This window comes from Anastrepha ludens, chromosome 2 (genome assembly GCF_028408465.1).
Source record: "Anastrepha ludens isolate Willacy chromosome 2, idAnaLude1.1, whole genome shotgun sequence".
Classification (NCBI taxonomy): Eukaryota; Metazoa; Arthropoda; class Insecta; order Diptera; family Tephritidae; genus Anastrepha; species Anastrepha ludens.
The window spans coordinates 85,289,810-85,433,988 of record NC_071498.1 but is presented as its reverse complement, the minus strand read 5'-3'; the positions used below and the strand labels follow the sequence as shown (position 1 = coordinate 85,433,988).

At 36.1% G+C, this 144,179-nt stretch overlaps 12 protein-coding genes across 15 annotated transcripts; 6 read left to right on the top strand and 6 right to left on the bottom strand.

The window, feature by feature from the left end:
- Positions 1-44,096: 44,096 nt before the first annotated feature.
- On the top strand, positions 44,097-47,815 carry LOC128872009 (26S proteasome non-ATPase regulatory subunit 1). Its single transcript, XM_054114258.1, has 4 exons — positions 44,097-44,269; positions 44,509-45,478; positions 45,537-46,844; positions 46,907-47,815. Exons 2-4 carry the CDS (start codon positions 44,524-44,526, stop codon positions 47,716-47,718), a joined length of 3,075 nt encoding a protein of 1,024 aa, XP_053970233.1. The 5' UTR covers positions 44,097-44,269; positions 44,509-44,523; the 3' UTR covers positions 47,719-47,815.
- Positions 47,816-47,884: 69 nt separating this feature from the next.
- Positions 47,885-48,644, bottom strand: LOC128872010 (UDP-N-acetylglucosamine transferase subunit ALG13 homolog). The gene has a single exon (XM_054114259.1). The coding sequence runs from the start codon at positions 48,404-48,406 to the stop codon at positions 47,885-47,887; it is 522 nt and encodes a 173-aa protein (XP_053970234.1). The 5' UTR covers positions 48,407-48,644.
- A 688-nt stretch (positions 48,645-49,332) lies between these two features.
- LOC128872011 (uncharacterized) lies at positions 49,333-51,808 on the top strand. 2 transcript variants are annotated; one of them, XM_054114260.1, is made up of 6 exons: positions 49,333-50,175; positions 50,532-50,593; positions 50,741-50,985; positions 51,052-51,264; positions 51,326-51,479; positions 51,540-51,808. In XM_054114260.1, exons 4-6 carry the CDS (start codon positions 51,052-51,054, stop codon positions 51,635-51,637), a joined length of 465 nt encoding a protein of 154 aa, XP_053970235.1. In that variant the 5' UTR covers positions 49,333-50,175; positions 50,532-50,593; positions 50,741-50,985; the 3' UTR covers positions 51,638-51,808. The 2 variants fall into 2 exon arrangements, with proteins under 2 accessions (XP_053970235.1, XP_053970236.1); XM_054114261.1 differs by lacking the exon at positions 49,333-50,175 and having other exon boundaries at positions 50,524-50,985.
- Positions 51,809-54,367: 2,559 nt separating this feature from the next.
- Positions 54,368-57,214, top strand: LOC128872006 (GPALPP motifs-containing protein 1). 2 transcript variants are annotated; one of them, XM_054114253.1, is made up of 4 exons: positions 54,368-54,495; positions 55,900-56,613; positions 56,675-56,900; positions 56,996-57,213. In XM_054114253.1, the coding sequence occupies exons 2-4, from the start codon at positions 55,937-55,939 to the stop codon at positions 57,158-57,160; spliced, it is 1,068 nt and encodes a 355-aa protein (XP_053970228.1). In that variant the 5' UTR covers positions 54,368-54,495; positions 55,900-55,936; the 3' UTR covers positions 57,161-57,213. The 2 variants fall into 2 exon arrangements, with proteins under 2 accessions (XP_053970228.1, XP_053970229.1); XM_054114254.1 differs by lacking the exon at positions 54,368-54,495 and adding an exon at positions 55,653-55,743 and having other exon boundaries at positions 56,996-57,214.
- LOC128872007 (phosphatidate cytidylyltransferase, mitochondrial) lies at positions 54,494-55,533 on the top strand. The gene has a single exon (XM_054114255.1). It carries the CDS (start codon positions 54,518-54,520, stop codon positions 55,520-55,522), a length of 1,005 nt encoding a protein of 334 aa, XP_053970230.1. The 5' UTR covers positions 54,494-54,517; the 3' UTR covers positions 55,523-55,533.
- LOC128872008 (cyclin-C) lies at positions 57,170-58,410 on the bottom strand. 2 transcript variants are annotated; one of them, XM_054114256.1, is made up of 3 exons: positions 58,276-58,409; positions 57,574-58,213; positions 57,170-57,502 (listed from the first exon to the last, which is right to left on the bottom strand). In XM_054114256.1, the coding sequence occupies exons 2-3, from the start codon at positions 58,159-58,161 to the stop codon at positions 57,287-57,289; spliced, it is 804 nt and encodes a 267-aa protein (XP_053970231.1). In that variant the 5' UTR covers positions 58,162-58,213; positions 58,276-58,409; the 3' UTR covers positions 57,170-57,286. The 2 variants fall into 2 exon arrangements, with proteins under 2 accessions (XP_053970231.1, XP_053970232.1); XM_054114257.1 differs by having other exon boundaries at positions 57,574-58,410.
- A 3,721-nt stretch (positions 58,411-62,131) lies between these two features.
- On the top strand, positions 62,132-64,431 carry LOC128872005 (mitochondrial-processing peptidase subunit beta). The gene is made up of 6 exons (XM_054114252.1): positions 62,132-62,303; positions 62,597-62,803; positions 62,861-63,189; positions 63,255-63,631; positions 63,690-63,781; positions 63,838-64,431. Exons 1-6 carry the CDS (start codon positions 62,235-62,237, stop codon positions 64,180-64,182), a joined length of 1,419 nt encoding a protein of 472 aa, XP_053970227.1. The 5' UTR covers positions 62,132-62,234; the 3' UTR covers positions 64,183-64,431.
- On the bottom strand, positions 64,416-66,330 carry LOC128872004 (2-(3-amino-3-carboxypropyl)histidine synthase subunit 2). Its single transcript, XM_054114251.1, has 5 exons — positions 66,070-66,330; positions 65,858-66,007; positions 65,560-65,806; positions 65,334-65,492; positions 64,416-65,259 (listed from the first exon to the last, which is right to left on the bottom strand). The coding sequence occupies exons 1-5, from the start codon at positions 66,223-66,225 to the stop codon at positions 64,529-64,531; spliced, it is 1,443 nt and encodes a 480-aa protein (XP_053970226.1). The 5' UTR covers positions 66,226-66,330; the 3' UTR covers positions 64,416-64,528.
- A 303-nt stretch (positions 66,331-66,633) lies between these two features.
- Positions 66,634-67,655, top strand: LOC128872002 (dynein light chain Tctex-type). Its single transcript, XM_054114250.1, has one exon. The coding sequence runs from the start codon at positions 66,811-66,813 to the stop codon at positions 67,144-67,146; it is 336 nt and encodes a 111-aa protein (XP_053970225.1). The 5' UTR covers positions 66,634-66,810; the 3' UTR covers positions 67,147-67,655.
- A 1,377-nt stretch (positions 67,656-69,032) lies between these two features.
- Positions 69,033-70,742, bottom strand: LOC128872001 (uncharacterized). Its single transcript, XM_054114249.1, has 5 exons — positions 70,586-70,742; positions 70,319-70,524; positions 69,848-70,257; positions 69,564-69,785; positions 69,033-69,500 (listed from the first exon to the last, which is right to left on the bottom strand). The coding sequence occupies exons 1-5, from the start codon at positions 70,650-70,652 to the stop codon at positions 69,251-69,253; spliced, it is 1,155 nt and encodes a 384-aa protein (XP_053970224.1). The 5' UTR covers positions 70,653-70,742; the 3' UTR covers positions 69,033-69,250.
- Positions 70,743-75,711: 4,969 nt separating this feature from the next.
- LOC128858399 (uncharacterized) lies at positions 75,712-76,942 on the bottom strand. Its single transcript, XM_054094657.1, has 3 exons — positions 76,345-76,942; positions 76,107-76,258; positions 75,712-76,006 (listed from the first exon to the last, which is right to left on the bottom strand). The coding sequence occupies exons 1-3, from the start codon at positions 76,934-76,936 to the stop codon at positions 75,920-75,922; spliced, it is 831 nt and encodes a 276-aa protein (XP_053950632.1). The 5' UTR covers positions 76,937-76,942; the 3' UTR covers positions 75,712-75,919.
- A 4,790-nt stretch (positions 76,943-81,732) lies between these two features.
- LOC128872000 (serine/threonine-protein kinase D3) lies at positions 81,733-113,822 on the bottom strand. Its single transcript, XM_054114248.1, has 10 exons — positions 112,739-113,822; positions 99,208-99,743; positions 89,741-89,885; positions 89,522-89,659; positions 89,269-89,450; positions 87,558-88,647; positions 87,263-87,471; positions 86,136-86,481; positions 83,146-83,328; positions 81,733-83,053 (listed from the first exon to the last, which is right to left on the bottom strand). Exons 2-10 carry the CDS (start codon positions 99,331-99,333, stop codon positions 82,860-82,862), a joined length of 2,613 nt encoding a protein of 870 aa, XP_053970223.1. The 5' UTR covers positions 99,334-99,743; positions 112,739-113,822; the 3' UTR covers positions 81,733-82,859.
- Positions 113,823-144,179: the final 30,357 nt, after the last annotated feature.

The following is a 144,179-nucleotide window of genomic DNA, read 5'->3' as shown; positions in this document are numbered from 1 at the left end:
TAGTCACTGATAGAAATATTTTTCCGCTGCAATTCGCAATTGTAGCTGGATTTACATTTCAACGCCTCGGAAAACCAGTTTCGTTTTTCTATATGTAGACTTTAACGCGCTGCGATGCAATCGGACGCTCAGCAAAGCAGGCTGCCGCGACGCGCCAAATGCCAAAGTATAATTTACGCTGGCGCTTTAAAGTCGCTGACTTTGCCGGTGTCGCGTGAGAACTTTATGATATTAATACAATTACCGTACACGTATGTACATACATACATACGTATATACATACATATATGTTTATTATATCTAATAAGTACGTTAGGGCAGCTCGTCTTACAGAAAGCTGTAAAAGCAAAAAGTAAATCGTTAGAGCTATATCGTACATATACTTGTACATATATATATGCATGCATCCATAGCATATACAAGTATATGTGCACATCACACGCTTACTAAAAGGTAGTCATATTCGGAAAAACCAAGCTATCAATTTTCTATTGATATTTTGTTAACGTGTAAAAGTAAATCGATTAAAACGCAAGGCTTTGACCACACGAATTGACTGAAAGTCAAAAATTTACTAGGGAAATATAGTTTGAAATACAAAGGAAATAAAGTTTTTGCATCGGACTGTTCGTAGTGATAAATGTGAATTAACTACGAGAATTCTAGACGAAACAACCGAAGAGATATATTCATTTATGGGATGTTTTTTAGCAACATGAGAACTATCGATATCGATAACTATGGTCTGACAACTGGGAATGTCAAACTGTGTTGGCATTTCTGTTCAGTAAGGTTTCTGTTCAATCGTTTAACAATTCCAAATTGCGGAAATTTACTTTGAGAAAAAAGAATTGGTCTCAAAGTTCATGAAGCACTACGGCATGATCCGCCCTTTTTCTTTCGAAAGGAAGGAGCTGTCGTTACGGTGAATAGCGAGCGCTATTGAGTGATTACCAATATCGGTTGCAATATATACGCCATACGGCCAGATTTATTGGAAAAAGTAGACAAAAACGGGGCTGTTCGAGTGAACCATGTAACTCGTAGCCGCAGTGGACATACATATATATTCCTGATATCATATTCAAAAAACAAATGCCATGAAATTATCTACCAGATTATAATAAAAAATTATTCCAACAATATTTCTATTTTGTATTATCATTTGAAGTTTTCAATCCCTTAAAAACACCTCCGTGCATGCAACACCAATTGATAGAAAAGGGATTTTTTTAATAGCGATCGTCACTTAGCAGGCAATGACAAGTTTCCGAGTGTATTTCTGACTTGAAAAAGATCCTCTTAAAAAAATATCTGCCGTTCGGAGTCGGGTTAAAACTGTAGGCCTCTCCATTTGCGAAACAACGTCAAGACGCAAGCCAAAAATAGGAGGAGGAGTGTGACCACATCCCGAAAAATCGGATGCTGAATCTGCCTGTGACAGCGAATGCCATTTAGAGGAATCACTGAAGAAAACCGAAAGGAATAGGTATGGTAAGATGAGGTTTCTTCATGATAATACCAAATCTCCGGGAAAACTACTTCGAAAAGTAAAGCTGGGAAGTTTTGTTATATTTTTTTTTTTTTACTATTTATTTCGGTCTATACTACTATTCATTTCGGTCGCAGCATTCGGCTCTCTCGGGAAAGCCCTTTGATTATGACAACATTTGAGTTAATAATACAGATCGACAAAAATTAACTTACACTTTTTTGGTATTTTTACTTTATTCTAACTCTGTAAGGCGGAACACAGCTGTAGAAAAATTTTGACACTTGAAACCTTACTTGAACTACAACTTGAAAATCGATTTCTAAAACTAAAAATTATGATTTCCTGAAGCTTCCTGGTACACGGATCCTTGAAATCCTTTGAATGGCGGTGCAAAAATGCTAGATTACTGAAAGACTATACTCGTATATGATCTTTGAAGGTAAAACCATTTTCAAAGATCAACAAAATCTCTTACCAAAATAAGTTGGTGATTAAAGATAATATAACTCTCTTTCCGAACATCGATAAATCTGGAAATAGACATATAAAAACATTTGTTAAGTTTCCAATAGACCAAATTATTTACGTCCTATTGCAAGTGATAAATATCTGTCTCACAGGTAATATGTATTACGAAAAATCTCCAAATCATCTGAATAAATGGAAAACTCAAATTTTTGAAAGTGGAACCATTGTCAAAGAGGAACCAAGAACACTATCTTGTGGAACACCTCAGGATGCTGTAAAAGAGAAAAACTAGAAATTTTCTATTTCCACAATCTACTTGAAAGATAAGTTTTAGCCAAGCTAAAATCACAAAGTGGAATAAAAAGCTTTCGAGGTGTCTGTATAAAAGATGCCAAACTGACAATTTGATCGTTTTAAAAGAAATCTGTGGGTTATAGACAAATAATAATTTCTGTCGTATAATAAAGGTATGTAGTAAATTCTATAGTGTATATAATCAGTGTGGCAAACACCTTGTCGCTCCGTGTAAATAGATCACTTTCAGAGTTGAACATTCCGTCAGAGAAAGCATTCCGTCTGAAAGAAAGTCGAAATTATACTTTATATGGCGCATATTTTTATTAGTGCCACTTAAAGCTTGCTTTTAGCAAACTACTATATATTCAACACCCAATAGATCTCGCTATTACACAGCATAAAATAAAAGCTGCGGGTTATTTATGGAGTTATTTTAAGATTATAGCTAAAAAGTATTATAATTTTGTTTACTTAACGGGCAGATATAGACACAGTAAGCCAAAACGCTCAGTATGATGAGGAGAGCCGATTTAGTCTTGTCTGCCCGTCCGCGTGCCCATCCGTGCGCGCAATTACTTCGGCAAAAATTATTATATTGTACATAATTGAAACTTGGTACGAATGCACAAATTACTCTTTGCCCAAGGTACGTTGGTATTGAAAATGAGCGAAATCGGTTAATCTAATGGTAATTTTCAAAAAATAAAATAGTTGATATACTACTTATATACATACATATATGCTATAAGTGAAGCAAAATTATTCACATTAGCTAAATGTGATAAAAGAAATACTACGGAAGTTCAATTTGGAAAATAGGTGGTACACGCCCACTTTTAGGTAAATACTTGAATAAATCTCGATAATGACTTAATAAAACTATTATTATTTATTGCTGTCGCGTCAATTAGAGGCGCATGGTGCCGAAACAAAAGATTAGCAACGTTGTCGATTATGCGCTTTTGCCTTGATTTGGTACCACTTTAGGTTTTCGGCGACTCCTAAAATCTCGACAAAAAAGCTACCAATGCATATCCACTTACGATACCGTATTTCAATAGACATGAGGTTTGGCCCCTTCTTGCGAGGAAGTGCTCATTCGAAATCCAGTTGTTAGGCCACCATATGCGCAGAATTACTCTGAGACAACGGTTAAAAAATGAGTGTAAGCTTTGCGTACCATATCTGTTTTAAGCGCCCGAATGCCGCCCTGGCCTTTTTAATTCTTGCATTTATATCAGTCATCGTTCCACGATCTGGTGTAAATTGCTCCGACAAAAATATGACAGAAATCGGATATAAACCACGCGCACGTGGGTATATAAAGTTCAGTCAGGACCGAATTTAGTCATCCTTATTTGTGTATACGTCAATATAAAGATGACATCAACATTCCCCATGGAAAAAATGCGGTACGATTTCTTAAAAGTATAATGCGGTAATCAAAACTCTAGGGAGTAATGATATGGTATATGTCAAGTGAGGTTTTCAAAATAATTCAAGGCATACTGTCACGTAATCTCTATTAGTGTTAATTAAACCAAGCTGAAATTATTAGATTATCGACGCCCTCAAAAGTTGCAACGTACATACTTATACATATCTGACAAGTGCATTTCACTAGTTGAAAGCTGTAATTTCGAAATAGATACGCAAGTGGCATTAAGGGGCTAGGGGTAGTCAGAGGCCCGAAAAAATTACAATTTTCAATAATAAAAACATAGCATGAATACAACGTGTTTCGACTTGACTTTAACAAAATCGAAAAAAAGTTAATAATTGTGAAAGTTATCGCTGTTTGTGTGGAGCCCGTTTCTCCAGAAGTCCCTTGCAATGATCATCACAAGTCCTTGGAGATTCATCTAAAATCAATCAGTCAAGAGAAATTTGTTTTGTTAAATATTTTTCAGATTTTCGAGAAAAAAACCGACAATTAATTGTTTAAAAAAATTTAAATTTTTCAAATCTACCAAGCGGTTTTTAAGTTACAGTGAACCCTAGTTCAAAAAACATAGTTTTGAGTAAAACGCATTTATAGTTTTGCTATCAATTTATGTAGAGTTACACGAATTATTTAATTACTTACGCTGTGTCATCTATTCCTGGGCCACCTAAAAGTTCTTCAGCCATCATAGCAGTTTCCAAAATATCGATTTACTGTAGCCTTCGTAGCATTCTACCTTCTCGAGTGTTATCTTTAACGCGCTTATCTGTCACTTTCATACGTGCAGAAGTTGCAGCTGGTGCTAGCTAAATACTTGCTCTTGAACACTCCGAAGCGCCCGAGCGCCCTTTCTTAATTGTTGAATAACTCGAAAAGTATTTTCCGGATTCACTTCAAATGTTCACACAATATTAAGATATTATACTTTAAGAATATGCAAAAAAAAAAAATCCAATTTTTGGAAAATTCTGACTACCCCTAACTTCTTAAAAAACTCGATATTGGCTCTATCAAATTGAAAGCATGCTTTGAGAACCAAAAAGTTGAAAACGAGTATAACAAAGGGACTGAAGATGAAAAATTAATACGAGTTCGCAGTAAGTCATCATCGGAAAGTCACCATTTCGGTATATCTCCTAAATATAGATAGAGAGTGGATACAAGTGACCTTGGGAATTGTATTTCACTTAACTAAAATAAAGTATTTACGAAAGTATTCCATGATTCATATTTAAATTGAAAGACAGAAAAGAAATAGTGAGAAACTAAAAAGGTTGTATAAAGTTGTATGATGTTAGGTTAGGTTAGTCAGGTTGCTTGCTTAACACAAGACACTCTGTGGCCCTAAGGCCCATGCTGATTGATACCTGCATTTGTTTTCCTTCCCTTAACTAAGTTGCTTAAACCACTTTTTAAGAATGTAGATAACTAGTCCCTCCAGTGAGATATTTTGCAAATTTCCCAGGTCCCCAAAGAAATAATCGCCAAGATATTTGTCACGGCTTCCCTGAAGTGTAGGACATTCACAGAGGAGGTGTTGAGACGACTCAATTTCTTCTTCATCTCCACAGCTCCTGCAGAAGTCATTGTGAGGTACACCCATTCTACTGGCTAAGGTGCCAGTAGTGCAGTGACCCGTTATAACACCTGTGAGGACGCTGGTAGTTGATCTGTTAAATCCAAGCAGACATTTTGTATTCGAGACCACCTTCCATTGCTTTCACGGATTACGCTCAAGTCAATCGTAATGTATAGCTCGTTTAGAGGAATTGGCATAAGTACTACCATTCGCTGAAGGTCCAGCCTATCCTTGCGCATTCATCGCTCTTTCATTTCCCTCCACTCCAGGGTGGCCGGGAACCCAATAAAGTGTGGTGTTGTGTTGTTGGATGATAGACTTCGTAAATTTGATTATTCTGTAGAGCGTAATTAAATACCAGCTTCGTGAAGTGACAAGTAAGCGAAACTATTGTAGTCGAAAAAAGAGGAAATGTGAAAGGCAATTCCACAAATATCAATACTTACATTTCCTTACACATAACGAGACTTAAATTTAACTTACTCTGTAAGTATGTTTTCCAGACATAAACAACTGGAACTTCTAAAATATAATACCCTATATACACACATATGTATATCTATATTAGTTACAAGTAATCCTAGTTCGTCTGTATATACTTTTTAGGATATATTTCAAATTTTTGCACGGCTGCATGAATTTGCATTTCACTGCAATCTGAGATTTTCCGCCTCAGCAAGTAAACATGAGTATACATTTTATTTGCACACAAACTAGTGTGCCTATGTATGTGTGTAACAAATTTACTGCAAATATGTCTATATAATCGTGTATCTCGTTCACAAGCAAGTGCATGTACACAGGATTACTAAATGAAATAAATAAATGTATATGTTTGCGAGGGCCTCTGCCCATTTTTAAAGACATATACTACTGTGGGCAAAAAGTAAGGTGAATTTGGTTGTAAAATGAAAAATCTTTATTTATTCTTGTAAATCAATTTCATCTCCTTCAAAATAATCCCCTCTCGATGAAATACACTTATGCCAACGATTTTTCCAATCCCCGAAACATGCCAAATAGTCCATTTCCGCATTCCCCGGAGTGGTCTCTTGAGTTTTGGGAATACCCAGAAGTCACACGGAGCCAAATCAGGCGAATACGGTGGTTGCAGAACGATATGCGTGGAATTTTTGGCGAAATGGTCACGAAGAACGAGTGCAGTGTGAGACGGTGCATTATCGTGATGCAAAAACCAAGAGTTGTTGGCCCATAATTCTGGTCTTTTTAGACGAATTGCTTCACGAAAACGAAGCATAACGCTCAAATAATATTCCTTATTAACAGTTTGGCCAGGTGGAAGGAATTCATAGTGCACCACACCACGAAAATCGAAAAAAACTGTGAACATGACCTTTATTTTTGAACGACTTTGACGTGCGCTTTTCGGTCTGGCCTCGCCTTTAGCACGATATTCGCTTGATTGTTCGGTTGTTTCAGGGTCGTAAGCATAAATCCAAGCCTCATCTCCCGTAATGATGCATTTGAGCTTGTCCTGTTAGTCTGAAAGCATTGTTTCACACACATCAACGCGACGACTTTTTTCCAAGAAATTGAGAGTTTTCGGTACCAAACGAGATTTGACTTTTCGTAGGCCCAAATGGTCTTTCAAAATGGTTTTCACAGATCCTTCTGATATTCCGATCATATCAGTAAGGTCTTTAACAGTCAACCGACGATTTTTGAGCACTAACTCCTTCACTTTATTGACGTGTTGGTCATCTGTTGACGTCGATGGTCGTCCGGAGCGCTCCAAGTCATCAACACGTTCTCGACCCTCTTTGAAGTCTTTGTACCACTTATAAACATTTTTCTGCGACATGGTCGAATCACCAAATGCCTCAGCCAAAATTTCATTCCGCAAACAAAATTTGATGGCACTTCTCTGCTCAATCAAATCAGACATTGTAAAAATCGAAAAATGCACTCTTGGTCGTTTGGTAAACACAAGCGTAAATATATTACTGATAATGACATTCACATGAAAGTTGTCCCAGATGTTATCCACAGTGCTGCCAACTCATGAAAAAAATAACTAGAGCGAAATTTTAGTCTCGCGAAGTTTGACAAATAAATTCACCTTACTTTTTGCCCACAGTAGTATACGTAAGTCTAGCGTCTTTACTTACTTACCGGACACTAAACTTTTTTCGGAATTTAAAAATCATAAATCTCATAACACTTTCCATTAGACATTTATCTATTTAATATGGTAGATACGTTATAAATGCGTGCAAAAAAATATATATAGTAAATTTTATGTTGGTTTCCACAACTTTAAAAAAATCTAAGTATTTTCCCAAAAAACCGTGCAAAAGAAGAAGTAATGAAATCCATATTACATAATTATTTATAAAACAAAGATAACTTATATTTACTAAAACAAAAAAATTTAATTAGTATACAGTGAAGATTCAATCCATAAGTATATATAAAACATATAAAAATTTAAATTTAAATAATATAAGAAAAAAAATCAATTTTGCAACTATTCTTCACTATGTATTTGATAACAAGCGCACACGTTTTTACCGGGCTTGTTCAAAAATTCTATCATCAGTGGATACCATATGTCAGATACTATGTTAGAAATGTCCAGTCCTGTCTGTCGGCTTTTATTCATATTATTAAGGGTTTTGTTTTTTCGTTGCAACAAATTCTGTAACTAGCAATTATTTTTTGCTTTCTCGAGTTATTTATACAAGCGTGGCACAAAATTGATCACCCTATGGGAAAATTTATAATTTTTGCAATACGACGCCACTACGTCAAATGATTGAAAAACATAATTAGATGTTTAATTTTGCGCCACCTTGTACAATACATATTATCCAGCTAGTCGCGACTAAAGATTACATTGAAATTTTAATGCACAGTTGGACTTTGTTAGTTCTAAAATGCACTTATTGTTCTTTTTACTTAATAACACATCCTTTTAGGGGTTATGTTTTATTTAGGAAAACATTTTTTGTTTTGAAACTCGTGCAAAAACGAAAATTTCGTGTTAAAAAAATTTATTAGGGGAACATGTTATTTCAAATCGTGTAAAGAAAGACCCTGTAAAAAGAGAGTTGGGTGTACCATAATAATTAATTTTTATTCTTAAATATATTAAAAATACAGTCGAACCTCAATAAGTCGAACTTCGATATCTCGAATATTTGATATCTCGAATCAAATTGCTTGGCAATGGCGTTTAGAGTGAGAATTGTGTGTAATTTTTACTTGATAACTCGAACTTCTATTACTCGAATATCTTGATAACTCGAACAGAATATTTGGCGCCAGCTTTGATAAGTCGAATTTCCGGGGAAATCCCCTTATTACGTGTTGCTTATTTTATAGCAAACAGATGTCAGCAGTTGGGTCGCTGCACTATTTAAGTCCACAGGTATTTTATTAGTAGTTCTTACACGAAAATAAACTCTGTTGACATGTCATCAAAACGTTGTTTAAAAACTTTATCTATTGATGAAAAATTTAAACTAATAAAGGAAGTAGAAATGGGTGCGCGAAAAAAAGATGTAGCTGTAAAGTATGCTATTCCGGCAAATACAGTGTCAACTATTTTAAAAAATAATCAAACGGTTATTACTGCAATCGAAAGTGGTGGTGCAAGTGGGAGTTCAAAGAGACTAAAAAAGCCAACATACGTAAATGTGGACGAAGCAGTTTTAGAATGGTTTAAATCGGCAAGAACACGGAATTTGCCTATATCCCGAGGATTACTTAAAGAAAAAGCATTGGAATTTAGTCAAAAATTAGAACAACCGAATTTCAAGGCAAGCACGATAATTGGAAACGAAGGTATGTACATTCATAAAATAAATGTGCAAGCTGGCACCTAAAGTTATTTTTTTTTCTAAGATCTGGTATATGTCATAAAAAGGCGTGTGGTGAGAGTAATGATGTAAGCGAAGAAGACTGTATGAAATGGCAACGTGATGTTTTACCTCATTTATTAGAAGGTTATCAAGAACGGGACGTATTCAATGCAGACGAGACGGGCTTATTCTTTAAATGCCTTCCAGATAACACCTTAACTTTTAAAAACCAGAAATGCCATGGAGGAAAGCACAGTAAACAGAGAGTTACGTTGATGATTGCCGCAAACATGGATGGATCAGAAAAATTGAAATTACTCTTGATAGGTAAAAGTAATCAACCCCGCTGTTTTAGAGGTGTTAAATGGTTACCTCTCTACTATAAAGCAAATTCAAAGGTGTGGATGACGGGAGCCTTTTTTGAAGAATGGCTTCTTAACTTAGACAAACAATTTGGAAAAGCCGAAAGAAATATTCTACTTTTTATTGACAACTGCACAGCCCATCCTAAAGTCATCCAACAGAGATTAAAGTTTATCAAACTTGCATTTTTTCCCCCGAATATGACATCAAAATTACAACCACTCGATCAAGGTGTCATACAAAATTTAAAATGTCATTATCGTCCCAGAATTTAAAAAAATACTATAAAATGCTTTGAAGTAAACAAAAATCTTAACATTACATTAATGGACTGTGTTGATAAAATAACTAATGCATGGAATATCGATGCTAAGCCTGAAACCATCTCTAATTGTTTTAGAAAAGCCGGCTTCGGTCAATATTCTGAATGGGAGGAAGAAGATGACATTCCTTTGGTTTTCATAAGCGAACGCATAAAAGAAAGGAGTAAGGAAGAAATTCAACTGCAGAATGAATATGAAGCTTGGCAAAATATCAAAGGTACAGAAGGTGTCACCTTTAATGATTTTATGCATGTGGATGACGATATTGTTACTTCAGAGTTTCCCTCATATGAAGATATTGTGGAGCTATTGGGATCTAAATCCGAATTTGAGCATGATAGCGAAAATGATATAGAAGATGATATGCAAGATGATATGCTGCAACAATTTTCAAAGGATCTAGTTGCAAATTCGTTCAAGATTTTACGGTCATATTTAAAAACCAATGAACATACAACCGATGCTCTGTACAATGGTTTAAATAATATTGAAGCTTTTTTTAAGATCATAATAAAAAATCCTCTCGTCAATCCCAAATAACTGACTTTTTTACTTTAAACGAATGAAAGCTATACATCTATTCATACAATGTTTTTTATTATGTATAGTATATAATTTTAAAATATACTCATACAATATTATACAGCAACTATACATAATTTGAAGCATGTACTGTTTTATCAATAAAATTGTTTGCTAACCCTTGAGTTTTATGGATTGTTTTATTTTTCCATCAGGTTTTATTTTGTTTATGGATTTTTATGTATGTATGCACATATGTATATTATATTTGATAACTCGAAATCTTGATAGCTCGATTTTTTTGTGTGGCATATCCTAGTTCGAGTTATCGAAGTTCGACTGTATTAACTTAAAGGTGCCGTTTTGCGTTAGTAATCGGGCACATTTTTTAGTTATCGAAGACTCTGGTTTCAGTAGCCGTAGATTGGAAATATCAAAAAAACTTTAGAGTAAATCTAATTAGCTTTTTATAAAATAATTCAATAAAATTTCCATTAGCTGCAAGAACCTCCTCGATCCGGGTACGGAAGCGATTACATGCCCGAATCACATGCTCCTTATACACTTTTTAATATTTAAATATCGCTAAGAATTAACTTAAGCTGCACAACCTACATTAGTTTCACACAGCACGGGAAAAACGATCGACCTCGACACAGTGCAACAAAGTGAAGCCGCACAGAGAGAGATACAAGAAGACAAGCCTATAGCATGGAAGTAATATAGAAAGCAGTTCCAGGAAGGGTGTCTCCCCAGAAGGAGAGGAGGGATCGTTTTAGTGGCCACACCACACAACGCAGTAGACGACGGTCGCTGTAAGTGAGAAAACAAAAAAAACTTCAGCTGCACAACCTACATTAACCAAAAACTTTCAATTACTAAGCCTGAGCACTGCTATGTCAATGCTCGAATTAATTCTAATTTGCCTTAAATTAAATTTCGAATGAATTCTACGTTTTAGTACTAGCAGTTTTGAAGAATTTTGAAAATACAAACACGAAAGTGTCCGTCTACTGGTGCTCTAACCCTGCATGTTTAATTATGTACATTTTGTCAAACAAGAAATGCAACTGCAGCGAGGTTTCCCTAAGCCGGAATTGACATACTTACATATATATATGTATGTCAGATAAGTTAAAAATTATACCATGAATTTTATGCAAGCCTTTTATCAGCAGAAGATAGCTCCGATGCTCGTCAATACCTAAAGACCCGCATACCTTGAATCAATTTTTAAAGGTAGGGGCGAAATTATAAAAAGTTGTAATTAGGTCAATAGTGAAGTGTTCAGCTTAGCTCATGTAAATATATAAGAGTATATGTAAGTACATATAGTATATGCATTCAGAATATTTTGTTTGCTAGTCAAAAGTCTCTCTATATATATATAACTATAATTGGCGCGTATACCCTTTTCGGGTATTCGGCTGAGCTCCTCCTCCTATTTGAGGCGTGCGGCTTGATGTTATTCCACAAACGGAGGGACCTATAAGTTTCAAACCGAATGGCAGATCTTTTTTATAAGGAGCTTTTTCATGGCAGAAATACATAATACAGAGGTTTACCATTACCTACCAAGAGGCGACCGCTATTAGAAAAGTATTGTTCTTTATTTTGGTATTTCACCAACCTCTTCGGCTATGGCGGCCAGTCTCTATATTAAACTCGAAAAATAAAGTTCATCCTAGGTTTACTATCAAGTAAAGGTATCAAAATTCCTTTGTGACTTTTTATATGCCTAGAAATTTTGGTAACATATCAATTTAATACCATTATTATTTGTTATTGTAGCAACTTTACTAAACAAATCAAATATTGTTATCGACGTCTCCAAACGGTAGGCAATGGGAAATAGAGATCCTTAAAATATATGATTTTTTTTACATGAAGCACTTATACGTGAACGTCAGGAGTTTTGAGAGAAAATCACGCAACCTCTGTTATCGTGCGTAACTGAAATTTTCGTAGCCATCGGTCATGTAATTTTTCTTCAATAACGTAATTTTTACACACACAAAAAACTACAACATACAACGGTTGAATCTGTAGAATCATTTGTGGAAATTATAAATGCGTAAATGCAGATTTATTTGGAAAAAAATTAACGACATAATTTTAAATTTTAGGAGAAAAGCATGATGCAAAAAAGAAGGTAGTTTCATTGTTACATTTTGGGTGCCTTATTGCTACCTGACAATTTAGCAGATTATGACATTTCAAAAATATTTTTTTTTGTCACAAAAAGAATTTACGTAAATATGTATGTACATATTTTTCATGCGGTACAAGGGTTGCCCTTTCTATTTGGCGTCCAGTAAAAAAAACACAATAAAATAATAATGAAGATGTTTTTTTTTTAATTTTTTTCTTAAGTCAGTTCCCTTCTGCTTTCGCTTGAACCAATTTTCTAAGCACTTTTGCCACTCAGATGTGGATATCTCCAAAACGAGCTGTTTAAAGCCTTCAACAGCTTGTTCAACGTTGAGAAACGTTGACTACGCAACAAAAAGAAATCATTATATGCGAAATCAGGGCTGTATGGCAGACTTCCCATTAATTTGATCTTTTGAGTGCTCAAAAGCTGTCTTGTGTTAGCCGATACGTAAGAGCTCGCATTGTCTTCTCTGAAAACTTCGGCATTCACGAAATTCATCCTGCAAAAATCGACGACCACGTTGGAGCTCGTTGTGGCTAAGTGTGGTATTACGGCGAGAACCGTAATAAATCATCGTAGGAAAATTTTCACTAAAAAAAAAGAGCAAACAAAAAAAGTTTGCTTATGCTAAAAAATACCACACGTTTCGATGAAAATATCGAATTACAGCTTATCACATGTAGCATTACAAAAAAGACCCTATTAAAAGACAACCCTCGTTGTTGTTGTTGTAGCAGCATAAACAGTCCCCATACTTATATACGGGGAATGCTGCTGGAGTGACAGTCCTTGGCCGGATATAAATCCGGGTCATTTCGGTAACGTAGAACCGACTGTCGTGGAAACGTACCCTCGTATATAGGTTAGGTTACTTTGAACTGTTTGACTTGCAGTCACGCATAGACCGGTTCGGTCCATAGCGATACCAGATGGAGTTTATTAGTTATTCGTTTTTAAATAGTCAATCTGCATGGTGCCTGTTTCTAATGCGAGTTTAAGGAGGTATTTCCAACCCACTACTGAGTTATCTTAGAGTCCATCAAGTGACTCTGGATATTTTAAGCGTGTTTTCAATAACGCAGAACATCCGCAAAGGAGAGTTTCTCTTGAGATCTGCACCTTATATTTCCTGCATTCCTCGCGGTACGAGATTCCTATCTTATAAGCTTACGATGCTACTGGGCTATGTCCCCTCAGCACGCCTATTACAGTTCTACAATCTCTTCGTGTTAGTGATAGTATTAATCGAGTGCGACTGTGAACGTCATGTTTACACATGATTTTAGCATTCCTGCAAGTCGACAGGCTCTCCTATCTTGTCCTGAATTTTCTGATCATATTTTCCTCGAGTACGTTGTATAATATTCGTATTGACTATGATATTTTGTTCACAAACTTCGAGGATAGAAAGATCCCACTTTTCGCTATAAACGATATATGAAATATATAATAATAGAAATAAAGAAATATAGCTTACCCCCTCAAAACCTGTTCTCTTCATGCAGTCAACCTGTGATTTCTCTGGACTCTTATTGACCTTTTACCCGACACATTTTGTCAGAAAACATATTTGTACAATTTACAGTATATTTTCTTTATCTTTTTTAATCAAAAGTTGGACAAACACTAAACTTTCAAAATTGCACTTTCAATAGCTGTCATTAATTTCCAATGAAAACATCCATGCAGCTGATGCTAAGGAAACACCAGATTGTTTTTTGATGGGTATCATTATACAAGGCCTGCTGAATCTTTATTCAAAAAATTATTACCAGCGCTTTGGAATATTCGTTTGTTAAAAAAGGAAAACGTAGCGATACTAAAAAAATTTCGGAGAGAAGTCTTCAACATTCAAGGCCTCGTTATGCGTACTTACATATGTATATGCATACAAGCCCATAGTTCATTTTAATATACATATGTATGAGTTACTAACGCACATTTGTATATATATAGGTACATACACTATAAAGAAATACACCATAGTGACTGTGGTTTCACCCCCGAAATTTATTTAAAGTGTTTAAAAAAGCAAATGGTTTTCTAAAATAATCTCATGTTAACAAAGGTCTCAAGTCATTGTTATGTCAATAGCCGCAGTACTTTAAAATCTAATAGTTGATGTAATGGAATTTAGGCAGGAAACTTTAAGTTTTGCCGGCCGCTTTGTGCTGTGCCATATCTGTGGTTGGCTAGCAAATTTAAAGCACAGCTAACGCATCACTCGAAGAAAATCATTACTCAAAATCAAGCTGTTAAAACCCTATCAGTGAATAAATAATATAAAAAATTACATAAATAACTACAGTGCAGAGTGCAAATACCAGCGTCAGACATGTATAGGTACATACATAAATATGTAAAGGTAAATATAATAAAAGCAGAGAACAGTATTCGTTTATTATACTCGTATTATAAAATTGCCGGTTCGGCGATTAACATTAGCGGCTCACAGTGGTTTCAAATTCAAAAAGTTAGAAAACTTATTGAATCATGTCGGATCTTTATAGGTTAATATGGTATAATTATATTTTCATTTTCGATTACGCAATAAATTGAGATTTTCCAGATTCAAAGAAATGGATCCAATATTGTGGGAAAGTTTAAGAAATGATAGGATGTTGAAGAAAGTATGATGGATACCTGAGCGAAAATTGCGAGATGTATTGTTAAAGAAATGTTTAAAAGATTGATACTTTTGAGAAAGTTGATTTTCTAAAGATATTTTGGTATAGAAGACAAATTTTTGAGCCTTTTTTACTTCTGGGCTTTTAATCACACTGAAGCTATGTCTGCAAAACTCGAGAGCTTATTTTCACATACACCCAACCTTTTTTTCACCTTAAATACGTCCCTTAGAAAACCGTGCAAACAAAACTCATAAAGATACCTGCGGCAAAGCGTGAATTAGGCGATATGTTTCAATACTTAAAAAATCGTGCAAGATCAAATATCTTCACATGTATAGGGTGGGCCATGTAAAATTTGCTTTTTGAATCGGCTATAAAAAAAACGAATCAATATTTTTTCAAACTTTTTTTTTATTTTGAAGATTGAACATTGTCATTTATGAATGAAAAATAATACCGTTCAAATGACTACCACGACTGGCTTTACAGTAGGCCATTCGATCAACCCAATTTTTAAGCACATTTTCGATTGTTTCGGCTCCAATTTCATGAATGGCAAATTCGATTTCGTGTTTTAAAGCATCAATCGTCTCTGGATGGTTCGCATAGCATTTGCCCTTAACGGCTCCCCACAAAAAATAGTCCATCGGGCTTAAATCACAGCTCCGAGGCGGCCAATTGATATCAGAATTTCGGCTGATTATTCGGTTTTCAAAAACGGTAGCCAAAAGTTCGAGTGTAACTTTAGCAGTGTGACAAGTTGCACCGTCCTGTTGAAACCAAATGAGGTCCATGTCATCCTCTTCAATTTTTGGAAACAAAAACTCGTTGAGCATGCCACGGTAACGCTGGCCATTTACTGTAACCGCGGCTCCTCGCTCATTTTCGAAAAAATGGCCCGATGATGCCGCCAGACCAAAAACCGCACCAAACACTGACTCGTTGTGGATGCATTTGCTTCTCTACAGTAACGTGTAGATTTTCTGAGCCCCAAATCCGACAATTTTGCTTATTGACGTAGCCACCGATGTGAAAATGAGCTTCATCAGAAAATATGGTTTTTCGGTAAAAATGCTCATCTTTCCCAATTTCAATATTTCCCAATTTTGTTCAAGCGTATAGCGTCCCATTTCGTAATGTCAAACTTTTAAGTGAATTATGAACACATTTGACATGTCATTTGTGTTACCATTCTCAAAAAAATTGGTGGTTCAAAAAGCAAACGCTATGCCCACCCTGTATTTCTCCAAAACTCCGTACAAAAAAAGTAATAAGGAATTCATTCTTATTCGCCGTAGCCGAATGGATTGGTGCGTGACTACCATTCGGGAATGCGTAGGTTCGAATCTCATTGAATGAACATCAAATAATAGAAAACACGATTTGCTGTTCGGAGGAAGCGTAAAACTGTAGGTCCCCCCAATTGTGGGACAACATCAATACGTACACTACAAATAGGAGCTTCTCGGCCAAACATCTAGCAGAAGTGTACGCGGCAATTATTTATTTATTTATTTTTTTAATGCACGATGGCCAACAAACAAAAAAACGGTGGAAAACGACCGTGATTCTTGAGCCACCACAAACTTACACTTTATTATTTCGAAATTCATTGGACTATAAAACTGTATTCTCAAACTTTGTCTTAAAATTCTGGTTAAGAAATCTGAAGTTTTGATGGATATTTTTTTAATTAACTCAATGTTTTAAACTTGGACTTCTATGACTTTTTGTAGGAGAATGAACTATATTTTCATAAAAAAAATTACTAAAATTAAATAAAGAACAAATAAAGTGTGAACTTGTCAATAAGTCACTGTGCTAGAGTTATTTTACGCATTTTTGAAAGAGCTTATATATTACAAGAAACATTTTTACTTCATACGGCATTATTTTATGAATTTGTTTTCTTTAGCATACAATTTTTTTTTTGAGATTCGTGAAAATAAGGAAATTTGGGATAAAAAAGGTTTGCGCGAATCGTGTAATTTCAAAATCGTATAAAAAATAGGTCGAGCATGTACTTGGAGGTATTTTTCTTAATTGGCGCGATAGCCGCTTACGCGATTTTTGCCAACAAAGCGCGCCAGTGGTTTCTTTCTCGTGCTAACTTGGCTTCAAGTCCTTCTCCACCTAATCTTCCCAACGCAAAGGAGGTCTTCCTCTGCTACCACCACCTGGTAGAGAGATGGATCACAACCCAGCCATCGTAGCCGCTGGATCTTTATTCGCTGCGCTATGTCTATGTCGTCGTAAATCTCATACACCACATCGATCCATCACCTGCGATATTCGCCTCTGCCAACGTGCAAAGGTCCAAAAATCTTGCGCAGAATCTTTCTCTCGAACACTCCAAGCGTCGCTTCATCGGATGTTGTCATCGTCCAAGCTTCTGCGCCATACGTTAGGACGGGCATGATGAGAGTCTTGTAGAGTGATAGTTTTGTTCGTCGAGAGAGGACTTTACTGCTCAGTTGCCTACTTAGTCCAAAGTAGCACTTGTTGGCAAGAGAGATTCTACGTTGGATTTCAAGGCTGAGATTGTTATCGGTGTTAATGATGGTTCCTAAATAAACGAAGTCTTTTACAACCTCGAAATCATAACTGTCAACAGTGACGTGGGTGCCGATACGCGAGTGCACCAAATGTTTGTTTGATAACAGGAGGTACTTCGTTTTGTTCTCGTTCACCACTAGACCCATTCAATGATATTGGCATCATCGGCCTAACAGCGCGGTTGTAAGGCCGATGATGCCAATATCATTGGAGGTGGAGGTCTACATGTACTTAAAATGGCATTAGCGACAATAAGACCTCACTTTTAGGCCGGTTTTTATACAGCTTTTTACCATATAAGTTCTTATTCACAGCTTTATTTGTTACTATTTAAAGATTGCATAGCAAATTCTCAATATGCTTACTTTTGCGAGTAAGTTTTACTTTCCTCAAGAAATCATTCAGCACATATGTATTTCTTTTTAATTTTGGCCACACTTAACACACTGTGCGTCATCATTAATGTTATATAGTACAGGTAGTTGTGTGCATGGTACAAAGCGAGAATGCCGGAGCATAAATCAAAGGTGCGTCTCATACAAATTTACATTCATATGCGTATATTTACATTCGTTTATACACATAAAGGGTGATTTTTTAAGAGCTATAGGAAAGTTTTTCAAAAAACACACGTAAAATTCAGAAAAATGCATCAAATTTTTATTTAAATCGATAGTACAGTCCATATAATTTAATGTTTGAAGAATATTTCATGCAAATGTTGACCGCGACTGCGCTTCAAATGGTCCATCCGCTTAGTCCAATTTTGGCATACTCTTTCCAATGATTCGGCCGATATCTCACATATAAATGTTTTAATGTTTTCTTCCAATGCGTTAATTTAAGCAGGCTTGTCTGAATAGACATGAGCTTTAACATAGCCCAACAGACCAAACTGAAGATGTTTGACAGTGAAACAAAACACGAAACGTGCGTCAGCTGTTTAAACTAACTGGTTAAAAAGATAATAGCTAAAAAATCACCCTTTATATATATATTTATATACAATGCATATATTTGATATGCACGTATGGAATAGTTTTATTTGCATCTACATAAGTATGTACATATCTACCTATGTAAATAAAAATTTCCTTTTGCGTCTATATGTCAGCGACAATTGTACTTGCGACAATAACAACAATACAAATGGGCTCAGCTCAGCTCAATTTCAGTCGGCGCGGCGGAAGTACTTAATTTGAAAGTGTTTAGATTTTTATACAAAAGCTGTTGAAATTTAATTTGTGAATGAATGAATGAATGTATCAACGGTTGAATGTGGCATGCATGTCATGTTGTTGCCCCACGCGACCACTGACGTTAAGTACCCATGCAAAATCGTATAGGCGATATGTATACATACATATATGTATGTGTACGTGCATCTGAATTTTAAAGACATTTTTTTATTTATATAAATACATTCACATTTACAGAAATTTGCGCAGTTGCCTTAGTAGCGCAATTACTATGCAAGTCACATATTTATTGCATTGCCACAATCAACAAAACGTACTCCTAGCGTTTTTTTGCAACAATTACATTTTTTATTATTTCCTTTAGAAAAAAAGAAATCAATTGCATAGACATAATGCCTTCTAAGTGTCCAAGTATACATAAATATTAAAATAATTCTGAAACGAAAAAAAGTAAAGTGTCCTCAAGCCTTAAAAATAACTGTTCTTCGAAGTATACAGATATGTACGAGTATAGCCTCATCTGCGTAATCGATAAATATTAAAATGGATGAATGTAAAGGCTTTAGATCTATAGTGACCTCTACATTAGCCGTGTTGCAATGGTAAATGATCGGGATCCGGAAAAAATTGTGTACGGAAGTGCAACAACAACGAGTGATCCTGACAGAATTCTGGTGCAATTTATGATCCGTTCTGCTAGTTTTGTTTTCCGTTATTAGTTTGACGGTCGTGCGTTTTGTAATTGGTTGCATTGACAAGTAAATATTTAGAAAAACACGAAGTTATAAGCAGTAAATTAGGGAATCTTTTATTTCGAAGATAAATTTTATGTTGTATGAGGTTTTTTGGCGGCCGCCGTAGCCGAATGGGTTGGTGCGTGATTACCATTCGGAATTCACAGAGAGATCATTGGTTCGAATCTCGGTGAAAGCAAAATTAATAAAAAAAAAACATTTTTCTAATAGCGGTCGCCCCTCGGCAGGCAATGGCAAACCTCCGAGTGTATTTCTGCCATGAAAAAGCTCCTCATAAAAATATCTGCCGTTCGGAGTCGGCTTGAAACTGTAGGTTCTTCCATTTGTGGAACAACATCAAGACGCACACCACAAACAGCAGGAGGAACTTGGCCAAGCACCTAACAGAAGTGTACGCACCAATTATTTATTTTATTTTATGAGGTTTTTCGCACAAAATTTTTATGCCACCGTATTTGGCATGAACTAGTACGGCCAATTGATAGCATATAAATTAATAAGCTCTTGACAAACGCCGATTTTCAATTGAAATATCGTTTTGTTGAAAATGTGTATTGTTTAATGGTCCTTTACCTTCTAAATTTTTCATCTTCAATGCTGTCATGTTCCAAACAGCAAATATTGTATAAGATACATCCACGTATAATTATTTTGACGCTTGAGTCCAAGTATGTAAATATTTTCCTTGAAATGAACTGATTGTCTGAATCGGTTTAAGTATCCGGAATGCATTTTCGACAGCCAGTCTTGTGGAAAAATGCAACAAATTATTTATGTTTCTTCTTCTTCGTACTACAAAAACAGAAGTTTTACCTCTGAAATACACTCGGAGGTTGGCCATTGCCTACCGAGGGGCAACCGCTATTAGAAAAAACGTTTCCGAATAGTAATCACGCACCAACCCATTTTGTGGACATCTGTTGCACCGGAGCTTTTCCGACTACTTCAGGCCCGGCATTAGTTGCTCTGATTGGTTTGCCACCACTTGATGCTTTCATCCAAGGAGAGCTCATCTGCATTGAAGATCATCTGCAACTGAAACGCAATGGGAACTGGTACGACTCCTGTCCGGCATTGGAAAACAGAGATGTATGAACTATCAATAGCCTGATGCTGACATTGGTCCCGGGACACGTGGGTATCGCGGGTAACGAAACTTCTGACTACTTAGCTAAGATGAGGCCACCTTCTTTGGCCCATAGCCTGTTTTTCCACTCCCTTCTGCGCCAACGGTTAGCAAATGGGTAACTACCACCCACAAGCGAGCTTGGTAGGCTGAGAGAGGCTACAGATGGGCTAAACTGATGCTACCTGTCATGGCCGATCGACTGTCGCAAATCTTTCTGTCATTAAGCAGAGGGGAGTGCAGACGGCTGGTTGGACTGATGACGGGCCACTTTCTGTGGGCGAAGCACATGGAAAGGTTGGGCATCTCAGACAGTGTACTCTACCCAACTTGTGAAGAGGAGGATGAGACGGCGGACCACTTCCTGTGCGTCTGCCCCGCCTTCGCTCGAATCAGGGTTGAGGTCTTTGGCACTGATATGTTAAGAAGCAATCATCTTGGCTCCTTGGCACCACAAGATCTACTTAGATTTCTTCGGAGATCGGGTAGATTTAAAGAAAATTAAAAGATTAAAAGAGAATCCAAGAGTAGTACAATGAACTTAATTAATGTCTGAGTGCTGCACTTACTAGCTGTCCCGACAAAAAAAAGCCGACCCATTCGGCTGCGGCGGCCGCCGTATTGGATGAATATACTTATATAATAAGTTGATAAAGGTTTAATTGTAAGGTAATAAATTTTCAGCTGTTCTTATGTTAGAAATTATTCAGAAACAAATTTTAAGGGACAATACACGTTTTTCTACCGCGACGAACTCAGTAATTAAAGCAGAACATCTTACTTGTAATTGTGTACATTCGTACATACATACGAGGTGTGTTAAAAAAATAAGGTGAATTTCCAAACTTCGCGGGCTACGTACATTCGACTTTCGATTATTATTTTTTTTATGTTGGTACACTAGTCTCGAAGACATGTTCACGGCCTTAGCAATATAGCTATGTATGTTTGTGAGAGGCATAAATAAGGCAAGTGTTCGGCGTGTTCAGAGATTTTCTGCTATCGAAAAAATGGAAAAAAAATGTTTACAACTGGAACAAGCTTTTCACTGAAGGTCGAGCAGATGTGAATGACGACGCTCGCTCTGGACGCCCCAGCACATCAACAACCGATGAAAATGTTGAGAAAGTGAAGCAAAGTGTTATGTAATAGGACTATGAATAAGTTCGTGCGGTTTTTTTTTGAAATTTGAAACTTTATTGACGTAAAATGGTTACAAATTTAATATTCAAAATATTGTCCATCGCTTACTACTACTTTTTCCCATCTTTCTGGCAATTCACGGATTCCCTTTGTGAAAAATTCGGTCGGTTTTGCCGCAATCCACGAATCGATCCATTTTTTGACTTCATCGTAATTACGGAAGTGCTGGTCAGCCAGGCCATGTTGCATCGATCGGAAGAGATAGTAATCGGATGGCGCAAGGTCTGGACTATACAGCGGGTGGGGTAGGACATCCCATTTGAGCGTTTCTAAGTATGTTTTGACCACTTGTGCAACATGTGGCCGAGCATTGTCATGTTGCAAAATAACTTTGTCGTGTCTATCGGCGTATTGCGGCCGTTTTTCTCGCAGTGCTCGGCTCAAACGCATCAATTGTCGTCGGTAGACATCCCCCGTAATCGTTTCATTCGGTTTCAGTAGCTCATAATACACAACACCCAGCTGGTCCCACCAGATACACAGCATAACCTTCAGGCCATGAATATTCTGCGCCGACGTCGATGTTGAAGCATGGCCAGGGTATCCATACGTTGCCCGACGTTTTGGATTGTCGTAATGGACCCACTTTTCATCGCCAGTCACAATTCGATGCAAAAAACCCTTTCTTTTGTGCCGTTGAAGCAGTTGTTCGCATGCCATAAAACGGCGTTCAACGTCTCTTGGCTTCAATTCATACGGCACCCAATGGCCTACCTTTCGGATCATTCCCATGGCTTTTAAACGTTTGGAAATGGTTGATTGATCAACTCCCAAAGTTTTTGCAACCTCTTCTTGCGTTTGAGCCGGATCTTGATCGAGCAATTCCTCCAATTCGGTATCCATGAACTTTGGCGGCGCACCCTCGCGTTCTTCGTCTTCCAAGCCAAAATCACCACTTTTAAAGCGTGCAAACCACTTCTGGCACGTTCGCTCAGATAGAGCATGCTCACCATAAACTTCCACCAAGATACGATGACTTTCGGCTGCTTTTTTCTTCATATTAAAATAATGAAGAAGAATTCCCCGCAAAAACACATTATTTGGCACGAAATTCGACATTTTCAAGTGTGGTAAAAATATTGTTGTTTACGCTTCAAATAAAAAACTTATACTGACGTTTGTGCCTTACGACAGTAGCTCTCCAATGAATGTTTGGAAATGTGGATCGATGGAATAATAATCAAGTTACGCCATCTGTTGTAAAACCGCACGAACTTATAAATAGACCTATTAGAACCGTCGACTCACAATTATGGTAGAGAAGTTTTTGAGGATGTCGGCACATCGGTTGGCCCTTTCCATTCAATCTATTCGGAAATTTTGGGCATGAAGAGAGTGGCAGCGAAGTTCTTTCCAAAATTGCTGAATTTTGACCAAAAACAACGTCGCATGAGCATCGCTCAGGAATTGTTGAATGACGGCAACGATAATCCAGATTTTCTTAAAAGGCTCATAACTGGTGACGGATCATGGGTATATGGTCATCGAAACCAAAGCCCCATCGTCCCAATGTAAGAATCCAGGAGAGCCAAGACCAAAAAAAACACGCCAAGTTCGATCAAATGGCAAGGTTTTGCTCACTGCTTTCTTCGATTACCATGGGGTAGTGTATCAGGAATTCTTACCACAAGGTCGGGCGGTATATACAATATATAAGGAGTATTACCTTGAAGTTATGCGCCGTTTGCGTGAAGCAATACGGAAAAATCATCCGGAATTGTGGAAAATAACTTCATGGCTTTTGTATCATGATATTGTACCTATTGGCCGAAAACAACCCCGTTATCATGCCTCAACCACCGCATTCACCAGATTTTGCCCTCTGCAACTTTCTCCTGTTCCTAAAACTGAAGAGACTCGTGAAAAGACGGCGTTTTGCGACGATTTAGGAGATAAAAACCGAATCGCTGAGAGAGCTCAAGGACATACCAAAAAGTGCATATCAGATCTGCTTCGAGGATTGGAAAAAACGCTGACACAAGTGTATTATATCTGAGGGGGGCTACTAGATAAAATAGAAATTGATGAATAAATAAATATTTCCTCAGAAAAATTAAAATTCACCTTATTTTTTGAACGCTCCTCGTACACATTGATTAAATTGGCTTCAGAAATCAGCTTATTCAGACACACCTATATCGCTCATTGCAGCAAATGGCATAATCCAAAAACAAACAAATTTGCATCTAATAGGTTTGTATACATGTTTGATAGTGTATTAACGACGTCAGGCGGTAGTCAGAATCTCTGAAATATTAAATATTTAGACAACATGACTGTGATTGTCGTCATCGCCGTTATTTAATCAAATTATAGAGCGTTCACAATGGGTCATTTGCGACTGTTGCGGAAACGCCATTGACTGACGTGACCTGTAAAACGTTCCGTGGTACCACAGTGAAAGTATTGGCGCATATAAATAAAAAATCAACAGATGTTCTTGTCGTGAAAGCAAATATCATATTTCGTTGTGTATAAACAAGTTTTTGTTGCAACATTATTTTTTAAAACTCAAGTAATAACAAAAGGATAAAAGGTTGTATTTTATTATATATAGTAGAACAAATAAAAATATATTAAAAATATATAAAAATATATTACAGCCGAAAGCCTCCGATGCTAGCGCTGCATTACTTTTAGTTTGTATAATAATTGTATTGTTATGTAAACCTTTATAAAATAAAATAAAATAAAAAATAAATAAAAATATATTAAACTTTTATTGATGATTGATGCCTAAGTACACTTAAAATATCACCATGAACAAGCTGTTTTTACCGCCACTGACCTTTTGAAAATAATTGAGAAGCTGGCTTTAAGAAAACAAATTTTAGGCAAGGAAATTTTTCTAGCTTTGAGAGGGACGGGTGATCCAAATAATATTTATGTTGGAACCAAATGAGGCGGGGAAAAACGCTTGTGCCAAATCTAGGGGGTTTTATTAATCTATTATTGAAATATGCATTTGTGCAAAAGTGGGTATGACAGCGTCCATTTTTTTAAATTTTTCCATTTTTCATCATTTGTACCGAATTTGAGTAATTTTTCTTCATTTATAACAGAGATATTAGGTTTTTTTTAACTTTATATGGAAAGTGAGAGCGAGGTTATTTACCAATTTCGCCCATTTTAATATCAAACTGCCTTGAGGATATTATCCTTATCTGTACCAAGTTTTATTGAAAAAATTAATATTTGCTCGAATTAACATGTGCATGGACGGGCGAGCAAGCAGTGCTAAATTAACTACTCTTATAATTCTGAGCACTTTGATATGTGGACGTATATATCACTATATCTATCGCCTGGAACATACAACCGCTATGTGAACAAAATTATGAGAACAATTACACGATAGTAAAAAATTGCACACCGAAACTCATAGTGTAATTAAATTTATAATATTTTATTATAGAGGGACATATTAGTACCGTACCATCTATCCTTCTTTCTAACGGATTTGAACTGTTGGCCCGAAAGTGTCTTTAACCTAAAATATGTAAGTAAATTATAACATTTGCTAAGTGATGGCACATAATCGGGAGGTGGATAAATATTTTATTCAGTTTATGGATCATACAAATATTCAGTTGATGGTGCAACCACACGAGCGTGGTTGACTGATTGCACTAACCAATAAATTGTGTAAAAAGAAAAGAAAATATTTCAATACATATTCATTTGTATGTATGTATATAAATTTCTCTGCTTACTAATAACACTTGCTTATAACTAGTGCCACTTGATCCAAAGCTCGTGTTTTTTGTTCTTATACTTTTGTTACTGGTGTTAATGAACACAACTTGCAGCTCTAGTCGCCAATTGAAGCTCTTTACTTTCATCTTAATTACTTTTCCATATGCCATATTTTTTTTTTTTTTTTTGGAAACTCGTTCAAAAATTAAAAAACCATGAGTGAAAGGCTTATTGCTGGTGAGATATTTCTGTAGATGGCTTTTCAATGGCAATGGTGAAGTAACGGCACAAAATAAAGGTATTTGCATTCAATCTTTTAGATATTCTAAGGAAATTGTGAAATCACTGAATAATTTCCCAATCACAATCTACTATTTTCCAGCTTCTACCGAAAATCCACATATTTTAAAAGGATTAAATTCTTGTTTAAAAAATATCAGTCAAATTGTGCATATTATAGCTGATTCTATCTTCACCATAGAATTTCACGAAACACTAAAAGTACGCCATTCATCGTGACTTAAATGTAGACGCAATACAAAAAATTTGTGATTGTTTATTGTGGCACTGAACATATACACGGTCCGGCACTCGAAGTGTGACTAATTAAAAAAGCCATACATTTAGTTTGGAAAATTACTTTTTATCAATTCAAAGTAAAAAATATGTGAAAATAATACAAAATTAAGAATCAATTTACTTTTGCTCGATATTACCACCTTTTGGCTCGACTATGGACTTGAGACGGTCCAGAAACGAATCGCAAGCTGCCCGAATGAGGCTTGCAGGGAATTTGCCCCACTCGCGGGCAATGGCTTTTTTCAGCGCCTCGAGACTGGTGAATCTTTTAGTTCGGACCTTGCTCTCCAAAATTGGCCAAAGAGAATAATTCATCGGATTCGTGTTGAGAGCCATTGTGTGGGCGTTATGAAGTTCGGAACGTTGTTTTTAGCCATTCTTGGTTCACTCGAGCTTTGTGAGACGGTGCCGAGTCCTGTTGAAACGTCCATGGTCTGCCACCGAAATGTTTTTCTGCCCTCGGCTTCAAAGCAAGCTCGATGCAATCGATTGGAGAGCGCCCATCTGCGGTTACAGCGGCCCAAGCCATTACCTGTTCCAGGTGCTGCCTCCTACTAGCCAATTGATGACTCAAATTGTCATGTGAACGGTTGATCAAATCAATCCTATCATTTTGGGAGTTTACCAATCGCTCAAATTTTCTCGTCAGAAAACACAATATTCGGAAATTGACCGCTTTCGGCCATTACTGATTTTCCTTTTTCGCGATTACTCTCGGCAAAATGCTTCCGCGCGCTTGTAAACTATACTCTGCACTGTCATTTAGCCAACTACTCATTTAGCCAGACAGCTGATGCCCGTGCATTTCGAGTGCCGGACCCTGTGCAGCGACTATCAGTTCACCAAAACGAACAAATGCGAAAAATAGTACCGACGAAAATTATCAAAAGCAGCACAACTCACACCGACGGAATTAACAAATGATTAACAGTGTGGTTACAGAAAAAATAAGAATAAAATTAATTAAAAAAAAAATGTCCTTCTTAGATGGGTAATTGTACAAAAATTGCATATAAAGATTTAATATTTAACAGATTGTAATAAAAAAGCATATATAAAAAAATATGCCTATAAAAACTGTTGCACACATTTCAGGTTACTTTGCTGATAAATGCTACAGCCTTGTTATAAAACTATTGGTTAATCATTCTTCTTAACAGGAACAAATCAATACAGAACCACCTACCCAATTTCTGCAACCTTTAAACTTAAAAGTTGTCTGAAAGCTCTGCATTTATCAGGAAACTATTTTGGCGAATTTTTTTTTTTTTTTTTTTTTTTTATAACTTACTTTATTTGCAATCTATCTACTATAAGACATTCAGCAAATTAGATCTTATAAGATAATGGCAGCGGTAGTTTTGCTTTTGTGCAAATCTACATAGAAATTACAACAGCTTATTAACTTGTACAGTTCGTTCTTAAATTATTAAAACTCATTAGTACTTCAAGATTGCTTAAATTCATTGTTTGTTAATATTATCACTTTAGATTAACTTACTTAATTTTACCTTAAAGTTTATAGGTTGAGTAGATTCATACTAGAGGAATGGCAAGTCTAAGATATGATTGCGTTTTAACCGTATAGTTTCATTGGTTGTGTCTAATAAACAAATAGCAGCTGGATTTATGTGATTAGATAATCGTTTCAGATATCTAGTACTATATTTTCGAATTTCATTCTTTACAAAAGGAATACCTAAGTCGTTATGGATAGATTCATTGGTAATAAACCAAGGGGCATTAACAAGGCTTCGTAATGTTTTCGATTGGTAACGTTGCAAGATCTCCACATTGGAGTTGCTAGCAGTTCCCCATAGCTGTATTCCGTAGGTCCAAATGGGCTTCAGAATAGCTTTGTAGATCCGTATTTTGTTTTCTAGGCTAAGTTGAGAGTTACGGCCAAGTTTGGCGAATAAATCAATTCTTTCATTAAACGAAGTTTTGCTGTCTATGTCTATGTCATTAATTTCCACAATTAGTAGGTAGGAGGGAGTAAGCGTAAATTATATATAATATATGTATATCTTTGTAGAGTGTGAATTTTGAAGTTCTTTGTAGAGTGTGAATATCCATGAATTTTTCCAATTTGCTCAATTAAACCGAAATTATTAAAAAACACGTTTTTAAAAATCAGATTATTTTTAAAATGAATTTACGCAATTTCTTTATTGCCGTTTTGATATAAAATGATTACACGTAATTAATATTTAACACATTCGCAAACTAGATTAGAAATTGCGAATTATTATTTTCCAAATTGCAGATATATTTTATCTCTTATCTCCTTTTCTGTTCCAAAGTGACTACTACGGGAGTACAGAGCTAGCAAATCTTCTTTATCACTTCAAAATCATGTCATGCTTTGACAGATCTTACTTTTGTTTCTCCAGGAAACTATTGTTTTTGAAAAAATAGATTTCAGAATAGATGCGCTTCACTGCTTGAATGAGGCTTCACTGAATTGTTAAATCAGACGCAAAAAATGTTTATTGTCTTATATGAACGTTCATTTAAAACTTTTTAATCTGCATTTTTTAGAAAAGTTTACAGTTTTATAGTTTGTTGATTTTAGTATAACAAAGTCCATATTTAAAATGGCTTAAAATAAAAAAATATGACAATGGTTAGGTTAGGATGTAGTGGTTGTCCACTATTAAACACACTTAGTCTCATAGCCCATTGAGATTCCACATGGGGAACTGGTCCTAAACTCCATAAAACCAATATGAACTTTTCAACAACTTTAGAAGATCCGTTATTTAAAGAGTTGTTTACGAAACTATCCATATTATTCTGGACAGAGGTACAAAAGGTGCAAATCATATCTTCCTCCGCCTCATTTAAACAGCTTCTACAAAATTCATGTGGCGATGTTGTGCCCGGTTATGAAGGAAATCAGTGTACTAAGATTATTTTCGCTTAGCTGAGTGTAGCATTAAGAATCGGTCACAATTCCGGTGATTCTGCAGGTGGGTTCGTTACGCCATCTTTCGTTCACTATTCTTTCTTCATTCAAATTTCTCACAAATAAGTAGCTTCTCACGATTTGTAGCAGTATATCTATGTTAATTTCTTTGTTCTCGTTAGAAGGTATGGTGACGAGTCTTCAGGAATCCATGTTATATTTTAGTGAAATGGCTCAGCTGTCGCGTTGAAATATGTGACGCATTTCGTGGCCTATGCTTAGATATCAATTGCTTTGCGCGGACTGGCTGTCAGCGAAAATGTATCACAGTTATCAATTTCCAGTATCGTGTCGCGGCCATCACACTGCAATAGTTGGCGAGCCCAAAACTAAAGCAGATAACCAAATTTTCGGAACATACACCTCCGCCCACTATATCGAAAAGCCTTGTGTTATCCGTGTATACATGAATGGAATGGATGGACTCGCCCTGTCTCACAACGTCTTGTTTCCACTCTTCACTTGAGGGTAGGAGATTCGTCAATGTCGAATGCATATTCCACTATTCAGGAAGCTTTGAAACATCGGTCAGGATCTTACCGTGACCGTAACTAGTGTTTGACCACTTCTTTAGAGGGTCTTACTTGTTTTCGCCCTACTGAAAGTAAGTTTAGTCTGGCATATAATACTTTCAATGGTATAGTTGATATTGCACCGGTTATAAGAACAGATGCGAGGTTTTGAATTTGGCAACACTCTTAAATTTCACATCCTTTTTAAAGGCGTTACACTACATTACTTGGTGGTTTACTCTCTTACAAAAAACTTGTCGAGTAATAAATAGTTAAATGGAGAAAATGCACAAGTCCGCGAACAATAAAAAATGTCAACAATTTCAATATATTAAAAATAAGAATTCCGATTGAAATGTTGATGAAAATTTGTAGAATTGTGTAAAAATTTTGAGGATTTTCAATGGGATTTAAGGATTTATATGGTGTTTGTAGGAGAATAAACTATTGGTTATGGAAATAAGTTTACGCGCTAGTAAAAGAAGTGTCGCTGTTGATACTATTTTTGTGTTTGCTCTAGTAATATTTTGCAGCTTTGTAGGCGTATATGTGAGGTTTGAAGCGTAAAGATCCTTTTTTATCTGACGTCAAAAATGTCTACGTTCGTTCCGAAAAAACGGAATTTGCGGGAAGTCATGCTTCATTATTACCGGAAAACAGGTAACCGGGTGCCACATCAATTGAAGGAGAGGGATGTCGAGAGATGTTTGGTGTCGTGTGAGATGCTTCTTGAACGGCAGAACTGAAAAGGTTTTCTGCATCGCATCGTCACTGGCGATGAAAAATTGATCTATTATTATAACCCTAAGCGTCGAAAATGTTAGAGCCTGCCAGGTGAACTAGGTCCATCGACAGCGAAAAAAACTAGTCATGCTTTGAAGGTTATGTTGTGCATCTGGTGGGATCAGAAGGGTGTCATCTATCATGAACTCCTTAAACCATCTGAAATCATCACTGGCGATCGTTACCGACTGCAGCTACTGCGTTTGAATCGAGCTCTCACAAAAAAACGGCCGAAATGGGACGGTAGACATGACAAACTGATTTTTCTGCATGGCAACGCCAGGCCACATGTTGTTAAATCGGACCAGAAATGTTTAGAAGGCATTGTACCTTCGGATTACCATTTGTTCCGACCAATGCAGTCAGCACTTATTGCAGAGCGGTTCACTTCTTATGAGAGCATCGCAAACTGGCTCAATGAATGGAGCAAATCAAAATAACTCGAATTTTACATCAGAGGAATCCGTATGCCGCCTGAAATATGGAATAAAGTTGTAGCTTCCAATGGCACATACTTCACATAAGATCATGTATTATTTAATTGTTTAAATAATTCGTAACTTTGCCTAAGAAAGGACGGAAATTTATTCCCATACCCAATATATATTATTAAAAAAAACGTATTGAAATTAAATGAGATAAAAATAAATTGTCAATAAGTCTCTGTGATATAGTTATTTAACGTTCTGTATATATGTACCTACTTGTATATAATTGTTGAGGTATTTTAACTTTATTGTTTTCCCGTATTTGTTTCATTTCGAAAGAAACGAGGACCGATTTTTTTTTTTAAGTTGGAAGTGTTGTTTTGGAGTTAAACGATTAATGATGATGATGTAGTTGCATATCCATCATTTGTTCGTCAGGTTTTTACGAGCCAAATTTAGTCCTAGTGCTTTGTAAAACGCTGGGTATAAAATACAAGTAAAAGCGCCAATTGAACTTTCATGTACATTGTAAATTACGAACTTAGCTCACAGACATACATGTACTATATGTACTTATAATATAATATAGCGAATTACGTCGCAGAAAAGGGAACAAATTTCTAAATTGCGATTGTAATAAAAGTAAAAATGTAAATTTAAGTAACAACGTAATAATTTAGCATTGCAAATATGTAGTTTGGAATTCTAATTCTCTCTATAAATACAGTGGTCACACAATTTATTCGTACACTCACAGTTTATAAACAGATGCACTTGATACTTAGCACGATTTATACAAAAGAACAGAATTTTAGTATATTCGTAAAAAATAACATATTTATTCAATATTTAAGAAACGAAAACTTCCAAATATTATTCGTAAAGAAATTTATAAAAAAAGTACTCAGTACTGTGTTGTGCATTAATAACTGCTTCCAAACGTCAATGCATACTTTTTACCAATACCTGGGATTCATTAGCTGCAATTTTCTCCAACTCACGCCTTTGATGTTATTTTGTGCTTTTTGATTCTCCTTTCTAAGAGCTCCCAGACATGCTCAATTGAGTTCAGACCCGGTGGTTGAGGTGGAGTTTTAAGCTGCTTCAGTGGTAAATAAGCCATTCTTGCACGAGATAAAATGAGTGTTTTGGGTCATTGACTTGTTGAAAGAAGCAACGTTTAGCATCCAGTTCAAGTTTAACGGCACTATCATGCAAATAATACTTCAAAATGATTAAATTCAGATGTTTTTCCGTTTCACCATCAATAAAAACCATTTTTCCTACTCCAGATGCAGCTATGCAGTCCCAAACCATTGCATTTCCTCCGCCATTCTTAACGGTAGAAATACGATTTTTTTATTCAGTTCTGTATTTTCTTTTTGCCAAACTTTTGGAGGGCCATCTGATCCGAAAACATTAAATTTCGACTCATCACTAAATATGACGTTTCCCTAACAAATAATCTGGCTCATTTATACAGCGTTTGGCGAACTCCAATCTCTTTTTTCTGTTAATATCTGAAATGTAAGGCTTGCGGCGTGCCACTCGGCTATGATAACCAGCGTTAAGCATACAATTGCGGGCTGTTTTGGGCTTACTTCTTTATGCAAAGACTCTTGAATATTTCGGCGTAGTATCGTGGAGGTTATGTTTGGATTTTGCGCGAATGGTGCTACTTTCTTGCGTTTCTCACATGGAGTCAATATTTTTCGCCTTTCGGCTAGGCGATGATTAGCTTCCAATTTACCAGTATTAACGTAATTAGCAAGAACACTTTGCACCGTAGAACGCGATTTGCCAAATGTTTTGCCGATTTCGTGCAGAGACTTGTTTCCAAGTAAAGCGTTTTTCAGTAAGCGTTTTTGAATAAAACACAAACGGTTTGACTTTTTTAACTAATTTTTTTTTTATTATCGAGTTTGAACATATACATTTAAGTATGAAATTCGATTTCTTTTGCATGACCACCGCGTGCACGTTTTACGAAGTCCAATCGTTGAACCCAATTTTCACATAACCCCAAAGAAAATAGTCTAGAGGCGTCAAATCACACGAGCGCGGTGGCCATTCGACCGGTCCAATTCTGGAAATAATGCGCTAATCGAACTTACTCTTCAACAAATCAATTGTAGTGTGTGCTGTGTGTGCTGTGTGGCTTGTGGCCCGTCCTGTTGAAACCACATGTCGTCTAAGTCCATACCATTCAATTGCGGCCAAAAATAATCGTTTATCATGTCGCGGTATCGATTTCCATTCACAGTAACGTGGCGATCGTTCTCGTCAACGAAAAAATATGGGCCAATTACGCCGCCGGCATGTAAACCGCACCAAACAGTGATTTTTTCGGGATGCAATGGTGCCTCATGAATCACGTGTGGATTGCTTTCTGCCCAGTAACGCATATTTTGCTTGTTGACAAAGCCATTGAGCCAAAAGTGAGCTTCATCACTGAAGATGATTTTTTGGAAAATTTATAGTTTCATAAAAAATTTGCACGATTTGCAATCGTTGCGTTTCATGATGAAATGTATACTAATGAAGTTTACAAATGACAAGCGAAAAATAAAAAATATTGCGTCGTTCGCCCTCCCTATCGGAAAAAAGTTGAAGCGCACCTATTGAAAAACGCCTTACAATTTAATAACAATTTTACGCATTTATAATCATAAATCCGCACTTCGTCCCATTTTGACACTTTCAATCGAGATATTACGCGCAACTGAAGCTGAATCGGCGATAAAAACTAAGAAAAACCAATCTTATTTCGTTTTTAGCAATAATAGTAAAAACACAAACGATTTTTACTGTTACTTCTGCAGCAACAATATCATGAGCTAAAAGTTTACGAATAAATGTTTAGCAGCATTTTACTACGTCTGCGTGCTTTCCTTGGAATTCTTCAGTGTGAGTTGAAATAATGGGAGTTTTGTTTGCGACAATTCATTAGAAATGTAACATTCTTACAGTGACCCAAAAGAAATATTGTCACAGCAAATATTTTGCGCAAAGCTAAAGTTTTTTACGTATTACGCAATAAAATTAATAAACTTTAGTTATTAAAGAATTTCTTAAACATTTTTCAGAATTCGTTATGGCAACGATTTATTCATTTAACAATACTACGTATGTATTTTATATTTATAAAGAAGTGCTTGTCCACCTATTTAAACTTAATTATATCGAAGTTTCTCTGTACTGCTGTAGTGCTCAACTAGAAGAATTCCATGAATGGTGCGAAATGAATTTTCGAAGTCAACATTTTAATTAAAAACAAACCAAAATATATGTATAATAATTAAATTTGTGAGGTAAGAGGTACGGAACAAAAATCATTGTTTGCTTATAAAATATCCGTATTAACTGTTTGAACAGCATAGCTAAGTACATATGGTATGTACAAATAATTCACCATAATTATGGCTACTGTTCGTCATGCAAAATTTCAATGAAATCAATAACATTTGTAAGTAGAAAAAATTAGGAACTCCTAGCAGCAAGGTAATACTGAATGAATATAAAAGTAAATACATATGTATATATGCAGTGGCTCGATGTTGTAATGGTCACATAAAATCCCTTATGGAGTAGATTTGAGCTCAGCGCTAATTCTTACTAATTAATAACTTAAATAGAAGTTATGTGCAATAATTTATGTACACGTCTGTTAAATAAATTCTTATGGACAGGTTTTATATAGACAAAAATAAAAAATATAAAACTAAGATAAAGGATCTTTCAAAAGACGCGCTCAGAATTTTTAAATAAGCCGTTTTAGTTTTAAAATAAAACATGTACAGATTTATATTCTGTCCGGTCTCACTTTTTTACTCAACAAAAATTATATGTGAAAAATTACATCATTTAAATGTCCGCCATGAGCACGTCTACAGGTAAGACCCGCCAAACAGGCGATTCGTGAATTGTTGAGAACGTCGAGATATCAATGTGGAAGGTTGTTCAGCAATACTTTGCGCTATAGCAGCAATATTCTCAAGAGAAAGTCCAGTTGACTGGTAAAGTATATTACTTTTTCTAGCCTCGGCAAAACCAGTTACTGGACATTTTTCAGCAGCTTTTGAATTGTCACCTCACCACCTAAAAACGAATTTTGCGATATTTTCATAATAAGTTTTAATAATTTTAACACGTTGTTCTGCCGTGTAAAATTGTACATCTGTCTATTTGACAAATGCCAAATATGACTTAAAAAAGCTACTGTCTAAGAATTATTTAGTTCTGATATCTAGGCGTCACTCTTATTATTTTTTATTTTATTTATATAATATACAAAGAGACTTATTGCCAATTTATTTGTTTCTCATTTAATTTCGACAATTTTTTATTAAAATATAATAAATTTCCTTGCAAACACAATACCCTATGATCAAAAAGTACCGGGTTGACTGTTTTCTTCGATTGCCAAGGCGTAGTGCACCATGAGTACCTTCCATCGGGCCAGACAGTCAAAAAAGAATATTATTTATCCCTTTTGAAGCATTTGAGAGATTCTGTACGTCGCAAATGGCCGGAAATTTTGGCAAACAATTCTTGGATTTTGCATGATGATAACGCGCCATCGCACCGAGCCCAAATTGTGCTGGATTATTTGACCAAACACCAAGTAAATACCATCGTGCCAACACCTTATTCACCTGATATGGCCCTGTGCGACCCCGTGCGAATGAGATTTCAGCCGATAGAGGAGGTCAAAGAGAATGCGACGAAGGAGCTGAAGGCCATCGCTTCGTCGGCCTACCAGGGGTGCATGGAGGACTGCGTTAAACGTTGGCACATGTGTGTTGCTTCAGACGGGTCATATTTTGAAGGAGATAAAATAAATTTGCCTGAAATTTAACTCTCTTTTGTTTTATTTGAACATTCCCGATACTTTCTGATCATAGGGTATAAATCCAAGTTTCGTTAAAAAAAATTCTGTAAATTTTTAAAACATTTATTGTTATAAAAAATTTGCGAAATAGTTATGCTCATTTAACGTTTTGTTAATTTTCCATTTTACTTAAGCCAACTCTGAAATAATCAAGCCGACAAAAATTAGCGCTGGGAATTAGAGAACGGTCCACGCTCCCCTGTACCTCAAACTTTAAACTTATGTATATATCTCGAAACGATTTTTTTCGGCCTGGTGTTGTCAAAACAAACAAAAAACTACTCAACCGAAACGTCTGAAATTTTAATTTAATTTCAATTATTTCTTACTTTTTTGATTAAAAACTGAAAAAAGCTAGATTTTTAGAGTGTCAAACTCAAAACCGCGGCATTTTGTCAATTTTTTTTTCAATTCTAGTAGTAGCAGTAATTTTTTTAGTTTTTGTGTTTCGGATAAATAGAAAAGCCAAAATGGACAATACCGTCCAAGTCCAATTTTTCGGGAGGGTCAACTTCAGCGCCACTTTTAAAATAATGACAAAAAAAATAATTTTTGTATGTAAAAGAAGTTAAATAAAAGCGAACAAATTTAAATATCATTTTTAATTTTTTATTGTAAAAAAAAATCCTGAAAATACCCTAAGTTTTCGAGCTCTAGACCTCCGAGCCCCGTTAACGCTTTAATAAAATGAAGGGGAACAGAATGCGGTGTTAATCGACTTCCAATTTTACCGAAAGTAATAAAATCCTAAAGAGCTATACTGTTAAAAAAATATGGTATAATTTATTTACTTTGAAGGACCAGAGGAGTAAAACGGAGCATTCAAAAATGGAAACTCTTGTCTGTCCGTTTGTCTTCTTAAACATGCTATACGAAATTTCATGATAACTTGGGCATAACTTATGATACTATTTAAACTTCATTTCAACAAAATCGGTTGACAAAGAAAACTGATATATTAATTCTTTTTTCTACTTATCCTCAGCATATGGTACCAGTAGATGAAATTTTCTGTGAATCCAACTGTGTCTTCCAATAAACCATTAAATTTTTAATATATAAGAGTATATAGAAGAAATTGCCATACAATATGGTATTTACGTATTTTCGCAGATTATTTGCGTTTTTCACGTTCAAAAATAACTTCCCTGCATCTTTTAATTTTTATTTGCCTTCAACAGCAAAAAATGTCAGCTTTATCAATGCAGCCTAGATATATGTAGCTAGTCTATAGTAGTTATACATTCAAGTATAAAAATAACAAATCTAAACACATAAATACGCGTTTTGAAATTCGCTTTGTGTGTTGTGGTTTCTAGAATAAGTGCGGGAAAAATTGATTTGGCATGTTCTTACTATAAACTTATGAAGCCGAAAACAAAATTCTATGACCCACTGACAGTTGCATTGATCAAACCGATGAGTACCCAATCATGCAGGGCGTAGATAATAAAGAATTCGAGAACCAAACCGCTACGGCGCGCCATAGAAATATCTGTGGTTGTGTGGGAATGTATGTATGTGCCACTTAAGTGTGCATTATGTACTTGTACGTAAGTATGTGTGGTTATGTACACATTGTAAGCAGGCATGCATTTGTTGCAATGCGATTTAAAAAACCACAAAGAGAAATGTTATCTATCGATTGTGGTTACTAAGATGTAAAAGCAAAACAGAGCAAATTATATTTAATACAATTTAGTCAATAAAATTCGATTTGATGTACGCAAACAACCGTGTAAGGAATTGCTTTGCCTGTCAGTCAAACTGTGAAGTTTTGTTTTCTAAACATTGAAATATCAGAAAGTTTCCCACGGACTTTTCGAAACAAAATTGCAAGTATAACGATTGATAGTTTTTACATATTAACACTTGCTTAATTTTTATGTATTTACAAATCGTGTGAACGCGGGAAGGAGCCGTTCTTTTAAGTTAATAGCGAGAAAGTAAGAAGGATGATAGGGAACAGAACATGCCGGAAGGAGTTTGATGCTAAATAATATGCTTGTGATACTTATTTTATTGAGGTCCCTACAAGACAAGTAGCTCCCATTTATCATGTTTTAAAATCGAACACAGAATTTTCTCGCCGGAGTACACTTATTTTAGGATCGAACTCGAAAAAATTGGAGGGCAATAAGAAGGCAGAAACTAATCGCCAATCGTGTACGTGTTTGACTATTGCCTAGTCACCAACGCAAAGGCAGCTTTCTTCTTCCTCTGCTACCACCATCAGGTATCGCATCGAATACTTTCAGAGTTGGAGTGTTTGTTTCCATTTGGAAATTGTGATCTAGCCTAGCTATTTCGGCGTAAAGCTCATACAGCTTATTGTTCCGTTGTCAACTACACAACGATCCAAAAATCTGCTATAGATATAAATATCATCAGCGTACTCCAGCAATTGTACGCTCACTAACGCTATTCACAATCACATATTGCTTCCCCTCGTTTCTTAATTTAAATAACTGTTCTATATTCCTCTGTCAACGCCAGGTAGCGATCCCAAACGGCTCGCGATGCACCCGATCGCGGCGTGGGGCGCCTTCCCGTTTTTTAGAGATCTCTAAAACCAGAGTTATTTTTTTTTAATACTTAAAAAAAGGGGTCTGAGAAAGTACAGCTTTATTCAATATATTAAAATATGTTCTAATTCAGACCAAGGATATTGTTTTAGTACAGAACAGTGCGGACAGCTTCACGTACAGTTTTGGCGCCAATCAAACAGTATTAAGCCTGACCGAAAGTGCATATTTAAGTTTGGATTTGCACCTCCTTCTCGAAGAGTTTCTCAACCCATCCCTGCTCATCCCGTGAGAATATTTGTATAGCGAAAGATTTGGGTAGAAAAGCCAGTTTTAAACCCTTAAAAATGTTAGTATAGCTAACATCAGGATTCCGGGAGTTTAAATTGGTTTTCTGCACAACTTTTGACGCAGAATTTATTCTTCTCAAGCTCCTGCTACTTTAAATTGATGCCTGTCCAATACTCATGCTTGGCTTTGGGATAGCCATGATAGGGTAGGATGTTGAAACAGAGTTGCCTTGGAATTCCCTTCCGTGAGTCTGTCACTATGGGCTGTAGTTTCTGTCAGTGCCGATCCAAATTTATCAGGTACTTTGGTGTATTTGCCCTCCACCAGTCTTCTGCTCTCCGTTGAGGAGTAGCTGCACCAAGTCAGTTGAGATGCGATTTCAAAAATTTCATCTTCATTCTTTGTTTGTTTGTATGTACATACATATGTATATTTGTTAGTTTTTGGAACATATATGAGTTTTTAATATTTACTTGCAAAATTTGTAAGACTTTTCCTTTTTTATTAATTAAATAGTATGTTTTGTGGACAAGTGACTGCTTAAAAATATCGTTATTCCTCTATAACTGCAAAATAACTTACCAGTCATGAATAACAAGAAAGACTAATGATTACAATTGTGCAGCCTTTATTAAAAAAAGTGACTGAAAGTGGCTGTTATTTAGTTAATATGACTACAATGATTTAAGTTGCGTTGACTGCATCACTTAACACCTCTGCTTTTTGAAGTGACTTAAAACTATGATCTAAAATCAATCAACCTATGACCAACTTCAAGCCCACACATCACTTGATTCAACCATACCAAACCAAATCCATGTACAGCAGCTTGTAAAAACATTATTTAATTTCAATATTTACTGTGAGCACACGACATATCAACATTCCTTAACGCCTTTTTATCTTCATTTTCATACTGTTTATCCCATTTTTTCGCAGTAGTCATGTTGAAAGATCGTTCGTTGTAAATCAACATTAACTGGTTGAACATGCTATTTTTTAAATGCTCCGGTAATACTAAAAATCCAAAACCGCAAACTCCTTTAGCAACAAGAAACTCTTATTTCATGGAAGAAATGAAGAGTGGTAATAAATTTAAAGGCCTTCATCAGCGAATTCATTTAATTGATGTAATTTCTTGTAACTGTTTAAACTCCACACAACAACAGCAAACGTGAATTGCACCATTGCAAATAGTTGAACCCGCTACCAATTGATTGCAGCTGACAGTGAACGTAACGCACTCACCTTGACAATGGACGCAATCGTCAATCGCGTAATTAAAAGCGCCTTGTGAAGTGCACTGGAGTGAGCTGCATTCAACTGATAAAAATCAAATAAATAATATATAAAACAAACAAGCTTTCATATGTGCAAGTGTAGGTCTCTAAAAGCACATGCCTGTCCATTAGTTTAGCTGCTGCACCGGCTAGATAACTGCCGCAGGCTTTGCGCCATGTCTGTAATGCCGGCTAAATATATACACACATAAATATTCACAAGAGCTTGCATGCGAAATGGGCACAGCTAAGTGATTAAATTGAGTTATGTATATGGAAAAAGTGGTGCAAGTGGTGGCTGCTGAGAATGTGTGTCCACAAAGCCGGTTTGACACACGCAACATCGTAGCAAATCATTTATGTCTTACAACTTACAACTTTACATTTCAATTGGCTTACCTGAATGGTGATGACGATGACGGCGCTGCTGCAGTTGAACAAGATTCGAACGGTTAATTGCGGCTTGTATCAGTGCATTGAACTTGATTTTGATTTCTTGTTTCAATTCGGCGGCATTCGTGCTGCGAGCAGACGGCTATGTGCATACATATGTACATATGTACGTGCATGCATACGAGTATATTTTTGTGAGTGATGTTGCGCTGAAACTAGGTTAACTTGTCGTGAATTTTTAATCTCTTCCTTGAAAAGTTGTTGTGGAAAGAATTCGCGTACATTTGTTTCCTTTTTGTCTTTTTGTGCAGTTAATTATAAAAACCAGCGCAGTTTCCCCATCACAATTTGTTGTTCCTTTTGACCTAAAACTAACGGTAGTAGCTGCAGTTTAATATCCGTTTCCTTCAAATTCGCCTTCCTGTGTGGACTGTATCTATGTCCCTTGTACAACCGTTTCGAAGATTCCCGAGTACCCGTGTTGCCGCCTTTGACTTCTCCACCAAAGAAGTATTTTCCCTTCTTTGTATGTTATAATAGAATAAATTTTGTAGGTAGTATGGTATTTAATTAAAACCATGAATAAAATTTTACACTAAATTAAAATGCGACTAATTTCGGCCGCGAAGATATTAAGCCTTTCCAAATGATTATGCAAGTGTCCTATCAGGAGAAAGCTTACATATGTACTCGTATGTCCCTTCTAATATTTCACCTCACCCATATGTTTAATTGTATTACAAAGACTTTGTTGAGACCAACATTTCAGCTGATATCACTGCGCAAATTCAAAATTTGGGAGGTGATTTTTACTTAATTGAGACCTTTACATTCAGAGGCGTTCTCCTTTTTGTCAGATTGGTAGAATTTTTCGAGATAACTTTATTTGAAAATGGGCCTTGGGACGGATCGCACGTTAAAAGTATCCGATCTTGACGATTTTTAGAAAGTTGAAACGTATGTATGTATATGTGTAGCAGCTTTTTTTTCATATTATATATACGTAAATTTAAATGTTAAAGTAAAGTAAAAGTTTTATATACATATATATATATAATTGGCGCGTACACCCTTTTTTGTGTATTTGGCCGAGCTCTTCCTCCGATTTGTGGTGTGCGTCTTGATGTTGTTCCACAAATGGAGGGACCTACAGGCGCAAGCCGACTCCGAACGGCAGATATTTTTATGAGAAGCTTTTCCATGACAGAAATACACTCGGAGGTTTGTCATTGCCTGCCGAGTGGCGACCGCTATTGGAAAAAACCGTTTCTTAATTTTTGATCTTTCACCGAGATTCGAACCGACGTTCTCTCTCTGAATTCCGAATTCCGGACACTAACGAAATTTTTATTTTTCTAGTTTAATAATTGAGACCAGTAATCAATAAGAGCGGTAAGAGCTCAGTTAATGTAGACTTACATACATATGTACCTATGTGCTGTACACATTATAGATCAAGTTCGACCGTCGGAAAAGTATCGGTTTTGACTTGTAGGGGGCCAAACAATCAATCATATATGCTATCAAATCATCATTAAAGTCTCTGAATTCAACAAGGAAATATGGAGAATAAAAATATTGGATGCAAGAAAAGAAGCATGTGGGTAAAGTGATGGGTGGCCAAAAGCAAAAAATATTCCCAATTAAATCTTTTGTAATAAATAGGTGACCGAGAGCCAGAGAACTCCAAAAACTAATATAGTTTAACGAGACTAATGAAAATTTAATTATTTACTTAGCCTTAGAATTACATTTATAAAAAAAGATGACACAAAAATGTATTTTCTCGATACATTTAACTATTTTTCATATGATAATTTGCCAAAGAGCGTTGCATCTCAAAGCGAACAAAAAACTCTTAAAACAACGTTCTCCGCGTCCATTTCCGACAATGTTCGAGTATCAACACTTCTATATGTATGAAATTTATTTGGGCCGCCTTCTGTATGTACAGGAAATATTGCTGTTGGGCATACAATATTTCGCTTGATTGACAATTTTTCGTACACACTATCAGTTAAAATTTCATATGGACACTGGCTGGCGGAAAACTATTGATCGATAATGTGTACAGCTCAATAGTTTACGTAACTTAACTTAACTTTTATGTATGGATATGTGTATATTTTGTCCAACCTGTTATATGGAAGATGTTTTAGCGGTTAGTTAAAACTTTACTTGATGTAACAAGCTACAGATTTTAATTTCTTAAGTTGACGACCGCCGTGGTCGGATGGGTTGGTGCGTGACTACCATTCGGAATTCAGAGAAAGAAGGTCGGTTCGAATATCGGTGAAAGATCAAAAAATTAAGAAAAAGTTTTTTCTAATAGCGGTTGCCCCTCGGCAGGCAATGGCAAACCTCCGAGTGTATTTCTGCCATGAAAAAAGCTCCTCATAAAAAATATCTGCCGTTTGGAGTCGGCTTGAAACTGTAGGTCCCTCCATTTGTGGAACAACATCAAGACGCACAACACAAAAGGAGGAGGAGCTCCATACATAATAATGAAATTAGTCAAGAACGTAAGTCAACCCGACTCACGTGGCACAATCTATCTTAAACTGAAATTAAAACCCAACAATGTTGAACTTTTCTTTTGTTGTGGCTGTAGGAGAGATTTCTGCCTTCCTTATGTGGTAGCCCGTTCCAGTTTTGCAATTTGTAAAAAAAAATTGTAAGTTCCTACTAAATGTGAAACATTAGAAAATTATTACCTAATGAAGCTTTTTTTTGTTTTGAAGTATTAGTAGGTATTTAGGTTTTAAACTACAATCTATTATAGCGCGAAAAGCTGTGAGTAAGTAAGATAAGTTGTTGAAAAGGCATGCCTGAGAGGCAACACCGTACTATCTGCGTCTATTTGTATTTGATCATTTTTTTACTATTCTTTCTTGTTAATTATTAGTGTACACATATGTATATATAATATGTATATCAACATTTGAACTCAGCTCTTTCCTACGTGTTCTCTACAGGTATTTCTGGATGTGGCATTACCAGGCATTACATACAGCTACGGTTTTGGTTATGGCGTTATGGTGCGGTATCCATAATCGTTTACAATTACCCATATGTTTGATGACAACAGCTGATTACTAGGGTTACGGTTATCGCTAAGGGCTAACTATGTTTAAAAACAAAATTGTGAGGGAAACTTCGGCTGCTTCGTCACGAAAGTATTCGCCAGCCGAAATTTGCACGATTTTTTCGCACATACGACGTAACATGAGCGAGACTGTGTTGATTTTTGTCATGTACCCTAACACAATATTATCGCCAACTGAAATCTGCACGGTAATTCACACATATTCACACACCAGTCAAATCGGTCGTTGTTGACTCGGCAACGAAGTAACACTGTGTTAATTTTTTTTGTATTTCACTAACCCATTCTTAGTTTTTCATAAACATCCCGATTCATAATTCCTACTACGTCAGCCCAACCGCTGATCCTCTCAAATACGTTGAGACCGGCTAACGGCCTGAAATTGGCCACACCATTAAACATCGTTTCACCATGTGCATGGGGTATATAGAATACAGTAGGTGGCGCAATTGTATGCAGGGGCAGATGTGTATTCTATTGTATATTCTTGGCTTTCCATTCACTTTTATTTATTGTTCCTCTTCGTTTTGTTTGTTTACGGTGCCTCGTAAGGCACAATCTTGTATTATATTATTCTTGGTTCATGCATGTATGGAACGAATAAAAATCGGACAAAAACTTAAAATTTTTTTTTCATTGATATGGCAGCACGAAATGTGATTAAAAATAAAGAACTGAACATACCCAACGTGTGTATGACATGAAGTAAACTAGTATGACAGAAGTGATTTGCAGTTTTCGGTTTACCAATTCCATTTTTTCAGTGAAGTTTTTAACGCTATATAATCAAAAATATTTCACGAAAATACCTAAATCATTAGTATTTTTTAGTAAAAACGAACATATAAGTGGTAAATTTCCTGTCTGAAGTACTTGAGGTATGTACATATATAATTTGACTAGGACGCCGTGAAAAATTTGAGAACCCTATTTGTGATACCTCCTTGTTCATTATGTATAAGGAAGAAACAAAGATGTTTTGTTTCTGCAAAATATATACCTTCTAATTTGTGTTGGTTGGCTTAAACTCACATACGAAATGGCTTAATATAAGAAATGTTCAGACTGTAATAAACATAACCTAAATATGGGGTTGTATGTTATTTCTCTATTTCAGTAACAAATAACCACGATGACGCTGACGTCCGCTGCTGGTATCATCTCTCTGCTAGATGAGCCCATGCCCGATTTGAAGGTATTTGCTCTGAAAAAACTCGATAACATCGTAGACGAGTTTTGGCCAGAGATCTCGGAATCTATCGAGAAAATTGAAATGTTGCATGAGGATCGATCATTTCCTGAAAACAAATTGGCTGGCATGGTTGCCTCGAAAGTATTCTATCATTTGGGTTCATTTGAAGACGCACTAACCTATGCACTTGGTGCCGGGGATTTGTTCGACGTAAATGCACGCAACGAATACACTGAAACTATTATAGCCAAGTGTATCGACTTTTACATTGCGCAACGTATTGCTTTCATTGAAAATCCGAAGGATGCGAAGACTGTTGACACACGTCTCGAAGCGATTGTCAACCGCATGATCCAGCGTTGCTTGGATGACGGTCAATATCGTCAAGCATTAGGAATCGCCTTGGAAACCCGTCGCATGGATATTTTTGAGCAGTCCATTATGAAATCGGATGATGTTAGTGGCATGTTGGCTTATGCCTACAATGTGACAATGTCGTTAATTCAGAATCGCGGCTTCCGTAATGAAGTTTTACGCTGCTTAGTGGGCCTATATCGTGACTTAGGCATACCAGACTACGTAAATATGTGCCAATGTTTAATATTTCTGGAAGACCCACTTGCAGTGGCAGAAGTCCTCGATAAACTAACTCGATCCTCAGTTGAAGGCAATAATTTAATGGCATACCAGATTGCTTTCGATTTGTATGAATCGGCAACTCAAGAATTTTTGGGTAAAGTACTTCAGGCCCTCAAGGAAACAGCACCAATTCCCACAGCATTACCGTCAACTTTTAAGCCTCAGGGCACAAATGCCGCTGGCAGCGACGATGCATCGAAGTCATCTAACGATGAGAAGCCTAAGTCGACTGAAGATTCTGCCGGAGATGCCGAAGGTGAGTTTTACGGTACGTTATTGTTTTATTTAATTCAGTTTACTAATTCTTGCAATAGGCGATGCTAAGATTGAGAGGACAATTGACTCCCTGAACGACTCCGAAAAGGCCCACCAAAAAAATATTGAGAAGCTTATTTCTATTTTGTCTGGCGAAGTAACCATTGACCTTCAGCTGCAGTTCTTAATTCGCAGTAATCATGCTGATCTTCAAATCCTTCGAGGTACAAAAGAAGCTGTGCGAGTATCAATTTGCCACACTGCTACGGTAATCGCCAATGCTTTTATGCATGCTGGCACAACCTCCGATCAATTTTTACGCGATAACTTAGATTGGCTGGCACGTGCCACAAATTGGGCAAAATTAACAGCCACTGCATCTTTGGGTGTCATCCACCGTGGACACGAAAAGGATTCTTTGGGTCTTATGCAAAGCTACTTGCCAAAGGAGACTGGACCCAGCTCCGGTTATTCTGAGGGTGGTGGCCTGTATGCTTTGGGTATGATTCATGCCAATCATGGTGCAAACATAATCGACTACCTTCTACAGCAATTAAAAGATGCTCAAAATGAAAATGTTCGTCATGGAGGCTGTTTGGGGTTAGGTCTTGCAGCAATGGGCACTCATCGTCAAGATTTGTATGAGCAGCTTAAATTCAATTTGTACCAAGATGATGCTGTTACCGGAGAGGCCGCTGGTATAGCGATGGGTATGGTTATGCTGGGCTCTAAAAATGCCCAAGCAATCGAGGACATGGTTTCGTATGCCCAAGAAACACAGCATGAGAAAATCTTAAGGGGGTTAGCAGTTGGTATTTCATTAACCATGTTTGCACGCCTAGAAGAGGCGGATCCATTGGTTACCAGTTTGTCCACTGACAAAGACCCCGTACTTCGACGTTCTGGCATGTACACTGTAGCAATGGCGTACAATGGCACTGGAAGCAATAAAGCTATTCGCCGCCTATTACACGTCGCAGTTTCTGATGTAAATGATGATGTACGACGAGCTGCGGTAACTGCTATTGGTTTCATCCTCTTCCGTACACCTGAGCAATGCCCCTCTGTTGTAAGTTTACTAGCGGAGTCTTACAACCCACACGTTCGATACGGTGCTGCTATGGCTTTGGGTATTGCTTGTGCTGGTACCGGTCTGCGCGAAGCAATTGGCCTCTTGGAACCTATGGTTAAATTTGATCCAGTAAATTTTGTACGTCAAGGCGCTCTCATCGCTTCTGCTATGATTCTGATTCAACACACTGACCAGACTTGTCCGAAAAACACCTTCTTCCGTCAGCTTTATGCCGAAGTAATCAGCAACAAGCATGAAGATGTCATGGCCAAATTTGGTGCCATCCTCGCTCAGGGTAAATAAAAATTAAAATATTACATATGACTATATCAAAGAAATTAAATATCTATTTTTTAGGCATTATTGATGGAGGTGGTCGCAATGCTACACTTTCATTGCAATCGCGCACTGGACATACTAATTTGCAAGCTGTGGTAGGAATGCTGGTCTTCACTCAGTACTGGTATTGGTTCCCATTAGCACATTCACTCGCGTTGGCATTTACTCCAACCTGTGTTATTGGCTTGAACTCGGATCTTAAAATGCCTAAGATGGAGTTCAAATCTGCGGCAAAACCATCTCTGTATGCCTACCCGGCGCCATTGGAAGAAAAGAAATCAGAGGAGCGTGAAAAAGTGGCTACAGCTGTGCTCTCTATAGCTGCGCGCCAAAGACGTCGAGAAATTGCTGATAAGAAGGAGGAAGATAATAAAATGGATGTGGACGAGGATAGCAAGGAATCAAAGAAGGACGATAAAAAAATGGATGTTGATGAAAAGATCGAGAAAAAAGACGAAAAGAAAAAGAAAGATGAGAAAGAAAAGAAGAAGGAGGAAGACAAGGAGACAGTCGATAAAAAGAAAGAAGAAAAAGAAAAGGAAAAAGAGAAAGAGAAAGAAAAGAAGGACAAAAAAGAACCTGAACCCAATTTCGAGATCCTACAGAATCCCGCTCGTGTCGTGCGCCAACAACTTAAAGTTGTTAGCGTTGCTGAAGCTCAGGCTTATATACCCCTCAAGGACGTGACAATTGGTGGTATTATTGTACTGCAACATACAGGCAAATCTGCTGAGCAAGAGTTGGTTGAACCAGTTGCAGCTTATGGCCCAAAGAACGAAGACGCTAAGGAACCCGAGCCTCCAGAGCCATTCGAATACATAGAAGACTAAATGGGAATGCTTTTTATCATTTTGTAATTTTATTGTAACCTATAGAAACTCAACGCACTTATTTTCGCGTTTCACATTAAACATCTTATAAAAATTATATGAATTCTAATTTATCCCATTAGAAATTCCATTACTTCTTTTTTAATAAGTATAATATATATAGTAATTAAAAATATGAAGCAATCATCATCTCGTTCAAGTAATTCACAAAATGTGGTATATTATTACGTTTTTCATATGCCTGCAACTTAGTTACATCCGCTTGCTCTACTATTTTGGCCAGTCCTTCTACATTAGAATAAAATACGTATCCTTCTTTACTCAGTTCCTGTGCCAATTCTTTCTGATGATTATCCATTAATCTGTCATTAACCACTATGATACCGGGTCGACTGTGATTCAATATGTCCATACAAGTGCCGGCGCCCGCATGACCTATTATCAGATCAGCATCCAGTATATCAGTTCTTGGTGTTTCAAGCTTGAAGTCGTATTGTTCAAGTGTGATACCATATACTTGGCGAATGTGATTTACATTTTGTACAGGTCTCCCATAACCGTGCTGGATGACCAACTTTTGACAACCCCGCCGCTGTAAAGCGTGCAAACATCGAGCAGACACGACTTCGTTAATAAGCTCATCAAATTTGGTAGTCCCCACTGTGACATAAATTGTTTTGAAATACATTTTTTAATATTTTAGTAATAGTTACGAAGTACAGACAAGCGTTAAAAAATTTTTTTGCTAATACACGAACTCAATGGGCTGATAAACATAACATAAAATCGAATGTCATAATTCTCTTTGTAAAAAAAAAATACATTGCCACATCGAAGAGCTACCAGAGTGAACAGAAAGTAACATGAGATTCGTTAAAAAAAATTGATGTTGAAAATACAATCGTTACCAAGGTGGATTTAATAAGGTGACAGCATTCACCCAGCTGAATTTTTCGCCGTAGGTATGGCTTCCCTACAAGACAGTGCTGAGTACTTTCGCCAAAAATTCCAACACATTGACAAATATTTTATTAGTCTCTAATACATGCGCATTGACAAATTGAAAATTGTCGAAAGAGCAAAAGAGATAACTAAATGTGAAACTCTTTTTCTCGTGAAAGCGCTGTTGAAATGCTCCTTTTTTATACTATTCGTCAGTAATGCCACAGCGGGAGAAATATTGATTGGGTATTTTTTAAAACAAAAATTGGGAATTTACAGTTTCCTTATTTTCATTGATGTAGATACATATAAGTATAAAAAAATAAGCACACTGAGTATAAAATACATAAATAAGCAAAAAATTAAAAAAACATACATATTTACATATTATACAAAAACCAACACTCAGTTTTCAATGGAATTACATGTATTCAAAATGTATTCAGGAAAGTGTGATTGAATTTGACAGTGGTCTCATAAAAATTATATTATAACCCAAAAAACATATTATATAATATTTTAAACAATTTATTATATGTATTACATTTAAATCGCGAAATTTTTCCTTCAACTTTAAAACGAACTGTTTTCGTCAATTATTTTTTGTGCTCTATTTCTGGCAGCACGCCATTCCGACTATTAGTTGTTCCCTGGAATTGGCAATACTAACACCCCATTTACACACGGAGACATCTGGAAGGGAGACACTGGAAATTCTCTTTTCATGTCTCATTCGCGGCCACACGGGCAAAATTGTTTTCGGCAACATTTTGACATTTAATGCTTTAGCATCGTCTGGTTCGGATGTATTCTAGCACGCGCTTACATGTAAAGCAGAGAGCGTTCGACAACAGTTTCTTAAATATATGAATGAAAAATGCAAACTGGTTAAATAATAAATAATTTGTTGGTTTTTTTATTGAAATATATTTATAAATTCTTATACTTGAATAAAAAAAATTAAATTAAAAATACTTCATATGTAAATAATTAACTTAAAATTAAACTGAGTATCTAGAAATGCAGGGAAAAATTAGAAATCAACATAAACATGTCCCATAACTATTTTAAATTATACTACTTTACTAGCAAAAATAATTGTGCATTTCCCAAGCAGCGTTCGTATGTTTGTCATCGTTGTTATCTTCCGTTTGCTTGAAAACCAACACATAACTTAGAACTTTCTTCCACGAAAGAAGAAAACGAATGAAGCAACTGTCAAAAATTGCTTTAAGATTGGAAATACGAATAAGAAGCACAAAGCGTGTCGCCAGTACAGGAGACAAATTCCCTTCTCTCTTCCGCGGCCGTCCTTCACCACCGAACAAAATGTTTCCCTTCCAGAGGAGACATCGTGTAAATGGGCACTAAGAAGTATTGAAAGGAATTTCTAGCCGCGCTTTCAAACAAAAAGCGCATCTAGTTATTCATAATTATTCATATTACTCGTGGAAGGCGGTTGTGTTTTTTGTGATTGTGAAAAGTGTATTGTGAAAAAAATCGAGTGTAAATCAGGTATGTATATTTAAATTCTAACCAAATGTTATTTTATAGTGGTTTTATAAGCATTTTGGTAAAATAAGAATTTTTAACGTTCTACGTTACCGGATTTATATCCGGCCATGGACTTCAGCAGTATTCTCCGTATATGTATGGAGAATGCTTATGCTGCTACAACAAAAACAAGAACAAAGTGTGAAGTTGCAATTTTGTGGCTGCTCTGAACAAATTGTGATATTTTGTTCAAAATACTGAAAAGTGCGATAAAATAATATTTTCATAAAAAGTAAAAATAATAAATATAATAATATAAAAATAATAATAATAATGAAATAATAATATAGAAATAATAAAAATTTTCTTTTTTTCAGAAGATTATACATAAAATAAAAGGAAGGAAAGGAAGGAAAATATAACGTGAACTTTAAACAAGGTATTGTAAATTACTAACATAAACTTAAGTAGTTAAATACTAACTAACAAAAATTTTCAGAAGTGGAAATAAGTCAGTGGCAAGAAAATGACGGTACAGTTTTATGTACTTTTATTTGTGGTTTTATATATTCTTATTTTATTTCAGAAATACAAATTCGAAGGCTTCAATTTGGGGTGGAATGTCCCCATGACGAGCGCTCTGCACCAAAAAAGCCTGCTATTCCCAAAAAGTTGTCGTCATCTAAAGGCAGACACGCGGCAATAATAGCTGAGTTAAGCGCTATCCAGATATGCCAGGACCAAATATTGGCGAAACTGGATACCGTCGAGACCCGTCAACTGGGCGTTGCTGGCCAAGTAGCTGACATACAAAGTGCCATTTTCGATAAGGTAATAACAGACTTTCACCATATGTACTATATATTTCGTTTGTAACATCGAAATTTCCCTTTTCAGATGCCGGAACGTGGTGAGGTGCAAGCGCAAAGTAAGCTGTTGCGCGAATGCAAAGAGCTGACAGCTAGGGTTCAACAGTCTGTCAGTCGCATCACCGGGGACGCGGAAAGCGAGGAATCCATGGAACTTGCTGCCATGTTTCCCGTATTATCGGTGGAGCAAGTGCAGGCTGTTGAAGCCAAGCTGATAAATAAAGCTTACGCCGACGCAATGGTAACATAATAAAATGAATGATAGTATAATTTGAAAATAACACTTTTTCTTCCATATGTAGATTGGGCTTCTGGCAAGATCAAAAGGCACGAAAGGGACGGTTGACGGGGTTATGCGTTATCTTTTCACAGATGACGCCATGTACAGCTTCAACTTAGAAGGAAGAGCAGGAAAGATACCACTTCTTAGACTTAAGGCGGTTGAACTTATATTTGGTAAGTACATAGCAAAAAGAAGAATACCTACGAGTTGCTAACAATTATTTCATTTATTAGACCTCTTTTCAGAAAAAACAAAAGAAGATGTAGAAGGCGCTATTAGGAAGTATGTTCGTTTAAGCCACAATAGGTCTAACCAAAAAAAAATATATTAACAGAAAAACTTCAAATGTGTAAATGTGTAAATATGTAAAATCTTTAAATATGTAAAATCTTGAAATGTGTAAATGTGTAAATATGTAAAATCTTTAAATATGTAAAATCTTGAAATGTGTAAATGTGTAAATATGTAAAATCTTTAAATATGTAAAATCTTGAAATGTGTAAATATGTAAAATCTTGAAATGTGTAAATATGTAAAATCTTTAAATATGTAAATATATAATATAAAATTTTATAATAACTAGTTTGTAAACAATAAATGAATATAATAATATAAATGTAATTTCGTTTTCGTCGTGTAATTTCGAATGAGGAGTTTAGGCCATTTGTGCTGATGAGTTTGTGATGACAACAATGAGGCGTTTGTGCTGATGAGTTTGTGATGACAACAATGAGGCGTTTGTGCTGATGAGTTTCTGATGACAACAATGAGGAGTTTAGGCCATTTGTGCTGATGAGTTTCTGATGACAACAATGAGGAGTTTAGGCCATTTGTGCTGATGAGTTTCTGATGACAACAATGAGGAGTTTAGGCCATTTGTGCTGATGAGTTTGTGATGACAACAATGAGGAGTTTAGTGTGCCTTTAGAGCAGGGCAGATATATTTTTCAGTTATAAGAAATTGCTATTGGTAAAAGAGAGATAGAATATCACACCGACAAGGGGAAACTATCAGAACTTTCCCACGGCTAGAACAAAAATGTGTAGTTGGATGATGATAGTGATGATGATAATATGGGTGTTAATATGATAGTCAGCTGTCTTGTAGGATTATGTCAAAATGATATGCTTTGTTTGTATGTATTGGTATGTTTACATTTGCTTGCTGATTTTGACATGATGCTTGCACCAAACGCAACACCAAATACATGTAGGGTTTTACTTATATGTGTTTGCTGTCACCTCAAGGCGAATTTATTACAGGTGACAGCAAACACATATAAGTAAAACCCTACATGTATTTGTTGTTGCGTTTGGTGCAAGAATCATGTCAAAATCAGCAAGCAAATGTAAACATACGAATGTAAACATACCAATACATACAAACAAAGCATATCATTTTGACGTAAGCCATACCTACGGCGAAAAATTCAGCTGGGTGAATGCTGTCACCTTATTAAATCCACCTTGCTGTCACCTGTAATAAATTCGCCTTGATCGTTACTGATTAAAGGTTCATGAAGCAAATAATTTGAAATAATTGTTACAAATGATCAAGTATTGGTCTTCATGTATCAAAAATATTGCAAAGTAGGGGAAAGTGCGAGTGCAAAATGACATTTCATTTTGAGGGGAAGTTGCAAATTTTTACTAGATAATTTTCGCAAATAAAATTAAATCGCATTAAAATTTGCGGATTGAGTCAAAGTTCAAAATTTAAATAAAAATTGTGATGAAAATGGAGAATGTAACTGAATATAATATATAAAGTTTATTTGAACTCCTACATACATTAATTAGGAATCAGCCATGATATAAAGTTAAGTACTTCTGAACCACAGCTTCCAGTCTCCATTGCTGCAAATCGAAAGTATTTAAGGTATATTTTGTGTTTATGCGTGTTCTTGTTGGTTACTAACTAATTTGGCAATATGTATATATACATGCACAGGCGGAAGCAAGAAAAATATGAAAAAATATGCAATGCCACAGAAATACAATTGCTAATGGACAGCGGTGATGAAGTGGACAAAATAAAATCATGTGATGCTGAGCTCGTTATTTTGCATTTATTTGCTTTATTGCACTTTTTCGTGCTTAACTCCTAATTCGTAACTAAATAGAGAGATTATATATGTATATAATTGGCGCGTACACCCTTTTTGGGTGTTTGGCCGAGCTCCTCCTTCTATTTATCTTATGCGTCTTGATGTTATTCCACAAATGGAGCGAACTACAGTTTCAAGCCGACTCCGAACGTCAAATATTTTTTATGAGGAGCTTTTTCATGCTAGTAGAAAAAACTTTGTCTTAATTTTGGTGTTTCACCGATATTCGAACCTACGTTCTTTCTGTGAATTTTGAATGGTAGTCACGCACCAACCCATTCGGCTACGGTGGCCGCCAAAAAAAGCGAGATTATCCATACAAAATTTCTCTTCGGAAATCTGAGATTATAAAATAATCCTAGATTATTACCACTCTTTTTTACATACTACCCTTTGTTTTCTGTATTATAGATAATTATCTTTACGAATTCAAAAGAAATCGTCAAAGTTAAAACTGAATAACATGGATGCTGTCAAAGAAAACAGGTTTGTAGACAATTCTAATAAAGTTTTATTTGATATTATTAATTATGCATTCATATAACAGAAAAATGCTTGTGTCCATAAATGTGTGTCCTCTTATTACTTATTATAAAATTTAATATCGAATTTCGCATGCGTATTGTTACCATAATTTTTTTGAGACCTCAGTAAACGTTGTTTACGGATTTCCTCCAACTGTTCATTACTAGTAGCCAATTGCACAATTAAATGAGCTATTCCCTCTCCTTGTCTTTTCTTCATATCGTTAATGAGAATTAAACAAACCCAAAACTCCAAAATGCATATTCCACCACATCAATTTCTATAAAGAAAAGCCTTTCAAAACAGTCTTAGCTGCTGATTGTCAATTTTGCAGGTAATCTGCCATATGTGAACATACTTTTAGTGACAAATTACTGGTTAATTTTTACATGAACATACCTTATAATTTTAGTGCCCTTTTTGCTTTTAACAATCCGGCTACATTCTTTTACAGCTGGGTTCACAACAACAATTTAACAGCAAAGGATATTTGGATGTGACCGATTTAATGAAAATATAAAAGTTCAATTAAACAACCGTTTCACATCAATAAAAAGTAATTATATTTACATTCTGAAATGGCTATTTTCAAAGATATTTTGGCGCGTTTTCCTCGTGGTGGTCTTTCGTATGTATTTGCTTATGGCAGCGGTGTGAAGCAACAAATTGGCTATGAAGAAGTTGCTAAACAAAAGAACAACATTATTGACTTAATATTTTGTGTGCGTGATCCACTAGGTTGGCATGCTGAAAATCTAGATCGTCAGGAAAGCCACTACTCTCTATTACGCCTACTGGGCCCGCGTTTCATCATGAATTACCAAGAGCATTTAGGTGCACGTGTATACTTCAATACATTAGTGCCGCTGCACGATATTCATGTAACAATTAAATATGGCGTCATATCGCGAGAACACTTGTTGGATGATTTACAGAATTGGCGGTACTTGTATCTTGCGGGCCGGCTACAAAAACCTGTATTCGAGTTGGTAGCAACAAATGGCGATGACGAATTAAAAGAGGCTTTAGCGTGCAACTTACTCAGCGCATTTCAAGTAGCCTTACTTTTACTACCAGAACGGTTCACAGCCTATCAACTATTCCATACAATATCGAGCCTCAGTTATAAAGGAGATTTCCGAATGATATTCGGCGAGAATAAGCACAAAGTTCGCAATATAGTGTTGGCACAAGAGAAAGATTTCTTGAATCTCTATTCTCCAGTATTGCAAAAATTGACCGATTACGTGGGGGCCGATTTTAATGCCAAGGAAGTGGGAACGGGCAACACAATTACTCAGTTTGAGCAGGACAAGTCGTCGAAAGCTAAAATACATCATCTACGCAACGTACCAAATGAATTGCAAAAACGGATTGTACGAAATTCAGCATTTAAGGGTGATTATATGAATATAGTACCACACTTGGCAGATTCACACAATCTTCTCGAACTTGTGCAAACTTCAGTAAATGACATAGTGTGGCGCAGCAGTATTGCTCAGTCGATAAAAAATATAGCCAGTGCAGGATTTTTCAAATCTTTGCTTTACAGCTATCGTAAGGCGCTTAAAACTTTTTCCTAATTGGGGAAAACAGTACGTTGATAAGGCAATTACTGCTTTTAAAACCATGCCAAAGTAATATAAAGGAAAAACGCTTTTTGGTATCTATGCTTTGCTTCTTAAATATCTTGCTACCGAAAAATTACACATAATTACACTTACAAAAGTGTAGTTGTTAAATATTTCTGATTAGAAGCATTTAAAAATTTGCACGGAGTGGCTCTCATTGGGATTTTTACAATGTAAATCTTAAACTATTTTGTTGGCTGTCCAATATGTTTGTATTTACTAAGATTCGTTATCTCTTTGAGTTATTTTTAACTATTTAGCGCAATAAAGTGCATAAAACATAAATTCTAATATACTAATGCAGTTTTAATTATTTTTCCGTTTGTTAGCTACATGTAACCTTTCACGAAAATAAATCGGCATAAAATGACCAGCGACACTGATTCATCCGCATCCTCATCCTCATCATCTGAGAAGTATAAAAAGCATAAAAAAAATAAGAAAATAAAATGCAAATCTGAGAAAAAAAAGCACAGATACAAGGAAAAGAAAGCTAAGCGTAACAAGGATATTAAGCACAATCGTCAAGAAAGGCACCGAGTAAAGCTGGCCATTACGCTGCCAATGCAAGCTGAGAAAAGAGCAGAACTTGAGCACAATGACGATGCTTTCGGTCCAGCGCTACCACCACATTTGCTCAAAGATGAGCCCAAAGTCGAGAAGGCTTTGATAGGTCCAGTTTTACCCCGTGAATTTTCACAATTATCTGAAAGTACGAAAGTAGCTGAACCTTGCGAAATGGAGGTGTTAAATGAGGATGGCGAAGAACATGACATGGCGTTTTCCTACGGTCCTATGCCTACACCTGCTGACGGCGAGGGGATGATACCAATGAGCGCCACCCAAATAGAATTAGAGGAGCGTGCACTAGAATTAAAGCTTGCAGCCATAGAAAGTGGAACTGGACAATCGGTGGATGTCAAAGTACGTGAAGAGTGGATGTTAGAACTACCAGCGGTTGGATTGAAAGGAGGATTAGCGGCACTTGCGAACATGAAGCGTACATTTCATCAGGGCAAGGAAAGACCCGATTTTAGTGACCGGTGAGCAAATATTCGTTTAACTAACAAGAAATTTATTTACAATGATTTTACACAAATATAGCTCCTCTTGGACAAAAACGCCCCAAGATGCAGAGAATCCCACCCCGAGTACATCGAAGGATGCCACAAAAGTCGAGGTATTAAAACGAAACGCTGAGGCCGCATATGAGAGAAAACGTGACGAGGAGCAAGAACGAATTGCTAAGAAACACAAAAAGGACCACAAACGAGATGAATCGTTGGTTGAAATGCATCAAAAGAAGTTGCGTAAGGAGCAAAGGAAGAAGGTAAGTTTGGCATTACATCTATAACTTATTTCCCAACTGTGTATATAGTACGCATGTATAGCCATTTATGCATCATTTCCTTAAACTTCTTGCAGGAAAAAGAATTAGCTGCGGCGGGCGCTAAACCCGAGCGTCGACCATTTAGCCGTGACGTGGATTTAAAATTAAATAAAATTGATAAGAATCAAACAAAACAAATAGTTGATAAAGCAAAAATACTGAATACGAAATTTGCAACTGGGAAAACAAAATATCTCTAATTTTGTGTGTCCATCCGATAATAAAGTATTGTATAATATAAATTAATATAAAAACATTACATTTCTTACTTACAAAAATACAAATACTTATATTTATAAAAAGTAAGACGCAAGGTCTAGCTGTACTTAACGCTGCGGCGTCGGCTTAGGTTTTGGTATTTTACTTAACAGCATTTGTATTTCGTCTTTTTCTTTCCAGTCTTTCCAAAGTTCATAAAGATTTACAATTGCCCGCACAATTTCTTGCACTTTGTCTAGGTCCACGTTAAGTTCGGCGAACCAAGTTTTCATTGAATCCTTTTGAAGTATAACGCATGCTATTTGTAAACATGCAATTGCAATCTATAATTCGACCAAGTAATCGGTATTATATAAAAATATTTTTTGATATGATGATCTGAATAAGAAAGTACCTGATAAGGTGGGTAAAGCAAACAGACATCGGTACGCAACGAATCGTTAACTATACGCCAGCTCAGAGTCAACAATTGCTCTTCTTGTCCCATGTCATGCACCATCTGCAATAGTGGTCGATATGGTTGATACACAATCAAACAGCAATCTAAATTTTCAAGCAAATAGAATTCACACTCCAAAACATGGTTAGTACGATAGGGGAACTCCTGCGTGTAGGCGTAGCTAAATTTCGATTTAATAACTGACTGGCAGATGGTGATTAGGCGCGAATTAGATATCACACCGAATTCCTCCACTTTAGACGCTAGTAGTATGCAGGTAGGTGCCAGTAATAATGGATCAATGTTCTTAAGCAAATTTCGAGCATAAAAACGCTTAAAATAAACTGTGGCAGTAGCAATGACCTGTTGACGGAGTTTCAACTGCTCGCCGAGTACTTGAATAACGTTAGCAAAGAATATAAATATCTTTTGATACTCATCTTCGCTGAGGACTTGTAGATCATATTGCCTTTCACGTATGAGATCTTGCCGGTCTAGTATCCATTGTTGAGAGTGAGAACTTTGCCAAAAATTTCCAGCCATGTCGGGCTATCGCACCTAAACACGTTAATTTCAATGGTCCTTTTCTTTTGAACTATAAAATAATAATGGCCTTAGTTTTGAAACACTTGCGAACGTATAAAATTATCAGAATACCAATATATATTAACAATATTTGTAGTTAGCTTGGAAAATCCGATTCGAATGTTTCCCAAAATGTTAATCTCGTTTTGTTGTCATCCAACAAATTGGCGACAAGAAGAAGAACACAGTAGCTAATTTTCAAGGCCCATAAGCAATAATAATTGAACGTACCATATTTTGACAATCATGTTTTTGGCATCGCTAAAAGCTGCCAACTTAGTAAAATATTTTTGTTTTTTGCCTTGTTCAGTCCTCTCGGGAGCATAGAGTCTCGACAAGACTCAGGAAGACAAAGTATCTTAAAAATAATATTGAGAAATATTTAGTATAGGGTATACTTTATTTAATAAATAATGTGAATACTACATGAGCGCCTTAGTGCATATTGTTATTTTAAGATTTGCTATTTACTGCATGTTAAATTGTGAAATGAAGAATTATAACATTACCTTCAAATAAAGTTATTTTGTTTTTCCTATCGATGCTACCTTGGCAAGAATTAACATGTGTGTGGGTATAGCTTTTTATGTTTAGCAGTTCCAACTCATTTACGCCTTGCATTCCCTTTTCTTTTTGAATTCTGCTACTTACCGTGGAGTGATATATTTCTTACAATCTAGAATTGTATTGATAACAACGTTGCCAACAATAATTTTTACACAAAAGTACAACTCTGGGATTGGTTATTTTGTTAATGATTTTAAAACGTATCGTTTGGCAGCACTGAGTGACGAGAGAGCAATAGCTTGACACGGCTTCACACAAGGTGGATTTATTATAGGTGACAGTCACGAATTATAAGACGTTATCAAGTCAAAAAAAGAGGTTGTCTGTAAAGTCGGTTTACTGACGATAGTTTAACGTGACAACGTCATAAGAAAATATTGATGGAATGGTTGCAATTTTCAAAACAAAATTTTGATTTTATTTGTTTGATAGTTATTTTGTATGGATATAGAGGAGGAGGTAAATGGAATTGCAATGGAATAGGTCAAGTTACATTTACACAAACGTGAAAAATGACGAAACATTTATCAAATTCATGAAAGATATCTTCAATTTCGATTGTGCATCAGACGTTAATAAGTCAACAACACTAAGAGGCACCATCATCGATTTGCCTTTTTCAAGACACTTTACACTCGAAACACTCCCTTTCATTTCCTACTTTTTCTATCATCGTCCTATTCTCAACAGAGAAATGGTTCATTACCATGCACACAGGAAGAAGGCATATGCAAATACAAGTATGTGAATTTATGTACTTACATATGCGCATATACATACATACATATATATGCTCACTCAAGTAGGACAGAGCCAGTGTCGAACGTTGCCGAACGCGGGGGCCGATTGTGCTCTTTGTCGTTCGTTCCGCGCTCTCGCTTGTAGTTCAAGCACATTAGCTTACATTTGCTTGCGTACGGAATAGATTCGTATATTTGATATGTCCATAAGACTTGTATGCATCTTTACATATAGATTTGTTCTTTTTGAAAATTGTGCGAAATTGCATATGTATATGCATGTTTATATACATATATTAGTATACAACATATCTTATGGGGTATGTGGTAAATATTACCATACATTTTTTCCTTCATATATAATAAAAAAATTAATAATAATAACATTAAAACAACAGGTATTATTAATAAACTTGGTTTTATTTTAAATTCTTCAAGTAAATCAAATTAATAATAATCAATAAGAAGGCATATGCAAATACAAATACGTGGATTTATATATGTACATATATACGCTCACTTAAGTAGGAGAGAGCAAGATGTCGAACGTTGCCGTTCGTTTGCTTTGTTTGCTTTGTCGTTCGTTCCGCGCTTTCGCTTGCAATTCATTCAAGGTAACGACAATGAGCAAGGTAACGGCATTGAGCAAGGTAACGACATATGAGCAAGGTAATACTAATGAGCAAGGTAACGACACATTTTTTCGTGCGTGCAGCCTGTTAAATCGAATAATAAGACGTTATCACGTCAATTAATAATAATAACATTAAAACAACAGGTATTATTAACAAACTTGGTTTTATTTTAAATTCTTCAAGTAAATCAAATTAATAATAATCAATAAGAAGGCATATGCAAATACAAATACGTGAATTTATATATGTACATATGCGCATGTATATATGCGCTCACTTAAGTAGGAGAGCGCAAGATGTCGAACGTTGCCGTTCGTTTGCTTTGTCCTTCGTTCTGCGCTTTCGCTAGCAGTTCATTCAAGGTAACGACATTGAGCAAGGTAACGGCAAATGAGCAAGGTAACGACAAATGAGCAAGGTAACACTAATGAGCATGGTAACGACACATTTTTTCGTGCGTGCAGCCGGCTAAATCGAATTATAAGACGTTATCACGTCAAAAAATTAATAATAATAACATTAAAACAACAGGTATTATTAACAAACTTGGTTTTATTTTAAATTCTTCAAGTAAATCAAATTAAGAATAATTAATAAGAAGGCATATGCAAATACAAATACGTGAATTTATATATGTACATATGCGCATATACATACATATATACGCTCACTTAAGTAGGAGAGAGCAAGATGTCGAACGTTGCCGTTCGTTTGCTTTGTCGTTCGTTCCACGCTTTCGCTTACAGTTCATTCAAGGTAACGACAATGAGCAAGGTAACGACAAATGAGCAAGGTAGCGACAAATGAGCAAGGTAACGACAAATGAGCAAGGTAACGACACATTTTTCGTGCATGCACCCGGTAAAATCGAATTATAAGACGTTATCACGTCAAAATGCATATTATTGCTAATACTAATAAATAAATAATATTAAAAAAAAAATAATAACAATAAGTAACTTTATTTGAGCTGGCAAACTATCGATAGTGGCACCACTCAATATTTTCGATGTTTGGAAAAAAATCGATATAATTAATCACATTTTTTGACTTCAGTGTTTCTTTTAATATTAATTCAATATCCAAAAAGAAAAACTTAAACAAAAATATTCCGTAAGGGCAACGCATTACAACTCATTCTATTGCGAGATCTAAGTATTTCTTTGTTTTCATCGTAGCCACCACTATTACTAATGATTGTTCTTTAAAATTTCATTGCCTCTAAAGATGATGCATTTTTCTTATAATACGCCCACATATAAGTAGATGATCTACTTTTTCACGCTTAACTCAAAATCCATAATTAAAAAGCGCGATTTCCCATACAAAATTTCTCTCCCAAAATCTGGTATTATAAAATAATCCCAGATAATAACGATACTTATTGACATACAACCCTGTGTTTTCTGTGTTGTCGATAATTATTTTTATTAAAACTAAATAAAATGGATGTCGGCAAAGCAAACAGACCTGTAAAAAAAATTCTAATAAAATTTTTGTTATTTATTTTACAGAAAAAGCGTGTGCCCATAAACGTTTTGTCCTCTTATTACTTACTATAAAATGTAATATGGAATTTCGAATGCGTATTATTGCCATAATTTTTTGCAACCCCAGTAAACGTCGCATACGGATTTCCTCCAACTGTTTATTATTAGTAGCCAATTGCGCAATTAAATTAGCTATTCCTTAATAATTAAAGAAACCAAAAACACCGAAATATTCCACCAAAATAATTTCTATGAAGAAAGACCTCTCAAAGCAGTATTGACAGCTGATTGTCAATTTTGCATGTAATCTACCATATGTGAACGGTTAGATTAATTTGGTGGATTTATGGGTGATTAATGCATATGTGAACGTATTATTATCTAAAACTTTAGTTCTCAAGCCAAGTTCTTTACGCTGGTACAAGTGATTTCAATTTTCTACTATCGATAGTAAGAAAATCTGTCGATAGAAATGCAAAAAAGTAACAAATTCGATACATCGCTAAAGTGCCAATTCTACTGTCTGGTTTGTGTAAAGTCGTCGAGGCGAATTGTTTAATATATTTTAAGCAAATTCTTTGAAAGAACAATTTGGAACGATGGCGTTGCGAGTCCTTTCTGTTTCTCAGAATTTACGCCAGCTCTCGAGAGGAGCTGAGATTTTAAAAGTAAGTGATTATTGGAAAATAAGGGTGTGAATATAAAGGGGGTGGAATATTACACCACATCTGTCCTTTTCACATTACGTAATGCGAAAAACCATTGAATACTTCTAATTATATTTAATTTATTTACCGAACATCAATAATTAATGCAAAAGATAATTGATACACTCAATTCTCCCACAATTTTTATATTTACAAATTTGCCTACATTTTACATATTTCTGTTATTTTGAGGTTAGGTGTTGTATGTGTCCCGATTATGTTTTAATTCTCTGCTTTCGTCTCGTTTACGATAGCGCTATAAGGCAACTGCCAGCCTTAAGAAGATTCTCGTGAATATTCCAGCTACCCAGGTAACCCGTTTGGATAATGGACTGCGTGTTGCTAGTGAAGACTCTGGTGCCGCTACTGCTACTGTTGGTCTTTGGATCGATGCTGGATCTCGCTCGGAAACAGAAAAGAACAATGGTGTTGCACACTTTTTGGAACATATGGCTTTCAAGGTTATATTCACGATTAATAACCTGTTGAAAAATCAATACTTTTGTTTTTATATTTAGGGTACTGCTAAACGTTCTCAGACCGATTTAGAATTGGAAGTTGAGAATTTAGGCGCACATTTGAATGCTTACACCTCTCGCGAGCAGACCGTGTTCTATGCTAAATGTTTATCGAAAGATGTCCCAAAAGCTGTTGAAATTTTGGCCGATATCATTCAAAATTCCAAATTGGGTGAATCCGAAATCGAACGTGAACGATCAGTTATTCTTCGTGAAATGCAAGAAGTTGAAAGCAACTTGCAGGAAGTAGTGTTCGACCACTTACACGCCACCGCCTATCAAGGCACCCCATTAGGCCAGACCATTCTTGGACCCACAAAAAATATTAAGTGAGTATTTATTTATTTTAATATTCAAAGTGTTGGGGGAATTTAATTAATTTTATTTTGCGTAGGTGCATCGGTAAGCAAGATCTCTCCGAATATATATCAACTCATTACAAAGCCTCCCGAATTGTGCTTTCTGGTGCTGGCGGAGTTAAACATGACGAGCTGGTTAAATTGGCGCAACAGAATTTATGTGGCTTGGAAAACACTTATAATGGCAAACCACCTGTAGTAACACCATGTCGTTTCACCGGCTCGGAAGTGCGTGTACGTGACGACTCATTGCCACTTGCACACGTTGCCATTGCTGTAGAAGGCTGCGGTTGGACTGATCAGGATAATATCCCTTTGATGGTTGCAAATACTCTGATCGGGGCTTGGGATCGCTCTCAAGGTGGTGGAGTTAACAATGCTTCGAATTTGGCACGTGCCAGCGCTGAAGACAGTAAGTTTCTCAACTTAAAAATACAATGCTAATAATTAAAACTAATACAAAATTCTAGATTTGTGCCACAGTTTCCAATCGTTCAACACCTGCTACAAGGACACTGGTTTGTGGGGTATCTACTTCGTTTGCGATCCTTTGCAGTGCGAGGTAATATTAGCATTAATTTTACCATATTTCTGTACTAATAAAGTTTTTTTACTCAGGACATGTTGTTTAATGTGCAAACCGAATGGATGCGTCTCTGCACAATGGTGACCGAGGCTGAAGTCGAACGCGCAAAGAATTTGTTGAAGACTAACATGTTGCTCCAACTTGATGGTACCACACCTATTTGCGAAGATATTGGTCGTCAAATGCTCTGCTACAATCGTCGTATTCCATTGCACGAATTGGAGCAACGCATTGATGCCGTAAGCGTTAGCAATGTACGTGATGTGGCCATGAAGTACATTTATGACAGATGCCCTGCTGTTGCTGCTGTCGGCCCCGTCGAGAACCTGCCTGAATACAACAGAATCCGCTCATCGATGTACTGGTTAAGAGTCTAATTAAATTACGAAGGCGATAAATTTCTTCGGTCAATTTAGTGTAATTTGGGAGAAACTAAAATAAAACCATATGAAGATAATATCCAAAGCTGAACAAGCCCCTTAGTGTACATTCGAAAAATAATTGTATAGTTAAATGCTGTAGGAAAAACTTTTGAAATATGTCCCTGACGGAAAATTGGAAAATGTATTACCAAGAGTTGCATAATCAAATTTCAATAATGAAATAAAACTAATTTAATAATATAATTTATTGAGACACGTTATTCTAATATAAAGACCCGTAAAACGAATACTTATTTAGAACACCAAACATTCTCGTAAATGTAAAGATTGTATATTGCAACTAGTCGTGTGTATAATTAGTTGGTATACCACAGAGACCTTTTTCTAGCTTGGCCGGTTCCGTACAACCCAATGCTGGATCCAGTCCCTTCCAAGTTCGATCCTCAAATGTCAAGCCAGTGTTGTTGATCATTAATCCCATTTTTTCTGTCCCAGAAACTGCTTGATGCTGTTCACTCAAAGCACCAGCACCCTCATCTTCCACACTCTCCGCATTATTTGCACGAACACGGCCACTTACTAAGCTTACATCCTGCTCCTGCAGATCCGCAGAGTTAAATGCCAAAAATTTCTCTCCTTCCGGGAGTAATTTCTTAAAATCGGTTACATATGCCTCGGGATATTTCATATACCAAGCAGGGTTAAGTGCCATTTCGGCCTCGAAGACCGAGACAATGGGTTTATAATATTCTTTGGAGTTATATATGTTATTGAATGGACATCCTATCAATACAAAACAGTCAATTTCCAAAAAGTTGGCCAGTTTAGCGGGGTTTATACGACCCACGGAAATAATTTGCGTCTTTATACCACGAGCTTTCGCCATTTCTTGCAAACGTGAAACAATTTTTAGGTAACCCTCGGCAGTAAGAGTGGCTACGATTAATCCTAATGTTTGAGCATCTTTACATTTTTCAATGTAATAATAACGTCGACGGATGTATTGCGCAGTGAGAGGATTCTTCTCTAATATAGTGTTGCTTGCGGGTTTATAGATAAACCATTGGGAAGCTGCAAAAACCAAAAAGAAAACGGGAAAAATTATATACTTTTTATAATGTAAGGTTAACCTTGTTAACAGTTACCATGTGTGGTGATTGATAGGTTGGAAAATCGTGCGTTTTCTGCACCTATAAAAAGGCAGAATGGCTCACTTGGCTGTTTTTGCTCTACCGCCGCATCCTCTGCTGGTGGATAGGCTTCAACAAACAAATCCTTACAAGGTAGTATTTCCTTCAATTTATCTATTTATATTTATTGTAGTTATTTATTAGGAATAAGACATTTGTTTTTTCAAATGATTACACTTACAGCAAAGAGAATCCTCCTCAGCCTCGTCGACGCGTTTGTCCAACAAATGATGATAGCCTATATCTAGGTAAATGATTACAACTTTACCCTTGACACTATCAGTTATGACAGACAAATTATCCATAAAATTCTTCATGTCAAAGGGATACTGTGGATACATGTATAGCACAGGCAGGCGGGAAACCCTGCTACGGCAGGCGTTTCCGAAATGTATTAGGCTGTCTGCCTCGACATGTCCGGCGGCGATCTATTGCAATATTTTATTGTCGTACAATGAATCATTAAATCCAAAACCTACCTCATCTACACAACAACTGCCATAGGATGTGTCGGCTAGAACAAAGAATTTTATGTCTGTGGCACCTCCCTCCGGTTTGAACAATGCTTTGAGGCTATCACTGATCTCATTGCTATGTGGCAAATAATGATCAGGAAATTGGAGACAAACCTAATGGAGAACAACTTAATTCTACAACTTATTACTTCAATAATAATTGAAAATACATTTACCCTTTTATAACCATTTTGTCTTATCCATCCCCAACAAATCTTTAATAGCGTTCCATTCCAAACCTGCTCGAGCGGTGGTGTGACTTCATCTTGTTCAATGTCAGCTTGTCGCTCTATTGCTTCCTCTGCAGAGGTATAAAACGAAGAGGTACTCATTAAAATTTTCTAATTTGTTCTTATCTAGAATACACGATTTAACAAATCTTGAGAAGGTGCATATGTGTGTATATTGTCGTTTTTTTCAATGGTCAAGTACACCAACCAGGGTGGCGGTGCATACACATGTTTAGTAAACATGTACGGTACTAAACAGTTTTTATAATTATGAATATTATATAAGATATTCAATCTGTTTAATTCAAAATGGCTCGAAAAACTTAATTTAAACATATATTTTGTTCCTTTAATTTAAAAATATAATATTATACTTTAACAGTTCCATTCGTTTAATGGTCAGAATCAAAGAAAATTTAGTCCGGCAGCATTTATTTGTACAGTACGATAAGAAATCATCACATTTAAACAAGACGTCAAAGTTATTGAAAGAAGCTTATGAAAAATAAAGCAAATGTCAGTTTAGAGAAAGCAAAAGTGGAAAACGCTACATCGGTACGTTGCCTTAATTTTTTCCAATCACTAGATTCCGGAATCTTCGACAAATTTTGCAATTTACTTATAACTGATATTACAATAATTACGGAAAAGTAAATTTTTGCAAAGCGTCCAACAAAGAAGTAAAAAATGGAAGAAGCCCGAGATGAAAGCCAGTTTATTGTGGACGACGTAAGCAAAATAATTAAGGATGCAATTGAAAATACCATCGGTGGCAACGCCTACCAACATGACAAAGTAAACAACTGGACTGGACAAGTTGTTGAGAATTGCCTAAGTGTGCTTACCAAGGAGCAGAAACCATACAAATACATTGTTACAGCTATGATTATGCAGAAAACTGGTGCTGGTCTACATACAGCCAGCTCATGCTATTGGAACAACGACACAGATGGCAGCTGCACCGTTCGCTGGGAAAATAAAACTATGTATTGTATAGTATCGGTGTTTGGTCTGGCTGTTTAAGATACAACGATGATGAACGCAATTGATGAGCTGCCCCAAGGGGCTCCAGCCAGGGGAGGTTATAGACTTTTTAAGTGCTTTCTGCGGAGATGAAAAGGGAAATAAATATTGAAGTAACTACTTAAAAAAAACAACAATTTTAACGATTTTCCAATAAAATGCTTTATAAAGCTAAATAAATTATATTATCAAACCAATTTACAGTAATATCCCGCTTATCACAAAATAAAATGTGTTAATTGTTTATTTTTATAGCTTCCCAAGTTATATTTAAATAAAAAAGCGTCGATAGGGCCTTATTCGTTAAATATAAATATTACAAGAAAATGGAAAAATAATTTGATTGATGTACGAGTTCAGGGGCACTGTTAAAGAGCAGGAATTCTAAATTACATACTAGTAATTTAATTCAAAATTTGACTTATAAACGCAGATAATGTATTTTTTTAAGAAAGTTTTGGAGTATACGTATGTGAGTAATTAATAAAGAATGTCTATAAGTAAATTCAGTTAATGCAATTTTCGTTCAAAAAATAAAATCTTAGTGTTTTGGATTAAGCTAATTATTTCCACGAACATTCCAAATACGTATTGCTTTGCGTCAATAAATGCAATTTTAGATAATGGACTAACGGAAATAGTTTTTAATTTGTTTGAATTGGAGTCTAATCTATAGTATTTTGCCATTTATCTACACCCTGTCGGAACAGTTTGTTTCCCGGTTCTACCTTTGGATGAGGATGCCGATTTCGACCGATGGCTTCACTGCACTGGGCACAGTTTTGTGAACTGCTGCAACACCAAGTACAATTGGATAATAGTTTATAGGCTCCAAAAACTTGACGGAGAGCTTAGCATATTGCTTTCTAGATATTGTAGCATTTTAAAATACTAAATGCTCAGATAAACAGTGCCATACTCAAGGCATGTCTTGTATGCAAAGGAATTGGATATCTAAGCAGCTTAAACTGCGACCTTGCCAGAGTGCACAGTGGCATACGCGATATACCTTAAACCCACCCCTTCAGCTCGCTCAGCGATAAAGCTTTGGATAATTATGCTAGTCTTTGCTCCTTTTAATTAAATAAGTACATTTCTTTCAATTGGTGGTGGCTTCAAACGTTGCAGCAACTTTTACTAAATATCATAGCACTTTTTTTCTATTTATATATGCATTGCCAACTTTAATGTATGAATTCGTACTCATCGCCATATACACATTCTCGTGCATACAAATATACATAACAGTAGACATACCTATACATACATATTTCGTATGTGCTTTGATGACTCTTATGTCTATGAATATGAATCATACCGAGGTAGCTTAGTTTTACTTTTAACTTTGCCTTCGATTTTTTGATTGACCTTGGCATTACGAAATGTACATATGTATGTAAATGTGATAAAACTCTATACAACGTACACGTATATATATACATATTTTGTTTTAATGGAGGACTCATGTGATTTAGTGTCCACTGAATAGTGACAATAAATCTTGCAAATAGATTGGCTGATAAACACTTCGGTCGTCAAGAGAATAGAAGAAGCTTTATACGAGCGGTTTTGCACATATTATGCTATTCTCCAACAAAACGGAATCGTTGTGATCTAATGATTTTTACATTCGTTGTGACCTCGCAATCCAGATTAGTCTCGAATTGATATTTTAATGAGATTTATTTCCGTTTGAGAATGAACTGAATTGGAGTTTACAACGAAGTTAGAAAATATTGCTTAACAAAGGGTTCATTTTGTGTGAATGGCCTAGTTTCCGAATTGTTTTCCAATAATTTTCGAATTTTAATCAAGCCTCTCTTCTCTCTTCTTGCTATGGTTCTAATTTGGTTAACCCATTTCGTGAATGTATTTCAAATATATCATACTATGAACGTTGGTTAAGTTATTTTCGAACGTTCGCTTTGTGTTTATTCGGTATGTATACCATATGTATTTTTAACTTTCATATATTCAGTTTAAAATGCAACCATAAGTTTAATTGAACAAAATATTTTCGGAGTGATTTGTTTTACACATATACATAAGAATAATAAAAAGTCAAAACCAATTCTTGGTCGTCCTACAGCTAAACATCGAAAAATTACTTTCTTGACTTTTTACTAAAGCCACTCGGGAGGGCCGACATTTTGCTGGGTAAACGCAATGTAAACAGATCGGTCTTTGGTGATCGATGCACATTCACAATGTGGGCAAACTTAATCAATCTTTGCTTTGAAATTCCTAGCTCTTGCGCCAGCACATTCATATCGACACTATAGTTGACGCCAATAATCACTGATAGAACTATGAAATAGCATAAGGCCTTCTCCGAAGTGTGGGACGTACGTGAACTTAAAAAAAAAGTAAAAAGTGTGAATAAATCGGAAAATTAGTTTATATTTTTAATAACTTACAAAGGCTTGGAATGAGGATCAGAAAAGCGTGAGCGCACATCATTTTCTGCCTTTTCTGTGATACCGGAGAGTTCAACGGATTTAATTGAACGTGCACGCGTTTTAAGCAAATTCAACAAACAATCCATGTAAATGATCAATTTTAAATGTAAGAAACCCTCAGGTGTTGGGGAACTGTCTTGAATACGTTTTACGCAACTACATAAGTAATCCGACTGAATTCTGTAAAGCAACACAAATAAAAGTTTAAATTTAAATGTATGCACAAAGTTTATCATACTCACGGCAATTTGTCCAGGGGGGTAGAATATATTACTTTCGATTCTTCATTCAATCGATCAAGAAGCTCGCCAGGCACAATGTCGCGTATGTCATAAATTTCTTCTAATTTCTTTGCATCTTTATTGAATTTTGGACGCAAAATATCGAAGTTATGTTCCGTATTTAGTTTTTCATCCGTATCATTAGTGAACTCAGTCTCGCGCACAGTATTATCCAAATCGTTCTTTAGCACATCGACATTCACTTTATTATTTTCTTGATTATAAGCATAGCGCGCTGCTTTCCGTCCTCCAAATTGTTTCATTAGCATCGTTTTAGTGTGTTCAGCTGTCAAGGCGAGCAAAGGCTTCTGTTCAAGAGTGTTATAGATGTGGTTGCTTAGTGTAGCTTGTTCGATAGGAATAATGCGCACCTATTGAAATTGAATATTACTTTTAATTTGATGCAATCTCCTGGAGCTTTATCTAAATCACCTTATTTGTAATTTTATTGCGCACGCAGATGTAAGTATCTGTGAGCGCAGTTGCTTCACTGGCATCTACGACGCCATGGTAGATTTGATCCTTGGTAGTGACCATTGCAACGTTCGTCGGTGATTCTTTTCCGCGCTTTTGCAACAAGCGACTGAACTGGGTAGCATCCTTGCTAACGGCGGCCAACTGACCATTTTGAAATTTCACTAGTTTATGTGTTAGAAGTTAGACAATTAAGAATTGTACAGCCATATTTGAAGTTCTTACGCAATGTTGGTAAAGATGTGGTACGGCTCCGCGTATACACTTTTTCAATAGAAGCTTTTTCCTTCATGACTTTATATTAAGTAAAAACTATACAAATAACTAGATGTAAAACAAAACAGACCGTAGAGGCAACACGTGAAGCAAATGTCATTAGTGCTCCGAAAATCGGTTCAGTCTCTTAGCGGGTACTTATGTGCTAAGCAGAATTGTAACAGACAGCGGGTAACGGGCTTCAGGTACCCGCTTTCAAAATGAGAACAGATATAAACGCATAGAATTGCAAAAAATTACGACGGGGAAGGATTTCTTTCGGTTATTTTTACCTCGGGAAAAAATTAAGATTCATTATTTTAACATTCATTCATCCACTATTTACCCCGCCGGATTGAACACTCAAGGTTGCTTTTCTGATCACTTGATGACAACTTGTATATTTATTCAATTTGTACAAGAAAACCTGTAAAATATTAATACTTTAAAAAGAAAATGTTTTTTTGGAAAAATGAGCCTCAGAGAGTTACTGAAAGAGGAAGAGCGAAAATACAAATGTATGTACGATTTAGTTCTGCAAGTTTGGGAGGATATTTGGAAAGTGGTAATTGCAAGCTGTAAGTATTATGAAATTAAATATGCGTTTATTGTGTACATAATTTTGATAATTGGCAACAGTATTTCAATATTGCTCATTTTGGCATGTACTCACAAATATAGCAAACGAAAAGATTTCACTACAAAGTGAATGGTAATGGTATTGTAACCATAAAATGTTATCTGAAATCCGTCATAGATGACTAGATGTGAAACTCTTTTTCTCGTGAGAGCGCTGAAAAATGTGCATTTTTTATAACATTTTCCAATATTGCCACACCGGTAGAAACATGAATTGGCTATTTATAGACGTTTTTGTCCCCACTCCTCTGCGGCAGCTGCGAGCGTTTGGAGAGGAGCGTTTTTTTCAAACGCGTTTTTCTCGAAACCACTTTTTCAAAGTCCGTGACTATTAGAACTTCAACAATATTTAACCGATCCTTTTCAAATTTGCTATACAACTTCTATATATAAAATACCTCCCCCCCACTGAGAGATTTTTCACTTTTTTGTTTTACATTAAGGGCGGTTTCCACTTATACAGCGAAAAAATCAGTGAAAATCGCACTTTTTGCTTCAAAAACGCGCTGGCAACGTAAAAATGAAAAAAAAAAAATCGGAGCCAGTGGGGGGGGGAGGTTTTGGTGATAATTTAACCAAATAATTCTGTTTTTTTTATTTCAGGTGATTCTACAACTAGATACGATAGTCACCTCAAATCACCTTTTGGAAAAGGCGTTTTCGGAAAAGTTACCTCACCGGCTTATTTCCCGATATTTTCTTACAAAAATTTAGTACAATATTGTTGAAATGATGCTTTATAATGTACAAAAAGTTTAAATAATATACATTTTCACTATTCATATCTCTAAAGCAAAGTCTCAAAAATTCATTAAAAAAAATGCTCCAACCCTAGACCCCTCCCTTAAAGCAGATTACTTTTAATTTTTGTAAAATATCTCAAACACAAATTCAATTTCCTTACCTACGCTTTTCAACCATAGAATATTTACGTATATACAAATTTACATAAACCAACACACAGTTTTCAATAAAATTACATTATGTACATAAGACTAATTAAAAGTAGAAGTCGAAAAGGATATAACGAGCTTTGGATTCTACGAACTCACTTCAATTCAAATTATTACATTTCAATTGAACTAATTTTAAGACAAATAATTATAGACATTTCAACACGTCATTTCTCCATTAAGCAAAAAGGAACTGTTTTCGTCAGTTATTTTTGGCGCGTTTCTTCTGGCAGCCTGCCATTTCGCTTATCAGCTGCTCAAAATCCCATAATGTGTGAGGGCTGCCAAGTTTTGAAACGTCCTCATGGGCGCGCTCTCTCTCAAAATGAAAGAGTTTCACATCTTATTATCTATGGAGAATGGAAAAGACATAAGGGGGCGTCCATAAATTACGTGAGATGTTTAAGGGGGGAGCGGGGGGTTCGAGTCAAATCTCATCTAATCTTACGTTGGAGAGAGGGGGGGTCTCGGCAAATATCACGCAATTTTTTTCTGATTGAAACAAAAAAATTGTACATGCTTAAGATTTAATCTCAAGCGTAATCGTAGTATGATTAAGATCATTCACTAATTCGTTCAAAAGAAAATAGTTTCATTCATACTTCGACCATTTCTAATACGCGTACCGATTGAACCGCTGAATGCCTTCATCAGCACGCCTATTGATCTCTATTGCCCAAGTATACGTGATGATTTAGAGAAAATATGCTACAGTACATGCGGTATTTACTTCGCATCTATCACAAGAGCTGCAGAGCACAGGCGAGCAGCTCACATTGCACCAGCTAAGCAAGCGCGTATGTTCCGCAAAGTGCGACCCTCACGGATTGTCACAAGACGAGCTAATGAGTTACTGCGCGCAAGCGTCAACGGCTTAGAGTGGCTAGATTAGAACGAAGTTGAAGGAGCACATAATTTTACTGAAAATCATATGGACATGTTGGTCCCAATAGTCTCTCTTGAAACCGCGCATGATTCTCCATGGACTGAATTAGAGTAGATATTCTTTTTTTAATCGCAGTAGTTACGATTTAAGTCTTCTATTGTTAAATTATTATTACACTTATAACTCTCAGCAATATTGATTACTAGTCTTAACTAGTCGTAAATAAAAGCACGAAGCAACTTTTTTTTCTTTTTACAATAACAATCCAACGCGTTTACATAAGAAACCCACATTTTGAAAAATCTCACGTGAGATTGGGGGATGGGGGAGGGGGTTGAATAAAATCTCACGACATCTCACCAGGGGGGGAGGGAGGTTCAGAAAATTGAAAAAAAACACCTCACGTAATTTATGGACGCCCCCTAAGTGCATTATTCTTTAGATAATTTATCGAGTTATCGAATACCAAACTGTAACGTTACTGAACTCGGTCTGAGGGCCCTTATTGAAAACGAAAAGAGATGACAAGTCAAATTTGCATAAACAAATTTATGGTATTTCTGTACTGACCTATTTGTAACACAAATACATATAATAAATAATACATTAACTGAAAACATATTAATTTTCACCTTCAGTAATAATTATTACACACATTTTTTTGGAATTATTTTTATTTAATTTTCGCAATAAAACAATTCTGATACCTTTAGGCAGGCTTAAAATAAATATAAGGAAGATCAGGACAGAATGGCAGGACTTTATCGTCGTGACTGAACGAAATTTAGTATAAGCGCTGTTGTGGTTGTAGCAACAATACTAAACTCTGTCAGTGTAGTATAAATCACCGGTCGTCATCGTCTGACGAGGAAGATCCAAAGGAAGGTCCAGGAAACTTTCTGTTTCGACAGGTGGGGTCCAGAGGGAGAGGGGTGTTACATGAGTGGTTTGGCATGTTGTTGTTGTTGTAGCAGCAATACTAAACCCTGCCAGTGTAGTGTAAATTACCAGTCGTCTTCGCTTAACTTATCTAAAGGTAGGCCAAGGAAACTTGCTGTTTCGACAGGTTGGGTCAAGAGGGAGAGGGGGTAGGTTTAGCGGGGCATGTGAAAAGGTGGCTAGTGTCGTATGGGGTACCTTCACATGCTGGACATATGTTTGGTATGTCGGGGTCAATTCTGGATAAGTAGAAGTTCAATCTGCTACAATATCCAGAACGTAATTGTGCCAAGGTTACGCGGGTCTCTCGGGCAAATTGGAGCTCTTCATCTACTGTAGGTGGTGGTTGGACTCCAATTACGGCATCCAGGAGTCAGGAGCTTAAGAAGGTAGTAAGGGTCTCTCGATGAATGCCGTTTATTGTCTGTCTAAACACTGTCGTTGTCTATTCGTTTTGTCCTGGATCTCGTCGGCGTAATTGAAGAGGTGCCACCCAGGTGTCTACATGGGTGAAACTTGCGATAGCACTTTAGCAGAAACTGTTTACTGAGCAGTTTGTTGTACTTCTTTACTGGTTAGCAATAGTTGTAAAATGTAATCATGTAAAGTGAAACTTGTATTGTATTATTGTATATTATTTAATTGTATATTATTTCGTTTATTTTAATTAAAAACTAAAAAACTATAAAAAAAATCAACTTTGACCTCCTAAATCCAGGGGATGAAGAGGGTCGCCGTGAACTTTGTGGAGGAAAGTTGTTGATTCCTCGCAATTTAAAAGCCAGAAAGATATTTGAGGCAATCGCTCACTTTGGCACACAGGCTATCAATGTCAGGACGGACGCCATTATTGTGCAATCGTCAGCGTAAGAGACCAGGGAAATTCCTTATGGGGGCTGGGGGATCTTCGATATATAGAATTTGAACAGCAAGGGGGAAAGGCCACCACCCTGCGGAAAACTTTGCTTCATCTTACTCTGTTTGCATGCTTGGTTTCGAAAAATCAGATAGTTAGCGGGGCACTTCTTCAACCCTCGCGTGGAATGGCTGACAGACTCGAAAGCCTTCTTCAAGTCCAGCGCTACTAGGGCAGTCCTCTCGCTGGGGTGGTTTTGGTTAAGCCCGCAGTTTATGACGGTGAGTGCTGTGGTGGCACTGTGCACTCGTCGGAAGCCATGCTGCTGTGGGGCTGGGGCCAGGTGTTTCGTGTAGAGTGGGAGTAGTATTTTAATTGAAGCTTTGGGCTCAGAAAGCTGTAGGGCGGCGCATTCGCTAACAACGGAACAAAAAAAAAACATTTGAATGCGACTTTCTCAGCAACATCGAAAGGATAAAGTGGATTTGTTGCGTCGATTCATCACTATGGAAGAGATTCGGGTCTATCACTATTATCTTAAATCAAAAGAAGAGGCTAAAGAGTAGTGTGAATCCGGTTCTTCGTCTCCCAAACGAGTTTGTGCTCAGTTTTTTGGGATGTGAATTTTGTTTTGATAAATTTGATGTTCAGTGGGACTATACTGAATAATAAAGTGTATTTCAAACCATACAATTTTGTTTTTCTTACCAAACCGCAAAACTTATTGAGCAGCCTAGTATACTATATATATAATATGTTAAATTAAAATTGTGTTTGAAATTAAGTAGTTGGCCTGAGAAAATTAGTAAATTAAAGTCTTAAATAAAAACTAAAATAACTGAAGATAAATCTAAATTCATATGTACAATATAACAATGATCAATAATAAAAAACAGTGCTAGCTCGATAATCCTGTGAAACTATTGGAAGTAAATTTTATTTGTGAATATGAAACGCAAATACATACAACATCGATTAATGGTAAGTTAAGTCACACATTTATTTATTTTTTCTAATAACATTTTTAATATTTATGTAGCTTTTGTCATCGTATCGGCACTACTGAAACCAAATCCACTCAGAGTGTAATGTTTACTTTTAATTATGTGCACCACTTGCTGTAATAGATTCGAATAATAATTTTCAATATTTATTTAATACAAAAAGTTTATTTTGAAAACATTTTTTACGTTAAAATAGTTAAGTTTGAATACTCACTAGTACCAATTTAATTAAAAAAACCGCGAAGGTCAAAAAGTTGATACTCATTAAGGCTGCCTCTGGAGGAAAGTTGAGATTGGATTCATCCAATAAACCTCGTTTGCGGCGCATATGTACCTTTGGCGTCCAAATCATATTGAATTGATCTTCTGTAAGAGCCGAAACAGATAAAATATATTATTCTTATATTTAACATTTAGTTTCGTAGAGAAAATCTTGCTTTCTCAAGTTTTACCAATTAAGTGCATCATTTTATTTTTCAATCGCTTTAATTTATTAATTTTTTGTTCGATCGACAATCTTGATTGCTTGACCCAGCTACGCTGCACACTTTTTAAAAAATTGAGGAATCCTCGCAGCGATGGATATTGCATGCCTTCTACCACATAAGAAAAAATATTCGTGCTTTCTTGTTTAGATCTTATCTCTTCATCTTCTTCTCTCTCGTCGTCACTTACTTCCTCGGCCTTCTGCGGTTCATCCGCATTTGGTACCTGCTCAACTATTGTCGCACTATGCGCATTATCCTTTTGAGTTGTTGTTGCTTCCTGCTTCATCACGTTCTGGTCTGATCTATCTAACAGAGGTTTATTTTTTAAGAGTTGTGAAGAAGGATCAAGCAATTTTTTTAAACTCTCTATGTCCTTTGTGTTGCCGAAGCGTTCACGTTGATATTCTAGCCATTCGGGGCTAGGTGTTGTCGTATCTTCGGTAGCGAAGTGTTGTAAGGTTCTCTTGGTAGACGTGTTAGGGGCAGACACTGTCCTATTAGCTTGAATTCTTATTGAAATTATAAGTAAGAAAACACTTAATTGCAGAATCAACATTTTGGTGCGCCCAAAGCTGCTTAAGAACTGAAAGAAATTTTCATTCTACATACAAATGTTGAATGAAGAGTTTTAATTTGGTAAGACAAGTGACATACTCATGTAAGAAAAAGTATACAAATCTCTTTGCGCCAGCGTTGCGCGCATTTCACGCCTTTTGGTTTTTACGTTCGCATTTCTAGAATGTCAACCGTTGCGAGCCAATGCACCAGTAACAATAATTAATTTTCATAAAGCTCAGTGACTTTTCAAACATACATACGGTATATTAAATAAGTATATATGTATATATGTGTGTTAGTACAGAATGCGGGTCGAAAAACAGCACTAGTTAATATAGATTTTGAATATGAGCTCTATAGTTCATATGTACTTGGTGCTGCCGTCAGGCTGTTGACATTCGTCTGAAAAACACTCTTGCTTCATAAACACATACAGATGCCAAACATATACATATGAAAAGGGTGATAAATTTAGAGGTATCGGATTTTACATTAAAATAAAAAACGAAAATTCTAGTTTAATCGGTAAATTTTTATTATTTTTTAAGGGAAATCTTTATTATTATTTAAAGATAATCCCTTTCAAATGTTGGCCCCAACTGCCCCGTAATTTGGCCATCTGTAAACACCAATTTTGAATGACTCGCTGGAGGACTTCGGTCGGTATCTCGAGAATAACCATTACTAAAGTTAGCTTCCAATGCCTCAATTGAAGTTGGTTTATCCACAAAGCATTTAGACTTTACATACCTCCACAAATAAAAGTCCAAAGGTGTGATATCACACAATCTTGCTGGCCAATCCACTGGTCAGAGGCGAGAGATAAATTGCTCACCAAAAACACGACGCAGTAAATCCATTGTTTTACGGACTGCGTACCAAATAGCGCCGTCTGGTTGGAACTAAATGTTGTGGAGATCACGGGCTTCAATTTCCGGCATCAAAAAGTCGTTTATCATAGCGCTTTGGCGTTCACCATTCACTGTTGTATTGGCGCCAGACTCGTCTTTAAAGAAATATAGACCGATGATTCCTTCAGCCCATAGGTCACACCAAATGGTTGTTTTCAATGGATGTAATGGCTGTTCTTGAATGGCAACGGTTTGCTCTTCAGCCCAAATATGGCAATGTTGGCGTTGTTGAGGAGTAAGTCTTTCCATGATGAAATGCCAATGAATACTCAAAAAAATTATGTATTCAGTTTAACAGTAGTCGAGTAATCTGTCAAAAAACCCCTATCGGAAAAGGTACCTCCAATCTGATTAGCTTTTCAGTCTACAAGGCAAAGCGGCTGTTTTCTAATTCTGAAAATATATTTCGTCTCAACGGCTTTTATAGAAAATCAACGAACGAACGAACCATTGTATTGTACCTCCACCAGTTTCCAGCTGTATGGAAGTTCAACTGGTAGTAGTTGGGTTACGAAGTCTAACCGGAGACTTAAATCTGGTGCCAAACATTCAATTCATAAATACGTAACTGTCGAGAATGTCGAGATATCGATGTTGAAGATTGTTCAGCAACACTTTGTACTACAGCAGCAATATTCTCAACAGAACATCCGGTTGTGGTCTGCCAGTCCTTTTTAGATACTCTCCTGAACCAGTTTCTTAGAATTTTTTCACAAAACTTTGAATTGTCGACTCATTCGGACGATTGTTTGCCAAAAAAAAAATCACGGATTTTGCGAAGTGTTGTTTTTAAAGACCGACCATTTTCATCATTTTCAACAATTTTATCGCGTTGTTCTATCGTTTAAAATTGGCGAATGTCAAGATGACATAAAAAAGTGACCGCCTAGGATTTATTCCCTACCGGCATCTAGGCACCACTTTTGAAAAACCCTTTACATTATTTGCTCACATCCAACAACAAGTTTAGCAGAGTTAACTTACAAGCCACTTTTTAGAAAGAAAAATAATGAGGATCTTGCTTTCATTTTTTCAAACTATTTTCAACTTTCATATGTATCTATCCCAATAAATAAACTTTTTAATAAATGTATAGATAACGCATTTTTTTGGATCCTTGCAAATTATGTTCAATTTTTCCTATTCATAAATCAGGCTGTCGTTATAATATATGCCATTACAGACCCAACAAAGTACTTTTTCGAAGCTTTTGATTTCGTGCTTAAAATAAAACTTTTTCATCAGGTATATTCCTCAATATCGAAATGCCAGCACGGTTTTATGCCACTAAAATCTACCTGCACTAATCTTACATTAATTTCCAATAAAATTATCAATGCATTTGAAGATCAAGCCCAATTTGATGCTATTTATACAGGTTTTCGAAAATCCTTCGACAAAGTGGATGCTACTTTTCTTATGAATAAACTCTCTGCCGTCGGAACTAAAGGATCACTTTCAAATTTTTTCAGTCGTTTTTTGTAGAAAGGAGGAAGTTTTGTGTTAAAACGGGTACCGTCTAATCGTCCGGAATAATAAACATGTGGTCTGGCATAACTCAGGGAACACACGGCTGTCCACTGTAGTTTCTCATTTCTATTAGTGATTTACCAATTCATTTTCTTAAAGCGAAATGTTTACTGTTCGCAGATGATGTGAAGTTGTTTTTGAGAATCCGTAACGTTACTGACCACAGTAATCTTCAAATTGACGTAGACAATTGTGCCATATTCTAGGAGGGCTAGTCGTTATACTTTCAATTACAATATGGATGGCATGATATTGAAATAATAATAATAATAAGATAAAAGACTGCGGTCTGATTTTCGATTCGAAACTAACTTTTGTGCAGCATGTGTCTAAAGTATTTTCAATGATTGGGCTTATTCGCAGAAACTTCGAAGATTTCTCTGACACTTTCGGCTATAACAGCAATATTTTCGGCTGCAATATTGCGGTCCAACAAGGTGCTTCATGGTGACCCAAAATTGTTCGAGTTTTTATTTAACTTTAAGTTGAATTTATTTAAAATCTGTAATTAACCGCAAAGAATACTATTGGAGAGAAGAGATCAGTAATGAACGAATGGTATGATGAGGAATGCAGATCAGCTAATTATGCGAAAAAGGAAGCTAGAATAAAATATATGGAAAGAAACACACGTACAAATAGATTATATTATGAAAATAAAAGGAAGGAAGCTAAGAAAATAATGCGAAAAAAGAAAAAAACATACATGAAGCGACAACTTGAACAAATTGAAAGCGATTTTAGAAACAAAACCGTTAGAGCTGTGTATTAGAACATCAAAACACAGACTAAAACATTTCAACCTCGAAAAAATATATGCAAAGCAAAGGATGGTTCCATAATCAGCGAAAAACAACAATAGATAGATGGAAAGAATATTTTAACGACCTACTTAACAAAGAAAGCTACGATAATACAAGTAGTACATACGGCCGAAATCTATGTTGAAGAACCTAGCTTTGACGAAGTACTATTGGCTATAAGAAAACTTAAAAACCATAAAAGCTGTGGTGAAGATGAAATACCCGCAGAACTTTTGAAATATGGTGGACATGAACTACATAAACAAATATTCACCTTAGCAAACCAAATATGGCATTCAAATGAAATACCCACTGGATGGGCATCAAGCATAATAGTACCTATACACAAAAAAGGACATACAACTGAATGCCAAAATTACAGAGGCATATCTTTACTTAATACAGGTTATAAAGTATTTACTAACATTCTATTTGAAAGACTGAATGTTTATGCTAAAGACATCCTAGACGATTACCAATGTGGTTTTAGAAACAACCGCTCAACGATTGATAAAGGTTTTACTGTCCACCAGATATTCGAAAAGTTTTACGAATATAAAATTGATATATAATATTTTGCCTCTTTGTTGACTTCAAACAGGCATTTGACAGTATAAATATGTAGAAAACAAATAAAATACTGCTTTCAGAAAATTGGAATACCTTTGAAGTTAATTAATTTGATTCTCTGTACATTGTCGAACACAACAAGTAAGGTACTGGTGCAAGGAAGCCTATCAGACCCATTCGAAATCATATCCGGAGTAAAACAAGGAGACGCATTGTCATGTTTAGTATTCAATTTAATGCTACACACGACTGCTCAAGAAATAAACACGAATGGAACTTTATTTATTAATGATTTTCAGATATGTGCCTACGCTGATGATATTCTTATTATGGCTAAAGACAGAAACACTCTTACACGCGTCTCAAAATTTATTGATTAAAATGCAAAAGCTCTGGGACTACATGTAAATACCGAGAAAACCAAATACATGATTCGGTCAGCCAACATATGTATATGGAAAGACAAAATGTAATACGTTTTATCAAAGCTCAACGAATTAGATGGATTGGGCACGTACTGCGCATGCCGAAAGAGCGAAATGCTAGGAAAGCTTTTATTTTAACACCCATTGGAGGAAGAAAAAGAGGACGCCCGCGAAATCGATGGTTAGATGATGTCGGATCAGATCTTAAGCAAATGAACGTACACAACTGGAGAGATGTGGCCATGGATAGAATAAAGTGGAGAAAAATTGTTGATGAAGCTATGGTCCACCACGGATTGTGAAACTAAGAAGAAGAAGAAGACGAAGAAGAAGAAGAAGAAGAATTAACCTAGTAGTGGGTAAGAACCTGTGTAGACAAATAAATAAACAAATAAATAAAATAACGCTCCGAAAAAATTGCAAGCCAGCTAGAAAGCACCTTCATCGGCATCTCTAAACTATGTAGCATTTACATACAATACATTTTCGTAAATCAAAATCTACTTTTATCTTTTGCATAATAGCAAAATTTCTAATATTTATTTCAAAAATAAAGATGAGCATCATAATAATAACACTTTATTTCATAAGACTGATCTTAACGACCTTAAGAGTTTTACATAGAATACATAGCACGAACCCTATGTAATCAATTATGTAAATATAACATTTGTTAAACCTATGTATGTATGTATACATTTAAGTTTCATACGGAACTAGAGCTGAGTTACAGAATAGCGGAGAAAAAATTTAGCACATTGGTTCAGTTGTTGTAAGCATTTGGAATTTGTACGCCTTGGCAATCTAATTATATATATACATACATGCATACATATCTGCATGTGTATATTGTAAGTATTAATAATTAATTTAATTTGATTCATATTCATTATTAATTTATACTCATTCCTTTATTATAAGTAATCATAAAAGTTATACGTATGTGTGTATATATAACGCTTTGTAAATTACAATTCCATACGAAAATCGTGTAAGGTACTGTTTAGAGGAAAATTCAACAAATTTCAATACATGTAAACATACTCATACCAGTTCATATGTAGTTATGACCTATCAAAGTTCACGAAATAGCAACACTCACACATACAATGTATATTTCGATTCTTCATTCTTATATTGTTCGTATTGTAATAGAAAAATTTGTAAAGAAACTATCTTGTCTATTGGGGCACTTAAGAGAGTATGTATTTCATATATTTCTAAGTAAACATATGCGTATGAAGTACGTTAGAGTAGTTATAAGAAGTTAGATCACTTAAATATTCAGAAATTTTGACCAAAATGTTGCTTGAGTTAATGTATTTGTTTTACTATTTTTTTCTATTTTATTATTTATTTATGTAATATTTTTAGCTTTTTTATTGGCATGCATCTCATTTCACATTTCGACACAAATGCCCGCGCACCCATTTTATAGCCTTATCGCCAATAGCTTCCACTTTCGGTGTACCGGGTAAACTGCGACAACCGCAAGCCTCAGCATCGATATGCTGGTGTTGCTGTGATTGTTGTTGTATGGATAACTTTTGGCGTTGGCGGGGCCGCTGTTGTTCATTGGCTGACATTTCTAGAATTTGTTGCTTTTGCTGTTGCTCTTTCTTTTGGAACTCGCCTTCTTGTTCGCCTTGTCGGGTAATGGCTTTGCTTTCTACTACAACAGGTCAGGTGTCACCACTGCTGGCCCATCGTATGTCATCCGCCTCATGCGTTAGATAGCGTGTACCAACCTGACCTTCTAAATTCCGCAAGTCCCGATAGGTTTGCTTATCCTGCAGCCAGTAGTGCTGCAAACTCTTATCGACAGTGTAGCGTTTGCGTTGCTTCACCTGCAGCAGATTGTTAATTAGGTCGATGGCTGAAAAAATAAAGAAAAGTTATGCGTGCATATATGTACTCGTACATATGTATCTAAATAGCTTATAAGTGTAATTTGCTTGATTGCCATACCATTTGATGAGATCTCCTTCCATGGGTTTGGCGGATACATAAAAGCGGCGTTTTGTATCTGATCATTAATGTCTTCCTCCTCGTTAAAGGGGAATGTGCCGCTGAGGCTGACGTAAATGATAACACCAACACTCCACATATCCAGTGAACGGTTGTAGCCCTTATTGCGCAGCACCTCAGGGGCTGTAAAAGTTATTCAAAATACAAAAATATTAAATTACGAATATTAAAAGCTAATTGTCCATTAACTGAGGCTAAATAAAATACGAGGCATGGGCATTATGTAACGAGGCTGCCACGGTAAACATTTTATTTCGATTTCGTACATATTTACTTATCATCAACTTCACCAACGGCTTCACTGTCTCTACAACGTCACTTCAAAATTGTGATTAAGTACATTTCAATTTTAATTTTACTTTTACTTTCATTGCAGATTTCATTTTCAGAAACATATATGTAAAAGCCGCACCAGATATGATTCGAAGAATAAGGCGGGTGACCTAACAATGCGTGTAAAAAGAGGATAAGCGACAATTAAATATAACACATGGACTGAAAATTCCATGACCTAACACATACAAGGTGAAGTCCAAAATAAAAAAGACTGAGCTAAAATAGAAACGGCAGGCGCTTTGTTCTGATAACTTCGAATTTAGTTATTCAAAATAATCCCCTCGATACACTCGATACACTGTTTTGCGCGGTCTAAAGAGTTTTTCAGGTCATTGACCGGAATGTGCTTCAGGTTCTCCGTACAAGCCTTTTTGATGGCCTTTACGAACGCAAAACGTTTTCCTTTCATGGCCAAATGCAATTTTCCGAATAGGTAGAAGTTCACAGGTCACAGTCATGTTGGAAACACTACGTTTAGTTACAATGTTGTAAAGGAAGTTCTCCTCTTTTCTCGCCTCTTTAATGAGGTCTGTCGAATGTTGAATTCTGAGCAATTTTTGGTCCTCAGTTAACTTGTGCGGATTGAAACGTGCTCAGACCTTTCGTAAGCCCAAGATAATCGAATGAATCGAAGTTTGGAGATATTCAACTCCGATTTCAAGAATTTTAACGATGGTTTCCATTAATTTTTTATAATTTTACGAACAATTTCGATGGAGTTTTCGGTGGTTACAGATTTTCGGCGGCCCGTATGTTCATTGTCATTTATGTTCTCTCAACCATCTCTGAAACGTGTAAACCTCTCATGAACTTTGGCACGAGATAGACAATCATCACCATAAACTTTTTTCATCAATTCAAATGTTTCGGTAAATGTTTTACCGATTTTAAAACAAAATTTGATATTAGCTCTTTGTTCTAAACTCATTTTTGTACCGATGACACAAACATACTGGCACTTTAGAAGCAATAACTTCGCTTCCACTGAACCAAATGTCACTAAGCTTTTACTAGAAGTCAGCTAGGGATGTAACTTCTAACGCACTAACTCATTGAAAAGATGCCGCCACCAAAAACAAATTTTATGACGCCAGTCTTGTTTATTTTGGACTTCACCTTTTAGATGGCCTTCGTTATATATACATATATAGTATATGTATATAGTTGGCGCGGACACCCTTTTTGGGTGTTTGGCCGAGCTCCTCCTCCTATTAGTGGTGTGCGTCTTGATGTTGTTCCACAAATGGAGGGACCTACAGTTTTAAGCCGATTCCGAACGGCAGATATTTTTTATGAGAGGCTTTTCCATGGCAGAAATACAAAGGCCATTGCCTGCCGAGGGGCGACCGCTATTAGAAAAATGTTTTTCTTAATTTTGGTGTTTCACCGAGATTCGAACGTACGTTCTCTCTGTGAATTCCGAATGGTAATCACGCACCAACCCACTCGGCTACGGCGGCCGCCGTTAGTACTAACGTTAAAAAGATAGCTGTTAAAATTTCATGATATTTCATCGTGACGCTGTTTTTGTTATTTTCAAAATAATGGATAAAAAAGAATTCCGTGTTTTATTTAACTTTATACTGCTCCTTGAAGGGGAAAAATACCGTTCGAGCCAAGCAATGGCTTGAAAAGTGTTATGGGAACTCCACTCCATCAGAAACAACAATAAAACGATGGATTGCTGACTTCAAACGTGGCCGTAGAGACACCGATGATACACAACGCAGTGGACGTCCAAATGAGGCGGTAACACCAGAAAACATCGAAATCGTTTTGAATTATCGAAAAGTGAAGTTGCGTTAGTTAGCTGACATCGTAGGATATTCAAAGAACGTGTTGGATTTATATTGCATGGACATTTAACTATGAGAAAGCTCTGTTCAAAGTGGGTGCCACGTTTGCTCACTGTTTTGTTTCATCAAGATAATGCACCGTGTCACAAGTCAATCAAAATAGTGACAAAACTACATGAACTGAAATTCGAATTGCTTTCACATCCACCGTATTCGCCAGATTTGGATCCCAGCTACTACCGGCTGTTCGCAGACCTTAAAATATTCTCGCCGGTAAGAAATTTCGCTCGAATTAGGAGGTAATCGCTGAAACTGAAGCCTACTTTGATGCAAAAGATAAATCTTTCTACGAAAGTGGTATTGAAATGTTAGAGCGGCGCTGGAATGATTGCGTTTTTCATGAGGGAAATTACATTAATGAATTAAGTTAATTTTGAACAAAAGAAAACGTATTCTCTTTGTTAGGCACGGGACTTTTCACCCCATATATAAACACCTATTGATTTACAATGTGGAATGAGTCGGCGCATTGTCTTGTTAGAGAGTCTATGACTTATTCTTATAAAAATTTGGGTAATTTACTTCTTTATTCTGTCATGGAATGCAGCTAGATTGAGGACGTACTAATGTTGACAAATAGTTTAACCTTTAGGAACCCAGCGAATCCGCCAGATTGATATTACCATCCAGACAGAATTTTGGCGATTGGTGAATATACCTATAGTGCTTATAGAGCGTAAGCCTTCTTATTTAATAACCCCACCTTGTGTTGGCACTTGTACATATATTTGTACTCACCTAAGTAAGCCGGCGTTCCTACTACCGATCGTCTGAAGGATTTCTCGCCGATAATTCTAGCATAACCAAAATCGCATAACTTCACTTGTGGAAATTCGTTATCGGATGAGAGCAACACATTTTCCGGTTTCAAGTCACAATGTACAATATTTTTGCTATGCAAATGTTTAAGCGCTATGAGTATTTGTGTAATGAGGAATTTCGTCACTCGTTCACTAAGTCGTCCGCGCTCGTGCGAGAGTATCATCTCTAACATATCACCTTTAAGCTTTTCCATTACAACAAATATGCGTTCTGGCGTTTCGAACATGCGCTCGAGATTCACAACACCACAATGTGAAATGTTCTGCAAAAAGATTAATTTTTAGTATGTAATAAAGTATATACAACCAAAATTTACTTAAGATCATTTCTTAATTAATTCCTAAATTCCAATCCATTTCCATAAAAACAAATTCATAAAAAATATTTGCTTTTTCAATTTATCAGGTAGGACCAGTATGTACATCATGGCCTCTTTGAGTAAGCATTTCGAGTTTAGCTTTAATTTATACTGAGTTTGTTATTTGTTCTAAGGCTAGCAAGTTCATATGACCCAATAGTGACCCAGAATATACGCGGACGATATTGACATCACATAAGCAAATGCGGCCTTATCCATCAGAGAGAAAGAGTCAAACGAGATTTTTCTAGCTTGAACCAGTACAAAAGAAAATACCTCTTGGTAATAGGCGCCATGAAGAGGACCCAACTTAGGAGGTGATCATGAACACCATCAACAATGCCAGCCTTGATATCACATTAAAAATATATCTTTGTGCGCGATTAAAAACAACGCTCTGACTTGTAATGGCTCAGGGACGTACACAATGTCGAGCAATCTCGTTTAAAACTGTGCTGTAAAAAAAATACACACCAAGTAAAATCGATCAGTCTGGAATAAAGTATTGCGGATGTAATAAATCGAAGAGGCCGGGAATTTCCTTGCTTTTGGTTAAATTTCTTCTTAAGAAACCACATTTTTGAGCAATTAGAAAAATCTGTTATCTAACTTGTCTTCCCGTAAGACAATTGCCAAACATAAACTAGATTATGAAATGTGGCAATATTCTGCCCACTAAACTGACCTGCAATATGGCAACTTCATTCTTGAGCTGTGCCTCCTGTTTAGTGGGGAAGCGCAACTTATCAATAACTTTAATGGCCACTTCTCGTTTAGTTTTTTTATGTACACCTCCATAGACAACACCAAATTGACCCGAACCAAGCACTTCGTCGGGGAATATCTGATAAAGCTGACCCATATCCTGAACGTTTTCTTCTGATTCGCAGCATTCTGCAACAAAAACAAAAAAACGCATTCAATCATTTCAAATAATGAGTTACTTTCTCATTTCCTTTAATGTTTTCAGCAACACTTACGTGTATTTGTGACATGCATATAGGCCTGCTTGATGATTGTCTCCCAGCTCTTGGCAATATCCGACCCTATACCGCTATCTGGTGGCGGCAGTCTTACCGGTTGCTCTTCACGTACTCCTACCAATGGATCTTGTCCCACATAGTAGCTTATGGTAGCTGTCTTGAGTTCGAAGCAATAATTGTTGTCTACGCGCAAATCACGATTCGTGTCTATTCCCTGTATTTCGGACAGTGGTATATCCTTGTGATATTTGCTGCCCTGCTCGGAGAGGAACAACGTTAGGGCAAGTGTCTTCGAGTCCAAGCGCCAATAATAGCGCTTCACCGTCTTATCTAAGCTGGTAAAATGTACCAACCAACCTTCCTTGATCGCTTGACCCCCTCGCTTCTTTGTATGCTTCACAGATTGTACGATACGCATTAAAGGTATATTGGCACTGGGCGAAGAAGAGGAGCTCGATTGCTCCGATTGTCCATCAATTGATTGACCCTCACCGACACTGCGCCCATCCGTATATCCAGCATGCCCATCGCTAGCTCCAACTAATCCATTTACCAACTCTGGCGGTGAATTGTGTGCATTCGTTGTCGTCTTAGGTATGCCAGTACGCGTAGATTTTACTCCACCGGCAATGCCATACTTATGCGCCGAGTTACTCGTATAGCCAGCACTACTAGGCGGCGGATTGTCTTCGAAATCACTATCATCGAACTCTTCGCGGAAGAAGTTATCGCTCCCTTTCCCCATATGCGCATGCGTAGGCGTATTATCTGCATAGTCATTGGTATGGGACTGCCGTTCGCCGGTACAGTCGTGTGGCACTTTATCTAAGCATTTCTTATGCGCATTATATTGGCAATCTTTACATTGTAGACCCTGTTTGAATAGACCTTTCAGTAGTTTTTTGCAATGTTGACATACTGTCGGTATGCCATAGGTGTGCACCATGAAGGTGTGTGGAATGCGTATTTTTTCGGCGTAAGCGAGCGTGGGTGTATACATGGAAATATTGGCCCCAAGGCAATGATTGCTGCCATTGCGGCTGCTCGAGGAGGGCGAACGACTGTGGCTCCGATAATGTGGGACATTCTAAGAAATATCATAAACAAAGAAAGTATTTGAAGATTCTCAGAAAAAACGAGTTGCTTGATTTGTAAATGAGACGAGCGCTGTGGAAAGGAGTCGTATCTGCGTTTCGTATGAGAAGTGCTATAATTTTGATTAAGTGATCTGGCGTAGAGTATTTATAACTATGATAATAAAAAATTAAGAAAAACGCAACATAAAATTTTATTTTTTTCTTTATTAATGTTGTTTGAAAATTCAGTATAAAAAGCGGAACAAATTAAGTTTACAAAATAATGAATATTTGTTGACAGTTAAAGTATATTAAATACTCTAAACCAGATCGCGAATGACTAATCTACAAATTTGTTTAAATTGAAATTAAATTGTCTTTTTCGAGAAATAGTATTGGTAAGATTACATGTATTTTAAACTACCCAACACCAATTAAAATCTAAGATTTTTTGTAAAATAACAAACTATGCTTGTCAGAATTTCGAGTCTTTCCATTTATGCTTAGTTTGATTATTAACTTTAGTCTTTTAAGTATTTTTTAAGCTCTTCTATCATCGGTCGTTTTGCTCCACACGCTTAGCATCTTTAATTCTTAATGATATCACTCATCAGATCGGACATTCGCTTTACCAGTGAGCTACCGCCATCACTCCGCGCCTGATCTTCATTCGAAATCAATGATTGTGTTGAACCACCTGATGGACTGCGAGGCGGCTGTAAGGCTGAAGACCGTCTCGAGCTAGTATCATTGGGACGACTGCAATTGTTGGGTATCTTCACCACACACCGTTTATGGTAGTTCTGCCCGCAACCTATTAAGTAAAAAAATTTTCATGAAATATAAAATTTATTAAAAAGTTTAGAAACCTTTTCACACACTCACCATCACATTTGAGTCCTTGACGTACCAAACCGAACAGCATTTCACCACAAAAATCACAAAATGTTGGCGCTTTGTACGAATGCACATTGAGCGTATGTGGTTTTAATGTCGGCATTTCCGATGTAGGATACAGGATGGCTGTTTAAGTAGAAAAGGAGAGAAATGTCAATCAAGTGTCGGGGAAAAGCTGAAAGTTTTGGTTTATTCAAATATGCTTACGGCTGGCTGTCAGTACAATCTCCACCAGAGTCTCATCAACCACTTCCGCTGCCGAGTTAATGATGTGCAATACATTTGGACTGTTGTAGTCATGGCGAAAGAGTAGTACACGCTCCGGTAGGTGCGTCAAGCCGCTGTCGGGTATCTGAAAACAAGCAAACAGGTGAAAATCTTTTGACAAGTAATGCTATAAAAGTTTTAGTGGATACAAAAATTAAATGCTTATACTCGCAAGTGTAAAGGATGTAAAGGAGATTGATTATATTTATATAAAAAACATTCCAAATAAGTTGCTACGGGAACTTACAATTGGCCTACGGTAATCGCATGTGAACCGGAAAACAATTATGTACTCGCAAATCAAGGTTATAAGTATGTATGGTACATATGTATGTATGGTATGTAGTGGTGGAAGAACTGCCAGGAGTTACATATCGTTTTAGAAAGTAGCACGAGAAAAATTAAGGGTTGAGCGATAGAATTTACTAAAGAAATATGTTTTCTATAATGGAAATGAGCTTTAAGACATTCAGGGTGCTCGACAAAATTTGCTTTTTAACTATACAGTCAAATTATTTTACAAAAATGCTAGTCAACACGAACGAACAATAATGATTATGGACGAGGATGCCCCGAGGAACCACTTTGCCACATATAATACTATAAGAGGGTCTGTTCTTTTATGGTGAACGAAAGTTTTAAAACTTTGGGCCAAAGTGTGAATAGTTTATTAAAAATATTATGTATAAAACGACTGCAAATATGATTTCTGTCTTCATAGAATTTAAGTAGACATTTTCATTAAAAAGGCAGTTCGGGGGTTGAAGTATACCACGATGCTCAAAATGTTGCACTCTCACCGAGCAAAAGTGCAAAATTATCGCAAAATTATCTGCTTGGTTTGTTTTTTTACTTGTTCTTTACATCTTCTGTTGGTTGTTTGGCCAAGCTCCTCTTCCAATTCGTGGTGTGCGTTTTGATATCATTCCACAAACTGCAGGTCGTACAATTTTAAGCCGCCTCCGAACAGCGAATGATTTATTGTGGTTTGTAGCCCAAATTTATCTACCGTATACAGCAAGTGAAGGTGAGTGTTGCCCTGCTGATTTTAATTTAGCTGTGTAGGCAAACGTGTAGCCCATCAAAATATAGCATTTTTGCGAAAATGTTAATTGTTACAAAAAGATGGAAGAAAATCATTAAATTTTATTATATTCAATCTGAATGTGAAGGGTTGAGCTTTTTTTCTCATTTAAAATATGTATCATTTTCGTACAGTTGCCATATAATGAGAGAAACATTTTTTTTTGCGAAAATAAAACATTATTATTGTGTGAGCATATATTTTCAGTGTAATAACGAAACTGAAAATTCCCTTATAACTAAGTCAATTATTATTATGATCTGTGTCAAACTTTCGCAAATAATACCCTTTTAGAATTTCCCACTCCGGCATTTCCATTTTAATTTCTCTCGATTTAATGGTTTTTAGGACTTACAACTTCCAGAATATTTTGATGATTCACGTACATAGACCGAATTCCATTTGGTATGAACCCAAATTTGGAAAATATCAGGAATGTTCTCCGCAATCCTCTTTTATACTTTTTTATCTCATTAAATTAAATAAACTGCCTCAAAATTTTTCATTGTTGTCAAAGTTCAACTTTATAGAGTCTAGCCGACCCGGGTAATGCCATTTTCCAAACAATTTATTTCTCAAAAGGCAAATCAGAATTCAAATCGAAAGTGTTGTAGTTGTAAGTGTATGAAGGACATATAAACGAAAACTATGTGCGTTGATACATCGCATCATTAATACGATTTTCAGAAATAATATAGTTGTTTTTCCTTTTTGCCATGTACCTATGTTAGTTCCGAATAAGAAATTTTTGTGGGAAAAACTCGATAACTGGCCCTAGGGCTAAATTTTTGTATATCTAGTCAAAAGAAACTGTGCACCACATATTTATTTATTTATATTGCAATTTCAATTATTTTGTTATAAAAACATAGTTCATACTACAACAAGAACCATATAAAGAAAAGTTTCGAACATTGTAATAGGCAAATTCTGATCAAAACTTTAAACTGGTTACTCAAAATTTTTAGAAAAACTTCGAGTGTGTACTTTTATAGAACATTGAATTTTGGGATAATAAAGTGTAAGTTTCAAGTAGATCACAAATCACACTTGTTTTTGAGAATTTTTTTCGGACGCGGTCTTGTGCATTTTCTCCATTTAACGCCTAATCCATATTTTTTATATGGAAGAAAACCCTCAATACCGTCAGCAGAAAAAAATTTTAAAAATAAAAGCGATTTTTGAACTACTTGAAACTTCCACTTCTATGTACTGATCTATAAAACTGCATCTAAAAATGTTCTATAAATTCGATTAACTCTACTTATCCTGTACCCTTTGTGTTATCCTCCAAATTGAAGCCTCTTCAGTTTTATGTCACCTGAGAATAAAACTCGCGATAAATGATAGCAGTACATAAAAACTCTGTAATTGAGGTAACAAGTTCTAATTTTGGAATAAAATTTCAAAAATGGATTTACATAGCTTTTATTACGCAATGAACTATACTATTTTGCAGAAGTATAAAAAGGCAGATGGCTTATAATCTTTTCAAATTTTTATGGAAACCGTTGGCCCCGAATTAATCTCATTTTTAGAGTTTGCGCAATTCTTTAATTTGCTCAACCCGTAGCCAAATGGGTTGGTGCGTGACTACCATTCGGAATTCGAAGAAACCGTCTGTTAGAATCTCCGTGAAACACCAAAATGAAGAAAACGTTTTTTCTATTAGCGGTCGTTCCTCGGCAAACCTCCGAGTGCATTTCAGCTATGCAAAATCTCCTCATAAAAAATATTTGCCGTTCGGAGTCGGATTTTACCACATGTGCCGGAAAGGTCAAAGAGCATAACTTCACTAATATTTTGTGCTTTTGTATGAAAGTTGTACAGGCCAAAATCGAGTAAGCGGTTATCGCGCCAAATAAGAAGACAAGAAGATAAAAGGTGGAAGCAAAAATTTACACAATGAAAATGAAGGTAAGCGTTAATTACAGTTAAACTAGATAAGCTTCTTTAAAACTATAAAAATCAAAGGGTTTCCCAAAACGATTAAATAAAATACTAAGGATTTTCGCCCCTTCTATGTAATTTAACTTTTCAATAAGGGGAGTACTCACATATGCCGTGTGGGTAGAAAAGTGTAAAGTAAATTTTTAAGCAGATGAAGGTTAAAAAAACAGAAAAATAGCCAAAACTAGTAAAAATATAGATGTGCTATCGTTTTCTTGCGTGGTGCACTTGGTAAAAATATAGTCGGAGTAATGACAAAATGTTGAGAATCCCCTTTTTAGAAAAGATTTTTTTATAACTTGGTGTCAGGTCCATAGTCAATCAAACTAGTGCCAAATAGAGGGTTTTCCACTGACAGGTGTTATTTTGAATAGGATTGTGCTATTAAGAGATTATTAACTATCTGGACAACGTTTATTTTCAACAAGACGGCGCTACGTGCCACACAAGCAACGAAACCATTGATCTTTTACGGGAAAAGTTTCCGGACCGCGTTATCTCTCGAAGAGGTGATCACAAATCTTGTGATTTAACACCTTGTGACTTTTTTCTTTGCACCCACGTGAATGAGAAGGTATACGCCAATAGCCCAGGGTCGATTCCAGACCTCAAAGATGAGGCTATCGTGGGCATAGGGCAGCCACTTTGCAATTCAGTTATGGAAAATTTTATGAAAAGTATATTGTCCTGTATGCGTGGACGTGGTGGTCATTTGCCTGATGTTATTTTCCAGTATTGACGGCATACCCGCCTCTTTATAATGAAATAAACATCCGATCATTTATATTAAAAAATAGCATTTTTCTTTGAATATCAAAATAACACCTCTTATTGGAAAACCCTTTATGTCATAATGTAATCTAACTCGAGTCTATAAGTACTCGTGAAACCATATATAAAAAACTGTTCTCAGGAGAAAACTAGACACTTTATAGGAAGTGATATTAATTAGCCACCTGCAAATGATTTATCGTTTGAATTTCGTTAAGAGCTTTGCTTAAAGTTACTAAACTCGGCTATACATCTCGGAAATGAATCTATTTGAATCTTAATATTTTGCGGCTTAAAATAAGTCAATGAGGAAGGTGTTTTTACCCAAGCTCTTTATACCCCTTTTTTATCCATACCCGTGCCCTTTTTAATTAATTATTTACTTCGTTTACTTACTTACTTACTTTGTTATAAAATAATATTGTTAATCTTCTAGCCGGATGGCCTTTTATAATTATTTTTCAGCACGCTTCACTCATAAACAAAATAAACCTAAAAATTGTTGAATGCTGCTTTGGTACAAAAGAACCACAGACCTCCTTACCATTTCTACGCAACTACGAAAAGACTAACAATGACTACCCATTCTATGATAACCAACACCAAAATAAATGTGAGACGGGAAATGCTCACCCAAGCTGGCTAATAAATGTTATAATTACGAATTAATTTTTATATACTAATATCTTTTTCCCGTCTACTACACATACATGTATATAAGTACATATCTACAAGTAAATATTCGTATATAAGTATTTATTATCTTCTTCGCCGTCATAAATAATTAATTGTGAAGCAAAGCAATTAACTAGTAGGAAAGACCAACGCAAAAGCCTCTAGCAGCGAAATATTCCTGGATGCCCGGAAAATTGTCTGCAATAAAATTAAATAATTAATACACGTAACTCCCACAATAACACTGTAAAAATGGAGCGCGTCGTCTACGACAGCAGGTTGTTTGTTTGTATTACAATGAAAGAAGGTTGAAAGTGAACTTTTTGAAAGATATTGGACTATTACAGTTTGTCTAACAAAAGCGTGACCGGCAACATTCGAACTTAGAATTCCGTTATAAAAAAAATTTAAATGCTGCTAAATAGGTGTATCCTTTTCGCCATACGAGTTATGCAATTGTTTTAGTTTTGTGAGAAATTTAGAAAGCGTACTTTGGTTTTAGAAAAAGAGTTCCGCGCATGAAAAACGATTTAAAGCAGTGATCCTATGTACACACCCTATAAGTCCAAAATTTACACGTGTATCTGCAGCATTAATATTTGAGGTAGTCGAACCCGTTCGTAAAAAAATTGGTGCAACGGTATTCCTAAGTTAAAAACGTTGACGATTTCGTCGGACGAGGTCCAAAAAATATTCATCTCTAAAGGAAGATCAGAAGATCATAAGCAGACATTGTGCTAATGTATCCAAAGGTATGATTAGAGGATGTTTACGTGCAGAAGGAACAAATTCCGTCGCACATTGAAAAAACCGCTGCTCTCATTATTACACATTCAAAAAATACTCTAACCCATTGAGACAAATTCAGAACGTAATTGGGGAAACGTAATATTCACAGATGAATCGACCTTTTGACCGAATAGTTGCATACTGGCATGACAATCGACAACTTCAACGAACTCTTAAGCATCCATGGTAAAGGTTCATGATTTCCGGCTACTTCTCCAAATCCGAAAAAGGATTTGGTCGTTTATTTGTGTTAATCGCCAATTTGAATACAAATTTGATTAGTAAAATTTACCAAAAAGCATCTTTGCTATCAGCTGCGAAGATATTTGGAAGAACTTGCCAATCTTAGGTTTTACAAGGACAACGATCCCAAGCATCGAAGTCGAAGGTGTATAGAGTGGAAACAATAAAATTGGACTGATAAAGCGTGGGATGCTTGATATAGTAAATATTACAATCATTCTCTTGGCGACTACCTGTGTACAGAGGGTTATGAAAGTGAAGCAAAATGCATCCCACGCTTTTAACTCTAATTTGAATGACTCTATTTATATCTTAATTTTTGTTACAATTCTGTTCTGAGGTAGTTGACTACGACTGATCGTTCGATTTGCTATTACTTCATTATAGGTCTCTTTGTCATTAAAATTTATTTTCTGCCTTTTAGTTCGATTAGCAATAAAAGCGTGTTTTTTAGTTTTTTTAAACTATTTTTTATTTTCTACTTTTTAGTTCGATTAGCAAAAAAGCGTGTTTTTAGTTTCTTTAAACTATTTTTTTTTAATATATTATGAATGAAAATTATTGTTATCATTGCAGTCAGTGACTAAATGATTCGATATATTCGTGTTATATTTAATTCCTTTCTTATCGACTGTGAGTCTAAAGCTATGCAGTTATCGGCCGTGATAAAGAAGTAATCGGGATGAAGAACTTATTTCGTGAAGGGAGCCTGAGAAACTGATTTACAAGAATAAATAAAGATTTTTCATTTTACAACCAAATTCACCTTACTTTTTGCCCACAGTAAAAAAAAGAAAATATTAATCCTGGCAATCCTAATAAGGATAATGGAAAACTTTTATCAAATTATTGCATTGTCATCGGTCCTTGATAGATGTGCAAAATTTCAAGTCGATCAGATTTTTAGAAGCCAGTGAAAATCAAGCTCAAAGATTCCGTTACATACATACATACATACAACCCGACCTAATAAAAGTGTGTTGAAAAAGTATGACTCAAAGGCGGCCGCCGTAGCCGAATGGGTGGTGCGTGACTACCATTCGGAATTGAGACAGAACGTAGGTTCGAATCACGGTGAACGTTTTTTGTAATAGCGGTCGCCGCTCGGCAGGCAAAGGCAAACCTCCGAGTGTATTTCTGCCATGAAAAAGCTCCTTATAACAAATATCTGCCGTTCGGAGTCGGCTTAAAAAAATTCAATAGGCTATGAAACTGCATAATCGAAAATTTTCCAAACAAAGTATTAGATTACACTGAATAACAACCCAAAAATATCTTGTTTGATGATTACATTTTCTAAAGCAGTTTTTCATGCTGATTACAAATCTGAAAACCGTTTTTCTCTATCACGTCAGGTTTTTAAGATATTAACATGTCCCTCAAGATTCATCTCCTCGACTCACATCTCGACTTCTTTCCAGAAAACCTAGGTTCTGTTAGTGATGAACATGGTGAACGTTTCCATCAGGACATCTCGGTGATGGAGTCACGCTATCAAAGTCGATGGAGTGCAGCAATGTTAGCCGACTATTGCTGGATGCTTCAGCGCAACATGCCAAATTGTCAGCACAAACGCAAGTCTACAGCCAAGAAATTCAAACCAAACTAACTTTCAATTTAAGGAACTTTACGTTATACCTATGTATTTTACAAGTGTATTATATCTTAAACTATGTGTATTTATGTTAAGTAGTACTCTATTCAGCGATATATGCTCTACTGTGACTTGCCTGCGAGTTGTTTGCTTAAACATATATAAATGGTCAATGCCAAATATCTCAACAACGGTGGGTGATAGAGACAAACGGTTTCTATATTTGTAATCAGCATGTCTTACTTGTCTTAAAACAAGTGTTGGTTTCCAAGATATTTTCCGAAAGTTTTTTTTTGTTGCTCAGTGTTATTAGAGTTAGGTTAGGTTAGGTTGACCTGGCTGGCTGAAGGCCATACCATAGACCTATTGGTCCTTAGTGGTACCAGATGGAGCTTAACCCTTGCGTTTCCTTGTAGTAGGCTTCTTGTAATAAGTCTGCGTCTTTTGCGAATCTAAGTAAGCTCTGAAGCCCTAACCCCGAAAGACATTCTAACACCTCTTATTGTAGAGCTCCTAAACATTTCATTCGGGTTCTAGCTAATGCAGGGCAAGAACATGAAAGGTGTTATCGAGTTTCCCCCTCTTCTAGTTCATTGCAAAATCTGCAGCTATCATTGTTTGTAATTCTCATCTTGTATGCGTGTGCTGCTAACAAATTGTGGCCTGTCAGTATAATTACGAAAGTTCTGCTGTCCTTTCTAGACAGGGCTAGTACGAATCTGGCTTATTTATTTGCATTCTGTGTACACATGACTTTCGCGGTTTTACAAGTGGCTAGATTGTTCCACCTCCTGTCTATCCGTATTTTCAAGTCCGCAGCGATGTCATTGTATACCGTATTTAAAGGTTTCAGTATGTCGGATTATTAGAGTAAAGAGTTAAAAATTTAGGTGACAATTTATTGCATTTTTCTAAATTTTGTACCAAGTTTGAAAGTTTGACTTATAGGGGTTTGGTTAAAGAATGAGTAATATTATATTAAAGAAAAAGTAATACAAATTTTGTATCTCGAAAAACACTGAAAATATACAAAATAATCATTATGCTTTCAGTTATGCTCGCCATTTTATATACTTTTTCTGTCTAATTTACAAATATAATATCATCAAATATTTATTTGTGGCCTCCATTCGGCTTTACTTTTGTAGAACTGATGATTGCTCGATATATATTTATATTATAATGAGGTAGCATATTGAACCTATTTTAAGCTGCTCTATCTAAAAAAGGCGACGGCAGCTGAATGGGCTGGTACGTGAATACCATTCGATTGCGACCGTGTTAGAAACCCCGGCATGCAACATCAAGCGATAGAAAAGGCTTTTTGCAATAGCTCCTGCTCCTCGGCAGGCAATGACAAGCCTCTGAATATATTTCTGTAAATAAAAACATCCTCCTCATTAAAAACAATCAGCCGTACGGAGGTAGCATAAAACTGCTGAAACAACTAACAAAGGATAAAAGCGCCAAATATATATATATGTAAATATATATCTACTTTATATGGCTACCTAACTCCTTTCATGACATTAGCGCGAGTAATGTTTTCTCACATTCGATACCATATTTTATCATAACTTCTTAGATTTTTATAAAAATCTCTAAACTGCTATTTTGGTACGCAATATTTTGTTATAAAAATATACTTTTCTGTTCCTACATATTTGCGATTTATGACGGCTCATTAATATTGCTATAGCATGTTGAGATATAAGCACGTACCGATAAATTTATAGGCCACCCATAAACTCCATATGGCTATGAAATATTTATATTGCTACTGCGTACTTGGGAAATGAAATGTTGTATCAACTGCGGTTTCATCATCCTTTAAAGTACAAACGAAAACCATGTGTAGCCACGTGAAGGATATATACTCGTATGTATGTACTTTCATTTATGATGTATATATATAAATAAAGGTAGAGAAAAACCTTGAATTTACTTAACCTACTGATAAGTTAAATGTATAATGTATGTATGCATGTATGTATGTATGTCTATTTATAAAATTCCACAAGTGGCAGTTAATAATCTAAAGAACGTAAGCAACCAGCTATTAAAAAGGTGTACCAAGAACAACGCATAATCCATCAACATCGCCCAAGGACCTAAGTTTGCCACCCACACTTTCATAAGAATAGAGCAATAAAAATTGCTAACACCAGCCCTTTCAGCCGTAGGTTATCGATTATATGTACATAAATACTTGAATGTTGAGAAAATTTGAAGGTATTATTGTAATTCTATACGGTTATATTGTATTTGTTATTTTTTCAAGTGACAACAATACGAACTCACCTTTGTGTTGATGAATTCACAAGCTAAATCCTTGAGCGATTTCAATGTTAAACTACTGGCCGCCACTGAAACAGCATCGCGCAAACTGCCAAATTGAAAGAGGAATGTCACTTCCGGGCCTTCCATAATAATGGGTACTCCAGCTACACCCCCACTGCCACCGACACCAAAATTGGAGGCGTTGTTGTGGTTGTTGCTGTTAATGAAGTTCTGTCTGAAGTGCGCCAGTGCAGATGTTTGTATTTTCACCGTAAATGTTTTTGGGTTGATTGCCTTAACACTTGGCTAGTCACTTATGCAGGTTGGTAGGTGGGCCTGTTGCGTAGCGAGTCTCAATGGACGGTTGGTCGTTTTGAGTGGCTAAGTGGATGGCTTGGTTTAGCGGCCCAAAAGGCCTATTCTAATGGAGGTTTGTTCGCAGATTATACGCTGGTAGTTGTTCCACTCCTCTTGCAACCAGTTTTGTTTTCATTCTATTTAGCCAGTGTTTATTGTTGTCTTGTTAAATATTTACTTCGCTTGATTTATGAATTTAACTAAAAGGAAAGGAAAATACATGGTTTTTACATTAGTTACATAGTAGCATAAAAAAGGCTAGCAAAAGGCTACCAAAAAGGATGATTAGTTATGAAGTTCTAATAAACAACCAAAATGAGCAATTATGCTTAATATGAAAGGTTGAAAAGCTGTAAGAACGAAGTAGATGAGAAAGCACAATGCACAAGTACGTACTCAGCGAATGCCACATACTTTAAATGGATTCTGTAGTTATAGATTTTCTGAATGGCACAGGAAGGCTTAAGGGCTTCGGGCGTGTGTTTGAATAGGAATCTAAGCGGAATTTCATACTATTACTCGTATCACGGGCCTAAATATTTATGGTTAAAATCAAAAGTTCACTTTATTTATCTGTAAATAAAATGGAAATTTATATGTTAAGTGAATATATTTTTACCCATAACTTAAAAAAAATATTAGGGAGCTATAAATCAAAAATATAAACGTTTGCTAGTATAATAAAGTAGCATATGTAACTAAAATCTTCCCTATATGAACTTGGCGGTTATTGCTTGTGACCACAGATATATATGTAGATGGTATAATCTGCGGTTAGCCACTTTAACCTAATAAAACCTAATAGTAACATAACTCATATAAAATAATAAGTAACTCATGTGAATTGCGTGTTTCTTGTTGCAGAATCATGGTATTATTATTGAGCAAAGGACCATCCTGGGAGTGTAGATGTCCCAGTGATGATTTTGGTGAACAGTGTACAGGCCCCTTTTTGGAGAGAATCTGATTACCGTCAACTTGGTTTAAGGGTTTTTTATCGCCCACCGTAGCTCGATTACGATTTTCTTCGCTTTTGAAAAGGTATGACCCGCTTATGGCTCCGACTCACATTTTCAGTGCTCCTACCCTACAAGAATTGGATGATGGAAACTAACCCATAGAAAGTGCTTTTACTAACACACATTTACATAAGCAAATGCTTTCAATATTTTTACCTTGGATACAAATTAGTACATAAAGGATCATAATGCTCTTTTTTTACTGCTAGTGTTGCATTTCTCCTGAAAGAAGATATTATATTGTTCTGTTTAGCCTAGAAGCCCATACATATCCTCAGCAATCAAGCTGAGTAATAGCTGCGCCTTTAAGATTGCTCATTTTCAAAAAAAAAAAAATATATATATTGTATATATATTAAAAACTTCTTCTTCTTCTTAATTGGCGCGATAACCGCTTACGCGATTTTGGCCGAGTTTAACAAAGCGCGCCAGTCGTTTCTTTCTCGTGCTAACCGGCGCCAGTTGGACACACCAAGTGAAGCCAAGTCCTTCTCCACCTGATCTTTCCAACGCAGAGGAGGCCGCCCTCTTCCTCTGCTACCACCAGCTGGTACCGCACCGAATACTTTCAAACACGGAACCTTTGTATCCATTCGGACGACATGACCCAGCCAACGTAGCCGCTGGATCTTTATTCGCTGCGATATTCGCCGATGCCAACGTGCAAAGGTCAAAAAATCTTCCACAGAATCTTTCTCTCAAACACTCCAAGCGTCGCTTCATCGGATGTTGTCATCGTCCACGCTTCTGCGCCATACGTTAGGACGGGCATGATGAGAGTCTTGTAGAGTGTTAGTTTTGTTCGTCGAGAGAGGACTTTACTACTCAGTTGCCTACTTAGTCCAAAGTAGCACTTGTTGGCAAGAGAGATTCTAAGTTGGATTTCAAGGCTGACATTGCTATCGGTGTTAATGCTGGTTCCTTAATAGACGAAGTCTTTTACAACCTCGAAGTTATAACTGTCTACAGTGACGTGGGTGCCGATACGCGAGTGTGCCGACTGTTTGTTTGAAGACAGGAGGTACTTCGTTTTGTCCTCGTTCACCACCAGACCCATTCGCTTTGCCTCTTTATCCAATTTGGAGAAGGCAGAACTAACAGCGCGGTTGTTAAGGCCGATGATGTCAATATCATCGGCATACGCCAACAATTGTACGCTCTTATAAAAAATTGTGCCTGAGCGACTAAGTTCTGCGGCTCGTACGATGCTCTCCAACATCAGGTTAAAGAAGTCACACGACAGCGAGTCACCCTGTCTGAAACCTCGTTTGGTATCAAACGGCTCGGAGAGGTCCTTCCCAATTCTGACGGCGCCGCTGGTGTTGAGCAACGTCATCTTACATAGCCGTATTAGTTTTGCGGGGATACCAAATTCAGACATCGCGGCATACAGGTAGCTCCTTTCAGTACTGTCGAATGCAGCTTTGAAGTCGACGAAAAGATGGTGTGTGTCGATTCTCCTTTCATGGGTCTTTTCCAAGATTTGGTGTATTGTGAATATTTGGTCGATGGTAGACTTTCCAGGTCTGAAGCCACACTGATAAGGTACAATCAAATGGTTGACGGTGGGCTTCAGCCTTTCACACAATACGCTCGCTAGAACCTTATAGGTGATATTTAGAAGACTAATCCCGCGGTAATTGGCACAAATTGCAGGATCGCCCTTCTTATGGATTGGGCAGAGCACACTTAAATTCCAATCGACAGGCATGCTTTCATCCGACCATATTTTGCATAGTAGCTGATGCATGCACCTTACCAGCTCCTCGCCGCCATGTTTGAATAGCTCAGCCGGCAGTTCGTTGGTGCCCGCGGCTTTGTTGTTTTTTAGCCGCGTTATCGCTATTCTCACCTCGTCATGATCGGGTAGTGGAACGACAATTCCGTCGTCAACGATTGGGGTATCGGGATCTTCACTTTTTCGTTGACATGCGCAGCTGTCACTGTTTAATAGGTTCGAGAAGTGTTCCCTCCATAATTTAAGATTGTTCTGTACGTCAGTCACCAGATCGCCGTCTTTGTTCTTACAGGAAAACGCCCCGGTCTTAAAACCTTCTGTAAGCCGCCGAACTTTCTGGTAGAATTTTCGGGCGTTGTTCCTATTGACCAGCATCTCAAGCTCCTCGCACTCACGTATTTCGGCCTCTCGTTTCTTCTGTCGGATAATACGTCTCTCTTCCTTTTTCAGCTTTCTGTAGCGATCCCACATGGCTCGCGTTGCGCCCGATCGCAGCGTGGCTCTATAGGCGGCATCCTTTCTTTCTGCGGCAGCATGACATTCCTCGTCGTACCAATTGTTTTTTCGGGCTCGCCGGAATCCGATTTCTTCTTCAGCGGCGGTACGTAGAGAACGAGAAATGTTGCTTCATTGTTCGTGGATGCCGGTTTGTTGGGCAGTACTCTCTGAGAGCAGGAGTGAGAGTCGAGTGGCGAATCTTCTGGCTGTCTGTTGTGATTGCAGCTTTTCGATGTCGAACATTCTTTGCGTAGGTAGATGCACGTTTTTTGCTGCACAGAGGCGTGTGCGCAGTTTGGCTGCAACAAGGTAGTGATCCGAGCCGATGTTGGGTCCTCGGATCGTACGTACATCTAATACATCGATCTGGTTTCGTGTTTTTCGATCAGGAGACAGCCAGGTGGCTTGATGAATCTTCTTATGCTGGAATCTGGTGCTGCATACTACCATGTTTCGGGCCCCGGTGAAGTCGATCAGCCTCTTTCCGTTACCGGATGTTTCGTTGTGCAGGCTGAATTTTCCGACTGTGGGACCAAAAATTCCCTCCTTGCCCACCCTGGCGTTGAAGTCGCCAAGCACGATTTTTATGTCGTGGCGGGGGCAGCGCTCATAGGAACGTTCCAAGCGCTCATAGAAGGAATCTTTGGTCGCATCGTCCTTCTCTTATGTCGGGGCGTGGGCGCAAATTAGCGATATGTTAAAAAAACGGGCTTTGATGCGGATTGTTGCGAAACGCTCGTCCATCGGAGTGAACGACAGTACTTGGCGACGAAGTCTCTCTCTTGGATGGCAGTGATGTCAGCCTTTACTCTCACGCGGACATCAACCAGCCGGGCAGACGCACTTTCCCCATTAAGGGACCTGACATTCCAGGTACATGCCCTCAAATCGTAGTCCTTAGTTCGTTTGCAGGGGTCGTCATCAGTATAGAGAGGTCTCATCCGAGGCTTTTTTAAACTTTTCATTGGGGGGGATTTTTAAGTGGCGGGTCCCAAACCCAACGCACAACCAGCTATCCTGGAATGTTTCGCCTTCTCACGTTAGCTCACTCCCGAACGGGTGTTCGGAACCTACCCAGAGGATACGTGGGCTAATCCCGGCCGTTGTGAGCTCTTGAACCATATGCAGAAGAATCGTCCTGGCCATTCCCAAGAGAATGGCGATCAGTAACTTTCCCCACTTGCGTGGACTTCTACACATGGAACCATCCTCCAACTATATTTTTTAATTCACGGATAAGTCGGAAATATCTATATATATAATTGGCGCGTACACCTTTTTTAAGCTCCTCCTCATATTTGTGGTGTGCGTCTTGTTGTTGCTCCACAAATGGAGGGACCTACAGTTTCAAGCCGATTCCGAACGGCAGATATTTGTTATGAGGAGCTTTTCCATGGCAGAAATACAAAGGCCATTGCCTGCCGAGGGGGACCGCTATTAGAAAAAACTTTTTCTTCATTTTGGTGTTTCACCGAGTTTCGAACCTACGTTCTCTCTGAATTCCGAATGGTAGTTACGCACCAACTAATTCGGCTACGGAAACAACGAAGCTCAAAAAAATGTATGTGTAAATGCAAGATGCCTTTCAAGAAAGTTTAGCACTCAGTTTGCCAGATGGTGAGCGAAATTTCTGCTTGCGCCCAAGACGAGATAGTTAAAATTTAACTTTACATTTATTTATTTAACAATTTATTAGTACAATAAGATCATGGTACAGCATAGATTATAAGTGGAATAAAAATAACAAGATGCACATTAATACCCTAAAACAAGTGGAAAGAGTAACAAGACAATGTGTTCCCTTGCAGTCCTATACCGCGCATCAACATTTTGAGTAATAGTAAAAATGTTGTATGACGTATGAAATCTTACGAAAATAAAACAAAATAATATATTTGTTCGGTTTTCATTTATTTATGGTAGATATTTCCATCAAGTTTGATTAACCAGCTGCTACTAATACCTGTAATTCCATAAATTGTGATTTGTCATATGTGATGAGTATTTGCTTCAACTCTGACTACAAAAAAACATTAGAGAGGGCAGTGTAGTTGTTTGTTTAATTTGTTGTTAAAATCCGTCCTTCCTAGAAGGAGGTGCAAAAATCACACTTATGTAAACATCTACGTCAACTTTTTCACATTTGCTTTAAGAATGTAATAGACACTTTGCTTTGAGTATTCTCGAATATTTCCATCAACAGTGACCATCACTTGCTCGGTCAAATAACTGGCTATGTTCTTAGAGGGTAGTAGTTAGTGTCGCCTCAAATACCGTTTAGCGTTAGCAAAGCTTCTTACTTGGTGGCGAGATCCATTATTGAAAAAAAATCGTTACTCAAAGTATTCTGTGAACACTTTTAATTGTACACTGATTTGGAAAACAATTTTCGACATTCAATAAACTTTTGCATAATGAAGGCCATACAACACTGAGATATGACTTATTTAACTAATTGTTATATTTCAGAGTTTCTCTACATTGAAACCAAGGTTCTTACAGAAAAATACATTGTACCCAATATAAATGAATTTGAAGTCTTTTCACTCAATTGAATAACAATAAATAGTTTATTAATGTTACTTAAGTAGTTCACATGGTGTGTGGTTATTTCTATGGCCTACAGAAGGTCAATCTTCTAATATTTGATTGGCTATGACCATTTGCAACATAGTTCATGGACTAGAGTTTATTGAACACATGGTCTTGCTCATACTCACACGATTGATCGAAAATTCCGCCATGCGAATAAAACACGTAAATTCCAATCTCCGGCTGGCAGCTGACTAACGGGCTGCCGGTAAGCAAATTGTAAAGCTAAGTATTAGTCATACATACAAATACATACGAAAGCACGTATGTGTGTGTAACACACATATGGACGGGTGTTTGCATGTTCTTTTATTTAAGAGCGTCTTAGCTGCTTTGGGAAACGATTTTTTTTTGTGTAGGTAATTCCGTTTTGAAAAATTGTCAGTAAGTTTCTCAAGTGAGTTGCACATTTCAATTTCTCGTTCTCCAAATCACATACTTATACTATTTTGTTGTGAGCATGATTTCATACACATGGCTATTTTGACCACAGACAATGTGTAGATAGATACGATTTTGAGCAACTTTCTTGTGGACTAGAATGTGCATATGTATTAGGAATGCGAATCCCGGGATCTCAGTGCCGTTCAATTTGTAAAACAAAAAAAATTAATTATTTAACTCATTTTAACTTTAAAAAATATGCATTTTGTTCATAAATCTAAATTAAGGAGAAACTATTTAAAAAAATTATTATGCGATAATTTTAAGACTTCTTAGTTTGTATTGTTTTGCCTTAAATCAACTATATTCTATATTCCAATTTATTTTCAATTTTCGTCAAAATGATATGTGTTAAAATGCTCATAATTTTTATAAAAAATTTAAACTTATTGAATATTTACTGAATTTAAGCATGCTTCAGGATTAGATTAAAAATATCATTAAGTCCCGGAATAAAAAAATAGTCGCCAATATTGGCATCCGTGGTATGTACATACATGCATGCAAACATATGTATGTATGTGGTATAGGTATGCATATTAATGGACAAGCATGGGCTAAGCCACAAAGTTACAATTTGTTTGCACATATATACACATGCACTCAAATATGTATGTATGTGTGCAGTGGACCATGGCTTCTAAGTAATACTTGAAAGTTAAGTAAGTTTAATGTTCTTGTTTTTGCTGAAAGTAGTGTGTTGGACATTAGGGAGTTGCGATTCTAGTAAAGAAAAATAAAATTCATTTTTAATATCGCTTATGTAGACCGAGAAGTGTATGTTAGTTTGGGAAAAGATTATTTACACACTCTACAGGGTGCAAAGTTAATTATACAAATTTGGTTTTGAATAACTTTTTCACTTAACAAAAAAAAAAATTCCTATGAGAAATGAAAATCTTTATTTTGCCACGCGCTCCATTGCTTGCCTGTTTGTATACTGCGACTGTATAGTTCACAAGTGTCCAATAAGATTGATGTACGACGTCATTTGCAAAGATTATAAGTGTCCTGATAGAGTGATTCATTTTGCGTCACCTTGTATATCAATTGAGAACATGCGTTAGGTGAAGTAGAAAGTGCTGAAGTTTTCCGCTAGATGACTTCAGTGAGCCGTATCTCACGCATTTTATATTGCATCAGGTGGTGCTGTACGGCAATTTAAAGCTGACTTTATGCTTAAAAAAAGTTCTTGAACAGTACTGTGTTTGATGAAGTCAGTGTGGATGACAGCATTACAATATAAAGGTAAAATATAGGAAATTTAATACATTATTTAGCAAGAGTACCACTACGCCCAAGGTGAAAAGCCGGAGCTGGTGACCAAAAAAGTGTTCTGTATATGAACTTAATACAGTATCGAATTGAAAGCCATCATTCAAATTATTCTATTCTAGTTGTCGAAAATGTTGATGAAAATCATCGAGGAAGACCGAAATGTAAGCGCTTATTCCATTGCCCAGGGATTGAGCACCGCGTTGTTATCAAATTTCAGAAGAAATGTCATTGTTTTTAAGAATAATGGACCTTCATGTACTTATATATTTAGATACAAGAGGCCTGTGAAGTCTACCTCTGCCCGGGCTGCCCAGTGATGGCAGTGAGCGAACAAAATATCAAAAAGTCTAAAAATTAGTAGTGACCGAGTGAAAAATTAAGTCAAAGCATATAACGGAATATAATTGGAGATAAGCAAAGAACGAATAGGAAAAGTTTTATAAAAAAAATGCATATGACAAAAAGTAATGCGCATTGCGAGTTTGCAGAAATTGACCACAAGCCCCACAGTCCCGCTCCGACTCTCAGTGGCCTTTTCCTTTTTTTAAATTAAAAAAGTAGTCTCGGGAGCGAAGATTTCTGTGCGAAAATATTTTTTCAGTGACATAAAGGAATTATATTCACGGTGTGAAAACTGTATTTCACTTGAGGGGGCCAACATTGAAAAATTAAAAATATCGATATTTTTCTGTTTATTAAGTGGCTTATACCAAAAATTTATCAGTCGCCCACAAGTTTTACTTTTTGGATTTTCTTTTATTCGTAGTTCCTGAGATTAATAGCGTGGTACGAGTAGGAAAGCACTCTAAGCACTGCCGAGGAAGGGACAAAATAATATAGGTACTTATAATATGACCGACTTTCGAAGTCCGTTGACAGAGTTTATCTTCAAGTTCGTGATGTGCATCTAGATGATGTTGATTATTAATGGACTTGCAGTTTAATACTAATTTCGAGTGGCAGATGGTCTCTATGGTCCCTGGTAACGCAATTTCTGAAATCGAAAGAGAAATGGGACGCAGTACAAAAGTTTGCAGCAAGGATTGTTATAAAACTCCGAAACATAGAATGGGATCGCAAAGCGGAGGTTTGACGAATGCGACCGAGCTAGACCATTTAACAGATGCCTTATCCAAAGGAGCTATGTTGAATCACATCTGCTGTGGGGGTGACTGTATTTAATCAAGACGAAAACAAACAGGTGACAAGTCGATATCGAGCAACGATATTACAATTTTCCATTGGTCCCAAAGTATTAATGGAGGCTACTGATAGCGTACAACTAAGAAGGGAATACAGGTACTTGGTGTGTCTAAAAAGCAAAAACGCGGCTTCACCTTGATGAAATGCTTTAGCAGTCCCAGGGTAGAATTAGCTGAGAGGGGACAGTGTTAGTGGGAGTATGCCCCCCATACCACTCGTGTGACGGCATCTTTGATGATATTCTGCACGAATCATAGCTACATAATAAATCTTCATCAAGATGGGCATGATACATGCCGCAAAAGCGAGGACATACGATAAGGAGACTTCTTGAAGTGCCCGAGTACATCTGCTACAGATTTACTACTAGAATGACAATCCGTATGAGATCTACAAAATCGTAGACTTAGTGTGACTCCGCTGGCTAGGTTATGTCAAATGGCTACAAACCCAACCCGATGCGGTGCCGGCTAATAATTGCAGAAATAGAGGAAGACCACTTCTGTGTTGGAAAGACTAAGTAGAGCAGAGCTTGACTTCGCGCGCCCTTTTGTGTACCTTAATAAGCTATTACATTAGGAGATGAAGTGGGTTAATTAAAAGATAAACCTCGGTAAAAACTTATTAGAGCTAAGTTGCTCATATTGAAAAGCAAAAAAAAAAAAAAAAAAATTTGCACCATCTTGCTCGACCTTGGCTTCAACCTCTTTTTCTTGTTAAAAGTTTTAAGGATTTTAAAAGCAGTAGCGAACCCCAAAGCCAAACTGCGAAGGAATTCAAAAAGTACACAAAAATTCAAAAAGGACAAGCAAAGAGTTGGAGAGACGAGAAGCCACATTGAGGAAAATATACAGAATAACAAAGTAAGAGCAAGCAAAAAAGTAAGTTAACCGTAAAAATTATCATGCAAGCAACTTTCTAAATTTTTAAGTAGGTGTATCGATGGATAATGTGATGTTGTTGTTGGTACTTTTCTGATGATGCTATTCTAGAAAGGCAAAACCAGAGCAACGAGACATTGTGCTTATAATTACACAAGAATACATACAGAGTATTTGTGTAAGTGCACGATTCAGTTTTCAATTGAATTGCTGTCTCACTGGCGAAGCAGGCATTTCGTAAATGCTGGCAACTTCTGCAACAACCGCAGACACTGACTCGGAGTTGAAGCTGTGGTTTTACTTTTGCCGGTAGCAGTTGGTTTGTGGGTAGGTTAGTTGGTTGGTAAGTTAAAGAGTTAAAAGGTACAAGCGGAATATATGAAGCGTATACACATACATATATAATATATGTATGTATATATTATAGAAATAATTCATTTACAACTGCAAAGGGGCTCACTGTTGACAGCAATTGCAATTAAAATACCTTCAAGTGTTGTGTTACAATGTTTTTTTGTTCGAGTATGCAACTCCTCTCCTTCGCATTCGAGTGTCTGCGTATGGCGGCTGTGTGGAAAGCATAAAAATTCCAGCCAGCTTATAAACCGTGAAAAGTTTGCACATAAATAGCAAAAATGGAAGGAGAATATAGTAAAAAGATATTATATAAAAAGTAACAAAATATGATAATGTGGCTGTAAAGAATTTTTGCAGAAAAGAAGATGGATTTTGCGCTATAAAAATAAGAGATACAAAGGCACAAAATTTCCCAAGTTATTCTAACATTAATAAAAGCAACCAGTTCAACGATTTTCTATTTCTGCGCTAACTTTATTTCGTCGAAAGCGAACCAGTTTGTTTGTGACTAGATGGTCACCAGTTCAGGGAGCAACTTAATAAAGTTATCCTGTTAATATGCTGACCCAATGCATGCTTTCTTGTCAAAAATGAAAGGAAATGTACTGTAATGTATGAAAGTTGGCTAAATGATAGCTTTGCCTCACTATCTTGCAACGTTTTGAAGTTGCGAATAACTCAATACTCTAATTGACAGCACTTTGTCGATCTTTGGTATTTCAATTCGACACTTCGCTTCCTTTTATTCAGACAGCACTCAATTGTCCATAGAACTTTAGCAAATCACACACAGTATAGCAAAGCAAGACATGTAAGCAACTCAATTCACAACTCAGAAATGTGCCTGCGTAAAAAGCACATCACTTCCTGTATACACCGCCCACCCATCTTAATCTGGTTTAGCGAGTTCAGAGGTTCGCCTCTCTGAACATATTTTCCTAAAGTTTCATAACCTAACCTAGCTATGACGCCGCAAACTCACTTCCGTCGTCTTATCTTCCTCAACACAGGCAAGATAAATTGGTTAAAATATCGACCATATTCTGCAAATGAAACCATATTAAAAAATACCAGTGAATCAGACAGACATTAAACGGCGTGCATCGAGAGTCTCTTACCACATTTCTAAGCTCTCGATCCCTGAATGCCGTGACTGGAGTCTAAACATCACTCATCGCAGACGAAGAGCTTCAGCTGCCTCGTGATAGCCTCGTTACTTTGGCACAATACCGTTCTAGATATTGTAGCAGATGACTCCTCGACCCCAATATACTCAATATATGTGAAGGAACCCTACATTATACTAAGCACCTATTCACATATCCATTAAATTTACTCATCTAATACCCCTATCCCTTTGGACTCAACCCGTAGAAACAGTATATTTTCTGGACCTACCGTCAAATGAGATAGACGATGACGATCGGTGATTACACCGTACTGGCAGGGCCTGATAAGCTGCTACAGCACTGGTAACCAGTGAAAGAACTTATGCATCAAATAATATAGAAGGGGGAATTATTGTCAAAAATTTGTTTCTTATTTAATTTTAATAATTTTTATATGTAAACATTCCACAAAAGCCATAAAAATCCGAGCTTTTACTTTTTATTTTCATAAAATTTTAACTTTTTCATAGTTGGATGTTTTCTCCCATGCAAAAACACTTCGAATATTCATAAAAAAGTATTACAATAAAACGTGTCCACACTTTCCCAGTGAAAATTACGTAAGGCTAGAATCCTTCAAGGTCGATTTTCAAGCTACTGTGAATGTAATGTATTCGATAAGTCCGGGATCCGTATTGCTCACAAATTGTATTATCACAGATAAGAATCGGCATTAGGGCAAAAGAATTAACGTTCGAAAAGTTTTACAGAACTTTCTTCTTTGCAACAGGTAGTAATACACCTGTGAACATATATATATTATATATATTCCGCTGCATATGCATTTACATATTGTACATATATGAAACCTAAGTTTGCTGGTATACGTCTTTGCCCCTGCATAGTTCATAGTTCATTATTACATCATTAGCAATAATCGCCGCCCCATAAATCTCTCGTTTCTTTCGACTACTCTTCCTTGTAATGTTTGTGCCCCACATATTTAATATAACAGTCATGATGAAAGACCTATAAAGTGAAGTGACCTTATCTATTGCCTTTTAAGCCAATGTTGATTTCGAAACTAACAAAGCCCTATGCTACATCAAAATCACACTTTTAAGTGTCAGCAGTGAGCTCCATAGGTGGAAGGACCCGACTGCATTGGCTGTTTGCTTGGCTTATTCGAGTTCACTATCAGTCTTTACTGCTTACACCAAAGATGTCGATGGCATCGGCATACGCCAGAAATTCTATGCTCTTATAAAATGGGAGTCTTGAAAATTAAGTGTGCTGTCTAGTATCGGTTTAAATAAATCATACGATTGCTTCTCTGACCGAAACCCATTTGATATTGCAGATATTCTTCTCAATTCAGAGTGAGTGATGGTGTTTTTCAGTGGTACCAGATTCAGGCATAGCGGCAGACAAACAATTCCTTTTATTGCTGTCGAAAGCAGTCTTAAAACTAATAAAGAGTTGGCGGGTACTGATAAAAATGTGAAATGTATTGCCGATTGCTAGATCTAAAGCCGTTGTAATAAAGTCAAGTTATAAAGACTGGTTCCATATTGTTTTTGCACATTTCGAGATTGTGAATTGCTTTCGCTCGTCAGGCATGCATTCATCAGAGCACAGGAGTTGATACATGCACCTTAGCAGCTTTTCGTCGCCTTACTTAAATGGCTTCGTCAGAAGTCTGCTAATTACCATTTGCCACTTTAATATTAATTAATAATTAATAATAATAATACTAGGATATTTTGGATGATCTATTTTCAGCTAAATTGAGCAATTCATATAGAAAGGTTCATTTTCCAACTGGTACCAGTTACATGGAGATCCATATCTATAATAAATATATAGCATATTTCACTGCTTGTCACTTTGATGACAGATTCTGTGCGCCAATGAAATGATTAGCGTGAGACCAATAACTATCGTTGTTAACCGAATCGAAAAAATGTCATAGTTACAACATAGGCCGAGACGGGACAATGTGGGCGAACGGTAGAGGTAGAGGATGGTTGATGGACATATAAACTTAAGCTAGCTTGGTAATTGCTTATTACTTACTTGTTGTTGTTGTTGTTTGCTATTATGCTTTGGGCCTTTCTGCTACTTTCCTCTTATTGCCACTTCTATTCTTCTCTTCGCCGTCTTCAATCCTGTCAGCTGCTGGGAACTACTGCTTTTGTTGTTGTTATTTTTACTGTTTAATTTTCTGTTGTTTTTACCACTGCTTAGCCAATTTTTTTATTTTATTTTCTTCTAGTTTATATAACACCAGCCGCCGCGCCCGTATGAATAAAGCCAATCGTTATTTCTTTGGATTATTTTGCTGCTATTGGCCTTTAAAGTGGCTTTTATACATACCGCCTCTGCCGTTTTAATATTATAGTATTTTTCACTTTTTATTTCCACCTTATTTGTATGTACATATTATGCTTGGCTGATATTTTTCATTTTGAGTTAATTTCTTTTCCTTTGTCCATTAAAAATGTCGCATATCGTCATTGCACTATTTCAAAGCCATCGATGTGCGTAAATATTTACATTCTATTCCTGGCGTCTACGGCAAAGTGCTGCTAGGTAGTAGTTGCGGCGTCTAGAAGTGCATTCAAACATGGAAATAGTGAAGTGCGCAAACACAAAGACACAAGTTTACATATTATTATAACATACAAGTAGGTGTGTATGTGAGGTAAGTGATGTGCTTGAGCGCGTTAATACACAGTTATTTCTTTCGCTACTTTTTCTTCATTCTAAGCTTTCACTTTATTTTCACAGTAATTTTTATTAACTAGTTTTCATGTAAAGAAGTTGAATTTTTCAAAAACACTTGATTTTAGAATAAAAAACACTACCAAAATAGAATTTCTTCACATACTTGTAAACGTACTATGCCTTAAATTAAATGATCTTCCGCCTAAGCGTTATTGAGTAAGCCAAGTTAAGCGGCAGTATTGCTAAGCTCAGTAATGTGTAAAAGCAACCGCACAGCTCCACAACGTTCGGATGTATGACGAGTGCTTGTCTGCTTGGCCTGAAGTTTACTTTAGCAGTCAGCACCAGCTAACTATACCTAACACCAATTTCAAGCACTTCGGTCGGCTGCTATATGCAGTCGAGAGTAGCAGGCAAGACAAGTTAAAAAGTACAACAAATACAATGAAATAAACTAACAGCTTGAAAACTCGTTTTACCACAAAACAGAAAAAGATCAACTAGTTTTAAAGTGTAGTATGGACGAGAAGCAGCAGAAGAAAGATTTGGAATTATATATGTATGTATGTACAGGTATTCCTATTGATGTATTGAGGTGTATGCATGTGAAATTTGTACTAGTATATATTTTGAATTATTTACGAGACTTGAACAATCTGTAGCTGGAGTAGGAAAGTAATTCCAAGCTTGGTTCGTATGAAATTTTTTTTTTGAAAATAGGAACGGAAGTAATACTTTTTTTAAATTGTTTTTAAAAGTCTTTGTGTTCTAAATGACGCAAAACAAAATTGAATATGTGCAACCTCTCTTCTTATTAATAAAAATTAATCTAATTAATAATAATTAATTAAAAATTAGAAAATATGCCTACATTGCTCGCGAGAGAATTCAAACTATAACCATTTAGTTTGAAAAAAAATATATGTACATTTATCTATATATATAAAAGAGAAACAAAAATCTGAGGTTAAAACCAAATAAAGAGATACAATTTTGAAATTTAAACTAAATTTTAATTTTACCAAAAATGTATTATACTTCATTTGCGGGCGAGTAGTTATAAATTTAAGCAAAACCATTATTTTGATGTAAAACAGATAAAAAAAGTAAGTAGGTAAAAGCAAAAAAAATATTTATACAAAAATGCAAAAAAAGAATTAAAATGAATCGTTGCTTATTTGTGGTAGAGAAAATTAAAAGCAATAACCATTATTTTGATGTAAAAAGTAAGAAACTGAAGTAACCAAACGAAAAAAGAATTAAAAATCTGAGGTCAAAACTAAATAAAGTAAGTAAAAACTTAAAATTTAAACTAATTTTTATTATTATATATTATTTGTGAGTGAAAAGTTATAAATTTATTATTTTATAAAAAAATTAAGTAGAGAAAGAGAAAAGTGAAAATGTAAGCAATAATCATTATTTTGATGTTCAAAATGATTAAGAAAATTAAGTAGGTAAAAAAATAAAAATTAAGCAAAATTTTATGTCACAAAACAAAGAATTAAAACAAATCGTTAATTATTCATGAGCTAGAAAAATAAAAATTTAAGCCATAACTATTATTTTGAGGTAAAAAAGATAAAAAAATAAATAGGTAAAAAAATTTACCAATTTTTATTATATGTTACAAAAACAGAAAAAAAATTAAATTAAAATTAATCATTCATTATTCGTGGAAGAGAAAAATTTAAGCAATAACAATTATTTTTACTTATTTTGATAAACAAAAAACAGCAAAACTAAGAAATCCTAGTAATAAACAAGCGATGATTTTTTAAAAATTGAGTATGTTTTTAATAAAAAATTAAACAAACTTCTCTCAAAGTCTCAGTCACAATCATATTCGCGCATAACATATTATATTAAAAATTACAAGAACCAATTATTTTTAGTAAAAGTATTAGCTTATCGGCATTTTCACCTTGTTGGCGGCACAGTTTACCAGTATAGAGAAGGCTTGCAGCACAGAAAAATTTCTCACCAACCACAGTTGCTGTAGGAGCAGATGCTATTTCGAAACAATTAAAAACAAAAATTGGGCTTTGATACGAATATTCAAAAAAGGCTACAAAAACTGAAACTAACAAAAAAAATTTTAAGAAATGAAAGTGTGGCCACAGTGGGATGATTAATTCATACCTATAGCAATAATGAATAAAAGAGTGGCAGATGCTTTTTGTAAGGAAATCTTTCAGTTTGCCTTGAAAAACTGTGTAATGAGCAGCTATAGCGAACGCTATTTGGAATTTGTGCTTTCCTCTTCAAGGCGATAAAATCTTCTTGCATATCCATACCTTACATAAGAAATATTTCAATGTTCACTGCATGTGAAAATTACTAAACTCTTGATTTCTGTTATATTTTTTAAGAAATTCAGCTTGTTTTGGAGAGTAGACATAAATTGTACGAGGTTAAAAATTTGCTTCTTATTTTCTCTTAAAATATCTTATCTCATTGTCTCTTCTTTAAGAATACATATTTTCTCATGAAGGATTTTTTATTTATTTATTTATGTTAAAAATTGACCTAAAGAGTAAATCTTATAAGCTAATTGTAACATACAGCGATAGTGTCGAGGCCTTACACTTAAACTGTGTATATGGAGTACTTTTGTATTGTGTCTTAAATTCTATGGTATAGGTTGGTTATTTTAAGGAATTTGGTTATTAAAGATATTGAGTCGGAGGTTGGGGAAGATGGATGCGTCATTGGATATGAGTTGCTGAAGATTCGTCTTCTGCGGGCGGTGTGTAGTGGGAAATGAAGGAGGATATGGGGTATGGCACATCTTACGTCCGGGTTGCACGTGCACGTAGTTGGGTTGATGTTGATGAAGGATTATTATTCTCCAGCTTTTTCTTAGAAACTGAATGATACACCAACTGGTTTTAGTGTGAAAGTACCACAAATTGTAAACTTAATCCAAAACAGCCAAGTGCTATTGCCTGTATGATTATGTTACGGAAACTAAATTATTGAAAGTCGCAGAGAATTTAAAATAAACTATGTTCTACTATATTTACTTTCCAGGTATATCCTTTAACATCCATGGCGCAGCCTTGAACCACCGAGGCTGCTAGCAAATAAATAATACAAAAATGGCAAGACAAAAGTGTTCATACATACATACATGTATACGTAAAGCTAACGAATGAATTCAGTATATGACAGAAGTACTTGCATACATACATATATGTACGTATATGTACATTCAACCATTCATATATGTATATGTGTACATGTAAGTACACATATTCCTTCTACCACTTTGGTAGGTAAGAGAAGCAAGTGAGCTGAAATGACGCCAACAAAAAATTTCTACAAGCATTTGCTACTTATTTGTTACCTATAGCCGTTAACTCGCTTTCATACTTAGCTTAAATATACTTGTATGTGTATGTAGATAACCAATGTGTAGCAGAACTTAAGCATTTGTTAAGTCGTCGTTAGATGTAAATTAAACCGCAGTGCTGTGAGGTTCACATAACTTTGTTGGCTGGTCTACCGGTCGCCTGGCAAAGCAATCGTGCATGCTTTTGTGTGTGTGCTGCTTAGTTTCTCAGCTCTCTTTTACTCTTGATACTACTACTGCGCACTTCTGATGGCTGAGTTTTACTGCAACTACATACTAAGAACTGGTCTGTTCCCTTATTCTCAGACTGAAACCTGTAGAACAGTCAAATAACAAAATTTCTCTCTGAAGGTAGAGTACTAGAGTAGCCATAAAAAAGGTAAGAGTATGCAAAAAAACCAATGTTCGAGACATGAAATAAATGTCAAAATATTAGTTTACAGAACTGTCACATTTCTGTAATTTCTCATATCAGGTATTATACTATGATCATTTGTGTTTCTATAGGTCAAAATCAGAAATATGTATTATCTAAAAAAGACGTAAGCCAGAAAGAGGAGTGAATTCTACTATAATACATTTTATATTACATATTTTGGTTTAAATATAACAAAAGTGTAGAGCCGTCGTGACCGAAAAATCGCGCCTTTCTTATGGCAATTCATAGGCAGTGGGCATATTTGTTGTTGGATAATCATCGTAATAACATTTTTACTTATCCTTATCACAGAATACAAATTAAAAATGCTTGCTAAATTTTTACTATGCATGGTTAAATTTTGTATAAAACGCAGGCGTATATTGAAAATATTATAAAAAAATTTAGATAGTACAGAGAGTGTCTAAAACATATTAAGACCATTTAAACATTTTTTGGTAACAGGTGATGCTATAAGTCAACTGAGTTCAGTTCTATTTTTTTTGTTTGGTTGCCACATCTGTGACTTGGGTATATATACACCTGCACGTGATTTCGATTTTTTACAGTTTTAAAAATGGACTTTTCAACGAGCTTGCATTAATTTTGTGTTAAAAATGCATTCTATGATGCGAAAACCTTAGAAATGTTTGGAAACTGTTTCGGTAATGATACTCTGAAAACAGCATGACCGCTTCAGAAGAGATCCTAAGTCCATCGAGGATGACGAACGTAGTGGCAGGCCATCGACATTGAAAACTGATGAAAACATGAATAATGTGAAAGAAGAATTGACCCTCAGGGAGCTGGTAGAGGACTTAAAAATTGCTTATGGATCCGTTCAGGACATTGTAGTTAATGATTTGGGGTTGCGCCGCTTGCTGCAAAGTTAGTCCCAAAGGGCCTGAACTTCATGCAAAAATGGAAGCGCGTTGATATCGCCAAAAATATGATTTCCAAGGCTGAATCCGACCCAGCATCATTACTGGAAACGAGATGTGGATTTATGAGTGCGTCGTACTCTAAAAACAATCCAGACATCAGGCGAGTGAGTGGAGGGCTCCGAATGAGCCAACACCAAAAAAAATATTGAAAAGTCGTATACCTGAAATATATTCTATCGGATCGACAATATGTTCTATCCAAGGTTAGTGTTATTATCCTTTTTCGCTCAGGTCTTAGGTACATAACACCAACTATACTTCAGAGAATGAGGGCGGAAGAGATAAGAGCATGCGGACAGAGCCCAAGTCAATATATTTTTAGGTATTTTGAGAAATGTTAAAAAAACGCTTGAATAAAAGGCTTGTTAAAATATGGCGGACGTGAACTTCAAATAAAAGAGAACAGTTTTTGGCGAAAGTGGACCAAGAGGAGCCGAAGAGAAAATGTATATATAATTTTTATTTCAAGGAGCTAACAGGGAATAAGGGGGTGCTTTCAAAAAGCCGAACTCTGTCTGCCTCCTTGGATGTTTAAATATACTAGTCTCCAAAACTACTACCTACTCGAATTTGCTTGGCTACTTGAACGTACATACGTAGTTTAGAGCCATAAATACGCTTAATTTCATCAACGAGTGGGATTGATAATCGAGAATATTTTTGCCACTGAGTTTCGTATTTGCTTGTTCGTTCCTATAACTTTTTTCCGCAGTCGTCAGTACCGCGCAACTGTTAGTCAAGGCTAGGTGGTTACGTGAGTTTTCTTCAAAAAGTGTTTCTTATTATATATATAATTGGCGCGTATACCCATTTTGGGTGGTTGGGCGAGCTTCTCCTCCTGTGGAGTGCGTCTTGATGTTGTTCCACAAATGGAGGGACCTACAGTGTTAAGCCGACTCCGAACAGCAAATGGTTTTTTTATGAGGAGCTTTTTATGGCAGAAATACACTCGGAGGTTTGCCATTGTCTGCCCGGGGGCGACCGCTGTTAGAAAAAACGTTTTTTTCATTTTGGTGTTTCACGGAGATTCGAACCTACGTTGTCTCTGAATTCTGAATGGTAGTCACGCACCAACGAATTCGGAAACGTCGAGGCCATATTTCTTTCTTATTACTTTAATTTAAAATGACTCTTAGCGATGCTAATAGTGAGCGGTGGCTGGAAGGACATCTGTCTGATAACGTGGGGTTTGATTTGGGGCTTGTTCATGTAATGGAAGAAAGTTGTATGTCTGATTATGTTGTGGGTAATAAAAAAATTCTCCTTATCCCAGCACTACTAAAGTAAAGCAGTGCTGAAGAAAGGCAAGCGGTTCGCAAAAACTGTTCAACTTGTACTTAAATAAAGGAACGCAAAACAAATGTGTTCAAATGCAAATCACCAATAACCTTACATGCATAAAGTTGAGTTTTCGCTGTCGTGAAAAGCAATAAATATAGACCCTGAAATTTTATTTTATTTTAGAAGACTTATTTATTTGTTTTATAGAACATTTAATTCTTTTTACATTTATTGTTTATTGAACTTTAGAAAACATATATAAAGAAGTTCCTATTCACAATTATCATTTGCTTGTGTCTCATTTTCCAAGTATGCTGGTTTTTAAGCTCCAAATAAGAGTAGTGTCAAATAATGGAAAAAATAATAATTTTTTTCGTGTATGAATAAAAATGATAAGTGTGCATGTATTTATGAGCTTTAATTTAATTTTTTTTAGATTTTTCTTCACATGATTTTGCAAGAAGACAAATATCGGGCTAAACCATTTCTTTTATGGAATTTTTGGGAATAATAAAGAATGCAACAAAATTGAATAAAATACAGTCTAAGAATGTAAAACTTGTATGCAGCTTTGTTTTACTTTCTATATTCAGGTACGGATATTTTATCTACAACATTTTTTGTTTTAATTAAATTTGATTTTTGTATTCTGTCTGTACTTATAATTCATAATAAACCTTTTAAAAATATTTGAATTTATTTAAAACGTGACATTGATTTATGTGTTAAGGGCATATTTCATGTGAAATATCGCTTGCCTTTTCAACCTTTAAAAGTCACCCTATGGTGGCATGAGAGTAGAGGCCATTTGGTATTTCCTGGTTACATTTTTCATTTCCTCTTTTATTAAACATTTTTGAATCCCGATGAATTTGGGCACTGGTTTGGGTACAGATTTGCAAAGGATAAGCTTGTTGTCCGTTGAGAGGGGGGATATACGGTTTAACAGCCAATACATGTTTCAAAAACAATACTCCTAGGGTAAAGATGTGTGTTCTCCACGTAAGCCGTTTATCCAAATGAATGTCTAGGTATTTCGCAGTACCACATTGCGGGATTGAGGTAAGGTTTGAGTTGATTTGTGGATTTATTTTCGTTCACTTTCAAGTCCTAACTCCGGAGCCATTTGTAGATCTTATTTGCAATGATTTGGAGCTCTGTGGGATCTGCTGCTGTCGCCATAATAGTAGCCTCATCGGCAAAAGTATCGGTTAGAACACCATTTGAGGTTGGCGGTTCGTGTGTATAAATTAAGTATAGGATTGGACCTAATATGCTGCCTTGTGGCACCCTAGCTTTAATTTGTTGGATATTGGAGAACTAATTTTCGTAATTTACGTAGATCTGTCGTTGGCTAAAATACGATTTAAGGAGCAAATATGCATTTAGATGTAATTCGTTTTTTTTTTTTAAGAGTAGGCCTTGGTGTCCCATTCAGTCGAAAGCTTGTGATATGGTGATATGTCTGCTGAACAAGTTTGTTTTTGGACGAGCGCTGTTTGTATTTTTCGACGAGTCCTGAAACCGAACTGCTGGAATTTTTTGTTTGCGTTCAATAACAACCTTTACACGTTTAAGGAAAACTTTTTCAAAAACTTTTCACAGAACTGGTAGAATACTGATAGGACGATAAGATTTCACTTCATCGCCTAGTTTTCCCGGTTTGAGCACCTCTTTAATTTCTGTCTCCTTTATTCGAGCTGGGAAGGTATTTCTGGATTAGCAGGCATTGAAAAAATGAGTGATAAAATTATAGAGTTCAGGATCTGATGCCTTGTGATTTTTTAGTTTTTTAATGGTGCTAATTATTTCACTTTCAGTGAATTTCCTTATCGGCAACTCTATTTGGTGGTGCTCTTTTAGAAAGGCTGCGACAGTAGTGCCAAAATAAGGATCAGATTCAGTTTCCGGAGTTCAACAAAGGATCAATTAAGAAATATTGAGGCTTTCGCTCAGAAGGGATCTTTTTTACGAAATGGTGGTCAGTACTCTATAGTAGTGCTTACGTTTTTGTTGATATTCCACAAGGAGTAATTGGTTAAATGTGTTGTGACACCATTTGAAGTACCAGTTCAATTAAAAATCAAACAGGTTGCCAATGAAAAGTTTTAAATACAAGAAACAAAAATAAGTTTTTCGTAACGAAAGTTTGGGAATATTTTCCTTTTTCATCATCAGAACCTTTCTAAAATTATCCTTAACCACCAAGGTAAGCGCGAAATAAATAGAAATTGACTATTACGTCCATATGCAATGTATCATCGTAAATGTATCACAGTGACTTCTGAAGCTTTTCGAACGAATGCTAGTCAGTGAAAGTTTGCTCAAATAAGCTTGGGTGCTATGCTAACAAACACAACTGCCGCATCTGGGGCACGGAAAACCTTCATGTGATTCTCAATTGGCCAATGCATTCACAGGGAATTACACTTTTACGCCGATTTTAGAGTGTTGGCATGACTGGCCCGTTTTTTCAAAAATGTTGCAGGGAAAGCCATTTTGGTTACAAATCCATGATTCCAAAAGTGTTATCTACCACACATAGTTTTTTACTCCTAAATTTCTTTCTTTATTTCGTATAGATAAGTAGATTTAAGTTTAAGCTTAGCGATAACGCAGCTAAAGAACAACAAAGCCGCGGGCGCCGACGGTCTGCCGGCTGAGCTATTCAAACATGACGGTGAGGAGCTGGTAAGTGAATCCATCAGCTACTATGCGAAATATGGTCGAATGAAAGTTTGCCTGCCGATTGGAATTTAAGTGTGCTCTGCCCAATCCATAAGTAGGGTGATCCTGCAATCTGTGTGCAATTACCGCGGGATTAGTTTTCTAAATATCGCCTATAAAGTTCTAGCGAGCGTATTGTGTGAAAGGCTGAAGCCCACCATCAACCAACTGATTGGACCTTATCAGTGTGGCTTTAGACCTGGAAAGTCTACCATCGCCCAAATATTCACAATACACCAAATCTTGGAAAATACCCATGAAAGGAGAATTGACACACACCATCTTTTCGTCGACTTAAAAGCTGCATTTAGCAGTACGAAAAGGAGTTACCTGTATGCCGTGATGTCTGAAACTAATACGGCTTTGCAAGATGACGTTGCTCAATACCAGTAGCGCCATCAGAATTGGGAAGGACCTCTACAAGCCGTTTGATTCCAAATGAGGTTTCAGACAGGGCGACTCGCTGTCGTGTAACTTCTTTAACCTGATCTTGGCGAGGATCGTGCGAGCCGCAGAACTTAATCGCTCAGTGACGCTTGGAGTGTTTGAGAGAAAGATTTTGTGGAAGATTTTTGACCTTTGCGAATAAAGATCCAGCGGCTACGCTGGCTGGGTCATGTTGTCCGAATGGAAAAAAACACTCCGGTTCTGAAAGTATTCGATGCGGTACCAGTTGGTGGTAGCAGAGGAAGAGGGCGGCCTCCTCTGCGTTGGAAAGATCAGGTGGAGAAGGACTTGGCTTCTTTTGGTGTGTCCAGCTGGCGGCCGAAATCGCGTAAACAGCTATCGCGCCAATCAAGAAGAAGACGTAGCTTTGATATCTGTTGAGTTCTTTACTATAAAGTGAGGCTTCTTTGTTTTATTTAAAGTAACTTTATGCGCGCGATAGTTCCAAACGGTAGGATCGTTTAATGCTGACTGACTTAAAACTATAATATTATGTAAATGTGGAGAAAAAGCTGCATAAAAAAAAAAAAAAAAAGTAAAATAAAATAAAGTAAAATAAAATAAAATAAAATAAAATAAAGAACAATAACGCCACGTGGTGATGGCTTCATTTGAAAATGTCCGTTTACTCTAACTGACGGAGGCGTACTATGATAAAATAAGGCTACCCGATTGTCAAATTCCCCTGAATACCTCGCAGTACATCTCAACATTAAAGCCGCCAAGGTTAACTATTTTCCATAATATGCAGAATAATTACAAAAGCTTATTTTATTTAAAGCTTCAATCGCCGTGACTATTTATACACGACCATGTTTTAGATAAGAGTAACTAAAATTAAGTGTTAACGTATGTGCGGTTAGAAAATAGTCACAGGTTGGTTGAGTTTTAAAATGCGTGTAACCAGCGTGTATAAGTATGCATGGGTGTATGGGTGTATGGGTGTATGGGCGCATAGTTGAGCACACAGAGTTCTGCAAGTGCAAAGGTCAACAGCAATCCAAGGATATGTTGCAGGTTAAATTAGATTCCGTGTGACGCGAGCGCAGTGCTTTATGGCTTACAACTACCATCCCAGTAAGGTAATATTTCAGAGGCCATACGAGGGGTGCCTTTTATATGTCGGGATTAGAGAACAAAAACAAATTTTAATCATTGAAAATCACTTTATTGTTTTTCAAAATATTCTCCATGAAGATCTATACACTTTTGCATGCGTTTGAACCAATTGTCGAAGCACTTTTGCCACTCTGAATGAGGTACCTCCAAAACATGCATTCTGAATGCCGCAACCGCTTCTTCAGGTGTCGAAAAACGTTGACCTCTCAGTTTGTTTTTTACGTACGGGAATAAAAAGAAGTCATTCGGTGCGAAGTCAGGACTATACGGCGGATGACCCATTAATTCGATGTTTTGGGTGCTCAAAAATGCAGTTGTTTGAGCCGATGTGTGAGAGCTCGCATTGTCCTGGTGAAGAGTGATCCGTCTTTGACGATTGGTTTTCCTAATTTCTTGGAAGACAACTGGCAAACAAATGGTTGTGTACCACTCAGAATTTACTGTTCTGCGTTGTTCTAGTGGTACGGTTGCGACATGTCCAGTTTTTCCGAAAAAACAGGCGACCATTTGCTTGGAAGTGCTTCGTGCGCGAACAACTTTTGTTGGATTTGGCTCATTTGAAACACCCATGCAGTCGACTGCTGTTTACTTTCGAGCTCATACGCGTAAATCCATGATTCATCACCTGTCACGAGGTCATAGACATGTTTCGAAGCACCGCGATCGTATTTTTTGAGCATTTCCTTCGACCAATCGACACGAGCCTTTTTTTGAGCGATTGACAAATTGTGTGGGATCCAACGCGAACAAATTTTTTTGACAGTCAAATGTTTATGCGATATTGAATGTATGCTGGTCACACTAATGCCTAGGATTGTCTCAATCTCAGGATAGGTCACATGACGATCTTGCAATATCAGTTTCCGCACAGCATCAATGGTTTTCGGAACAACAACTGATTTTGGACGACCTTCACGAAATTCGTCTTAGAGTGAACTACGACCACGATTGAATTCACCATACCATCGATAAACACTGGTCCTTGATGGAGCTTCATCGCCAAAATATGAATAAAGTTCGTCCATGTAATGTTGCTGAGTTAATCCACGTCGAAAGTTGTAAAAAATAATCGCACGAAAATGTTCACGATTTAATTCCATTTTTGGACCCAGATGAATCTTTTAAGTTACTGTAAACAACACAAATAGCGCTGGTATTTCAAAACGTTCTGAGTACGTAAAAGCCAAATAATGTCAAACTTTGCGATACAGCTGTCAGTTGCCAGACTGCAACACCAGGGTTGCCAAATCCCTAAAATATAAAAGGCACCCCTCGTATTAATAAATACACCTACTGTTAGAGATGCTAATGCACTTAAATATTTGTAAAATTACTAGTGAGCTAAGATATGTTAGACACTGCTGTGCCGAAAATTGGAAATCGAAGAAATACCAAACCAGTTGTAATTTCATACTTATGGCTATATCGAACCGCTACTATGTCTACGTTTTTGCTGAACCCAATATGGAGCTTCTTAAGAGAATTTTTTTAGATTTAGTCTTAATGTTTGCCTTGACCTTCAAAATTTTATTAGTATCATAAAACAAAATCATCAACCATACAAACAAGTAAGAATTGAGTTTAGAGTCAAACGTGTTCCTAGAAATGCCCGTCTCTGAATACGTCTATTTATTTTTTATATGTTTCGGCATTAGTAATATTTTGAAAGCATTACGAGTATAAAAACATATTTGTATTGTCCTCATTGGACAGTATTCCATTTTTGTGAGTCCAAATTTGCAGAATTTCAGTAGTAACGACAACCACCATCCGCAGTTTTGGTACGCTCTTGTAAGTAAATAAATTGTACGTTTTCTCGACTTCATCTAATCAAGTTCAAGTAGGCCTTAATAAGATCGTAATAGTGGATAGTTGGGGATCAAATTTGCATTACATTCCCCTTAATGTGAAGATCAAGTCTTCGGAATGGCTTTATGATGGCTACTGAATCAGACTTCATTGCTTGGGAGATATTACACCCCATTATTCAAGCCCTACAAGGTGCACCATTAAACTGGACCTTCCAGGAAAGCATACAGTGCAAAAGTTCGTATTAAATCAGCAAAGATCTGTAGCTTATTGGAAGCCTATAGGTGATGTAGGAACAAACAAACACATTGTGTTTGGAGAGTCAAATAATTCTTCTTATGTAAATCTTATTGTATATAATATAAGAGTAACGATACTGGAGCATTATAGAAACATTACATATGCTCCAAATGTCAGTAACCATCAGCTTTTTTTCGAATACATTATTTATTTATTCATTTAGTAAACCTAGAAATATATGGTTTCTTACAAACTACATAGAACTATCAGTATTTGTAACAATTATAAAGTAAAGGGTGATCATATTGGAGGTACTTTTTTTTTGACAAATCACGCGTGACTGTTGTGAAAATAAATACATAATTTGTTGCAGTGTTCATTGATATTTTATCATGTAAAAACTTACCCCTCAATAACGTTTATAAATCGTACAACTGTATTTGGAAAATCGACGCTCTGTGTGAAAAGTGTTCGTTGCGCGCTCAGGCCAACTTATGGCGATCAGTGATGAGACTAATTTCTGGCTTAATGTCAATAAGCAAAATCGCCGTATTTGAGCTGAAAGGCAAGCCGGAGGCATTCAAGAACAGCCATTACATCCATTGAAAACAAGCGTTATTGCGGCCTATGACCTGGAGGAATTATCGGCCCATATTTCTTTTCAAACACGTGGCTGGCGCCAATGCAACAGTGAATGGCGAACGCTATCGCGCCATGATAAAAAAACGTTTTGATGCCGGAAATTGAAGTCCGCGATCTCCACAACATTTGGTTGCAACAAGGGGGCGCTACTTGACATGCAGCCCGTGAAACAATGGATTTACAATTTACAATTTATATATCATTTGGACCAGTGGATTGGCCTGCAAGATCGTGTGATATCACACCTTCAGTCTTTTATTTGTGGAGGTATGTAAAGTCTAAATGCTTTGTGGAGGCATCGGAAGTTAACATTACTAAAGCTATTCACGAGATACTGACTGAAGTTCTCCAGCGAGTCATTCAAAATTGCTGTTTACGGATGACCATATTACGGAGCAGTTGCGGTCAACATTTGAAAGGGACTATCTTTAAAAAATAAATGTCATGAATGATTCTATACAAATATAATGAAGATTGCGCAATTGATTTGATTTTTCGTTCTTTTATTCAAATTTAAATTCCGATACCCCTAAATTGTTCACCTTTTAGATACGTAAGAATATCGACACTATTTAAAAAATTTATTAATTGATAATTTGAATTTATATTTGGATAGCGATAAATCCAAAGTCGAAGAACTTGAAATATGGTTAAACCCATTCAATATTCTAATCATAAGTGTTTTCGGGACATAACAGTTCTAACGCGCTCTTGGAAGCGTAAATGATTACTCTGAAGATGCTTCGGAGGTATGTGAAAATGAATGCACTCTAAGAGTAAAGGCGAGTTACCTGTGCCATTTATAATATCGAAAACAAAACATAGTGAAAATATGCTTCTTCTACTTTCTACCTCTCGTTTAAACTAGATGTACCAAATAAACATTTTTTGCTTCACTGGAGAAATGCTAAATATGTATAGCAATAGCGCAACGCATTGTTGTAAAATGGATGCTTATAAGGAGTCGAAGGAAATGTATGGGAGTGAAAGGTGTTGGTCGCATGCCCCTTCATTAAGTTCTCGAAGGTCTAAATATTAGTTTTTTATTTATGCTTAATTCTAACTTTTTAGTTAGCAAATCATTTAAATCAGCAAATTCTTTTGAAACTCAAACACAACGATTTAACTCGGAGCTATCTGATTTTTGCTAGCCTAACAGAAAATGTTGCCTTAACATTGACAACCGTAAAGGTAAATGTAATTATTTTTTATAAGATACTTTCAGGCGCACTCAGAGCCGTAACTAAGCAAACGAGCGACAAAACATGAATGAAGCTTTATTCTATCATAAATAAAATATGTATACTTTATTTTTTTAAGGAGTAAATACTCTTATTATTTGAGGATAATAAATTTACATAACACTAGTTCGCACCAAAAATGGTCTTCAATCAAAAGGCGTTTTTTAAACTAATTTGAGGTCGCTGAAACCAAAAATGAATTTTACTTTTTTTTTCAAAGAACGGTTTCCGAGATATTCCCAAAAAACCTGTTTTTTGGCAATAGTGCAGTTATTACCTGCAATCTCGAAAACAGTGCGCGCAATTTCTTTGAAGTGCATAAATTTCGAAAGGCACACATATAACCTACATGGCAATATATAATTCGTGTCAATGGAAGTCGTAGTTTTCGCAAAACAGCTGTTGAAAGTTAAAAAAAGGCATTTTTGACGTTTTTTACTAAATTATCAAAGTTCATTAACTTTTTTCTGGAACAAAAAAAATTTTTATATCGACATAAGATGGGTTTTCTGAAAGACAATTGGCACCTACATTTTAAGCCTAAGTTTGTCTGAATCGACGAAGAATTGTAGAAGTTATGACCCATAAAGTCAACACGTGTGATTCTGCAGCTTTTGACTTGGCTATGTTTGAGGTCAAAAATACGCTTTTACTCTCAAACTTCATCTTTTATGTTGCACGGAATCTTCACAAAATTGCATCCAGCAGTAGTCGCTCATCATTCCTTGATCCCAAAAACCGTCATAACGCTTTTCAATCGAAGCAATATCTTGATGAAATCGCTCGCCTTGCTCATCACTTTCAGCCCCCAAATTCGGAGGAAAAAAATCCCAATGACTGTGAAGTAGGTGCCTTTTTAACGACATGCGAGCACCTGTTAACAAAATCAAAGTAAATTGTAAATTTTCCAATAATTTTCCAATCAATTTATATGGTATAATAAATATATTTTGGAGTATGTACGTCAATTGACGGTCGTTGTTGCTCCTGTTGTTTCCCAAGAATCCATGAACAACTTTTTGGAAAGCTTTCCAAGCTTTAGCTTCGGAACTCTCAAGCCATTGTTGAAATTCTGTGTCCGTAAACAATTTCTTGATCTGTGGACCGACGAATATACCCGCTTTGATTTTCTCTGTTAACAATCTTGGGAACTTGGTTTTCAAGTATTTAAGAGTTGTGTTTTCCGGTTTTTTTGCCAAAGCTTTCACAAAATTCTTCATTAGCCCTCTGTCGTCGTGCACAAATTTATACTTGCAGAAATATGGCGCCACCGAAAAATATACACAGACGTACAATGTTCATACCTAGCTCTTATTTAGCCTCAATTGGTACAATGGGCAAATAAGTATAATAAGTATATAAATTTATTTGTCTGAAATAAATATTGTTTTTAATTATAGTGAGCCTAAGAACAGTTATTTTGGGTGACTCAATACGCAGGCTGGCATGATTTACTTTTGTTCGAAACCGTATTGTATACATCAAAAGGATATATAGGATAGGACAATGAAATTGTCTTCATTCACATAATATGTTATAACTTCTACAATTTTTCGTCGATTCAGACAAACTTAGGCTTAAAATGTAGGTGACAAAATTGTCTTTCAGAAAACCCATCTTATGTCGATATAAAAAAAATTTTTGTTCCAGAAAAAAGTTAATGAACTTTGATAATTTAGTAAAACACGTCAAAAATGCCTTTTTTTAACTTTAAACAACTGTTTTGCGAAAACTACGACTTCCATTGGCACGAATTATATATTGCCATGTAGGTTATATGTGTGCCTTTCGAAATTTATGCAGATTGCAGGTAATAACTGCACAATTGCCAAAAAAATAGGTTTTTTGGGAATATCTCAGAAACCGTTCTTTGAAAAAAAAAAAAAATCATTTTTGGTTTCAGCGACCTCAAATTAGTCTAAAAAACGCTTTTTGGTCGAGGACCATTTTTGAAAGTGAAAATTCGTAAACTAATGTAATAAGTTAAACTGCAAAAAAAAACTAGAACAAATACAGATCAGCTGTTGGTGATTTAATAAATGAAACTAACAGAGATTTTAGCTTTACTACTGTATATGTGCCTATAACTTTCCGAAACCATTATTTTTCTTTTTGCTCTTTATCCGGTAAGACATGGAGGGCTATAACTTAATCTTTACTTTTCTTAAGTGCTCCCATTCATCCATTCATAATCTTTGCCGTGAATTGGAAGCATCAGGCGACGATGCAGAACCTGTTTCAAAACGCAAAAAAAAACTCGAAAAACACGAAGAAAATTCTGACACTGTCCGATTTGCAGAATTTATTCCACAAGTGCTCTTGCAAGGGAGCGAAACGGGGGTCTTAACCGTCGAGTTGTTCATGAAGAGCTCCGCAATAAATCCTACGGTATGCGCAGAGGACAGTTTACATCGAGAACCTGAAGCGCCTGAGATGTTGTATTTTGTTTTTTACGAAAAAAATATTCCAATTTGTTTTTATCAAAGTATAACATTTTCGCAGTCCTCTTTTTTTGCATGTTTATTCCTCCGACTCTACGCAAGCAACACACCTGGCAATATTGCCGTTTATTTACATATACACAAAATTCAAACGAAATACGTGACATTTTATGCAAAAATATAATGTATTGAAAAGAACGCGCATAGCTGGGGAATAAAAGTCTATAGTAACTCCATACAAAAATTTTCTATAGCCTTGTTGTATTTCTACGTAGCTCAATGTCATTTAATTTCGCCAGCAGCATAATCCCGTGTTCTGAGAAGGAAATTGATAGTCAACTTTCACATTTATTCTCAAGCAGCTTGACACATTGCTTTGGCCTTTCAGTACTAAAAAATGTATTAGTATTCAATTTCTAACTTTGCTTAATTCAGTTACATCGCATTCTTATTACGCTTGCTGCGAAACTTAATTTTGACATATTTAAGTAATTTCCAATAGTATTTTATACGTCTGCTTCTTGCATATTAAATTCGCAAAGAAATACAGCGACACTTGTCAGTGACATCGGACGAGGCCATTAGCAGCACACACATATGAAAGTGGAAAGTATTTTGCGATGAGCGCACTTCACTCCTTCAACATTACGTGCAGAGGCGAGACCTTCGACAAGAGCGTGTTGTTCATTGCATGCATTGTGAGTAGGGAGATTTTGTTATTACTGAATTGGATGCCACTTTTTCTTCTATCCTTATTCTTTTCTTTCCACTTACTGTCTTTGCTTTTGCTGCATTACTTTTTAACATTACAATTCTTCTTCTGTTTCTATGCACTTTTCGTATTTTATTTTGTTTGCACTCGCACTTATACTTTTATTGACGTATTCGCATTCGCGTTCACGTTCCGCCATTCAATCAGGGAGTTTTATGTTAAGTATACGCCATGTCAGTGCGTGATGTGACAACAATTTGCTTTTCGCACGAGTACAAACAAAAGTGCAAACAAAACTTACTAAGCGGCAGCTTTTCGCACTCTATCTGCTTTGCTTTTCAGTAGTGCGTTCGATCGTTGCGGTTGTTGTTTTTGCTCTTGCCATTGTTATGCCTTTCTCTTGATATTATCATCATTCTACTCTAATCGATTCATTGTATTCGTCATTACGCCGGTATTTGTATGCACATGTGTGTGCTATGTGTGCATTTTGTTGTGTGTGTGTTCTTTTTGTGATTAGTCTAATGCTTCCACAATTGTTGTTAAGCTTTTTAATTTCTTTTATTGCTTTTGTAGTTACTTTGAATGAATTTTTTGTTGTAATACTGAGTTGCTATTAGCGCCATTTGGTATTTTATAAATTTTCATGGAATAAATAAAATATACAAAGTGAATTGGAAGTGTGTAAATGTACACGTGGGCATGTATAGTATAATTTGAGCGCCAGGCGTACCACAATCGGGTTGGAGGTGGAATATTGGAGAAGATATATAAAATGTACTTCATTAAATGTGTGTTGAAGTAAATATATTTATAAAATTCGTATACAGATGTGAACCTACTTATTCAAATCTTTTTGGTACCACAGTTCTTATGTCGCTTAAATTTGTTAATTTAATTTCAAAGCTGACTAAGATCACACACAAACTCATGTATCGGCGACTGGATGCTTTCCTATCAATTGTATTATGAGAAAACGTCTTCAGAAATGCATTCCAGGGGTTGCCTTTGTCTACAATAGCCATTAAATCATAGATGAACTGAAAGGTCTTCACGAACGAACTTACTCGTGGATGATTATTGGAGTTTGGCCGAAAATTTGTATCACATACACCATATGATACATGTATGCAGCCTTGACTTTTCAAAGATCCATCAGATTACAGAGTTTCCGTTATTTGCACAGCTCTGTTAACGTTCTGTTAGGCGCAGTGTTCTTTGGAACAAGAATAGGGGCACTTTATCAAATTGATAAAATTGTAATTAAAAAGAACTAATTGCTTTTATTTATAAATGAAATGTGGTTGGTGACGTGAATGCATAGCCTATCCCTGCGAAATGTCAATCTCTCCATAAGTAGTGATTAGGTTAGGTTACCCTGGTTGGCAACAAGCCACGCATAGACCTTTTGGTCCCTAGCGATACCAGATGGAGACCGACCTCTATGAATACCTAAAGTAGACATCATGTAGGATGTCAGCGCTTTTGGTGAATCTAAGCAGCGCTGGGAGATCCGCTTTTGAGACGTCCTCCAGACCCTCAAACAATGGGGCTCCCAGGCATTTTAAACGTTTGATAATGTCGGACAAATGCACAGAAGGTGTTCTAAAATTTCCTCAACATCCTCTCTACATTTCCTGCGTTTGTTTGTATTAGCAATCCCTATCTTGTACGCATGTGGAGCCAATAGATTATGACCTGTTAGTACACCTATGATAGTTCTGCAGTCCTTTCGCGAGAGCGTAAGTACGAATGGAGTCTTTTTGTCTTTAGTTCTACACATGACTTTTGCTGTTTGTATATTGTATATTGTATAGGGTGGGCTATGTAAAATTAACTTTTTGAATCGGCTATAAAAGAAAACTATTCAATATTTTTTCAAACTTTTTTTTTATTTTGAAGATTGAACATTGTCATTTATGAATAAAAAATAATATCGTTCAAATGACTGCCACGACTGGCTTTACAGTAGGCCATTCGATCAACCCAATTTTTAAGCACATTTTCGATTGTTTGGGCTCCAATTTCATGAATGGCAACTTCGATTTCGTGTTTTAAAGCATGAATGGTCTCTGGATGGTTCGCATAGAATTTAATTTAATTTCAGTTCTTATTATATTCTTATGCTTGTAAAAATAACGAAAAACACGTCGAAAAAAAAACAATTTTTAAATGCAATTCATAGTTGAATAATTTTATATTTTAATGATTGAATGAATGAATGGGGAAGTTTGCAATTTCAGCTTCAGATTTTTGTGCCACGTCTGCAGCGACCGTGCCGAATGAGTTGGTGCGTGACTAACATTCGGAATTCAGAGAGAACGTAGGTTCGAATCTCCACCAAATGAGGAAAAAGTTTTTTCTAATAGCGGTCGTCCCTCGGCAGGCAATGGTAAGCCTCCGAGTGTATTTCTAACATCAAGACGCACGCCAAAAAGGAGAAGGAGCTCGACCAAACACCTTAAAAAGGGTATATATATGTATATGTATATATGCACATCATATAACATCATCCAAACACTGTTCCTTCAGTAAAACTAGGATGGATCTGGATAGGGCTGAGCTTATATGCCTTTCCTCTGGCCATACCAAGCCAAAGTGACTACCTCTTCTTGTAATGCAATGCATAATCAATAACTTACCGACATTGCAAGCGGCACCGTCAATTTGTATATAGGTGTCCTGCAGCACTGAATAAACGCGATGGGAAAAACAGAGAGAACAGGGGCTGTGCTTTCTCTAGCAGCATCGGAGTAAATTCATCTGAGCAGTATCTGAGCTTTTTGAATTTCTGAGTAAATCTTATTTTATATAAAATATTTCATTGGGCGAAAAGGAAATTCGAGTGTACACGTTTTATTATACATGTCTACACCTCACGACAAAATGATAGCACATCAGGATTTTGACTAGTTTTCGCAATTTTTTTTTGCTATTTTGAAAGCAGATTAAATTTGTATAAAAGTATAGTTAATTCTCTAGCAAAAACTATAAAAATCGATTTTCAAAATTAGAAAAAATCCATACACTTTTTATCCCAGTCCATTGTTTTTAATCATAATTTCTAGTAAAAATTGGGGTATGCAATTTTATAGTTTATAAAAGTTTAATTAGATAATTTTGCAAGTTTGAAGTTGGTAAAGAATTTCATTGATTTTTATAATTTTTTTCCTCCACGGTGTTGCGCAATTTCTCCATATAACAAATGGACGACATTTTTATACTATAACCATTGTGTAAATTTGATAATTGTGAAATAATTTTGAAATCGGCTAGTAGTCCAAAGGTGGTGCGTTCGATTTTTTAATCGAAAAATGTCGACACGTCAGAAATACAAATTTGAAATACCATAAGTAACCCCACCAAGAAGGGAGCATTACTAAAGCAGCTAATCAACTATTATTCACTTTAAGCTGCCCTTAAACTCCCTCATCTTCTGAGCTGTTTGAAAAACCACAGAGATGGAGCGAAATCTATTTTTTTCAACTATTTTCAAAACTAGTTGACAGGCACTGCCTGTTGAGGTATTAAAATAAAAATACGAAAACTAATTATTTAAAGGTCCTTCAAACAGTTTAGATTAGCATTAAATAATTTCATTTAATTTTGTATCAATATAAATCTAATTAAACATTTTAAACGCAGGGCATTACCTAACCTTTAGGGATTAAGTTTTCGGAAATTTAGTTAGCGTTTTGATAAAGTGAACTGTAATGTTAGCGGTTTATTAAGAAATATATACTTAATGGTTGGAATCGAACAAAATATTATTACTTTACATGTATTTAATAAGTATCTTCTGCACCTGATCCCACAGTTCAACCTTCAATCAATCAATCAGTCAGACGGCTAACTTGAACGCCTATAATCCGAAAATCATTAAAAGGTAGATAGAGTGACGAATATGTGGATGATGAGCTTTTGGTGCTCTGTAGCGTATATATATTACATAAATATTTAGTTGGATAGTTATGTATAATATGTATTTGTGCTTGTACTCGTATATGGTTTATTAGAGCAATCGCATAACAAATACATGTGCGAAAGCTTTGTGAATTTACGCTTGAAGGGGTGCCGTTTACGGGGTAGCACAGTGCCCATAAGTACATTAAGTTAATCGTAAAAGCCATACGAACACATACATACATACAATTCGATATACTACAATTGAAGAGCTTTGCAACAGTGCAAATTTATATAATATGTCAGCATGTGTAGGCAATATGCGAATACTTGTGTATATATGTATGCATGTATGTGCAAGTATGATAATGGGAGTAAATATTAAAAAATACTCATCATTTTTGTTGTTGTTCAACTATTGCAATCGTTGGTAATTTTTTGCTTTATTTGTGGAAACCGGCATTTGCTGCTCATATCAGCACTTTGTTTTGAGATGCTTTGAGAATTATGCGCTGCAAAATTCATTGATATATTTACATATATACCACATACAGTGCGTTAAATAGTTGTAGCACAGGGACAAGTTTTAACAAATTATTCGTTTCACATTTAGTTTTATAAATAATGTAGTTTGTTCTTCAACAAACTATATATGTAGTATATTCAAAAATTGTTTTTATTATTTTTTCTATATTTTTTCATAAAAAATTAGGACATTCTTTATATTGCATAAGCAAGCCAGTAAAAAACAAAAAAAAAAAACACTTCAATACACAACGCGATTTTGCAGCTATTCCATACTTGCCCCAAAATGCAGTAAACTATAAAACTGCACACCCGGATTTTTTTCTAAAAATTCTGATTAAAAAGTGTGAACTTTTTGTATTTTTTTGAATTTGCTAAATGTTTCGAACTTGGATTTATAAGGGTTTTGTAGGAGAATGAACTATATATGTAGTACTTTCAGAAAATTTATAAAAATTAAGTGAGAAGCGAATAAATCGTTAAAACTTCTCAATTATGGAGTGTATGTGAATTACAATTTGGGAGTCTATTTGCATAAGCAATAATATAACATAACTGAGAAAATATATTTTTTGATATTTAACAACAATTTTTGTTATTTTGCGTCATGCTTCTGGCTATTGTGGAAGACACAGCTGATAAATACAACAATAAAAATATAGTCATTGCATTCGGTTTGGTTGCCTAATCTAAGGATAAGCCTCTAAGCTGTGAATGTCGTCACTCGCAAATACTGTGAATTTGTGAAATTGTTTTTGCATTCATTGAATTAAGTCTGATATGAAAAAAATATAGTGTAATTAGCAGACTCGAATGTGAATTAGAATGAAATTTTTCGAAGAAGCGGAGGGGAATTCATTTTGCGACAAATCCCACTACTACTACTACTACTACTGTCTATTTATCTATGTATAGTATATATAGTAAATATATTAATGCACATAAGAAATATTTCATTTAATGTGTTTTATGGTAGTAGAAGACTTCGTTCACTTGACGTACAGCATTAACACTGATATTACCCGCAGCCTTCAAATCCATTGGTAAATAAACCTCACTACTTTACGTTGGCTATCACGAATACTTCAGGAAATGAAAATATGAGTTATAAAAACATTGCAAAGGCATAGAAGTGAGACCCCGCTGGTCTCGTGGCTGGTTGACGTCGCGGCCATGATTTTTATTTGCTTTCCATATAAAATGTAGGAAAATTAGAATTATGGACGGATTTAAATGAAAATTTGTAAATATGCCCCTTTTACTAAAAAAATGTTTGAAAGACGTCGTATTGTATGTCAGATAATATCTTGAAAATTTTTATTAAAACTAACGACTCAGGCTTCTTTTTTGACATAAACTCAGTTTTAATAGTCGTATTAATTTTGTCATTGTGAAGCCTTACTCTGTTCTAGGTTTTGTGCGTCATAACGCTGCGAAATTAACTGATCGGTACACACAGGCTCTGCGCGCATGCAACACAGATTCATAACGATCTAAACCGTACAGAGTTTCGCAGCCGTCAACAATAATTAGGAGCCTTTGAACTGACCAGCCTCGTGAGGTAATACCTTTTCGGCAGTACACGTTAAACATTTTGTTTACGAGCTTCGTCTGATCTAGAATATGCTGTAATTGTTGGAGACCTTGAAATCAACTCCCTAATCGTATGTATAAATGAGTCTGGAAAAATTGCTTGTAACAAAGAGGGTATACATTTTTAGGATTCTGAATTCAAAAATGTGAAAAATGTGTTTTGATAAGTTTCCTATTTTCACGACAAATGCAGTTTGGAGTTGGGAACTTGGGCTCTTTTAGGTATATTTTTATTAGCCTTCATCCGATGTTAAAAAAAAAAAACATTCCAATTTGCAAGCTAAGTACACAATGGTAAATTGTTTGTAAAAAATAGCATTATTTTCGTTTATTTAAACGAAATTTTTTTTCTTCACTCATCTTATAGTAAATCATTTCAAGAATGTTGTATCAAAATTTTAAGTGGATCGGAGCAGAACTCTCAAAGTTATAGCCTTTGTAGGCACTCTACCTCGAATGCGGAGCATCGATAATTTCTCAGAGTCATTTTTTCAAACGCGTTTTTCCCGAAACGACTTCTTAAAAGTCGGTGCCAATCACAACTCCGAAACTATTCAACCGATTCTTTTCAAATTTGGCACACGTTTTCTAAATCAAAAATACCTCCCCCCTACACTGTTTTTTTTTATTTATTTTTTTTTTTTAAGGTTGTTTTTCACTTACAAATATGGCGAAATTTTTCGCCAAAAATGCTCGTTTTACGTTTTTTTGCCACCAAAACTACAAAAATGAAAAAAAAAAAATTTTTATTAATGTAGGGGGGAGCATTACGTCATACTTTAACTGAAAAATTCGACTTTTTTAGTTTCAGATGATTCTACGACGAATGCCGATTGGCACCGCAGAGCACCTCTCGAAAAACATATCTCCAAAAAAACTCTGTCATGGGCTTATTTGTCAATATTTTATTATTAATATTTTTTAAAAACTTATTGAAAAGATGTACAATAACATGCACCTGATTTTATTAAAGTATCTTAAGCCATATTTCTGTAAAAAATTCAAAAAAAAGTGTTTTTTTTTAGCGCTAAACCCTACCCCCCCCCCCTTAAATAAAGAGAGATTAAATTGCTTGTAAGTAAGGTGCAGTTGTATGCTGACTGCAATATATTTTGTGTAATTTAATTCCAAAATTTATGACCTTATAATTTTCTACTATATAAATACATCCATATAAAAAAAAAGTCATACCAGCATTTAATTTCAAAACAATGATTTTTAAATTTTTTTCTTGAAGTATTAAATTTGTAAACCTTAGTGGCCTTATTGCTGTATATAATTGTTTTTTTTTTTAATTTTATTTTTAGCAATTAGCTTTTCCAAAAAACCAGAAACGTTTTCATTGCAGACTACGTTTTTTTCGATTTCGTGGATTAAGGCAACACCGTGCGACGTGTATAATTTGTATGCCTCTCTAGTTCTCAAAATTTTTTATGCAGTAAGGGTTGGTGGTAGCGGCAGAAAGCTAAGATCTGCTCTGCGTTTGAAGTAAATTATTTAGTATTTCTATGGCGATAGTTTACCCGTAAAAAAATAGCTCGAAGCGTTAAACTGCTCAAAATAGCTTAAGGTGTTAAATGCCACTTAATAAAACAATATGTTTATTTATTAAATTACTTGCGTCTATGGTCACTGTGGTGAATCAAACGTTGTTAGCTTCTTTAGGCGATCTGCCCGCTCTTCTTTATTATACCTCATGCAGACCCAGATCCTTCAATAAAACTAGAATGGAACTGGATTGTGTTGAGCAGTTGTGCTTCTCTTCCGGCAGTTGTGCCTCTTTTTCTCCTCGATATGGCATCTCAACTGTGACTGTTATCTGAGGATAGGTATAAAAATCAGAAGTCACTAGAAAATATCCCGAGCTTGTGCAGATGACTACGCATGACTTGAATTATTGGTAAGAATGCCTGTGAGTATTCATAATTTGTCCTTAAGGCGGCTTGTGAGATGTTTAAATATCTTCTTATTATGCGTGGTGTAATATCAAAAGTATGCTGCTCGTGACATGTAACTTTTTATAACCTAATATCCATACTATGTTTATAAAACCCACTTATAAAGAGACGTTCTCCATCATTCCTCATATGACAACCAATTTCTCGAAGACGAGACTTCCCCAAAGGGGAAGGGACAACAGTTTAGTTGATACTGGTTAGACGGCTAGCGACATCACCAGCAGTTTTGAAAATAAAAATTCTTAAAATTTATGAAATAAGAAATCAACCAACCTGGGATTAATGTGAGTTTTCGCGCATTTTGGGTTGGGGAAATAATGGTAATGAGGGAAACCGCCAAAGGCAGTAACTGAAAACTTATAAATCTGTTTAGCTCGAGACCTGAGGTCACCTTATTAAATATACTTTGAGATACTTTATAAGCAAATCTTTGCTCGGGACTCCTAAAATGCATGCATTTTATTTAATTCTGCTCTTTAAACATTTGCCAGAAAATTTTTTGGAAATCCCAAACACATACACAGTGTTAATATGGAGTATAAGTATCTCTGGTAAGTAAGAACAAGAGATAGCATGGTAACTAAATTTGAAATATAATTGCACAAAAGTTAATTAGGTTCTTACTAGTTACAGTAATGCGCATAAAACAAAAAAAAAACGCATTTAAACGCATACACCGTAAAGAATTTTAATATTATACAATAGATTTTTGAATTATCACACTACAACACTGGTTACTAAACACGGGCAAACATAAATAATTATTAAGGAAGATGGCAGCAGGATCAATTTTCCCGAAGACAATACGGGAAATTGTCAAAAATGTCCATTTAGATAGGAGGTAGAGGATTAAAATGTATTGCAAAAATTGTTTGCATTAAATTCCACTTTGGAAGTCTGAAGACAGAAATTTTAATTGAAGTCGCTTTATATGCGATATTTTTAAACATTATTCGCACTTTCGGCCAAAATTGGGAAATTTAACTCGCCGCAGAAAAAGGCTCAGACCCTCTGTATTAGATTTTTCGAAGTCCCTTTTGACTTCGAATAGCCGCTATATTTTTTCGTTATCAACCACCTCTAATATTTACCAAACGTAATAAAAACTGATTTTTCAAACAGCTAAAGTTTATTCGCGGGAATTTTGTAGAACAAACCTGACCTGTTAATGCACCGAGGTGGTAAGTGTGCCTACATTAAACACCTGTCAAATATAAGTAATCTGGTAAACAAAACGTTTTCAAATACAATCGATCCCTTTTGGAAACTGCATTTTGCTTTACGTAGGACTCCCCACATGGAATATAGGGCTATGATTAGTTGCGTCAGCCAATAGCCTAATATTGGTTAAACTATTTATAAGTAATTTTAAAAAATAAATTCATAATTTTTCATTTATTATTATTATAGGCACCATCATCGTATTCCCCGAATGAAAGGACTACGTTTGGTGCAATCTTCACCATTAAAAATAGTGGCTTAAAACATTTTTGTAGTGTCAACAATTTAAAATATTCATGTTCCTTGATTACGGATCTATGAAGAAAATTGATTTTACTATGGCACGGAAAATGCAACACAACAAAAATCAACAATTATTACCTCATTAACAGATTCTGTTAATTTGTATTTACTGTCCCATTCAAACATACCATTTCTTTCAGGCCTCCCAATCCCTCTTCTTCTTAAGAAATCACCCTTACAATGGCACACACGCACTGATTTAGCATACAATACTTCGACACAGTAGCAGCTTTTCATCCGATCATCCTTGGGCTAAATTAGTTAATCAGCAAACATATAGTTAATACAGAATTTGGGACACAATGGATTTTAGTGACAAAGCGAAATGAGGTAAAAAACTCGTAAGGATGAGAAACTGCGATGCCGGTCCATTTCTCTAACATACCCAGATAGTAGGTTAAGAAAGCTAAAGCATCAGAAGTTAATTGGATCTAAACCTATTAGAATCGATTCTTATTGGATTTAAAAATGATGAAATTTTTGGATGGACGCTTGCTGTTCTTAAACAATATCTGACTGAAGCTTCGCAAATGGTAACAAGGCTCGGCTGACACTGAGCAAAGAGGGTAAAGTATACTTTGAGTTGTTAGTGGCTAACTAAAGGATTGATTCTGATCTTTACGTCAATAAATATTAAGATTGAAGCAAGCAATTCAATTTAAACGACCGCAATTGATAAGGAAAAGGGCGATGCGTTCCTTAAGGACAAGGGAAGAACACCTATGATAGTACATACATTCTGTTAAAAAAGTACGGAGTATTGTTCAATAAAACGCAAAATAATTGTTTAATTATTAAAATGTGCTTTGTCGCCTTCAAAATAGGCTACATTCGAAGCAATAAACATATGCCAATGGTTAGTCCAGTCATCAAACCGCCTTTCAAACGCGTTTGAAGAGATCTTCTTCATCTCCTTCAGCGAAATCTCCTTAATGGGCTCTATCGACTCAAAGCAGCGCCCGCGTGGCAATTTAGGTTTTGGGAAAACGAAAAAGTCATAGGGGACTAAGTCCGGAGAATTCGATGGTTGTTCAAGTTTTTGGTCAAAAAAGGGTTCACAATATGAGTCTTGTGAGACGGTAGATTATCATGGTGCAAGATCCAAATAACTTTGTTTACCGTAGAACCGTTTGGAACGAATTCTAAGTGCTCAACACCATGATAATCAAAGAAGAATTAGGATAATAATGAATTTCTCTTTCTCCCATCTGTTGACTGGTTTGCATGTCAAACTCATATACCCACGTCTCATCACCTGTTATGATACGCTGGATAACGTTGGGCCCGAGTTCACTTGCCCAAGATGTCTTCAGCAACCTTCTTCCGATGATTTTTTTGAAAAAAATTCAATTCTCTTGGAACGAGTCGAGCAGTCACGCGTCTCATGCCCAATTAATGGTCTAAACTGTTGCGAATTGATTCGTGAGACACGCTAAGGCCACGAGCTACCTTCCTCAAACTTAAATTATGGTTTTCCAGCACCGTTTCCTTGATTTTGTCGACGTTTTAATCCGTAGAAGACGTTGATGGGCGACCAGATCGTGGCAAATCATCCACGACTTATCGGTTCTCTGCAAACGTCTTATACAATACCATTCGTAGACCCGTGATAAAGCACACTCGCCATAGGGTTTCTGCAACATTTTCAACGATTCGGTACACGAAATTCCGTTCAAATTCTTTGTTCGATATTTTTATCCATAGTGAAAATCGCAGAGCGCACCTACGGTTGACTGATATAATTAATACCAAAAACAAGCTAATTGACGGATCACGCTCAAACTCTGCGACACTATAGAGGACAGTTGTACGAACATTCCAACATATGGTACTTGTATGTGTAAGGCGCGTTTTTTAAATGAACAATTCCCGATATTTTTTTGACGGAATGTATTTTGAGACGCGGTAGAAAATGAAGTTTGGTTCCAAGTTTTATTAGGCCCACTCCATTTATACAAAGTGACGCAAAATTAATCATCCATTTCATTTAAATAAATTTTTACTTAATAAAAATATGATTTTGAGCGATGGTAATCTTTATTTTGATGTTTACGTGTTCCATTGCTTCTCTGTCGCGTTTACAAGTGTCAAATATGATTGACGTACTATAAATCATCCGATAGGGTGATTAATTTTGCGCCAGCTTGTAGGTCTGACGGTACCCTCTATAGTTTACTTTGTTGCTCAAAAACTCAATGCTTTTACAGTAATGGGTCTTAAATTAGTTGAAATCATTTACTTTGCTCTAATGCCGAAGTTCTTGGTTTATCAAATATCTAAATTTGCCAACCGAATGACTTAGTACGAGTTTTGCTGGCTTCGAAATCGGTTCTACTTTAAGCCGCCACCTGCTTCGAGTGAGGGGTGTGGAAAACACATAACTCTTACGCACTAATAAAACGCATGTTGGGAATTTCTGCATGCATACACCAGTCTACACATCCGCACACATACTCACACACATACCTATACATTAGTAGATGCACATAAAATATTTATGTTTGTAAATAAATTCAGTATTGGCTGAGGGACTCCATCCACTTTAACACTTGTGCGCATAAGTCACGCGATTGTAGAAATACTCAACAATTATTAAGCATATGTTTGTATGTACATTTCTGTGTAAATATGTATATACATGCATACTTGCCTCTATAATGTTTACTTATTTAGATTTTTATTTGCACATAAGCTAAATTTAAGGTGTTGTTTGTAGATTTTTGTTGTTTTTGTTTTTTGATTTTGACTTTTGCCTCTGCTTTCTTCCCATAACAAATTAACAACAAATTGTAATTAAATACTAAACAGGCAGAAATTCACAAGTAATTATTTAAACTGTTGGAAGCGTAATTATGTAAACACACATGTGTACATACATATATACGTATATATGTATGCCCAATAACACTTGTATAGCACTTAAAAGATGGAAATTAACTACCGTTTTTGCACCAAGTTATTAGATAATTCTCCAGAATTGGCATCTATTCGTAGATACTTTTGGTTACATACCTAGCCCCATAAGCATAACATTTGTGTGAATAAAGAATTTATTTGCTGAATATATTTTGGAAGCTTAAATATATATATTTCACTACTTTTTTTCCGTCTTTTTCCTTGATTTATGTTGTTGTATTAAAATTCACTTTAATGAAATTGAAAATTAATCCACACGGGAACCTTAATTACATATGTATGCATTGTGATAACCAAATATGTGTTAAAAAAATATTAATAAAGTAGGTTCAAATAAAATATTTTAATTAATACACGTCTTCTAAATCACTATTTCAAGCTCACTTTGCTGTTGTCACCGGACTCCACGCGCTGAATACATTCGCACGTTTATTCGTTCGCCGGAATACTAAATTCACGAATTCACGATTCTATCTCAAGCCCAAATTCAATTCGACTGTGCTGAGTACATTTTTATGTACATACATACATACATATACATGTACGAGGCATACATGTACATATGTGTATATGCATGAATTGCACATTGTTTGTATTTGTGTGTAGGTTAAACACACTGGCCGCTTGCCCAGCTGTCTGGCTCAATAGCACTTTGCCGTCACCGAAATGTTAAAAGCGTAGGAAGGATATAGAAGTGGTAGCAAGCAGCAGCAGCATTAGACCTACAGGCACCTACCCTAATACTTTTTCTCTACCATCCTTGTAACAATGCACCGCAATAGTAACACCCGCGACAACAACAACAACAGCCTGTGTGACTGCTGTTAATAAAGACCGTCAACAAAAGCAATTGCAGGCCACAATTGTTGGCGCTTGGCGCTTGAATGAAACACTCATACGCTCTATCAGCTCTCATTTGCTCATTCAATACTCGTACAAATGTATGTACATAACCAGGCATAGTGAGCTATGAGAGGGACACATTGGGGATGCGC

Excerpts from the sequence above, each read along its gene's own strand:
- LOC128872004 (XM_054114251.1), bottom strand. The coding sequence starts at position 66,225 with ATGAGTACCTCTTCGTTTTATACCTCTGCAGAGGAAGCAATAGAGCGA. Across the intron at positions 65,807-65,857 it reads GCAGTTGTTGTGTAGATGAG|ATCGCCGCCGGACATGTCGA; the intron begins GTAGGTTTTGGA and ends ATATTGCAATAG. Across the intron at positions 65,260-65,333 it reads CCTATCAATCACCACACATG|CTTCCCAATGGTTTATCTAT; the intron begins GTAACTGTTAAC and ends TGGTTTTTGCAG.
- LOC128872002 (XM_054114250.1), top strand. The coding sequence starts at position 66,811 with ATGGAAGAAGCCCGAGATGAAAGCCAGTTTATTGTGGACGACGTAAGC.
- LOC128872006 (XM_054114254.1), top strand. The coding sequence starts at position 55,937 with ATGACCAGCGACACTGATTCATCCGCATCCTCATCCTCATCATCTGAG. Across the intron at positions 56,614-56,674 it reads AGACCCGATTTTAGTGACCG|CTCCTCTTGGACAAAAACGC; the intron begins GTGAGCAAATAT and ends ACACAAATATAG. Across the intron at positions 56,901-56,995 it reads GTAAGGAGCAAAGGAAGAAG|GAAAAAGAATTAGCTGCGGC; the intron begins GTAAGTTTGGCA and ends AACTTCTTGCAG.
- LOC128872009 (XM_054114258.1), top strand. The coding sequence starts at position 44,524 with ATGACGCTGACGTCCGCTGCTGGTATCATCTCTCTGCTAGATGAGCCC. Across the intron at positions 45,479-45,536 it reads TTCTGCCGGAGATGCCGAAG|GCGATGCTAAGATTGAGAGG; the intron begins GTGAGTTTTACG and ends TTCTTGCAATAG. Across the intron at positions 46,845-46,906 it reads TGGTGCCATCCTCGCTCAGG|GCATTATTGATGGAGGTGGT; the intron begins GTAAATAAAAAT and ends TCTATTTTTTAG.
- LOC128858399 (XM_054094657.1), bottom strand. The coding sequence starts at position 76,936 with ATGTTGATTCTGCAATTAAGTGTTTTCTTACTTATAATTTCAATAAGA. Across the intron at positions 76,259-76,344 it reads TAAAATGATGCACTTAATTG|AAGATCAATTCAATATGATT; the intron begins GTAAAACTTGAG and ends CGGCTCTTACAG. Across the intron at positions 76,007-76,106 it reads TTTTAATTAAATTGGTACTA|CAAGTGGTGCACATAATTAA; the intron begins GTGAGTATTCAA and ends AATCTATTACAG.
- LOC128872008 (XM_054114257.1), bottom strand. The coding sequence starts at position 58,161 with ATGGCTGGAAATTTTTGGCAAAGTTCTCACTCTCAACAATGGATACTA. Across the intron at positions 57,503-57,573 it reads TGCTTTACCCACCTTATCAG|ATTGCAATTGCATGTTTACA; the intron begins GTACTTTCTTAT and ends GTCGAATTATAG.
- LOC128872007 (XM_054114255.1), top strand. The coding sequence starts at position 54,518 with ATGGCTATTTTCAAAGATATTTTGGCGCGTTTTCCTCGTGGTGGTCTT.
- LOC128872010 (XM_054114259.1), bottom strand. The coding sequence starts at position 48,406 with ATGTATTTCAAAACAATTTATGTCACAGTGGGGACTACCAAATTTGAT.
- LOC128872011 (XM_054114260.1), top strand. The coding sequence starts at position 51,052 with ATGCCGGAACGTGGTGAGGTGCAAGCGCAAAGTAAGCTGTTGCGCGAA. Across the intron at positions 51,265-51,325 it reads AAGCTTACGCCGACGCAATG|ATTGGGCTTCTGGCAAGATC; the intron begins GTAACATAATAA and ends TTCCATATGTAG. Across the intron at positions 51,480-51,539 it reads GGCGGTTGAACTTATATTTG|ACCTCTTTTCAGAAAAAACA; the intron begins GTAAGTACATAG and ends TTCATTTATTAG.
- LOC128872005 (XM_054114252.1), top strand. The coding sequence starts at position 62,235 with ATGGCGTTGCGAGTCCTTTCTGTTTCTCAGAATTTACGCCAGCTCTCG. Across the intron at positions 62,804-62,860 it reads TGGAACATATGGCTTTCAAG|GGTACTGCTAAACGTTCTCA; the intron begins GTTATATTCACG and ends TTTTATATTTAG. Across the intron at positions 63,190-63,254 it reads GGACCCACAAAAAATATTAA|GTGCATCGGTAAGCAAGATC; the intron begins GTGAGTATTTAT and ends TATTTTGCGTAG.
- LOC128872001 (XM_054114249.1), bottom strand. The coding sequence starts at position 70,652 with ATGAAGGAAAAAGCTTCTATTGAAAAAGTGTATACGCGGAGCCGTACC. Across the intron at positions 70,258-70,318 it reads GCAATAAAATTACAAATAAG|GTGCGCATTATTCCTATCGA; the intron begins GTGATTTAGATA and ends CAATTTCAATAG. Across the intron at positions 69,501-69,563 it reads GATCCTCATTCCAAGCCTTT|TTCACGTACGTCCCACACTT; the intron begins GTAAGTTATTAA and ends TTTTTTTTTAAG.
- LOC128872000 (XM_054114248.1), bottom strand. The coding sequence starts at position 99,333 with ATGGAAGGCCCGGAAGTGACATTCCTCTTTCAATTTGGCAGTTTGCGC. Across the intron at positions 89,660-89,740 it reads GATTGTACTGACAGCCAGCC|CCATCCTGTATCCTACATCG; the intron begins GTAAGCATATTT and ends CTACTTAAACAG. Across the intron at positions 83,054-83,145 it reads GAAGGAGATCTCATCAAATG|CCATCGACCTAATTAACAAT; the intron begins GTATGGCAATCA and ends TTATTTTTTCAG.